The sequence below is a fragment of the Pochonia chlamydosporia genome, chromosome 4 (assembly GCF_001653235.2).
Source record: "Pochonia chlamydosporia 170 chromosome 4, whole genome shotgun sequence".
In the NCBI taxonomy this organism is placed as follows: Eukaryota; Fungi; Ascomycota; class Sordariomycetes; order Hypocreales; family Clavicipitaceae; genus Pochonia; species Pochonia chlamydosporia.
Genome location: NC_035793.1, coordinates 209,589 through 311,124, shown reverse-complemented (window position 1 = coordinate 311,124; position 101,536 = coordinate 209,589). Strand labels below are relative to the sequence as shown.

The window sequence follows — 101,536 nt, the reverse complement described above, 5'->3', positions numbered from 1 at the left end:
CAGAGTTTGGGATCAATACGAATCATCATTCTCGGCGGTTAGAGTTTGCGTCATCTTCCCGCGTATTCCAAGCGATTGGACTTGGCACGTAATGGGGCTTTCGCAGGACTTGTCATTCGGTAATAGGTGTTTCGAAACGTTCAAATCTCGGCAAACATCTGATTACCCGTAAATTAGCTCCTAAGCATGGTGACCAAAAGCAAAAGCCGCAAAGCTCTTGCGTCACCACTCTTTTGTTTGACCTCTCCACACGTCGACCCTTCACCTCTAACTCCATATAGGTTTGGGCCTTCGTCTGAACCTGGGTGGAGAACGAGCTGAAATGTATGACCATAGCCCACACAAGCGCGTCATCCGTATGCAGAGTGGCCCTTGATTAGGGTTCCCCAGCATTTCATGTCGACCATGCAACTCCAAGGGTTGCTCAGCCCGCTACGTGAGACTGGCCCTGATTTATTCCGACGGGCCGGTTTCCCCGTCACCCCAACAGGGTCTTTGGCAATTATCATACCCCAAGCGGTAGGTGTCACAGGATGGACAGAGGACAGGGTGCACGATGCGTCAACTCACCACCAATGTTGCCGCCCAGCTACGGTGAGACGGTTAAGCAGACTTCTTCAAAAGCAGATGGTCGGTACCGCGTTCAAGGTTCATGGTCCGACAGTCCGCAGTCAAACCACTCATTCCCCACGAGAACCCATCAGTCGGGTGTCTAGTCATGGTATGGGGTAGCGGTTACGGCAGATGCATCCGAACCGAAGACCGCGAGCCGTGGTACACAGCCGAACCAATGATGGGGAGGATAGACCAATAGGTTGGATGAAAGACGAACTCAACCGGGGATATGAATGGACAGCTCTGTTGACAGCTACGCCGTACAACGTGAGGCTGAAACTCCATGCGGTGCATAGTGTTGATGACACTACTATCTCATGTTACCGTGTGCAACAAGAACCCGTCAAAAGTCGTGAACAACCGGTGTTCCCAACCTTCAACAACTGCATTGGCGACATCAAGTTGCCCAGTCTTAAAGCCCCTGCAATAAATCCATCTTGGTAAGGCGGAGTGTCGAGCGGACGTTGAGGGGTTCATGTTCTAGGCCTTCTTGGTACCACTTACATCCTGGGAGGTTTCACTGCTTCTCCAGCCCTCGCGTTGCACAAACGTATACCAGGGTCGAGACTGAGGCGCGGGTTTGCCCAAGCATGGTTGTTTAGAGGTAAGAAGAGCCTCACAGATACAAAGATAGCCACGAATCATATGATGTTATAGTTTTGGGCAGGTAGTTTTGGACATTTCAGAAATGATAGAAGTCTATACTTGATGTCAATCCTCACCCTGTAAGGTGTAACTTTCGGCACCTCTAGCTACAAAGCACCGCTGGTGTTGCAAACGACAAGAAGATAGATTTGTCGTACAGTATGTCCTTACATTGACCAACCGAACTTATTCGGATGGTAAGAAAATAGCCCGCGTGAACCTTGTGCCAAACTACCACCAGTCCTCTGACAGCATACCCCGAAGAAAGGATCTTGGCCGATCAGTACGTTTTCCCCTTTGGGCTGTGTAGGATGTGATAGTCCGTCTGATTGCATGCCGGGCGAACTATCCCTGTGCTTACTTACATACCGTTGCATCGTTCAGATGTAGCGAGGTACCAATTGTTGAGGATGTTCAGAGGACGTGACCCGCAATACTGTGCGCATGTCAATATATTGGTCCTGTCTACATGGACTACACCCAGACTGCATTTCGCATACACGACCATACCGAAGAGAATGTTGTCGGTAACACAAAATATGCTTGGAGATACTAATCTGTAGAACCTATGAAACTATTGAACATGCGGTCAGTATGAGAAATCTTCCCTCACCGGGGAGCTGGCCACAGAGAGAAGAGGCTTATAAATACCTGGCATTCCTCCCCTTCCAAAAGAGTTTTACCAGCATCAACAGCAACAGCTTTCCAACTCTGATCAAACAAGCAATTCAAGAAAACTCTCATCAAATCATTCTCAAAATGAAGCCCACTCTTGTTCTCGCTCTCTTCACCAACGGCATCTTCGCCGCCACGACTGGTGACGCACCAAAGGCTGCCTCCGAGGATAAAAGTGGTGTCTCTGCCTTTAACAAGGATGTTTTCAGCTTTTCCTCTAGTAAGTTGAAGTTGATGATATTATAGATCCGTGGCCTGAACTAAGGCTGACTGAACATAGAAGATGTTGGCGCCAAAGCTTGGTGCGGAGGGTACACGCCTCCTCAGTGCTCAGACATTTGCTGGCGTCTGAGATACCGATGCTACTACTGCAGTGCTGACTACTGCAACTGCACCAACTATGGATGCTAAATTGCAGCATTATAGGTCTGAGATACTGATGCTTTTCAGCTTTGCCATCTGGTTCCGACTTGGCAACAATGGGGAGAAGAGTCTGTATCTCTCACGGGCCGGATTTGCTGTGATGGATGGCCAATCCAGCGAGGAGCCTTTGAGAAATTGGTAGCAGATTGGATTTGAGAATGACAGAAACACTCTTTTAGTCGGTTTATGTTCTTAGTTGATATTTACTCCTCGGATAAATACTATATTGGCTTTCCAAATTGCTGCTGCTATCGTGAAAACTACTTTGTGATACGAGTCCTATCTGGTAAATGAATAAACAGATCAATATGGCTGGAGGAGGAAGAATGCGAGTTGCAGTGAAACGGGCTTGTAGTGTAAAAACAAAGCAAATATCGATACTACCCGTCACTTAGTTGCAATTTGTGTCAGCGTGACCTCATGACGTGGGAGGTTCTGATTCTAGCTTTTGAAAGTAAACCTACGCTGATGGAATTACTGCTATGACGAGCAACCAAACGCTGAATTACATCTATGTTCACGTAGAGGTCGTCGGCATTTTGGGCCATCTAAATTTAAGAGCGGTTTGAGTTTAGTACGTAAACCAAAATAGTTGTGTTGACAAAGATCTACCATTGCTACTGAAGCCTTGGACAAGTGTGAGGATTGCTATTTCGGTTCCTCGCTCTAAGATTTGCTTGGTGGAATTTGGTAATTATACGTAAAGTTGATTTCTACCCCTGCTTGAGATCATATATCCTTGTCCACGGGAATAATGTTCCGGATTCAACCGTCTGTCTACCTACATGGGTATGCGTATTTTTGGGGGTACCAGGCTCACCCAGTCCAATTTAAGCTTTTCCTGTAAATGTTCTCTCACCAGGACGATTATGTTGATTCTCCCCTATTTCTTGATACAGGCCAATCAAATATCGCTGGCAAAAAAAAGGTTCCCTCACCTTTTGGCTGACAGCCGGATATTGCCCAACCCGTCATCTCTTGTCAGCACTAGACGGCTACGGAAATTGTCAGCTTGTCTCGGTGAGGCGTTTGCCACGATTTGAACAAATTACTTAAAGACCAAAACCTTAAACATAAAATGTTTCAACTAACCTCTCCCGATCTACCGGTATCCTGCAAGCCTGGACAAAACAGCCACCACGATGAACCGCTTGTTTCTCTATATCGGACTTGGTGCGGTGATGATGGATTCCATCATCGAGCTAGCCTTTGTTACAAGCATGGTCAGCTGGCTACATAGGACGGCAAGCGGCACATTTTCCGTCAGATTCAACGGTTCTACGTTTGATTTAATCGGCGAGCCCAGATATCTCTCGGTGGATCAGGGGCATTCGAGCAACGGCTCCGCGGGAACGGCTTTTGTCATTGTTGGACTCGGTGGCATTTTGGCCCTCTGGCTCCGAAGCAGATCGAACTTCCGTAACAGTAGACTGAGCGTTCTGTTTTACCGCACCTGGCTCGTTTTTACCGTTTTAGGCACGATATTTACCTTGGCCACGCTGGCTTACGTCTTTGTTGTGACAAACGGTCACAAGGGGCAAACTATCGACGTTGCCTTTGCCTCGACACTAGTCGATACCAGATACACTAAGGAAACTTGGACACCGCAGGGCTGGTTTACAGCTGTTCTACAGCTAGATCTCGCCAGTGCTAGCCAAAGGAATGACATTGCGCAGCATCTACGGATAATGCGAGGCTGGCAATACAACTTGATACCCATGTTCCTTCTTCAGCTTACTCTTACGTGTCTCGCTCTCTTTGATGCAATGAGTTCAAGACAAAGGGGCGAATCCGACTCGATCGAAGAGACGAACAAGCGTTTCATAGCCGATAATCGCTCATAATGGATGGTACGGGTTGGACAGCAAGCTGACCGTTGCTGAACGATGGTGAAAGAAAGAGTGTTCGACCCGGGATTGGCACAAGATAATTCGAATAAGAGTAACGGACGGGCATTTGGGACAAGGCTGCGATATTTGATTGCGGAGTTACTGAGTTGCATCATACAACGGATTGGGAACATTATACAAGGGAACTACTAGCATTAACTATAGATTGGACACGGCAATAAGAATGAAATTTTGCAAACGATCAAATAAATGGCCCACTCCGATATCACACGAAGCGCATAAATGCCGCCTGGTCTGGGGATGGGTAGACATGACTCGTTTGTTTCCATCCAGGGGCATTGCCATAGACTTGTTCAGAGCCACGTAGAGTAGAAAGACTGAAGGAGCACACCGAAGGGTCTCTGGCAGAACACCCTGGCCATTAGTCCTGTCAGCCATGCAAATTATCCCTGTTCATAGGAGTAGGGCTGATGTTTTGGCGGTGGCACTATCCTTTTGTCAGCCACGATATCAGCACTAGCACGCGGGAAGCGCTAAGACAGGACAGCATTTCCAACAATCACAGATTGCCAATCACAATGGGTGCTATTTCAGGGTCCTTGAATCTGTGCATTTATTGTGATTGCGCCTCGCGGGGTCTTATAATACGCGGTCACCCGCGCAGCAGTTTTCGAATCCCCCACCGTCAGATTTCGTCCGGCTATTCAGCTCGTCCAGTTGCGTAGAAGACCCGGCTCCAAACCTTGGATATTCTTCCAATCACCCGGAATACCCGGCTACTAAGGCTTACAGTCGTCATTTCTGGCGGGCTGGCTGATCACCGGCTGGTGTTGGAAGCTACCATGGTTTCTCAGCTGCTACCAGAGGATAAGTCGTTGTCGGACATCAAGTTTCGACGCCGGAGTAAGAGCCAAGTAGGGGCTGCTCTGGATTTCAACGACATTCTCTTCCCCAAGGTGTATGATCAGGCCTGGGGTACCGTTGAGAATGGCAGCGAAAAGGCTGGTGAGATTGAAAGGGCGAGGGTCTTTCTGCTTCGAATAGGGAGAATGGACCCCAACCCAGCAGTTTTCGAAAAGTTGCGAGGCATCGTGTCGAATACTTCAACAAATCGCACCATTCCAGCGATAGCTGCGGCTGTCAAATCCATGATATTTGGTGACCGGCATCAGTCATTCAGTACTACCCCGATGATGCAATGCATTCGGTTCATGCTGATTAAGACCGGAGTACCGGATTTAATGCTCTCTGATCGCTCGCGTGCGGTGGTAGACTTCTTCTTCGACCCTACTCTGGAGCGAAATCTCAACCCATTGCCCCCGGGAGAGGTGGTTGTCTACAAGTATCCCGCTGGGCGACTGAAAGTAGTCATTATCGGTGGTGGTCCTACAGCTCTCGCATCAGCAATATCTCTTGCGGAGAAGGGACAAGGTAGTATACAGGTTCACATGTACGAGAAGCGATGGGTTCAGAAGCAAGCAGCCAATGGAACTAGCTACGTTGACTATCCGCCGACGGCAAAGCGGCGAGATCAAGTTGTCACACTGCAAGACTCTGTAACCACACTGTTAAGTAAACCGTCATATGAGGCTTTATTCGCTGGTCGACCAGAAAGAGTGTGGCCGGCTTCCGCTAACATCCAAATCCGAAAAGTGGAAGATCGCTTCCTTCGACGGGCGCAGGACCCCGAGTTCAAAAATCTTATTCATTTGCACTGTGAGGAAATGACACGGGAACGTTTACACACAGTGGGCGATTTCCACGTACTCCTCGGAGCAGACGGTGCTGCGTCATGGGTTCGTGGGTCATATTTCAACGGATTCGAGAACGAGCGAGGGAGAAGTTATGCGCTTGGTCTGGCTTTTGATAGACCAGCTGGTTTGCCATGGTCACAGCCACTCAATGTATTCCTTACGTTAGGACAGACCCGATATCTCCTAAATGCGAGCGACCACGACGGCCGAGGATACCTGAACATGCAGCTTACGGAGGAGGAATGGCACAAAATGGTAGCAGTCAATGGACAACCGGTACATTTTGGTCGTCCTGGCTGTCTAAGGAAATTGGATGGAACTATACCTGACGGCTTCGAGGAGGACCAAGTGTTTGCGCCGTCAGAGGATAGAGACAGCCCCTTGTGGAAGTCCATCTCAGACGGACTAAAGCTCTTTGGATTCAAAGAATCTGAAGTCATCAACGTGGTGCGAATCCCCATTGTTGTCCAAGCCGTGACACAAGGCACCCAAATATTACCCACGTCGGATTCTCAATCCGTGAACCGTCCCCACGCCCTCGTTGCCGTGGCAGGTGACGCAGCCATGACTGTTCACTTTTGGCCAGGACGAGGCCTCAATAGTGGAATCAAGGCCGGTCTCGCGTTAGGTGACGAACTTGTTCACGCCTTGAATAACGGCAAGTTTGTGGGCATGCCGCTGGATGCCATGAAAGAGTACAACGATTTCATCTTGAAGCTCCAGGGCCGTGAGCATGACAAGCGCAGTATTCCCATCCTCAACCAGTCTGGAACACCAGAAATGCTGGGCTGGCTCTTACAAAGAGCTAACACTGTGCCGGATAATGTTGCTGTTGAGTGGTTGGTGGGTGCCATGACACAGATTGCAGAGAGGCTGCAGAGGCGCAGTGACTGGGCTTATGGTGTCGTTGAAAACGTCGAACCGCAGCTACGCATTGTGCTGCGTCAGCTTGATTCAGTTACATTGAGAGAAATGGCTGTCAGCTTTCCCTGGCCGACGAGGGAGATGGGTGGCGCTGAAGTCCTCCCCATTCGCTCGATGAAGGCGGAAGAGAAGCAGAGATGGCTTCAAAACCTATGGGGTCTACTCAAAGACGAGAAGAGTAAAGAGAGTCGAAAGGAAAATAAAAGTCCTTCGAGGTTTGATGAAGCTACTCGCGAGCGATCGCCGTCAGCTTCTCGATTCGAAGCTCCGCCAGTCAGCCAAGTTACTGCAGGCTTACGCAGAAGCAACGCCACACAATCAGTCCGACAGAGCAGGAATTTGTCTGTCCCTGGACAGCCGGCTGCGAGGGCTAGGTCTCCTAGCCCTGGGGGTGAAGTGACGCTGGGTCGCATGCTTACAGTTCACAAGAAGCCGGCTGGTAATATGTTGGCTGACGCATTATCACTGGCGTTATTCAGAGTAGATGATACCTCCTGAACGAATCATGGAGATCAGTGTTGTGGAATCTATGAATTATGTAGCTGTTGGAGTTTCTAAATGTAGACATAGATAGATTGAAATACAACAGCGAATCTTGACAAATACTTTTTGCCTACTGCTTTCGTACGATATTACTCGTGAGATGTCTACACAGGTTTTAATGATGGTGTATTGAATCAGTCAGTCGGAATATTTCATGACACCCACGTCCGCAATGACCAAAAGAGCACTCCTTGTGACTAAAATCTCTGAATCTGGCTACTAAAATAACACTGAATAAGCGTCCCTCATCCTATGGCCTAGGGTCGTCTGCCTGCGTTCCGTAGTCCACAACAACTCTAAACCTATACTTCCGTAACACAAGGTTCCTCTGTAACTCACAGAGCCAAAGCCACCAGCCGGTTTACCCTGTAAGTCTTGCACCGCCCGGTTAAAGACTCCTGAAGTGCTCTGTCCTCACGATTGATTCCTCCGGTATCTGATGCAAGAAGAGGCACTCATGGTCAAGCAGAGCCTGGGCGCCGTAGTTGAGCTCGTCCTCCTCAATTCCCAGTCGCTCGAGAAGACTTAAAATAGGTCGGAACTGTACATTTCCACTTGAAATTTTTGTTTCGATGTGGTAGATGACAACATCTTGGTTTCCCTGTTCCACTCGCCGGCGGGCTTCGCCTCTCGCCCAGTTGTAGTCCCTCGTGGCTGAGATGAATGGAGACATGGCGTCGGATTGCCAGTCCATGTGTTCGTACAGCAATTCCGCGTATTTCCGGTACTCCCGTGGGGTGCATTTTCGCCAGTCCAAAAACGGTCTTACTTCGACCTGCATGTCCTCTATAGTGACGATACCCTGACCCGGGTGACGCTTTGCTTGGGCGTCGGCGTCACTGACACGATAGAGTAGGACCATGACTAGAACTGAGTGTTGCAGAAGGAAGGGGGTCACTGTAGTAAATGAAGGGAGATTGTTCAACTCTTTCAGTTGGAAGGGACTGCTCAGTTGTGAATTTTGATGACCTTGGAGAGAGACAGAAAGCACAGATGAGGGGGAAACGATACAAATATTCGTCAAATTAAAGAGAGTAGTAAAGTATCTGCATGGGCGCCTAATACGTCCTGGGCCTCGAGTTCGGGTAGCACAAGCAGCCTCACTTTCAGCGTTTTGATGTTGATCGATGTGTTCACGTTGGCACATACCTGCAATGTCAGAAACAAAAGGTCCCTCGGTAACAACCATATGACGAGTCAAATCAGGAATGAAAGATGGAGTCTATTTTGAAGTGTATATGAATGCATGTTCAAGACTAAAGATTGGCTGTAGGAGTCGCAGCCTTTCTCAAAGCCTCGACAACTTCAGTGGCACCACGCTCGCCGCTTCTCACAGCCCCTTCCATGTACCCTTTCCAAACCACACTGGTTTCGGTACCAACAAAGTGTACATTGCCAAAGGGTTCCCGAATGGCGTGACCAACTGTACTCAATACTCCTGGCCCGGCTACGGGACACGGGCAGCCTTTGCTCCACTCCTCCTTGCTCCATTCCTGCTGCTCAAAAATCTCCACAGGTGAGTAAACAACGTCTCTATCTATATCTTTGTAGATTGAAGCAACTTGTGAAAGAATTTCGGAACGGCGTTGCGCGGCTGGGAGCTGAGACCAAGCCCGACCTGTGTTCGCGACAACGAAGCATGTTAAAGCGTAAACACCATCTTCTGGGTGCGAGGTATCCCTAATCAGAGTAATTGGTCCGGCTCCGTTGCTGGCAGCTGCGGTGTCTGGCTCGCTTCCCCCTAGATTCACGGTCGTATTAAGTGAGTGAGCCAAGCCAGCAAGTCCTGCTTCCTTCCACCAGGGCTTCGCATAGACAAGAATAACTTTGCTGAAGTAGCCTAGTCGTGTGTTGTTGGAGAGCTCTAATTTCGCTCCTGACAAGGGCGGGTTGAAAGTAATGTCTCGATAGAGTGGCGTAGGAACAGAAATAATTGTCTTCTTAGCCCGGAATGTCAAGTTGTTTCTGGTTGTTACGACAACCTCACCGCGAGTTCCGCCGATTTGACGAACGGATGCGACGGGGCTGGACAAAAGGATGGACCCCGGAGTCATCATGGCTGCGATTCCACTCGCATACTCTTGGGCTCCTTTGGCATTCGTTAGTTTGCATCAGTTTGAGTCGTGGATGGGCGTCAACATTGTACTCACCTGTCTTACACCGGAGATATTGACCGCCATCTTTCCCATCTGAGCGCATCTGCTTGAACCCTCCGCCACTCTTACAGTAATGCAGGAAGTACAAAGCGCTGATTTCAGAGCCGTCAACGCCTACCATGGCGCGAACCCAGAGATTGGCGTATTCCAACGTCTTGGGCAGACAGCCTGACTGTCTCGCGAACTGCTCAAAGGTGATGGAATCAAGAGCTTTCCCCGCTACCCAGGGACGTTCAATGTCGATAAGTTGACACGAATCCTCAACCAAATCTCGGAACATTACGAAATTCTCCTGTTCTTCTCTGGTACTGAGCTATACGACTGTTAGCAACGGATCTGGCAAACCAATATTCGGCGATCTTACAGGTGGCACCTCGCCGAATGGGAATCTCCCATAATCTTGGAGCACGGTATCACCCTTGGTTGTCTGAGTAGTATATTCCAATCCCAGTTTCTGGCCCAAAGCCCACATCTTGGACTGGTTTGTGTCGTTGATCCAAGTTGCTCCCAGATCCATGACCCCCTGACCATTTGCAGTGGGAACCGTCCAAGTCTTGCCACCAACTCGATCCCGAGCTTCAAGAACAACAGCTCTTATGCCCGCCCGTTGAAGATCATATGCTGCTTGAAGACCGCTGAGGCCAGCTCCCACAACAACAACATCAACGTTGGTCACTGTTCCGCTCATGGGTGCTGGTATTGGTGCAGCTAATGATGGATCTCTGACAGCCGCCACTGCTTCAATCTCAAACAGAAACTTGGGGTTGGCTAGACGAGGCACAGGTACAAGCGCCGTTGCCGGTCGATGCCCTTCGAGCCACTCAAATATTAGTGCAGCATGCGGCCTATTATTAGGGTCGTAGTTGACGATGTAGTAGGTCAATTTGAGCACGTCCTTGGGCGTTGCACCAGCAGCTTCAAGACAATGAGAAATATTGACGAGACTCTGCTTAATTTGCTCGGGGTATGAATCCGAGATACTTCCGTCTTGGTATTGGCCAACCATGCCAGAAGTGAAGATCACTTTGGAAGGTCCATTGGTGTGGCCAACGTGAGCAAAGGGCCCTGTGCTGGGTACTGCCGTTGGCTTCAGAGTCTTGGCGGCCGGTTTTGGTAGGGTCATGATGGCGTGGAGAGAGAATATGGGATAAGAAGGCGATATGATGACTGTAGCTATGGGAATAGTAGGGAACTGTAAACTTGTACTTATATGAATGGCATACTTGGGAATTTCATGAGCGCCAGGCTGGTACAGGACCGATCTGACACTTTTGCTACTCGTCCCACCTCCAGACTCGGTCAGTGGTCTCGAGAACTAAACTATGTGGACTAAGTCATGCTAGTCGCTTTGGAGGTTGTCAATCCCGCCAGTTGTTCTGATGGTTGCGGTGTTTCGGAGTTTCGGCGACTTCAGACACAAGGTGGCACCAAACTGGGCGACCAGTCTTTTGCACCCTTGCTGCTCCGAGTCCCGGGAATTTGCATTGGTACTGATAATCACAGTTCATTGTACCCGGTCATTTGCAACCGCATGAGTGGCAAGGTAAGAGTACAAAGGAATTCAGCGTCATTAGGACAAGCTAGTATCGACACCATGGGAACTTTAGAGAAGTGGTATGCTTCAATTTTTTTTTTTCTGTTGTAGTATAATTACTTCTGAGTCGCGCAAATGAACACGTGAGCAGCAAATAATGTAATTACGTAGAAAACTATTTCTCCTTCTCCTGAATGAACTAAACTATGGACTGGGTTAAACCGCCTCCTTGAACAAAAGTCATGCCGACGTAAACACCAAACACACTGCTTCTTCATATTGTTATATAATACCAGTAATCTAGTAGATGTATCTAAAAGTGCTACCTGCGGTTGGGTCAACGCCCTCTCTACGATCTTTCTCATCCAGCTTCTTGTTCTCTCTCTTCAGAATTTCCCTAAACGTCAAGGTCAAACATATGGCGAGAAGCACAGCAACACCTTCTACAACACTCGCCAGCCAGAAACGTGGGCTTTGGTTACTTGGGTAGCAATAGCTCACGATGATATTTCTAGAGCATGCGATTAGCCTCAACTCAGTTTAGATAATACATATATGAGTCTCACCCAAGCTGTGAAAGCATATTGACGAGTGCGATCGCTGCGGCGCGCTTTGGAGCTGGACGAGGAATGCAATTCTGGATCCTAAAGTTCAAGGGTTAGTCCGGATACCTAAAACATATCTCAAACGACTGTTGGGGGACACTTGGGAGAAGGATGGACTTACCACGCGAGATTGCAATCAAACGCAATGTAAACGAAGCAAGTGACAAGAAAGAGTGAAAAGTATCTCGCACCCGTATTCAGGGTACTAGCTAGAATAATGAGGCCAATCAATGTCACAATCAGAGGTCCAACCATGTGCCACGTCCTCTCCTTTTTCATATCGGCATGGTGGCAGCCATATACGCTTGTAGCAAAGCCAACTAAGTATGGAGGGGCGATGAGGGCGTATGTGATTTCTATTCCCATGTTAGCGGGCATACTGGCAGACTCGTATGTTCTTCAATCTTACCTCTCGAAAATTTCAATGTGCCTACTACCGTTGGATAGAAGACAACAATGCCCGCACCAGTCGTTAGCAAAAGATGGTTTGCCACCAGGACCCAAGTCTTATAATCCTTCACGGCCATTACAAAACCATCCCACATGGAGTATTTCGAAGACTCTGAATCATCAGCTGTACCGACATCCTCAATCAGACGCCATATTGCAATCGTTCGCTCTTCGCCTTTTAACCAACGCGTATTGTGTGGATAGTTTGGCAACAAGAAGACGCTGATCAAGGCAAAGCCAACCGTCATGCATGCCTCGATCAGGAACAACCACCGCCACGACTCGAGCCCGTGTACACCATCCAAGTCCTGGGTAACACCGAGGGCAATTAGGCTTCCAAAAGCTGCAGATGATTAGCACCTGATGGCAGCGATGTGATATGTGGCACACTTACCGTTGCTTAACATGTTACCACCAAAGAGGATGGCGCATCGCATTGCCATCTCCTTCCTCGTATACCAAGATGACAACAGGAACACGGCGCCGGGAAAGAATGGAGCTTCTACAATACCAAGGACGAAGCGGACAGTCACAAGGCCGTGGTAGTTGTGCACTGCTGCTGCACAGCCCGAAACAACGCCCCAGATGCCCATCCAGAAGGGCTGGTGATATTAGTTTAGGGATTGTTTGGCCTAGGAGACGGACCTACTCACAAGATACAATGCAGGCTTTGACTTGGAAAGCATCAAGTTGGACGGTACTTGAAACTGGAAACTTGTTAGACGCGTAACTTTGCCAAGTGGTTTCGCCAACATAACATACCAAGCAGTAGCCCACATATAAGATGGATAGACATGTTGCACTATTTAGACAGACATTAGCCACAGTAAATGGGGTTAGAGTTGGGGCTTGACGTACAATTCAGTGTCTGTGAGGCCAAGGTCCTTTTCGATACCAACAAGTTTGGCAAAACCCAGGGCATTTCGATCCTGCAAGCCATGTTAGCGAGACCCCTGCCGAATGAATGATATCAAAGAAGGGCTAACTATGTAGTTAAGAATGTAGAATATCAGGAGAAGCGGAAACAGAAAGCAGTCAATTTTCCGCTTCAGTCGTTTCTCAATCTCGACTCGCCTCTCAGGGGAAATCCGCTCGACAGCAGCAATCAACTCGGGATCAATACCACGAGTTAGCGAGGCCTGTATAGTAGTGGATTGCCCCTTGGTCGTATGCTCTGTTGTCGATTCCGTCTCGACTGAGGGCTCAAGTGCGGTGTCTGTCTTGGATAAAGACGTCATAATGAAATAGGCTAACAAAATATCTTTACTTGCAAAATTTCGAATATCACCTTCAACTGCGTCTCTCCATGCATGATGCAAGTGGGGATCTTCTTATACATAGGGAAATGTAATGTATTATCATGGTCAAGGGGTTGTCGTTCATGGTACACTTGCGGCCAAGAGGTGTGAGACATCCAAGTCTGCTGGAAATACCAACTCCCCAGCTGTTCCCGTGGCTTGCAACGCGGGGAAGTGGGCTTATCACGCTGGGGAAGATAACTATCGACTACCCCAGGTTGGTGAAATGCTCCATGCAATATCAGCCTATTGCTGTTGTGGCTTGCTTATGTCGCCGCTAACCGAACTGGAGTTCCGGCGATTCGGTCTTTGGGCAAGTTGGTGTTGTTCAGCCTACGGTGTGTTATCTTGGCGACTAAGTTTTAACGTAGAGATACTATTTGCAGTTTGAAAGATTTCTGAGTGGATGCTCTTGATTGTTTTCATAGTGTAGAATATACATGGGTATCTAATATAATGCCTACATCGCGTCAATAGTCTACCGAGCCTGTGACAGCCACCTGATAAAAATCTCCGTGTTGAATTCCATCCAGACGAATCGGTCTTACGGAGGCGCCTGAAACTGCATGTATGCAAAATGGTCTCCAAGTTGAATATTCGCAAGGGGGTCGCTGAAGTACAATGAGTTCCACTGGTCCGGATTGTTCTGCCACCGATTGCTCTCAACATTCATCAGAGTCAGATTCGGATCGTTGAAGGAGAGCATCTGGACCCAATCCATTTCCGTGGAGTGTTGCGTATGTGTTGGATAAGAGCTTCCTCCTGTAATTATTTGCTCAGAGTTGGACCCTGGTCCGGCTATTGATGAAACTGAAAGGTCGGCTGGAGAGAACTGCGGTGGTGAGACTTCGTCCGTGGCAGCCGGTACGGTAGATTCCCCATTTTTGCGTAACTTTTCCTTCTCTGCTCTAATAGAGTTGGACTGAAAGAGTCTCCATACAGACGTGGCAAAGAGCCAATATCGGCTTAACTTGCGTAGTGTTACCAAACTTGACTCGTATTTCGTACGTGCTCGAAGAGCTAGAATTGGATTTGCACTCTGTAGTTGTCCACTAATCTGAAGCATGGCTGCAAACAAGCTACTGGGGCCTGAGAACCAACAGGATCTTAGAAAAGAGTTTTGGTGCAGCGTTTCAAATATCTGTATGATGTTGGTGGAGGCATCAGAGCAGATTTCTTCATCACCAGTTCTTTCCGAATCATGCGAATTCCCTGTGAGATGGGATGCGGACCGGTGGAATTGCAAAAGCACCGTGTTATATGTTAAGTGAAGCAGCGATGACCAAGGTCCAGGAGCCGAACTGCTTGCCATTAACGGTGGTAAACTCATCAACCACTCTGCCAAAGCTGCATCTATGGCGTCAAGTGCCATTCTTTTCTCAATACCTTGTTTTGCAGCTCTTACCGAGAAGTGCGACCTTACTAAGCCAGATATCAGAGCACACAACTTGGAGTGATGCACAACAAAGTCGACTTCAACAGAGTCCTCTTCTCCTTCAAAGTCTTGCGGCTCCAGATCTGGGACATCGCAATCATCCAAGTTTCTGCGCGGCAAACGGGGCAGTTAGTTTAGGATCCAGGGGATGGAAAGGGGTTCAAACTCACACTTGTTGGGGTCGTCCGTAGACCAACGTTACCAAGCAATCAAATTGGACCACACACCACCATATCTTCCTCCAGATGATCTTATCCTGCTGGGGCATTTTGCTTGGTCCGACTTCCCGATGCATACCAAGACCTATGGCTGTCCGGGCAGCGATGCCGATCCACCACCACGAATTAGCGCAGATATCATCGCCACCATCAGAAAACCACGTCAGCAATAAAGCTGTTTGTACTACATGCATTCGGTCCTCTTCGTACCGACCTTCCAACAAAACTTTTGCGCGCCTAAAAAAAGCCGCCTTCATCTCTTGGTTATTCTTGAACTTCCTTGTTACATGGCTACCAACAAGGCACACGGCCTGGAACAACAATGTTGAAGGTGCTGAATCTGGATCATGATAGTTTCTGAGAAACCTGTCCTTATCAATGATCGGTAGGCCGGGGTGAACAAGTTCAAAGTATTCTGCGATGAGAACATCGGATATATGCTTTGGGGGAATGACAAATGCATCTTTGGGTATCAGATTCGGGGTGACGGAGATTTGAGAGTTGCGAAACACCCGCGGAACATATACATTAGAGCAGGGATAGTGATAGACCCGCTGATTCACTGAACGTTGGCGCACCAAGTAGTTTAGGTTCGAAAGCTCATTGCCCACATATGTCGAACGTGCCTGTATGGGGTTATCCTGCAGATCTTGGCTGAAGAATTCGACAAGGTGCTCTTTCGCGAGTTCATCTTCTGCTGCATGGCCAGCATTGGCAATATCATCCGTCTCCTCCGTTGCTTGCGCCTGGGCGTTTCCTTTGTCGTCTTTTGTTGATGGGAAGAGGTGTTTGCCCGAAGTTGCCGAGTCACCGGGGCACTCAGAGCTGGATCTGCTGTTAAGCTCTCTTGATGTCGGATGTTGGGAACTTGCAGGTCGCTTGCGCTTTCGTTTCTCTGCTATGGCACAGTGTACTTGGCTAGCTTTACAATTACTGCAAGGAAAGCCATTTGTGGCACCATCGCACTTGACTTTCCTTGCATGGCAATCAATACATGCTCGTTCTTGTTTATGGACTCTATCAGCATTGTTTGGACTTTACTGGTCATGGAGTGACTTACTAGTCGGACGGCGGTGAGCAACTACCCCCGAACTGGCTGACGGCAACGGCTTAGGATTTTCGGAAGACATGGCATGTATGTCGAAGACTATGACACGGCATTTCGGTCTTGAAAGAGAATAAGTGAATATATCATGACTGTTGAAGTTGGGAAGACGACCGAGTACAGAGTCAGACGAGGAGGACTGGCCGAAATGCCGAAGGGCCGAGTGGCTTTCAATGCCCCTCGCACTAAAGGTCAACATGTCTTGTCGGAGTGTGCCACAGCTTCCAAGCCATTGAACAAGATGAATATCGCTAGTGGAACATGTGGAGAAATGGTTTTGGTGTTTAAACCCACTCTGGGTGACAGTTATCCGTTTCCCCAACATCAGGTTTGGGGTAATTGCTCTCCTTTACCTCTTTCAGGCAACTGGGGCACCATAGGCCATCATTGTAAAGTCTGGGCATTGGCTATGTAATTAAATTCTCCGACCTCGCCGTAAGGGCCTGTATTTTTGACGACCGATTCCCACATCTAGCCCAACTAATTTGACCACCATTGTCGTTGTACTGAATAGTCTCCAGCACTTTGAGGAATGATGAGCGCTTCTTGGGAAGCCATTGCGCTTGTAAGTTCAACGGCGGTGTCAAGTAGTGAGCAAGCGAACTAATGGAGCTGCAAAGCATGTTCAAGGCGAACGCGCAAGAAAGATACCCCCTGCTTGGCAACTACCCCCGCAACTACTAGACAGCAAGCAGCAGGACGTTTCAAAAATTCCGGCATCGTGTGGAATTCTTTCCCGGGTAGAAATAGATATTACATCAAATGATGCAACTGCGATTCTAGAGAATATTCATTCTGGGAAATGGACCGCGGAGCAAGTATGCCTGGCGTTTTGCAAACGAGCAGCAATTGCACAACAGCTGGTACGATTGGAACCTCTAGTTGAGAAACAGGCGGATCTGACATCTATTCTTAGGTGAATTGCCTCACGGATATTTGCTTTGAAGAGGCACTTGAAACGGCCCGGTCTCTAGATAAGAAGTTTCGGTCATCTGGCAAACCCGTCGGAACTCTACATGGTTTACCTATTAGCATCAAGGACCATGTTAATGTCGCTGGATTACGTTCCACCTTGGGCTACTGCGCATGGGCAGACAATATTCCCACCGAAGATGCCGTTTTAGTCGACGCCCTAAAACAGGCTGGTGCGATAGTGTTTACGAAAACAACAATGCCTGTCACCGGCATGGCCATCGAGACCGTGAGCAAGCTATGGGGCAGAACGACATGCGGATTCAACCGCTCTTTGGTGTCAGGGGGAAGTTCTGGAGGTGATGGTGCTCTTGTAGGAATGTATGGTGCACCTGTTGGAATTGGTACCGATATTGCGGGCTCGATTAGAGTTCCCTGTGCCTTCAATGGACTCTACGGCATTAGACCTTCCATGAAGAGGTTATCGTACCAAGGTCTCACGTCGAATGTCCGTGGTGCAAGAGGAATCACCGGTACCATTGGACCAATGTGCCACTCTGTCAGGGATATCGAACTAATATGCAAGGTTGTAACGGACGCAGAACCCTGGCATGTAGATGCCAATGTGATTCGAAAGGCATGGATTAGCAGGCCACTCGTGCCGTCCAGACTAACCATTGGAGTTATGAAATTCGACGGCGTTGTCATGCCACACCCTCCAATTCTGCGAGGCTTGGATGAGGCGGCCCGAAAGCTAAAAGAGGCTGGCCATGAAGTCATTGAGTTTGAACCACACGACCATATGAGAGCATGGAACATTGCTGTAAGTTATTCGCATCATAACAACTCTGAGTCATCTATTCATAGTGAAACTGATGTATTGTTACACAGTATCCATTATACTACGCTACGGGTTGTAACGAGATGCAAGTGCTATTAGACCGGACAGGAGAGCCTTGGCCACCGGCGGCTAAGAGACTGAGTGCTAATCCGGCCCTACGGGAGTTATCCGCATCCGAGTTGTACAAGCTGCATGCTGCACAAGACGACTACAAGGCAGAATATCTTCGACATTGGAATAAGACGGTGCAGAGCTCAATCTCAGGCAGACCAATCGATGCTCTCCTTTGTCCGATTAATCCGTGTGCAAGTTACCCGCATGACCACCTCACGTACGTATATAGTACTACCAATAACTGCTCTTTCAGTCTCCTATGCTAACCTTTGGTCGTAGGTGGTGGGGATATGCTGCTCAATGGAGTCTTCTTGACTACCCAGGCGTTGTGCTGCCCGTCGGCTTTGTGGACAAGACGAGAGATGTTCGTGATTCAGGGTATCGTCCCATCAGTGACTTGGACAGAGAGAATTATGAGCTATGTAAGTGCTAGATACCGATGTGGGCTACGAGAAGTGTCACATGGGACCGTCCATACTGCCGTTGTTACAAGAAGAGAAAACTAACGTGTGTGCAGATGACCCTGAGCTATGGCATGGTGCTCCTATCGGCTTGCAATTGGTGGGTAGAAATCTTGACGAGGAGCGTCTGCTCGCTGTGAGCGCTGTTGTAGATGATGTGGTGAACAGGGATTCTGGTCAGCGGCAAACAAGGCCAAATGGTAACCCGAAGTTATGATTTACATAAAACTAGATATGTCATCGACTTATAGCCCAAGTTGAGCTGTTAGGTTTTCATAGTTGTCAACTCCGAATACACAACTGAGCAACTACATCCAGCAATTATATAAAACTTGTTGTATTCTGTGACAACCTGCATACCATAGTCATTCCCAATACAACACCATTTTGTAAATGCAAGACCTAATTTCTACTCCATGGATTCGAGAAATAATCTCGTCGAAAAGCTATTGACCAGTCAGACCAAACTCCCAGTCAGAAGAGATATGAACTTACCACCAGGAATCACAGCACTCGCATACATGACATGCGATATAGGTTTCAGATCCCGATCAACATGCGGCGTATCCTTTTCCCGAGCCTTAATCAGCGCCGCTATTTTTGCATCAAGCTCGTCATCCGTCCCGACACATCGCGCCCCGAGATATGCGCCAAACTCCCTAAACGCCAGGCCCTTGTATCGTCGCAGTGGTGCTCCCTCCGCCGATCCAAGGTGACTTCGCAGCATCTGAAGCGATTGGTTGGACAGCTTATCCGCCCAAGGCTCTTCATGACACAGATGACACATCCACAGACCCATGCCCAAGTCTAAGAAATCGGTCGTCGGCGCCAGCTTGCCGGGACGTAGCATCAGAGCTGCGTAATCTTCTATCTCTTTACTCAAGATTGTATCGTCGTCTGCGCCATACAGCGCTGCGGTGTTTTGCAAAAGCCTGTAGATGGCGAAGCCGGTAGCAGCGTCTAGATGGCCCTCTGAAGGAACCAGCACGTCCTTCATGTCGGTTGAGATCTTCCACACCATTCGCATGTTCCCGACGTCATCCGATATAACGAAGTGGTCGTGAATCGCCTTGGCCAATTCGATCGCCAAGTTATTGAACGTTAAGTCACCCGTTGCAACTGACACGCGATTCAGAGCAAACATCCATATAGTCAGGTAGTGATGATATTGGCCGTCGCAGTCAGCCCCTGCCTCGGTCAATTTGCCAATTCTCAAACCTCCCTTCAAAGGAGCGTCGTCTGTAGCCCCCGGCAGCCGTTGGCTTCCTTCTCTCGTGCGTCCTAGAACATTGTGCACGGTGTAGACCAAGCGTTTCGCAAGGTGAAGATAGTGTTCCATTGATGTCTCTTTGTATAGAGTTAAGAAATTAATGACCCCAAATGCGTCGGTCCACAAGTATCGGCCGTGATGTCCGCCCGCGCCGGGGGAACTGGGAGGAATCCAATTCCTCACCTTGTCTCCTGTCAACTCATCGAATGGGCCGTACACGGCCGTCATGGCCACCTTGAAGCTTTCGATGTCCTGTACGGCCATGGTTGTCGTCCTAGTTGAGATTCACGATGTTACATTCTTTCCGTTGTGACGAGGTGTCTAGGATGAGGAACCGTGACACTGAAATAGCTCTCAATTGTGGCGTTTGGAAAACAGGGTCGAATTGGTCAATTGGTCGTGTGCTGTGACTCTAGGGCGTCATATTTACGTTTACATTTCTGGGCTGGGTTCCGGTAAAAGTGAAGAATTGCTAGCTTAGTTCATTTCATTGGATGCCGGTGACAGGAATTTGCCACCCGCATAGGTTATCCGATCTGATCTTGAATAGTCTGTGAGTTTACAATGATCTCCTCTACCCATTGCTAACCCTTTGCCAGGCAAACTGACTTAGTGGAGATGTTTTGACAGTGGGGTTTCTAGTAAATCAACGGCTTGGTGGCATTAGCCTCCTCCAAGTTTTTGTTACATGTTCGTCATTCCTCACACAGTTCGATGTATTCCTTCAGTACATGACTCGACGATGCCAAACGTTAATACGGAGATTATTTATAATTTAATTAGTTAGTTTTGAATAGAACTGTTTCAATATGCTCATCATGTGTCACCTTATCACGTGTTGGGAGCAAATATTGTCTTACCTCAGGTGGCGCACGGAAATGCACACAAACCATTCTTATCCGTTTCTTCAGCGTTTTACGGTATCGCGATAGCGCTGACGATTCCATGTCTCGTGTCAGCTGGCTCTGCGGCCATAAATTTGCGCCTTCTAGTTGACCGAGTAGATGACCGACAACCTTAGTCGAAGCCAAACCAGTTTCTTTGCGGCGTCGAGAATTGCATTGGACTCAGCCCTGAGCAAGGCTGACAACCAGTGAAGAATGCGGGCTCCAATCAGTTTGCCAACGGAGCAAAATCCCGCGAGAACAACCAAATACGACCTAATTGTATCTGAGATAGTATCAACAGAGCGCGGATATGTTCAAGCGTTGGAGCGCCTCGTAGACTTGAGACGCCTGGTTCAAGATCAGGGAGTCCTAGCAGCGGATGTTGTCGACGAGGTATTTGGAAAGGTGAATGCTCTTATCGACTTCCAAAGACGATTTCTTGATCGTTTAGAATCTGTTTCATTGCTTCCCACAGAAGCGCAAGATTTGAGCGTCGTCTTTTCCATGTTGGACGACGCAGCGGACGTGTATATTACGTACATCGCAAATCACAAGCGCCATCTCAAAGCAGCGATTCGAGAACAGCAGAAAATGTTGATGGCTACGGGATCTGCTGATGTTCTGGAGCAAGTTACGGACCATGCCATGATTCATCTCACCTTTCAGCGGCCATATTCTCGCTTTGCTAAATACTCATGCTTTCTGAAGGTGCGAAAGACTAAACACGCCATCTAACTTAACCTGACAAGGTGTAGGAGCTGCTGCATGAAATACAAGCCGACGAGACAAAGTTTGCTGCACTACAGGCGACCAGTGCCTCATATCACCGGACGTTGCATAAGGCTGGAATGGCTCTCATGGAAATGTCGTTGAATGACGAGCTGACGAAGCTTTGGAATCGTGTAGAGGACTGGAAGGGTCTTCAGCCAAACACATTTGGAAGATTAGTAGCGTTTGACACGATGCGATGCCAAACTGGACACCACGGAAGATCGGAAAGAAGTGTAGGCGCTCTCAGGCTCCCATGTGCATATCTGCAATAATTTGTGCTGACAAGACTATAGTTCCAAGTCTATCTCTTCGAAAAGGTCCTCATCTGCTGCAAAAAGAAATTCTACGGCGATGGAAGCCCCGTCAGTTTAACTCTTCGTTTAAAAGGGCGGATTTTCCTTAAGAATGTTCTAGACTTTGATACATCGTCTGGTACTTGCTTCACTTAAGAGCCTACTAGTATTGTTGTCTGACTTGCTAACAGTATTGCAGAGCCTCCGTACCGGTTGAATGTTCATTGGAAGTCGGCGGATGGGGTTGAGAAAACAACTATTTTGTTCGCATCTGCCGGCATGATGGAGTCGTGGAGTACCAAGATGCGGCAGCTATGGGATCGGATTCCAGGGTCTTCGAGCTAGGCCGGTTGTTGCACCACACTTTTCGTTGTCCGTGGTTCAAATTTGAAGATGGACTGAATCATCATGTCCTTCTCTTTTTAAGCTCAGACGCGTTTTCATCCCTGTACAACTGTTCAATGTCATCACACGCTCCCAAAGGTGTCACCGCCTAGGAATAAGGGATCGCCGGGTAGGTGTCGTGCGCATGGTTTACTGTTTCGCGGTCGTGTGTGATGAAGATTTGGCGAAGGAACTGGCCATCGTGGGTTGTATTCGAGATTACTTGTCTTTTGTGGCAAATCGCCATCCCGGGCTCTAAATGCAATGCATGGTCGGGCATGCTTTAGAATGAAAACTGTTACACCGTTCATAGCCTGAGAGTTGCTCGAAATGTAAATTTCATAATAGCGCCAGTGAGAGTAGAGATATTCCATGTCGTGTCAGCATGTCTTGAGTTGAGGCAGGTATTGTAGCCATGTTATCAGCCATGACTTCTGGGACGTGTATTTTGGTACATATGTAGTTTTAACTTCCTCAGAGAGTCAAGAGCCAATCATTCATTTCAATCTCATGTTCACATTTGAGATCCCTTTGCTCAACTAATTCATGCTACATCCGCTGTGGATCATTCACTAAGTGAGTTTCGGGCCATTCTTCAACGTCGGTGCATTTAGCAAGTGGAGATTTAGAAGCTTTTCGTTAGCTTGGAATTTAGTCAAAATGATTCATACTTGCTCACCCGCCATCACACCATGTCGTGGGCAAACAGAGCCAATGGAGATGATCTTGGGCCAACATTTTAGTGAGTCACATCCCCCCACAACTGACTTGACAAGTTGACTGTGCCACACACCAAGCCAAGCCTTTTGCTCAGATTCAGCCCGAATGGATTGATCGTTGACACTAAAATGTTCAATCAGTTGACCAATAGCAGGGGCCAATTAGTGAGCTTGTCAGCTAGAATGTGGCAAGAGCAATCCAAGCTCTTGGTGTTGCGCATGTAATTGAGTTTGATAAATACCAGACCCCTCACGATCATCTTTCCGAATCAACTTACTTAACTCATCTGTCAACAGTAACGTACAGACAAGCCACATCTCGGCGTTCAATCGTTTTATCAACAGTAGAAGAGCTTCCAAAACAAACATGGACGGAATAGACGCTACGACGAGCACCACTACCAGCGCCCCATTCAGCGAGCACAAACCTCAGACTCCCACCTTTTGCAGGATATGTGATCGGGCATTATCAGAAAACGAATCATGGCGGCAACATTTAAAGGACGAATGGCAGTGAGTCGATCCCTGACAGAATAGTTATCTAGTTCCAGGTCAAATTGACTAACCTAACTGCACCAGCGTCTATAATCTTCGCCTCTCAGTAGCAGAGCCTGGCACGATTGTCTTGCCGCCATCAACAAAGCGCAATCCGGTCACCGATACTACCCAAAAGGCAAAGGCCACAAGACGCGATGTCGCAGAGAGTAAATCCCCAAGTTCAAGCGAAGACACCGCGGAAAGCGACTCGGAAGATCCCGAGGCGGTAGAGTTTGTGCCAAGTCGCTGTTTATTCTGTGGTTTCACCAGCCATACATTCGACGACAATATGGCACACATGTCGACGGCTCACACTTTTTTCATCCCATCTCAAAAGTTTCTGGCAGTCGACCTCGAGACTCTTATTTGGTATCTTAATTTAGTCATTTACGGCTATAAAGAGTGTATATCATGCGGTTCCCGGAGCAATACGGTTGAAGGCATTCAGCAACACATGGTGGCAAAGGGACATTGTCGCTTTGACATTTCCCCAGACACCGAAGACTTTTACGACATCCCTGCCCGCGACCGCCAAGAACTGAATAAACGACTGCATCCTGACGACGACTCACTGCGACTACCTTCAGGTAAACTCTTAAGTCATCGAGATCAACAAAGTGTGCCTGCAGAGCGACGAAATCGTCCGGCGAGACCGCAAGCTCTTACTCCTCCTACATCGAGTCTAACGAAAGCCGGTTCCAGCTCCGAAGTTGCGACTCAAGAAAAGACTGATGATTCTATTATCATCGCTGCTCAGCTTTCTCGGCTTAGTGCGGGTGACCGTACCAGCTTACAGCACCTGCCTAGCCATGAGATTCGGTCAATGTTGGCGCTCAGGATGAAGCAAATAGACAGGTCACGGCGACAGGAGCTCAAGTCTAAGCTCAAACATGGAAAGATGGAGAATGTACTTCTGAAGAAGTTTTCCAGGTCTGATGTACCCACCAGACAAAGCATCTGGGGTTAATTCAGTGTGGGAAACGGCTTCAGTGAATTCTTGTACAATTTGTTCATGGGGAGTGACAAGACTTAACGTAGCGACGACGTATCATTTCTGTAATACAGTTACATGAAGCACCGACGTGGTATTTTACTGCACAGCAATTACCGGAATCTATATGAAAGTATTGACTGATATCCAGTGATCCGTACAATCTTACATGTAAAGTATTTGCTAATAAACTACTCATACAGCCATAACTTCATAACTAATGCTTAGACCGCCCATTCGCAAGCCTATCAATCAAAAGTCCGCTAACAGCACTCTCCGCAATATGTCGTCCCTTCTTCCTATCCTCCCCATTACTCACAAACGCATCCACAGCTGCGGCACCGACCGCCGCCGTAATCGCACGTCTCGACTGATCACGACTGTGTCGCGACCTCACAGCCTCAGTGAGACCAGCTGCAATTGCCGCCGTTGCAGCCTCCTTGATGCGATTTTCGCTGTGAGATCGAGCGCGGACCTGTCGATGGTGGCGCGTGTCGTCTGCTCTCCTGCTGTAGTGTCTGTCGTCACTGTGTAGCGATCGACCTCTGCGGCTGGGGTACTCTCGATCATAGTAGTCTGAGTGTCTATGACCCGAGCCGTAGGTATAGTCGTCATGATGGCGTCGGGTCGGTCGTTCATGGTAGTCGTAGTAGTCATAGGCGTAAGGCTCTACTTCTCGACCGGTTCCGTGACGCGTCACTGCGGATTTGGCAATGTCTTTAGCTTCATGGAACTGGCTGTTGTTTACGGCGTGGACAAATTGATCAAACCTACTCGGTGACCGAGATGGTCTGTAGTCTGTGTTGTCGTGATATTCTGCGTACGTTTCCCTGTGACGACCCGGCATGATGGTTGTGGTTGAAACAGATGGTCTACTTTTGATGGCTGACACTGAGATTTCAAGAGGAAATTGAAAGGGTGCCGTTTCTACATTTGAAAGCGTATGACTTATATTACAAAACTGTGGTGTATTAATACCACTTAGAGCAATCCGGCGCCTATCCCGACACTCTTAAATTCGGTTCGGAAACCTGATTTACAACCAAGCCAGCATATGACACACAATTAATGGACCTAAATCTATTTTAGCGTCCAAAACTGTTAGTACAAGGCAGGCGGACCGTTGCGCGTGACGGATATGATCCCATCTCACCAACCAAGTCATTGTAAGATGGGCATGACGTGCATGTTACCTAAGACCGACATCATCATCCTTGCCACGCAATGTGTGCGGTAGCACAATAAATTCGCCACATTCTCCATTGTCATTGACACAAGTCAAAATTGAGCCAGTAAACTGATTGGCCTTATTGTTTTAGTTCGACATGTTGTCTCTTTAAGCACTGGGATGTTATGCCAAGGCTACCACAGACAATGCATTGTCCCAGCAAGTGTAGACGATTTGACTGTTTGACATTAGATGACGCTAGTGATAAATGGAACTACACCACGTTGGCATGCTATTGGCGATAGCACTGTGATTTACAACCGTCGCGGTGTGCTATTCTGGATCCGCGCCGGACCTACTAATCAATTTACTGTTGATACCTTTTTGAGTCTGATGACTAAAATGGTTCGACTATGAATATTTCCTGCGGATAAAGCAGCTTTCATGTAAATACAGATAATAGTCGCTTCCTGCTGCTGCCAGACTAACCTCTTATGGCAACATTTAACCGCGATGGCACGCAGCTTCTATCCCTCACGACCGTGACAAATAACTCATCAAGACGCAGCAAATCCTCTTGAAAAGTGGTATAAAGTCGTTCAGAGATGCAAGAACATCTCGAAGTTCTGTTAGTATTCACACCCACACAGACAAAATCTCACAGCAGAGCACCACAACAATGGACAACATACCAGAGATACAAATCCTCGACAAGGAGCGTTACTTTACACAACATATTGTCTCTTTACCCGATTCTTTACCCTACCCTGGTTTGACACCAGGATATATTCGCTTAAGAACCAAAGTCCTAGGTTTAAGTGCCAGCAACCTCAATGTCGCCAAGGTAGCATTCCTCTTCAACTGGTGGCAAGCATACCCCCTACCAGACTCACTACCCGAGCCGCTTTCCGAGCCAAAGACGTATGGCCGAACAGCTACATGGGGCTATGCCGAGGTTTTGGACTCAACTGTCTCATTTGTATCCAAGGGGAGCTACCTCTACGGATACGTGCCTATTGGGACGCTAGCATTCGACGTGCGAGTCCAGCAGGGCGAAATACCAAGTCATGTCATCGTTACGAGTGATAATAGGCAGCACATGCCGTTCTACAACCGATATATTGCTTACCCTGCGTCTCTGAAACACGATAAAGTCGCTCAGAACAAGAGTGTTGCGTACGCCGTACTCATCAGGATCATGTTCGAAACCGCACACCTACTAGGACACTTTGTCTTTGCACAAAACCCGGAGGATACATTAGCACCTGGGTTAGATGCGCTCCAATGGTCTGCCGAAAAAGCGAACCTGGACGACGCAGTAGTGATTCATCTTGCTCCAGGGTCGAAGGCAGCCCTGTGTTTAGCACATATACTCCAGGAGAAGACACTTGGAGGAAAGCCAAAGAGCATTATTGGAGCATCGAGCGAGTTCTCAAAACAGTTTGTGTTATCAACAGGCTTATATGACAGAGTTGTGTCAACAGATGATGACATCTTGGAAGTTTTGTCACACGGCGATGAACTTCACAAACTTGTGCTTATTGACTTTGGAGGTCGCGAGGGCATCGCTCACAAGTGGGCAGCTAAACTTGAGCCCAGTTGTCGGAACTTGGTGCTCCTTTCTGTGGGGGGTGAAATATCTCAAGTACAGTCGAGCGCGGTACTCGCATCGGTGCAGGACACTCCAAAGGACTACCATGTCCGAGCAAGTCTAAGTCACATGAGAGACCGAGCTGTTGCAATGATCGGTGAAGAGAAGTACTTCACTGATCTGGAGACCAAATGGAAAGCGTTCAGAGAGATAGGTATACAAGGCTTGCGTATAAACTGGGGCACAGGCATGACAGATGTCAAAGACAAATGGGAGAGGTTGGCAAGCGGTCAAGTCAAGCCCAGCGAGGGTTTGGTGGTTTCATTATAATCTCTAATCAGATCTAGATGCATTCGGAAAATCATGCTCATGTGTACCCGCCACATGAACCTCGGGCAGCTTTTGTGCTAAAATCCTTGCTGCATAGGTACCCGGCAGCACCTCATCCACAAGACGACGAATAGCCTCGCGTGCTCCTTGTTCTTCCGGCACTGGTTTCACACGGCGATACAACTGAGAGGCCATGATGAGCGGATACAGGCCTGTGCTTTTCTCAAACTCACTAGATGACTCTTCGAAGAACAGGTGCACGGAGTAGGCCATCCTCTTGGCGTACGCTCTGGTTGCCCGTTCGTATACCTTGGACTTTTGATTTACTTCATCACGCTGGACGCCATTTACAACATCGGAGACAGTCCAAAGCGTAGAGTACAATAACAAACCAGCAATCCAATACAAACCAGTCAAGTGTAGACCAGCAAGTTCCACCTCGTCCTTGGGGGAAGGCAGCGGCTCGTCCTCGTCCTGAAGGTCAAACATAGATAACACAGCGTCAGTCTCGTCATGTCTTCTCCATTTCTCAAGAGCCATGGCCTGGCGCTTGCATTGGTGCAGAATACCGGGTACTTTATCTTTCTGGTGGCTGGGCGGCAGGTTTTGGAGGTTGTCCTGTTGTTCTAGGATCCAAGGTATTTCGTTCATAATATCAAGAAGTCTGTCTTTGACGCATTTCTCGTGTATCTCCCAGGGCACCGTCTGCCACTCCTTTGCCGAGAGGGGAGACTTTGTTCTCCGAGTGATGGCTGCGATGATCTGCAGTGCTCAAAGTTAGGCAGGAGGATCAGAACGGTCTGTTTACACTACTACAACGTACAATGTTGAGCCGGCCATCTACAAATAGTTGGTGTGACGGCTGTGAGATAAAGGCGGATGGACCTCTGAGGAGGAAAAGTGCCAGTTGGCCGTCATTGTGTCGACGCCAACCCTTCACCTGTCTATTTTCCAGGGGGCTGAACATGGCCTATATGAAAGTTTCTTAGCAGTAGATTCTTGTAGGGGTTTCGAAGTTGTCGTACTTCATGCAGTGCCATTAGACGAACGGCGGCAAGCACGCCATCGGTCTTGGCCCTCTTTGCTGACTGCAGAGCATTCGAAGTCTCTCTCACGGCTTGATCATATAACAAGAGACCACTAACTCGAGTAGCCGTGTCCTTCGTCCTCTCACCTAAAAGCGAGACGCTCAAGGCTAGCGATGCCTTTCTCAGTGCTGCCTCCGCATCATACAGCTTATCCAAGGCTCTCGTCCATCCGCCAGTGGAGACTTTGGAGGCTTTGAGGGAGAACTCCCTGCCCCGAGGAAGAAACGACGTCCAGAACATGCCAAGGTGCTGCTGCTCCCGTGCAGTTCGAATCAGCATCTTGGTATATTCCGGTCGCATATATCTCACCGCCCATGGCTGTGACTGAGATGACGACTCTCCATTGCTGTTGCCTTTGTTCGTATTGGCCGTGGCACTCAGCCAGATTAAACCTGGTTTACCATATCCTCCACACGTGAGGCCGGCTTTTATACACCGGCTGCATTCAGGTTGCTGGCGGTCACACTACTAAACGTTTAGTAAGACTGAGTATCTCCCAGCGCAGGAATACCAACGCCGGACATATAGCTTGAACAATGATCTTGGAGTGCATACCTTCTTCTTGCGTTGTCTACACGTACTGCATGCAGTAGTACGACCGGGGACACCAACCATGACCGAGTTGATGAGTCGTGAATTCACAATTTGAGCCGGTGAGAGGAACTTCCGAACATAAGCATAAGTGAGGGGGCTTATCCCGACAGTGAGGTTGCGAAACGAAATACGATCCACGTGACTGTTTAATGTAAATCAGCAGAGGGCGCTCGGGAGCTGATGCGGAATTAAAAATAATTGTATTCGCCGACATTCCTTAATCACTGGAAGAATGCTGCCAGACTGGGCTGATTGTGGGTATTGAGCACGACCAGGGAGTCATTCAATGTTTGTCCTCCATTTCGCATCAAAGTTAAGACGTATAGTGGAAGGTCAAAAGTGTTTAAACAACATTTAAATTAAAGAGTAGCGCACGTCGCATTGTCTGCCATGCGGCCCAAGATAAATCGAGAAGCCTAGCTAATGCACCGTGAATCTAATATGGTCAAGTTCTCTATAATCCCACTACGTTATTCATCTCAATCCAAGCTGATCTCCTGGTTTTGCACCCTCAATCATAGATGTTGTTGGTTTAACCAGTCGTACCATGAAGTCGCCTAAATACCGTAACCAAACCCAGCATTTCCATCCGAGTGAATAGGACGGGGAGACCCTCCATCTCAAAACAAGCCTACCGCCGACGGGTTAAGCTAGATGTGTCGTTGAGATACTAACGTTTGCGTATCTTTGTCTACTTGCTATCCCCGTCCAGTCTGTATGATGTGCTGTTACTCGCCGCCAGTGAGCTCCATCCCTTCAAATAAGTCCAGCCAATCCTCCAGCCTTTCGTCAATGAAGTACTGCAAGTCCCACGGTTCTCCCGTTAGACTCTCATCGGCACCATTCCAAATATAAATATCAGCATCTACTTCTTCCCCACAAGGCTGGTCATTGTTATCCAGAATGTGCGCCTTGGTAGCAACGGCTTTATATGCTTCGCCTTCAAAATCGTCCAATTTTCTTCTTTGCGAGTTGTTTTGGAACGTAATAAGATAGCCGTTGACGTCAGAACTGTTGTGAGGAACCACAGCTGGATAGTCGCAGCCATATACTCCATATCTTGCGGATCCAAAGACTCTCGCCGGACGGATCATGAATTCGATATCGGCAGCATTGGATTGCTCGCCTGTTAAAGCCCAAGCCAGGAGCTGTTTGGCGCAGAGAGTTCCATAGACAAATAGCGGCTTTGGTTCAGTTGACATTTCAAAGACTCCACTTGTCTAATAAATCGAACCTGGAAAGAAAATTGTTACGTTTGCAACGTGGCGGAAAAGAAATCTGGTTCGTTGTTGCTCACCAGCGCTGTCTGGAGGGAATTTGACAAAGTGAGTGGTGAATGTAGCAAGAAGCTAAATTGGTGTACGCTAGATGCCAGTGCTATGATTTTATACCAGATCACGTTTACACTAAGAGAGATTATGTGGAATAAGCAGCACTTTGGAAAGCGAAAATCACCTGTCGAACACTAAGTTTGGCCGTTCCTAGATCGGAAACCTTATACAACCTGAACGGCTTGCCATTGGTTTTTTAACAAAGTCTCTTCAACAAGCACATCCACTGTTAAATTTGGATTAGTTCAAATGTCAACTTTAAAACGTTAGTTCCTGGGCACGACAGCCGGGATTATACCATGATAGTGATAAGTTTTATTGGGTGCAGATACCATTGATGTCATATGAGTTACGCACGCTAACATCATCTGCAGTCTTAAGCTTTTTACTTCGCTTCCACTATTCTTACTATCGAGAGCTAGTCTACTTCCACAGCGAGAGTAACATCCCACAACTACCACCCTTGAGGAAAGACAGATACTATACCTGGACTCAAGTTCCAGATGGTGACAGCAATCACGAAGACTTTGGGTTTCCAAAACAATGAGGACTGATCCATTGAGAGGCTGGCGGCGGCGTCTACCTTGAAAAATACTGATGACGCTGTCTGCGGCTGCCCGAGTACAATTCACCGACAGGGCAAGAAAAATCGTCCGACGTACCATATCAGTGAGACATGAACTGGAACTCCGCAGCAACTGTACGACTCTCTGACAGTACTTGTCTCTTTCATAAGGGTACATGCATTTTCCAGGAAACTTGTCCATATTCTATACCTGTTTCTTCACCGACCTCCACTTGGCTTCAGTAAGCGTCGACGGCGCCGTGGATTCGCAGTGTATGTCGATAAGCACTTTCTGCGTCTCGTTACCAATATTCTCCCCGTGCCGGTTGTTGAAATACCAGTCTGTCTCTAGTTCGTCCTCTGCTTGCCCTGAGACACACCAAGTCACACGAAGGCCCCGAAACCGGCTGTATCTCGACAACGGTGGCGTTGAAACAGCGTTTGCTACCCTTTGCCATAGACCCCATTTACACGGCATCCGTTCGCTTAGACTGAACGAATGACGGAATTTGTTTCCCATCCAGCTAAGCAATCAGCGCAATGTCTTGGAGCTGACTGCATGCGACGACGAAAATGGATACGAGTGAACGAAACTGGCCGATGGGTCTTCTCTGCCACTGTGTCTCGACATGATACTGGTGATATATAAACCTGAGAACGCCCCTCAATTTCCGATTATCTTACCACCCTTTGATCTCAGCAATATCACAACCATGCGCTTTTCTGTCCTGACACCAGCCGTTCTTGCCTTGAGCTTCGCTCAAACAAGTTTCGCTCAAAAGGCTGTGAGGCTGTCGCACTGTCTATTATCACCTTGGTGACATGAATTAATTATTGGTTTGGTAAACAGGCCACTTTTGTGTCTACCACGAGCATTTTCCCCGTCAACAGCGGTCTTTGTACCAACTTTAGTCCAGCCCAGTAAGCTTTTCCGGTCCCGGCCATAGGATCCGGACAATGTGCTCGCAACGAGGAGGTTCAGTGTATTGTTAACAACGTGAAGGCCCATATACTTTCTCATGTCTGTTCAAGAGTCATACAACTGCGCGCTGTTTGAGTGAGTCAATCTATTCCCTGTCAAAACAATGAGCCGTTCTAATGATAACTACAGACAGCGCAAGTGCGTAGGTAAGGGCACTGGTTTCGCATCTGGAAATGCGGATGTGAAGGATCTAAAGTTTAAATCCGTTGCCTGCTTTCGCGCCTCTGCGTGAATGGAAAATCGCAAAGTGTGTGTAAAGTCGTGATATTTCAATACAAGGGAGCTTTGATTGCTCCAACTATGGTGGGAATACGGCAGAACTCGTTCTAAGAGTTGTCGTCCTAAGGACTATGCCAGGGTGAATGACGATACGGGCTCGTAGTCTCTCAAATTACCTAGAAGAATAGCTGCCTGTGTGTCTATACCATCAAAGCAGGAATGTCGACAGCACAGCAAGCTCAAGAGCCTGTTCAATTTGCCAGCGAATCCATCTTCTACAGCCTCCTCCGCTATTAGCTTAATCCAACCTCCCTACACACTTCCAACACCTCTCCAACGCAGGGTCCCGACACGCACTAAGTCGCGCTGTCTGCGGATAAGGGCATATGATACGATCGTGAACATGTCCACCGGTGACATTCAACTTCACCGGCGACCAGGCTGGTGCGGTTCCTTTCTCAACCCATTCGCGCAGTTGGGCAAACAGTCGCACGGGCTGCTGGCTCTGACCGCCGACGCAGTGGCTCAAACCGGGGACCTCGAAGAGGCGATAGAAATCGTGGGTATGAGGAACAACCTTGGAGACGGAGTTGTAGTAGTGTTCGGTGCTACGAAAGGGTACTAGTTCATCGTCCTATGGTTGGGTACGGTGTCAGCTGCGATATTAAGACTCATCCTTACCATGGGGCAAAAAATACTTACAAGACCTTGCATAACAATCATCTTGCCGCCAGCGGCCCGGAACGCTGAGAGATCGGCGTAGGACGCATCAATAAAAGAACCGTATTCTTGCTCGCCCAGGTTCACCAGGGCATCAAACTCAGTTTGGCTAAGATGACTTATATCCTTGTTGGGATCCTTGGCCACAAAGTACTGAAGCCAGTCACCGCCTAGGCCATACGGAGCCCCCGAGCATTTCCCGTCCTTGCATTGAGTAAGGAGTACGCCAGGCAGACCCAATGATGAAGGCTTGTTCCCGGTCAAATCCGCCGCCGGGCTCACACCTGGCCAGAGTACCTCCCCGTCCTTCCTAGCCAAACCTCTCCATGTTGCCTTTACAACTTGGGCTGCCTCACGGGAGACTTTGATACCACTGCCGTCCTTTGAGTTGGAGCAATTGAGTGTCTGGCCGACAACCTTGAACGGATCAAACGTGTCTAGACACTTCATCGGGTTGGACACAACGCCGTCCTTTACACCGTCAAGCTCATCGCAGGCTGCAATGGCCGCAGCAGTGATGGAGTCGAACTCGCACATGTGCGGGAACGAGCCGGCATTGACCATTGCTTGATACGGCCAGAATATATTAGGCAAGATGTTAGTCAAGTACATGGCCGGGTCACAGGCGGCAATGCCATCGTATGCGTCTGGGTATCGCTGAGCCAGCATGATGCCCTGTCGACCGCCTTGCGAGCAGCCCATCCAGTAGGAATATTTAGGATTTTTGCCGTAGAAGCTTTTGATGAGAGACTTGCTGATAGTGGCCTGATACACCCCGCGTGAGATGAGTCGCTCATCTAGAAGGAAGGCAGACATACCTGTTCACCCAGTGACACCGCGCTCCAATCTTGCAAGGCTACCAAGTCGACATTTCCGGGACTTTTGAGAACCCACGCCGCGGCATCTAATCCCTTGGTTCCTCCATCTGTCGAACTTGTTGCAAAGCCATCGCCGACAGCACCGGCCATCCCTCCCGAACTCACATCAACACGACCTGCCGCCCAACCGCTGCCACCAATACCCTGGAACATGCCATTCCAGTTCCCAATTGGGAGCCATGTCTCGAGAAATACTTCGTCATGCTGCCCTGTGTGGGTGTATGACAGAGTTACATTGCAGAAGCTGACGTTTTGGACTTCAACGGACGGGTGGACCGGGCGGTAGAGATTGGGGACCGACCGAGAGTAGTTTGTGATGAGATGTGCCTCGATGTTCAGGAGTTGAGTGCCAAATACATTGATGCCGGAGGTGAAGGTGGAAGGGGTACAAGCAGCTGCAAGATTCGACATGTTGAATAGTTACCTTTTAGGTTTTGGTGTGATTTCAGAGCCATGTGGCAGAGCCTACATTGGCAATTGCTTGGTATATGTGGCTTTCGTTCATTGATACATCATCCTGTAGCCGGGTTGAACCAATTAGAATATGGCCGGTGAAAGACCTTTAGCGTCAGCAATAAGTCGAGGCAACCCTGCAAGAACAGGAACACGTAGCCGATGTTGAAATAAAATATTAAGCTGCAAAAACAAGTTCTACTATAGAAAAGACAAGCTAGTTCCATACAGAATTCGAAGCCCTAACCCGTCGCTGGTAAGTTGCGTTCTAGCTGGGTTCATGTTTCCCACGAGAATACCACGCTGACAGAGAGAGCTGTTCCCTGTCAAGTTGACTTGGGTGGAAAGCCGCAGGGCTTTACAGGCAATTGGTGACATCCATGTAGACCTGTAGAGGCTAGCAGGGACATAGGATGCCAGCCATGAGCCTAACACGTTTATCAGACATCTTGATACGGCGAGACAGCACTTATGGGCGGGCATAGATTCCGAGCGCGGGGAACTAATGGCTATCTTACATCTTCAGTCCAAATCAATCATCGTCATCGGCGGGCCGGAGGTGTTCGTTGCTCAATTACCCAGGAAGTTGGGTAGGAAAATCGGCAAACGGCAACACTAAGACGGAAAACTCGGGAGACACATTTCTACTGGTGACACCGCTTCCATTGCGAGTGAATTTACCCGTCAACGCCCGTTATGCATGTCAATCGTGTTTGAAGGTGATCCCAACGACGGAATGGCATTACACCGCTCGATGCTATCTGAATCACATTTTAATTTTACCGTGAAGATAGACAGGGTCGATTCCAACGATACATTCCTATTCTAAGTGTAACCAGACAGTTCAATTCTTCATCATTTCCAACACCGACATTATCTCCGAAAGCACCACGTCCTTTTCCGCACCAGAATCAACAGGGAGAACATCTATCTCACTCTCCCCAGCTTTTTCGTACAACTCGACCTGTCCGTCGACCATTTTATCACCCATATAGTGACCAGTACGAGCTTGGACTCGTTGCAAGAGAACATCCCGGTCTGCCTGTAAATCTATAAACACGACACCGACGGACGCCTTTGCCAGCCCATCGCGAATGATTCGGCGCAACTCAACAGTCAAGGCAGAACAGCTGACCACCGTTTGGCTGTATCCAAGCTCCATGACAGCTTCTACAGAGTGTCGTATAATACGATCAAGCCACGACATGCGATATTGCTCTGTCAATGCAATACCAGATCTCATCTTAGCTACTGCGCTCTCCGTGTGTAATGAGTCACCTTCAATAAAGGGTACTCTAGCTTGTTGAGCTAGACTTGTGCCAATTGTCGTTTTCCCTGTGCCACATGGGCCTGCAACTATAATGACCGTCTTCGAAGTTGCTGTTCTGACCTGTGATGCCCATGCCGTATTCAGAAAGTATTTCACGAACTTATCCACCAGGTCTTGATTCAGGACAGGCGCCGCAGCAAGACTTGGTGATAACGAACAGGCAATCTCTGTCGCAAAGGACTTCGAGGGCTTGAATTCGGACAACTCCTTGTCATACTTGGAAGCAAAAAAGTCCACCAACTTGATCGGCGGGTTCACGGTCGGATCAGGATTCGACTCGCGTAACCGTCGAACCCATTCCTTCGGCTCGACTTCTTCAAAGGAAAGGCCAGACTCGCGTAAAGCAGGTAGCAGATCGTCCATCCAACTGAACATGTGAGGGTTCGTTACGTTTGCAAAGACGCTCCCAGCATCCGAGAGCGCAATCTCGACAACAGCCTTCCCAACAACGTCCACAAACAGCCAGGACGGCGTCTCCCTGAGTTGCGGCAATGCCCCAACCGTAAGGGCCGTCTGCATCATCATAGGCAGTGCTTCTTGAGCATTCCATACACCGTGTTTGGAATCACCCACAATTTGGCCAACCCGGAGCACTCTTGTGGTGATGCCTTGGTCGGCAGCTTTCGCACATAAGTGTTCAGCAACGGACTTTGACTGTGCGTATCCCATTTCCTGTGCCCACTCTAGATCCGGACATCGTTCTGGCACTGGCGTTTCTGTCGCCCGTGAGCATGTGCTCACTGATGAACAAAAGTTCATCGACGCAGGAGGCTGTGCAGAGCGACAAAGTGATAGGAGGTGAGAGACACCGGCTACATTGCCTTTCTCGAAACTGGACAGGTGCATGTTGAAGTTGACCGACCAAGCGCAGTGAATCACAGCAAGGAGTCTACTGGTAATCTCTGCATAGCTTGTTTCGTTGAGACCCAATTCCGGCTTGGCAAAGTCGGAGGGCAGGGCAACGATCTTTCTCCTGGCAGTGAGAGTGAGGCGATGGTAGACTTTTCTCCGTATGAGGGAAGACCTTACTCTTCGCATAGCTTGGGAGATATCATCCGCGCGAACGAGACAGTAGATTTGGTGAATACTGCTCATCTGCGCGAGCTCAGATACAACGTGTGCTCCAAGTGAGCCTGTTGCTCCCGTCACCACCTATGCCGATTTGTCAGTTTCCTTCATAACAAGCCTCGACGACCAAATAACTCACCACAGCAGACGCTTTGTCTCCAATATTAACACCAACGTTCGTATACTTCTCAATGAGTGATTCCATCTCTTTCTCCACAGAAATGCTCGTATCTGGGTAATCTCCAAGACGGAGACTATGGAGGAATCTGCTTAGCTTTTCGACAGAGGGATTCTCAAAAACAATATTTTGCCCTAGTCGCTTTCCTCCAATATCGATAGTTTTAAGAATCTCGCTCCTCATTTGTATCGCTTGTAGAGAGTCCAGACCTAGAGTGAAGAAGTCCTCATCATCCGCCAAGCTTGGCACACTCTGCAGAGCATCCTTTGCCAGTTGACGAATAAAATTCCGAAGCTCTGGAAGGTCCATCTGTCGCAAATCATCGCCGGATGCGCTAATGTCAGCAGTATCATACATTTCCTGAATTTCTGCTTCGTATGTCCTGTAGAAAGCCTGCCGGATGATGCTGCCCTTGTCGGTTCGTGGATACTCGCAATCATGTGGCAGCAACTTGATCATAGCTCTGGAAATTTGGGCAAACCCGTCGGCCGCTTCATTTGCAGACTCAACAACTGGCCAGATGATGTCCAGAATTTCCGAGTCCGTCTTTCCGGCCATGTTCTTTGCAGGTACAATTAGCATTCCCAGATACGGCCGACCGGCGCCAAACACAACGGCTTCTGCAACGTTCTTATTTGACCTTATTGTGCCTTCCATGGCGACAGGGTTGAACTTTTCGCCATTAACTAATACGATGGTATCGTCCAAACGAGCAATGTACTTCCAGGCCCTGGGAATGCTAGCATGCGCCTCGAACAAGTCTTTGGTTGCATAAGATCCATCAGGCTGGTTGGATTGAACCTTGGATGGCCAGCCATCAGTAACGACACACTCGTACAGATGTGAGCCGTGAGGTTTCCAGTAAAGGTAGGGTGACAACTTGTCCGTTTCGCGAACATAGTTCCATGCCTTGTCCCCTTCTGGCCGGAAGGAGGTCATGAGTTGTCCGATTTCGGTGCTTCAAGAGGGTCAGAACTACATAAAATGCACCGAATATAGGAGTATGTACTTACGCGCCGTAGTGACTAACTAGGTTGACTCCATTCTCAACTAGTAGATCACCCAAGTCATCCGGACAAGCAGACCCGCCATACATGACGATTTTCAGTTCTCGAAGTACGTCAATGCCATTTTGTGTCTCGGAAAGAAGTTTGAGAGCATATGGCACACCGTAAAATATTTCAAATTGGTGCTGTGAAAGAATGTCGATCAGATATTCTTGAGTCAGGGGCAGCTCAGCGTTGTAGAGGTGAATTGACTTCAGGCTGTAGATTGCTCTAAATAAATTGCAGATGCCGTGGTTATGAAACAGTGGCAATGTTATGAAGGCTTTCATGTTCATACTGAAGGAGTAGTTGGCCAGACAGGACTTTTGAGTTTGGTAAATTGGTTTTGGCAAGCCGGTAGACCCTATAAATTGTCAGCATTTTCATACCTCTTCAATTATGTCTGGTTTTCACATACCGCTGGAGTGAATAATGAACGCTATGTTGTTTTGCTCAACTTCTGGGTCAAGATGGGCGTCCAATTGCGTATTCCCATGGGCTTCGATCGGATACTCAAAATCGCTTCGATCAGACATCTCCAGGACCTCAACGCCAGGAAGAATCTTCTGCGCCTCTGTCGCAGTACTCAAGTGGCGACCATGACCGATGATAGTGTTGGCAGAAGTGGTCTTCATCAACGACTCAACTGCCGGAATACTAAGGCGAGTCGATAAGAAAAGCACCGAATGGCCCAGTTTGGTCAGTGCCAGGAGGGTTATAAGATACTCCAAGTTGGATGGCCCAAGAACAGCTATGACACTTGGCTTCCCTGATGAGCTCTTCCTACTGGGCAGGCTTTTGGAATACCAATTGGCTGCCCTCCATGCGAACACGTCTAGCTGTCTCAGGGTGTAGTTGACATATTGCACACCAGATCGTGGATACGAAACGATGTGCTTGTCAGGATATCTTGCCGCACGTTGCCGGATAAGACTATCTACAGTCTTGAGAGTCGCATCCTCAGCCTTCGAGATTGTAGATTTATCGGCTGCTGCTCTATTGGCATTTTGGTCCGGGATTTGAACAGGGAGAGTCTCCCGTGGAGGCTCGGGAACATAAACAGTAGCAGGCATGATGGTTGTGACTCTGTGAGGAGGTATACTGTCCCTCAACATTCATGCCGTCGAGACTGCGCCAAGTGCATGTGCCGATGGCAGAGCTTATATCTCTCAGTGGTTTACAATTTATGGCCGGTATCGCAAACCCCAGATCTCTGGAATACACCACCTAACCCTTGTGAATCGCATTCAGCGATATCCGGAGCGGTGATGTCCCCTAACCTTGGCTTGCGGATATTTTTCCGATGCGGAGATGCGCCGTCCGGATTTCATGTCGATGAATCGGATTCCACCATCGGCAGACACAACGCAACTTAGCCGGGACAAAACGCAAAAAATGAGGTAAAAACATACTTTCCGTGATCAAAGCCATGCGGGTAGCTGGGCAATGCGGGCGTTTCATCCAACAGGGTGATGAAAATCCGGGGTAAACTCTTGTTATCCCCTGTGCATCCCATGAACGTGGCGCCAATCTACAAATTGCATAAATGACAGCTATTTCCCGCGTACAAACAATCAAGACTGGCATCTAGTACATTGGCAAAAATTCGCTCCATTTTTCTCCCCCACGTATCTTGAATAGTTGAACATGGCGTTGCAAAATCCAGGCTCTGACAAGCCCGATGTCATCATGGTGGATGAATTGGACAGAGCACAAACAGTAGACGATGATGAGAAAGCGAGACAGATCCACTTGATTGATGAGATTAGGGTTCTGGGTTTGAGTGCGGAAGACGCATCGTTTTACAACAGCGTAACTCCCGAACAGCGAAAGCGCATCACTCGAAAGGTACGTCGCTCTGAGCTCTCAAGCCGTATTAGACTGACCATCCTTCACAGGTTGATGTTCGGCTCGTGCCTATGCTGGCGGTTTTGTACCTTATTTCGCAATTGGATCGTGCCAATATCGGTAAGTTACAGCAGGTTCAGAAACACGGAAAATTGCTAACCTTTGCCAAGGAAATGCGAAAATTGAAGGACTTGCCGAAGACTTAAAACTCAAAGACAACGAATGGAACATTGTTCTGAGTCTCTTCTTCGTGCCTTACATCCTGCTAGAAATTCCCAGCAACGTCCTTCTCAAAAAGTTTGACCGACCCTCCGTGTACATCGGCATTCTCGTCACTATATGGGGCATCATCATGACTCTCCACGGTGTAGTTAACAACTTTGCTGGACTGCTCACCGTGCGACTCCTGCTGGGTGTTTTCGAAGCCGGCTTCTATCCTGGAGCGGTGTACCTTTGCACCTTTTGGTACATGCCAAGGGACCTTGCAACCAGAATTGCCTACTTTTACTGCACGAGCGCACTATCCGGTGCGTTTTCCGGATTACTTGCCGCTGCTATCGCTCAGATGGATGGCGTTGGCGGCTACGAAGGTTGGAGATGGATCTTCATTCTCGAGGGTATTGTGACAGTCATTTTAGGTGTCGCATGCTTCTTCCTACTTATTGACTCTCCTCGATTCTCCACCAGATGGTTGACGACGGAAGAAATCCGTTTCCTTGAACTGCAAACATTCATCAAACAAGGTGGACGATTCGCTGAGGAGACTAATGACAAGAAATTCAACTGGCACGACATGAAGATGGTGGTTACCAACTGGAGATTATACGGCCAGGCGTACATCCTTCTCTGCATTTCCGCTTGCTCCTACGGCACAAAGTTTACGCTGCCCTCCATCGTCAAGGGCATGGGCTTCACCAACACCAACGCGCAATTGATGACGGTACCCGCATACGTTGCCGGAGGTTTATCTTCCATCTTCTTCGCCCGGTTATCCGACCGTTTCCATTGGCGAATGCCGTTTGTGGCAGTTCCTCTGTCCCTGATTGCCATTGGATATTCCATCGTAATGGGGTTCAAAGGCAACTTGAAGGGCAGCCATACCGGTCCTGGGTACTTTGCCCTCGTTTTGACCTGTATGGGCATCTATCCGGTGCAACCAGCTGGTAGTAGTTGGGCTGCGAATAACCTGGCTCCTGCGAGTCGTCGAGCAATTGGCGTGGCCTTTAACATTTGCATCGGCAATATTGGCGGCATCATTGGGTCGTACATGTACCTGGATAGAGAGGCACCCCAGTACTGGACTGGGTTTTCTCTGTCTCTGGCGTTTGGTGCAACTGGTGTGATTGTGGCATTGTTGTTGGAACTTAGCTACAAATGGGGGAATGTTAGGAAAGCCAAGACTCCAGAGGATGAGATTCGGGCTAGGTATAGTGAGGATGAGTTGCTGCGTATGGGTGACAAGAGTCCTTTATTTAAGTATACGCTATAAGTTATGTAAGACACGAGGAATTTTCTTCGGTGCTGTCATAGCAACCCATCTTCCTTATTAATTTGATAATATGCCCAATTCCATACAACGTTAGGACCTGTGGAATTACAACTGCTTTAATCCGGTTTCTTACTGCCCAATAACAGTAACGTTAAACCACTTCCGTCTTGCGTATTAAGCATCTCACAAACTCCGAGATGCTAACTACCTATCCTATGGCGTTTTAGAATGGTTATGGAATTCAATGATGCCCAGCAAAAAGTGTAAAGGACAGCTACCCTATTCTCAGACCCTAACCCTGAAACAGTCTAGTCTGATGCAAATGAGTTGCACATGCAGGGATTCCCCACAACCCCGCAAATTGGAATTACCCAAATGGTCAATCAATCGTCTTTTTCCGGCTTGAAATGCTTTTCCGCCTTCCAACCTCAACCACCCGGATTTCAGACTTACAATATTCCATCAAGCTTCGCCAAATTCAGCTGTTCAACAAAGAAAAGCGACCTATTGTTTTCAACGACATACTTGAAAGATCCTGAGAGACAATGACTCACGGTCGCTCGTCTTCGAGACCGGTGTAAAATAAAATGGTTGGCTTTCCGGACTGATCCACCGCATCGCCAAGCTCGGAATAAAATCCGAATACTGGAGCCAAAGTCCCCAGAGTTGATGGGCGGATTCGCAATGCAAGGCCAAAAGCGTGTGGCCGAGTATGCCTCCGGAAACGACCCGTCGACCCCAAAGATCCGGAAAGTAACACGAGCCTGCGACTCGTGTAAGCTGAAGAAAGCCAAGTGTACGGGAGACCAGCCCTGCGAAAAGTGCATTGCCCGAGACATCGAGTGTCTATACAATGCTAGCTACACAAGAGGGACCAAGACAACTCCACCGCCGTCAAATGCTGCCAGACGAGTGACGATAAGCATTGAGAATGACGACAGCTTGGAATATGATCAAGACCAAAGACAAGCTTCCATGGGTCGAAATGGTACTGATCTGGATGCCCATAATAGCGCGATGCAGGTGACAAGCAGCCATGGCCCTAACGGTGATAGCACCGGACCGTCAAGGGCATCGCCAGAGCTGGGTATGGCAGAAATACAGGGACAAGTGTTTGATCCAACATCAAGTCTCGCTTTTCTGCACCGAGCTTGGAAGCGCCTCTCTGTAAAGAAGGACAAGAATGAAGCCACTGAATATCGACCATCCTCAGAGTCTCATCTTATTACCATGTCCGGCGATAAGAGTTTGTCCGTAAGCAGAGACATCACCCAAGATATCCTTCCCAACATAGAAGATGCAAAGGTATTAATGACTCTGTATTTCGATGTTTGCATTGCCACATACCGATGCCTACACCGACCTTCAGTAGATACATGGTTATCAACAATGCAAAACAACGTCAAAGAGGGCATCCCAGTCTGGACAAGCATTGGGCGGGCCAAGGCAGCAGTGGTGTATGTTGCGCTCGCCATGGCTAAACGACACCAAGAAAAATCCAAATTCACCGTCGCCCAGGAAGAAGATGCACAAGCACTTCGAGGAACCGATGAACTGTTTGCCTTCTCTACGCGGCTGACAGACCAGGAGACTGGAGTTCCCGTTGTGGAATCTGCGCAAGCGCATATGGTACAGACATTGTACCTGCTCACTACTTCCCGATTCAATCAGGCATGGTATACATTTGGACATGCTCTTCGCATTATTGCAGCTCTGGGATGGCAGAGGCGAGCTAATATCGCGAGAAGGAGGGCCGCCAAACCAGATTACATACATGAACAATGTTGTCTGAGGACGTTCTGGTCAGCATACATCATCGACAACTATTTGGGCGTTGTATTTGGACGGCCACGAGTATTTCACGACGATGACATTGACCAGGATTGGCCTGACAGAGTCAATGATGAAGAGATGACTCCATCAGGTCCAATATGTGAGCTAACTGAGAATCGATCCGGTTGCCACACCGACGCATTAATATTTCACGCAAAGTATGGATTCAGAAGTTGTACTGTGATGAGGGCGTACTAATTCATATTCGTAGAATCGCAAGAATCATTGGACGGATATCGCGAGAGGTCTACTCATACAAGCACAGTACCGAACATGACAGAATTATCGCCGCCGGTGAAATGACCAAGCATGTCGAAGAATGGCACCGTAGCTTACCCATTCACCTGGGCAGCATCGACCCGGCTATTCTAATCCCAAGCTATCGCCGTCAAGCCATCGTCCTGAAGTTAGCACATGCCCATGCCATCATGCATGCAAACCGGCTGTTCCTCCTCCGAAATCCGGTATCCAAGTACAGCCTTCAAATACAAGACTGCATCAAAGCCGCGAAAAGTGTCCTCGAAACAGTTGATTACATGGCGAAGGATGGGCCAATCTTTCATGCGTTTTGGTGGACGCATTATGTCACGTTTTGCGCACTAGTCGTCACCTATGTCTGGGTAATTAAGCATCACCGAATGAGTCAAGACGGTGGGCAGAGTGCCAGATCTTCTCTTGTGCGTCTGGCGGAACGATGTCATACACACCTTGCTCAGGCTACAGCATCTAATTCGCCGAGTCGACGGTATGCTGTCATCCTAGAGGAGTTTCGGTCGCTGGCTGTCAATCAAGCTAGGGGACAGAAACCAGGAGATAGAAACAGACATCCTGCACGGCATATTACGCCCGAGACCCCTTCGTATGGTGGAGGCGAGAATTGCAGCAGTTTGCCGATCACGATTATAGAACGAACCGTGCCGGGATCAAACGACCAACTCGGCCCAGATCCTGCGCTTGCAATGGAAGTGCCGCTTATATTGGATGACTGGCAGTTAACGGATTGGTTGGACCTTGACTCTTCGGTAAGTTGCTCGTTGGGTTATTTGGTAGTGAATGAGTCTCTAATATGTTTGCAGGCGTTCTGGCCGAGCTTTACAGTCGAAGATTCAACGCTGTCCCCACCAACAAGCCTTTAAGGCACAAACCTCCCTCGTTGGAAGGTAGACTGTGTCCAATTTCTAAGGAACCTAAGAGGATATATGTCACGGCTTATTTAGGAATAGGCTTGATTGGAAGGGAAATCGGCATAGCTCACGGATTGGTCACTTTTGGAATATACGTCTTGGCTGATGTCAGTCATCTTGGTATTTTTGTTATCTATGTAGTGTATTTGGGATAGTCTTTGGAAATTATCTTGGCTACATGAGTTCAGTTGGGAGGGTGAACAGACATTTTTGCACTTAGATCAATACACGCAATTGGTGAAGAGTTGTTGATGTTCGACTTTGGGCGTGACGTGAAGCCTTTGACATGCCGAGACAAAGTTTGTATTGGTTCGATGTGTTAGAATTGTACATTTAGTCCACGGTATAGCTTTTAGGCTCGGCAACTGGCTTGCGTCGTGTCATACTCCTTTAGGCTCGTGCCCGTCTGGTCACGGATTTTGCTGGGACTGACATCTTCCAAACGAATCTCAAATGCAAATACAATCACTCTGAAGATGATATTGGACTTAAACTTCTACATAATTCATTCCGACATTTACATCCTGAGTCTACCACATCCAAACTGACCAAGTGCGTATTATCGAACACTACTTCCCCGTCTCATCGTCTCTGTTGAAGCGGGAGCCCGCAAGGCTTATGAAAGCTTCAGACTCGCAATTTTCGAGTTCCGCCGCAGATGCATATGTATTAGTGAGTGTGGGCACACTGCTCCCACCCGTGAGTTTGTTCCAGTGCTGTGGCTCATACTCAGACTGGATGTTGTAAGCGTCGTTTGGTCCCTGGCCATGACTGGTGCCGGGACACGAGGGAACAAATGGGTCATCTGGTAATTTATCTTCAGGGAAAAGTATGTGAAATAGCTTGGTCCAACTCTGTATGTCATTAGCCGGCATACGGCGTCGCATTTTCTCAAATTGCTCAGCTGTCAGATGTTCTGAACTGATACCATTTCCATCGATGTGGTAATGTTCTCTCTGCAAATGTTGCTTGACTCTTGAGATATCATTGAATGCCCTTTTGTAGCACGGGTGAGAAGATAGCCCGGATTTCTTGGCAAAGGGGCAAGCCCATCTCCCCCGGTATTTACTTGCAGCAAGAGGTTTGCCGCTGCTGCTACTCCAATTCGTCACGTCTGTAGAGAGTACGTGTTGGTCGGCGATACTGTAATCAGAAACGCTTTCCGGTCTGCCAGCCGCGTCTTCTGATGACATACAAACTTCACTATCGCAATTTGATGAGCTAGAGTTGGTTAGGCGGGTGTACTGTGAGTGAGATACTATGGCCGGAAACCTGTGCCACATGGTGTCACTCTGCAATCCTAGAGTGTCGCCATTATCCCGCCATGGTCGTATAAAGCCAAGATCAGAGGGGCGCATCCAGAAACGAGAGTCGTAAGTAGAATGCTCGGGTTGGGACATGGGATATTGACTCAGCCATTGGGTCTCACATGGGTGAGTTGTGTATTCGTATTGCGCGGTAGTTGGCAGCTGAATACTCCTTGCGTTGAATTCAGCTTTTATCTGATCGATAACGCTTGACAACGGGACAACACGAGCATGCCCTAACAAGTCAGAGCCGACGACGTGGCCGTAGACACCAAATGTTTCTTGATCCACAACGACTGAACCGCACTCGCCTGGTACAATTCCTAGAATAGCTCGAGGTCAGAATACTGGTGGCAAAGAGGGATTTACTTGATCTTGTTGCTTACCAATGCCTCCATCCATGACGACGGTCCATACTTGGCAAAGGGCTTGTCCAGGAAACGATCCAAGGTAGCCCCGTGCCGCGATTAACGTACCGCATCTCACACCTCTGATTGCAGATATCAAGTAGACTGGCGTTGCGTAAACGCGAGGGGAGCGCGAGACTGTTTGAAGAAGTGTGCGTGAATTTTTGTCTAGGATGAGGTAGTTGCACCTCATTGAGCCGATCGAGTCCTCATCCTTGGTTCTTAAGCATGCCCAATCTAAGTATGGGCTCGAATAATCCGTTGTGGCAGACTTTGCGGCTTGCTCATTGGGTTCTGAGGAAGAGAACTGCTGTCCCCAGATAGCATCCTCCCACACTGCATTGGCAATAGCCTGCTGGATAGCCTGCTGGAACTTGAGCTCCACACGGTCCTCGCCTGTTTGTTTTTCATCGTCATCATCACTGTCGTTGAACCATGGGTTAGCCTCATCTTGATCGCTTAAGGTACTGTCTTCGTCCCCGCCCAGTGACGGGAACGGCAGTGGTAAATCATCTATCTTCGATTTGGCCTGCTCCTCGAGTATATCATGTCGGAAAAGATGATTGACAGTGAGAAGCCGGTCCATCCCATCAATGTCAAGAGTCAATCCAATTGTTGCAAAGAGACTTTGATGCTGAACCAAAGCACCACACATGGTTGAAGTCGAAGGAACTTTTATAATATTGGCTTCTTCTCCAGCCATGTACACGGTTGGATTCGAATCAGAGGGGAAATAATAGAGCTTGAACATGGGCTTTGAGGATCGCGCAGGGTCATGAAACAGCCTAGACCGTATCGATGGCTCTGCGGGATAGCACAGTCGGAGGCACGCGGTGTGTTTGAATAGAGATCGGAGAGAAGTTACATCTTTCGTATTGCATTTGACGAGAATGGAGGGTGTCGCTGACTGTGGTGAATCTCCTACCATTCTAAGGTCATAGTCGATGAACCTTGTACGATCCCTTAGAATACTGTGTGCATCAACAGCTCTCTTTAACTCGTGGACGACATATGTGAATCTTGAGTTGTAGTCTTCCAGTGGTACGTGTGGAGAGCATACAGGCAAAAAGTACCATATTTTCTTGTCCCGGCTGCCAGGAAGCGGAATGCTGTTATTCACGAGATTTTTGTCTGTTTCCGGGCTTCCAAGTATAGTCGAAGTGGGATCGGAACAGGACTGCGATGTCGTGGTGGCGGTTGACTTCTCCTTTTGTGAGTCGGCAACGTCTGAAACAGTCAATGGTGTGCTTGGCGTTGTTACAGACCCGGTGAAAGTCGTATCGATACTCGGATTGGTGCTGGTACTCGTCTCTCCCTGTGTTGACACCGGTGCTCTGCAACTTGTCTCGGGACTGTTGGATGAGCTCGCAAAGTTGCTGGTGTCATTTCCAGAAGTGGGATACTTTACAGTAGGTACCACTTTGCGCCACGGAGGTTGTTTTACGCCTTCATTTAAGCATTTAATAGGTTTGCTCTCTGCCCAGGGTGTCAGAAGTCCGAGAGATTCGCCACAATAGTTCGTCTTCGCTCCATGGAAGTCACTACAAGTCCTGTATGAGCGCAGAGTACGGTAATATGCTACAAGAATATATGTAAGCGCATAGGAACTTACAGCTCAGCGGATTGTGGATTATCAACATGCATTTGGGTTGAGTTTCCACTGCTTCTAGACATCTTGTCGTTGTGACGCGTTGGAGAAAGTCGACAACAAGCAGCACGTAGGGTTGTAGAAGTAGAAGCGGCTTCATTCAAATATGCACAGCCCCGCTGTTTAAAGCCTAAGGCACAATTGCAGTATGTAGATTTGCTGTCACTCCAGATATAACGAACATGCGAAGTGACCTCTGTTTCCGCCCTGTTTTGTGTGGCAGCTGCAGTGCGTCTCAGCTGAGGCAGCCAAGCACACCGCCGGGTCAATCAGATTCGATGGCCAGGGATGCACCCAACTAGGGATATGTAGATCAACTTCCAAAATCTTTCTTACTACATACCGTCCTGAGCCGTAGAGGTTTGCGGAGGGGATCATGAAGTCCAAACCAGAAGAGAGAGATGACGCAGCCCGTCGACTCTTCGGTCGGGTGGGTGATCTGCCAGTTTTCTTCGCTTTCTGTGATGACCTTCTCTGCCAAGAAAACGACTTCCTTTTACGCCTGAACAACCAAAATGCTGGAGACCAACTCACATACAAGAACATTCTCCACGTTGTGGATATTCTGAAGCACAACCCTCAGATGACCAAGAATGAGACCTTTCAAAGCCTTTGCGAAGGAGCTTCTTTCTCTTCTAGAATTGAGAAGATCATTAACTTGGCTGTTCAGGCCATGGTTATGATTGACTGTGCTGCTAACCGCCACCACGCGACTGATTTCAACCTTGGCGGCCATCGACCAATATCCTGGCTCTCACAAGAGAAATACGTCGACTTTGTTGAGCGTTCTTTCCCCGTCGGCTGCGAGTTGTCGATGAAAAGGGCCGACGAGACAGTTGAAGATAAAGCGTCAATGAAGGCATGGAAATTACAAAAGCGTCTTGGGATTAGCTTTCGAGGCACAGATAACCTGGCCGAACACTTGCTGTTTGATCCGAAAAGCAATTGCCTATACCTATTTCACCATGCCAAGTTTTTGAAGGCACACCTTGAAAATTGCCGCAGCCACAACCGACCACTCGGAATGAGTCTCCTAGAAAGTCTAAAAGTGTGAGAAACTAGAAAGTTGCACAAATCAGAGACTAAAAAGCCTGTTACACTAACCTACATTCTCCAGTGGCACAGTGCCACCGCAGTTGCTTGTTGAAACACTCCACTCGATCCAATCTATACTCTTCCCACCCATCGACCCGAAGTCTGCCTCAATCTTAGACAAGTTGATTTCCAAACGCGGCGGGTATTTCGATCGCGAGTGTGCCGAGTACGAGGGGTACCAAATTTTCCAAGAGCCCCCAGAAGACTTTAAATACATTTACTGGGGAGAGCGCTTGGCAATTCTCCGAGAGCTTCTTAAGAACCGGCCACCTCGGAATAAGCTAGAACGATGGCTGCGCTGGCAAACTAGTGAGAGCAATGCGCTTTTCGTTGCTCTATTGGCGCTGCTTATCTCCATCTGTGTTGGGATCATTTCCATCGTACTTGCTTGTGTCCAAATATGGATCGGTTGGATGGCGTGGAAGCATCCAGTCGGTCAAGGATAGATGCAGCAGACGGTCTAGTACGGTGTACGTTGAGTTAGAAACAGGAACAACCAAGCAGATTTGACAAGTTACATTCGTTTCTCAAACAGTTCAAGTAAGCTACAATGATGGCCAATCGCGAACACTTTGTGGACGGGAGCAGAAAGGCAGAGCTGGATGTCATAAAAACGATTCTAAATGATGCATCTCAGCTTGTAACGAGTGTGGTATTATATTAAAGACAAGGACCTCGGAGGATCCGCCCGCTTTCGTCTGACACGCGCTGTAGTTGAACATACTCGTAAATCACGTCCGCGTCCATCGTTTCTTCCATGTATGTCACGAGTATAAACATCCAGTATACTTCCAAATCCGCTGGGATCTCCAGCAGCAATTGACACCCACCCTTGTCTTGACGATATGCGATCGATACCACTCCTCTACAAGGTCCTTGCCAACTTTTAATTCCCAGTTGTCAAAGCCTACCAACACGAGAATGACCATCCACTAACGGGGCGCCAGGCCTTGTCGTGGCCTGTGTAAAGGGCTGCTGTAGACTAGCTAGCGAGACTTTTCCTCCTTTGCCTTGCGTTTCCAGTCGAAATTGCAGAACACCTGAAACACCGTTGTTTTCGAAGCAAAGACCTGGAGTAAAAGAGGAAAAGAATGACGATTTTGCGGTGATGCCAACATTATTACTATTCTCTGAACCGCTAGTCCTTTCCAGAATCCAGAGGGTTCGCAAACGATGTGTGAGTGAGCGTGTGAGGTTCAGGGGTGAGAACGCAAATGGGAAGGATCATTGATCTTTCTGGAACGGTAGCACTTTCAAGTTTAGAATCAGCTAGCGTAACCAGAAGCACCAAGTCACACGATGAATGTCGTGTGTCTAGTACGTTCAACGGCCATGGAGTGTCGACCTCTGATGACCCCAATGTAGAGAGGTTGTGATGTTGCTCTTCAATTCTCGGCGAATCCAACTGTCCCCCGAGCTATCGACACAATCCCGCAGCAATACATTGTCAAACCGCGAATTATCCTGCGTCAAAGTCCAAGGATGCGAGAATGAGTGATCCCATGGCTTGGGCTAGTAAAACACAACATCAAACCATGTCATGATCAAGTCGATCCACAAGATGTGACCCAACATTATTTAGTACCAGATTTTTTCATCCAACATCCAGAGGTCAGAATTAAATATAGACAAGCAATAGCCTGTCATGGTGTACTTGAGTAGATGATAAGCATGCATATATCATACATATATGGTTCACGAATGGATGCCATCGCAACCGAGCACTTTTGACGACATTGGAGTCAGTACCGTCCTTTGTGGGGAGCAAAGCTGCACTGAGAAGACAAGAAAACTTGCAGGTATCTGCTTCGGCAGTGGTTCCATGCGTAAACTTCAAAAGAACCTGTTGGTTGCTGGAATCATCAACGTAACTCTCGAATTCCATATTGAAACGAGTCGATCACATACGTACATCCAACCCAATTATCAAGTATGACTCGGTACTACATTACTCCTAACACGCCATACTCAATATTGCAGGGATCTATGTAGCGTTTGGATTTACACGTCATATTGTTTCATAGTGTAGACTTTATTTCCCCAGTCCCTTGTCCGCGCCAGCGCCACACCACGTTCTTTGTGCGGGAGAGGCGCACACTACGCCCAGATCGATAGATTGATGGGAAGTCCCGAATCTAGCTCTTACACCATTTCATGTCGTGGTTCAGATTGTTGGGCCGATTTAGCTCTCCCGAGAACGTGTGTAAGTCACAACAACGGTATCTTACATTTCGCAGTGCCATGGACTAAAGGACAATGATCCTTCCCAGAGAAAGAAAATGAAATAGAGACTTCTTTTGGGGAAGTTAAAGACATAATGATCAATGGCAATGGCGACCTTCAACCAGATCCTTTGCAGCAACCTTTCTGCATTCCTCCCACAACTTCACTTGATCGGCGACCTCGCCAAGTCTGCTAATGACTTCCTTGTTGCCATGTGTAAATGTGAATATCACGTATGGAATTCCAACATCGTCGCAGAACTCTTTCACGTGCTTCTGCGCCCGACGCAAGTTGTGCCTCGGGAGGCGAGGGAACAAATGATGCACAACTTGGAAATTGAGACCGCCATGCACGAAGTCCAACCAAGGCGGGCAATCAACATCCATAGTCGTCCGTATCATCTTCTGGGCAAATGACTCGTGAACGCCCAGATGGGCGCTAGACATGGCGAAGTGGCTGAGCGTGAGTTGCACATGCAACCCCCCAGTGACCATGTGCGAAACGAACAGAAATGCGACACGGGATGACCACGTCGGGATCGAGAGGTATAGCGTTCGGTAACCGAACCAGTACCAGAAAACCACCTGGCCAGCCATTTCAACGTAGCGATGCCACCACGCTGGACCTTTACGTGGTGCTTGCGCCGGATCTAAGAGGTATGACCATGCTAGGCGGTACAGGTTGAAACGACCCATCATGAGCAGGGGGTAGTAGAGGTAATGCTGGTATTTGATAAGGACCCGTGATACGATGTCAAATTTCATGACGCGATCATAGTAGGTCGAGCGCAAGGAATCAAAGAAGCGGGAAGAGATGGCGAAAAAGGGCATATGCTGGATGTCTGGATCGTGCTCAGGAGAGTTTGTCACTATGTGATGCACATTGTGGTTCCGCTTCCACCAACCAACCGAAAGCCCACCAAGGAAAGCCGCAACAAACATTCCAATACAGCTGTCTGTGTGAAATCCATGTGTTATGCTTAAATGGCCAGCGTCGTGAACGGTAAAGGCAAGCAGATGCCAGAGTAGCCCGAGACATAGGCTCGAGAGAATGTAGTACTCATAATGGAGAAACGTCCTGAAAAGGGCAAAAAGAACCAAGTATCGGCCGAACTCGACGGCGTAACAGCTATATGGGCAGTCGAAGAGTCCTTCGGTGTGCAGTCTTTCATCGAGCTGGCGGTACTTTGAGACAACATCAGCTTGCGACTTTTTATCGAGCCGAGGGTAATTTGAGATGTCTGATGATATCGCGTGGGCTACTGAAGCTTCAGTAAATTTGGAATGCTCTTGCTCATGTTCTGATGAGAATAATGACGAAGCTCGCGAAACTGGTGTGTCCGTGCCCGTGCCCGTGCGCCTCTGACGAGCCGAGCCTGCCTTCTCTTCGGCTTCGAACACTGGAGATGGTGGCGTCGATTTTCCAGATGAGTTGACATCTTCGTCAGAAGATAGCGTTTCGTCGTCGTCGTCTTTTGATGCCAGCGTTCTGAATGTTCCTCCCTGTATCGGAGGCAAGAAATTTTCCCATGGTTCGTCTACTACTCCTATCACATACTTCTGCATATAGTCCTGTGCTTCCTTGGAGTGAAATGCCGAGACTTCATCCGTGGCATCCCGACCAATCATGTGCAATATTGATTTATCTCCGCCTGGGTGATATGGTAGCCATGTGTCGACTTTCAGTACCTGGCCACCCAATATGATGATCTTTCGCCCATCTGCTATCAATCCTTCGATTTCGCGTCGAGACCACCATCGATTTTTGTGTGACATAGTTGACGCCACTGGCTGATGGGTACTGCGGTAAGCAGCTAAAGATTGACTTCAAATCAGGGGCAGGCGATGATGTTGGGTGGATGGCCGGATGGCCGGATGGCCGGATGTGTATGTTGGGGATCGAACGACCTGAATGAGCGCCGGCAATAACGGAACAATTGCCGGGCCGCAGGATCCAGCTGTTGCCGAAGGGAACCAAAAATCACACTGGGTGGTGCTCCCTGCCTGTGCATGTGAGAAATTATTAATCCATTGAGCCTTAAGCTGGCAGGTCTACCCTGTTTCTGTGGGTTATTGTGAAATTGGCGAGTTGTGTGCCCATCGCTGGCCATAAAAGTGACATAATGCATCGCAAACAACTCTAGGAGCTGACTCGCAGGTACTGATTCCTATACGGAGTATAGATCTATATTTGTTAGAAAGCAGCAACCAGTAGTAAACGCAAGTCAATTGTTTTGCAATATGTTTGGAGAATATCGAGTTCGTTGAGTGATGTTACTGTTCATGAGAGACAACGATGACAGTCGGCTGAAGGCCACCATGACGACCATTGGCGGCACCCCAACCCTCGCTGACCTTTCTTATAAATTGCATTCAAATTTAGAGCCAAGCTACCTTGTATCGCTAATTCTCCGATTGCCATATGTATGTGCACTTAGCCTTTTAATCCTCGACTGGCCCATCACACCCCATCCTGCACACCATAGCGTAGTTAAATCCTCTCAGCAGTCACAGCCCATCATAGACCGAAACTTGTCCTTGTCCAGATCCCCGAACTGCCTCAATGCCATCATTGCAACATCCACTTTTGCATACTTTCCACTCGCTCGTACGCTATGTACTGCTTTTCGTTTATGTATCATCAGCGCGCAAACCACATTGTCGTTTGTGACAGCAGCAGCCCCTTCCTCAACACCACAAGGCACAGCCGACACACATAATCGCCAAGATCGACAGCAAAATGTGTCTTGCATAAGTTTGGTGAGCTTAGAAACGGGGTGGTCCGCAGTATACGTGTCGTATAGCGACATGTCCTGGAAGTATGGAGAGATGAACGTGCTGAAAAATCGGCGGACAGTGTCATAGTCGTACTTTGAATCTTCGAACATGGCTCCCACAACCGCTTCCAATATGTCCGAGAGTGCCTTCGGAGGGTGCTCTACATCGAGCCAGAAGTTGGATCGCGGCACCTTGTCCCCTGGTTCTGTGGCCCTGGTCTTGGCCTTGTCAACGCTCTCGACAAAAGCGGCCATATGCCCCATCATAGAAGAGTTTGTTGTTAGTAAGTGTCTGTGCAGTCCTAACTCTACGCAGAGACAAGAGTAAAAATGATTTGAAGCCATCGCCATCTTGTGTTCTGTGAGCCACTGCGGATCAGCCTGTGGGTAGCGCCGAAATAAGAAGTCCACAATGGCGACGTCGAGAAGAGCATCACCCAGAAATTCAAGCCTTTGATAGTTTGGAATGTCTGGGTGAAAGGGGTATGACGGATGCTTAAATGCGCTTCGAAGTAAACCGGGAGAGTTGAATCTGTAGCCAATGCGTTTCTCAATCATATCGGCTGCAAACCGTTCACTCGCGGTTGGAGTTGCTCTTTGCCAGTCCGGGGTGACATGTATGCCGTAATAGTCACTGAACCTTTCCATTTTATGATATTTACTTCTTACCATTTTGGTAACGGCCTTCACCGCTAAGTCCATTACCCCCTCCGGTTGTGACATATATGCAGCACCAATGAGTGCCTCACAAACATCTGCAACGGCTTTGTCCGACAAACTGTGCGTATTGACTGGTTTAGCAGCTTTTCCTTTGAGCAGCTTGAGGTCTGGGTACCAAGTACGCCGATCGAAAGTCTTGGATCGTACATATTCCTGCATTCCCCTGTGCAGTGCGTGGTTAAAAAGGTTTTGGTTGCATACCATAAGCATACGTTGAACGTGATATCCAGCCTCATTCTCATCTGGAAGGAGTGTAAATAACGATATTGTTGTGGCCATTTTCAAAAAGGAATCTCCTAGAAATTCCAGTCGCTCATAGTTTTGGTTGTCTTCCGTGTCGGCGCCTTCATCGGTCTGTGTGAGTGCCTCGAGGGCCAACGGAGGCTCAACCGACAAGTCAACAAGCTGACAAGCATCCATCGCAATGGCTGTTGACTCAATACGGTGCATGATGACTGGCAAAGTCAGAGCCGTGACGACAATGTCGATAGGTATCTAGAAACTGTGAGTGCAAGAACTGAATCAGTTACAGGGAAGCAACTTCTCCTACCGTGGATATGGTCAACGGCTCTAAAATAATGCAGCAGCTCCTAGAAGAAGCGACATCCCCGTGCTGCGGCTCGCGGAACAAGTCTCTCCGCAGGGGGAGTAGCTCAGCATCAAAAACTGGCTGCTCTGAGTTCCAAGTCACCCTTTGTCGAGATGGTAATGTCAAACTGTTGCTGTATTCCGCAATGTTTTGCTCTACTCGTTGATAACTACGGCTCTTTGGCACCGGTGCATCTGATGGAACTGGATCAAAAGGGCGGTACTCCTTGTTCACTATACTGGTGAAAAACTTTCGGGACCCATCCCAGGGGTCAAAAACAAATCTTTTTTCGAAATTATGCGGTGAAGTGCAAATAGTGCTAACTGGTATCTCATCGATACCCACGGTTTCCATGAGGTTCCAATCAATCATCGCCGGCTGGGCACAGGCATTCTCACTGAACTGAAATTCCACTTCGTTCGTACAACTGTTGTCTCGCTGTGTTGTAGATGGTGCTAGAAAGTAAGGAATGTTTCCTTGGTCGTTTTCATAAGCCTTGCTGAACACGTCACTAAATAACGTGAGTGTAAAGTTGGTTAGGGATCTAATCTGATTCTCAGTCACAGCCAGCGGCTCTCTGTGTTGTATCTGCCTGGCTACTGAGCGAATACTTCCGTCTATGTAGAGATGTACCGGTGCAATTGCTGGCAAAGCCGAACGTGTTAGAATGTAAAGCGGCCGTCCTCTTCTTCCTGTAGGACACAGCCCTTCAATGGCCAAGGTGGCCATAAACATTCCTGTGGTTGTGCCAAATGGTCCTGAAAATATGCTAGGTTTGTCCCTCATACCATACTCCGACCTCTTTTTGTCACTGATAGCCAGCCTCGCGTTCCGCATCTTGTGTACGACTTTCTGATATATGGGCTGGAGGTGCCCATTAACATATTTGCGGTTGAGTAGCTCAATGCATGCTTTGAATGCGGCTGAACCACGTGCAAGAGTTTTATTTCGCTGAGGAGTACCGATGAAGGTCTTCACAGGACATGCGTCGGGTAGGAGAATTGTGGTGATAAACTTATTCCCACTGGGTATAGTAACGTATTCTGGATGAGCATCTGCGCTGTTGCAAACAGCAGAAACAAACTTGGCCAGAACTTGTCGACTGGAAGTGAATGTCAGCCGAGCTCCTGTTTCGGGAACTTCAAAGATAATATGCTTCTTGGCCTCTTGCTCGGTCAGATTTTCAGCCTCGTCTGCGTCTTCCACTTTCCTATCAGAAGGTAGAGAAGAGCAGAATACACGCAACGCGTTCATATCTCTCTTTGTTTGCATGATTCTGCGGTGATCCTGTACATTTCCCTCTTCGACCATGCTTATATAAGTTGACTTCTCATGCCTTGCCCTTCCTTTGGATTGAATGTATTGAATTGCCGAATCATACATATCAAATCGAATTATGAGGTCGCAGTCTTTGACGTCGATCCCCTCTTCTGCAACTTGTGTGGCAAAAATGCACTTCGTCTGCCCGTGACTAAATCGATTCAAGGCTATGGTTTGGGCGCTTATGGACATCGCCACAATGGAAGAGGAGGGACACTGTGACCCAACCTGCGAGAATGTTAGAAAAGGCCAAATCACTCTATAATAACCTAGGTGCTGCGGATTATAGGACATACCAAAAAGTCCGTTTCCACTTTGGGGATGCGCAAAGCAGAGTGTCGAAACGTTTCAGATAAGAGATACGCGATGTATCTCTTTTGCACAAACACGATACACCGTGTTGATTGATTGGCTGCAAATTCATTACACAGAATTCCGTGAAGAGTCTGGACTTTGGTGGAGAAGTCGTTGTCGCGTCTTCCAATATTGCTGGCCTGCTCCCTCTGAAAGTGAGCATTGACGATCTTTCGAATCTTGAGAAGCGTCATATCGTCCAGCTGAGATCCCAGTTCATGATACGCCTCTTCTTCTCCAGAAATATGCACGTCAGCCGCATCAAGTTCGTGCATTACCAGTGATGCTCTTTGACTCTTCAAAAATAATTTCCAGTATTGATCTGCTGCCCACGGCCCGATGATGGATGCTACATCCTTGGCTATATCTATATGCTTCTGGAGGCTTGGACTTGTGAGCTGCAAGTTTGACAGTTCGCGACAGAGGACAGTTTCCGCATCCTCCAGGCTCGCCAGAGGGGCAAAATGTTCAACACGCTCGATTTGTTGCTTTTTCTGCAAGCATTGACTCAATGCTTCGTTAGATATAGTAGCAATTCTGCTACAGAGTGCTGCTTCCAGCTCAAATGCCGCCGCTTGGAAGTCCTTCGTCTTCGCATCGACAGGAGAAGCAGTCATGCCCAGAATGCGAGGGCGGTCTATTTTCATTTGCATATAGTGCTCCCGCATTATGGTAGCATAGGGATGGTTCTTCTTGGTATGATGAGCTTCGTCAAAAATAAGCAAATTGATCTGATTCATTCGAATAATACCACTTCCCAGGAGATCCAAGAGGATCTGCGCCGTACAAACAATAGCCATATTCTGGTCAACTTGGTTTTCCCATGTTTGCTGCTTCTTAATACCAGGGCTGTCTCCAAATATTTGGCCCATAGGATATTCGAGATTACGCTCCAGAAATCGATGTTGCTGTATACATAGGGCAACTTTGTCAACTAGAAAGAAGGCAAATTTCTTTGCCTGACCTCGACTTCTTCTTTCCAGCTCAAGATTTATAGTATGCTGAAGCAACAGGGCAGCAATGAGTGTCTTCCCTAGCCCTGTGTCAAGAACAACTATGGTATTTTGCTGCTTCGCACGCTCAAAGAGGTCGAGTTGATATTGTCGCGGGGAGTGTATAATTTTTGGGGGTGTTGCTGCAGATGTTTGATCTTCCGAGAGAGCTTCAATGTCAGATTTGTATGAGTGTGTCGACGGCAGAGGCTCGCGATTCGTATCCGCGACCCAAGACATGAAGGCAGAATGTTGGGAGTTTTGGCAGGCTGCCTGCTTTGGAGGCTTATCAGGTTTGCTTTCCAGTCGATACCACTCCATGTCATCACTAGTATCGCTTTGGTAACTTTCCTCTTCTTTTGAATTTGTTGCGTGCCGATCTCTATCCTCGGTCGATTTTGAGGAATGGACTAGGAGGGACGAAATTTCAACTGGGTTCTGGGCCTCAGGGGCCACCATGGACTCCAGTTCCTGGGTCATGTTCGAAATCGCGGAAGGTCAAGGCGCTGGGATAGAGAGATTTGAGGAGGGCGGGTGGTCGTTAGGCGCGAAAGAAAGTTTGATGATTTGCTCCAGGGTTGGGAGGGGGCACGGGGGGAAAGAAACTTGAAAGAGATGGCGATGTGCAAACAAGGAAGGAGGTGCTCAACAGCTGCCAGCAAGACCAGGCATTACCTTGCCGCCTAATGGTGACTACCAGACAATGACAATTCACCAGACATTCACTGCTTGATACAGACGAGCAAATGCTGACACCGTCATGTCATCCTACTTAACATTGAACTCCAGCCTGACTCCTGAGGCAGCGACCAGAGTCACCAGCCTAGGATTCGTTTCTTCTCCTTCAATGTTCACTTCTATTGTCCGGTCTAGTTTGCAGTGAATGGCCATAATTCATATTTAACTGCCTAGATATATGGCCTTAATCATGCACTAAACTTCGACAATATTGGCCATGACGAAAATAGATTCATAATCGTTTTTACTCGCGGCGGTAGATCTACTCTTACTTTTGTTGCTGCTTGACAAACGAACGGCGGCTCCGATCTCGTTGACACCATGTCCAGACTCCAAACCGATTTGTGTGACTCAACAGCAAACGATCGACTCAGCTAGCAACCGCGGACACGGTTCAAAATCCGGTCGTCTTTGCAATTCACTACGTGTCGATGATGCTTTCTGCAGAGTGTTTGGAGCTATCAGCCGTCAATTAGGTCAACGGTACGATCTGGGTTTGAAGTCAGTACCATCCACACTTCCATTTCTGAGCCTCGTGCTGGCTCATTTCTCTTCTCATGGCTGACCAGAGGCGAGAAGTCTAGTACGACCCCTACGCAAATAATTATCCATGTATCTGACTTGCCCCCTGTGTTCAGGGTCGATGCCGCTATGGCTTTGATTCCGTATATCGTTGCATCAACCAGTCATCAAATGCCAGTTCCTCAGCTATTGGCCGTTCGTCTGGAAGCCAGCGCAAGATTCGGCGGGCAAAACCAAGCATCAGCTGTTTGTCATCACCTTCCAAATGTGTTACACGTTCTTCAAGAGACGAATTTGGGATTGGAATAGATCCCAGCCTGTTGCCTGCTAAGCCTTTAGTCACGGACCGATAGCAAGATCCTACGCAGTCACGAGGCATTCTTACCAGAGTCGTCGAAGTAGGTAGCACACTTTTCGCTTTGTTGCAAGAACTCGCGGGGAGGGGGGCCGATCAGTGACACAATCTCGGCAAGATGCTGTTCATCGTTCAGAGCACCGCCCTTTTTGCTCATGAATAGCCGTTGTCCTTCAAACAAATCCCACACCTAATCATCAAAGTAAGCAAATATCCACGACTTATGAGCCATAGAGCTCACCATGACACCTATTGACCATATATCCACCTTGGATGACCACTTCATGCCCAGAATTACTTCCGGAGCGCGGTACACTAGTGGCATGATACCTCCTTGGTACTGATCTTGCCCGAACCTCGCAGATCCGAGATCCGAGATGACAGGCTCGCCTTCTGTCATGGGTGTTTGCCGTGAGAGGTAAATCGTTCTATCGCTGAGTACTTTGCGGGCAAACTGGGTGCAATCGCTCCGCTTTTTCAAGCTCTGCAAAGGGCGACAGATTCTTAACACCACAAAGAATATTGTTTGGGGAAATGTCTACATAATGTTCGATATCAGTGGGCTCTGTCTCTAACCTTCTTCGTGGAAAAAGTCTTTCTTACCGGTATGAACCACGTTATTCTTGTGTAGGTAATCCAAGGCCACAAGGAGTATCTGTAAGGCACTCTGTAGCATGCGATTAGCGATTCTTCCTTCAGGTAGGAGATTTCGCAGCTCCGTGAATGTCATCCCTAGTGGTTCATATACCAGACAGGTATGTAGACCCGTGGATCCAGAAGCTTCAAATGAGTCCAAGACTATTCGAACAAAGCGTTTGCCTGGATGTTGCTGAACCGGGGCTGACTTGAGATACTTCAGAACTGCGATTTCATTCTTGGCCTGCTGTAAGAGACGGCCATTCTTGGAAGTTGTGCAAATTTTCAGTCCGCGATATTGATCATGGCTATGTCTAATTAGTACCAGCATTGCTCATTCCAGGTCTCTGGCGCAACATACCAAAGATCTTTCGACACACACAGTCGACCCAGTACCCTGACCCAGTTTACAGAGTACGCGATATCGAGATTGGAATACTTGTCCTATTCACGTCGGATAGTAATCTTCGGCGACATAGCCGGGCAATTCCTCCTCCTCAATCGGCGTTAACGTGGGCAGCAGGACTGGGGCATCAGGTACCACGCCTCTCGACATTGTACGGCACTTGGACTCAGGACGAAGTGTCTCTGTTATCCTAAAAGGTCTGACAACGGGCTGCAATGCTGATCCGCGGAAAATTCTCAGCCTTGTTGAGGCCATGGTAGAATGGGAGAAGACTGAGGCTGCAACAAAGTAGCAAAGGTCGGGTACAGGACAACATCCCAAGTTGAGGTGTCGTCGCCCAACAAACCCGACAAGGTACGAGTAGAGCCACGAGCCGTCGGCCTTATATTCCAGGTTTTATCAAATGGACCACCAGAAAATAGTACACATCTGATGTTCAATGATGTCCCCTTCATATACGTCTAATTTTGAGCGTAATATTTCTTACGAGACGGTCCAACAACACCACACAAACCGTTAAGAAAACACCTTGAGGCATAAAACACAATGACTATTAGCCACTCTGAACATACAAACGAAGGCACCTGGCTTGTGTCTGCTCTTACATGAAAGCGTAGAACGGTGAGTAATTCCCTTCCCGATCTGGGAAAGAGTTGCCACTATCGTCTGGTAGGATCTTCACCTAGTTTCGAGTGGCATCAGGGCTATACTGGAAGCACAACGCTTCACAGTGCATTAATTTTCTTCTCCCTCAATTCGTCCGTGGAATCTGACATCCGCTTGATGCTACACATGAGCGCTGTCATTATCTTTACACATTAGCAAGCAGTCATAAACTGATCAAGTTGCGCTGATTAGTATTAACTGTCTAACAAAGACTACGCACGCCATTACTTCGTACCAAAACAAACCAAACCGACCAAACATACTTGCTCATCACAAACATCCATGTATCTCCTGACAATGAGAATACTCCTCGTCCCAATTCTTCATTACCCATTTGCCGTTTCCTCGCTTTCCAGCCTATCATACGCCTGCAACTCATTGGCGATAATATCCAACTTGCACTGAAGACGATGAGAAAACGTAGGATCATACAAGTTCAACAACTCAAAGTCCGTTCCCACTTTCGCTCTTATCATCCACCAGTGATCCATCTCCCGCCAAATATAGCGAAAGTAGACCTTTTCATTATCGCTAAGGAGTTTCGCCTCGTCCCTAAGCGTCGTCATGATCAAGTCGATCTCTCTGTTAAAGTGCCAGAGATACATACCCAGTCGGTACTGCAAAGGATCAACCGCGCTTTCCCACTCCTCGTGGAGAAGCCTAACTAGTAACTTGCGCAGCTTGGCCCATTCCACGAGAGCTGCCAGGCGAAGCTCGATGCCCCATCTTATGGCGTACCTTCCGAGCTCGTTGAACTGAATAAAGATGGGCTCCTTGTCGATGAGCTCGCGAATAGCCCGCTGAGTGATGGTGTATGTGAAGAAATCCGTGTAGTCCATCTGAGGAACATAGAGAAGGTTGCTCAATATGATTCCATCTTCCACGTCGAGGTGATTGCTGTTTTGGACACGTAGTCTTTCGTCAAGTCCGGGTGGAAGAAGTCCCGGCGGCGGAAGCTGGGGAGCGATAAGACCGGCAGGGAGGACGAAGTCGGACTGGTGAGTGGGAGGAGGTCGAGTGGTGAGCGGTTGAGGAGATGGATTTCCTGTTTGAGGCTTGCTAGGGAAGCAGATCGACTCCGGAGGGTGGCTATCTGATGAAAGACACGTGTTGGGCGTCATGCTGATACGCAAGCTTTTCTTGGTAGTCATAAAGAATCTTGACTAGGATAAAGACTGTTGCAAAAAACCGCCCAAACTGCTTGTGTTGACAGAACGTCGACTAACAGCATTATGTATGTGTCTCGTCCAAAGTCTAGACCGTTACCTGAGCGCTGTGAAAACTAAGTTGAACAATAGTCCTGAAGGTGTTCGCCCCGGCCAGCAATATTTGAGTGATTTGTCTGTGTTCTGCAGTGTTAAGCACAGAGGAGGACATGGCGAATCAATTCACAGCTAGGAATAGTCGATCCTGTTGCGCTCACTCATGAAGACATTATTTGTAGTGAACTTGTCATAATGGATCTTAGCAATGAACCGTATCGTCATTATCGTTTGAACCAAACCCCAAGGAATTTTGGCACTATCAGATCAATTAACATCCCGTTAATGTAATTGATAGCTGCACTTCTCAATTTCTTTTTGATAGATAAACTGTGACGGTGATTGATGTATTTACGCAATATCAGAATTCACCGTCGTGGACCCTTTGCTTCATGATACCACATAACCGACCCTGCAAATATATACGTGCCTGTGAAGACTAAGGCGTTTTGTATCCATGTCTATTCCGAAAGTCTGACAACCACTCCCCATTATCAGCAGCAGTTTGGTCCCATGCGTCTTCCGTCCCATATAGCAACCGCCTCGCCTCATCTTGAAACATCCTATCAGTAGGCATCACTCCCATTCCCATCTGTTGCTGAGCATACCGCGCAAGCCCCGACGTAAGTACCTCCACGTATGACGCAAAACTCGCAACCGGGCCATCCCTCCTCACCATCTTCGAATCACTATTCGTCGATACCTCTGTGGAGGATTCAACATTTGGTGGAGTTGCAGCCCATGGCCCATGCCCAACTTGCATTTGAGACAAATGATCTTTGGTTCCTGAACCGGTCGCAGAAAACGGCACAATGCTCCTGGCTTCTGTGCCAATGAGGTACGGAGGAAGTGAATTTCTCACTTGGGACGCAATGGAGGGCTCGAAGCAGTGATCGCCTCGCCAGTCAAACATTGTTTTCCCTTCACGGTAATGCTGTGCAAGATGATCAGCACGATCTCCCCAGGTTTCAAATCTGGCGTTGCAAAAGCCACAGCGGGATACAATCGGCGGAGGGTCAATCTTCCATTCATCAACGACAGGCATCACATCCAAGTCGTGAACGTGCCTAAGATGCTGGAAAAGGTGGTCTTTCCGAGAAAAGACGTGAGGCTCCAGCGTGTCTTGACAGACACCATGATTATGAGTTTTCAGATGTGCAGGCGTTGGATCTAGCATATTGCAGTATGCACAATGACTTCGACCGGTTGCATTGGAAATCACGGCACCTCCATGGGGAGTGCAAATCCACTTCTCGAGGTTAAGGTGAAGAGACTTTTCGTGTCGTGACCAGTCATACTTTGTCCGAAAGGTATCACAGCAAAACGTGCATTGAAAGGCTCGTCGTTCCTTTGTCGAGCCAGTGCCACGTCCAAGCGCTTTGGTTGGGTTGCGGTATCGCCGTCGCGATGTCTTTGACGAGCTGGATTGTGCTGAAGCGAGGGACGAATTGCTCGATTGAGCACTTGTGAAACTGGTAGTAGAGGCAGCTCGACTTGCAGTTCGGCGTGATCTAAAATCTCCTCGTGAACCAGAACGACGATTCATTTCCTTCAACGCACCGGCGATGGCACTCCATGAAGCGGCTTCTGACTCCGGCGGTGAACCTCTCCATCTCTCCATGGGATCCAGGGCAGCCTCTCCAGTTGAGCTGGACCGAGAAGACGTTGCATATGGTAGGGGCTGATGATTTATCTGCCGGGGAGCCGTGGAAGTCTCGCTGTTCATGAATAGTTCCAGCGAGCCCGGCTTCATCAGGGCTTCGGTTTCCATTCCAAGATACGACTCGCCTATTAAAGTATCGGGGTACCTTTCGTGGCTTCTACTCGAATTTGCTGTCAACGGCGTCCTCAAATACCCCCTAGTGCTGTGCCTATTGTTTAGGAGAGGCGTGCTTGGTCGTTTGGAACTCCTTATAGGCGATGGTGCCGTCAGTGCCAGCGGTTGGATTTGGTTCTCCCTGCCGTTATTTGCTCCATTACCTGTTGGTACGAGTCTAGGTTCCAAAGTTATATCCTCGGCCATCGGAGGGAGTCCATCGAAATAGTTGCCCGACTGGCGGTATGAGTTCAAGTTGTCGATAACAGGCTCACCCAAAACGAGGTGATCGTCGACATTTCCATCAACCTCCCCCGACAGGTCGTTGGGCAGTGACCATGGCAAATCAGTGTCATCCCATGGAAACATTTTGGGATATGTCTTCTGAGGAGAGGCTACTACGTGGTATAAAGACGCGTGCGCCTCACCTCTCGAGGGTAGCACAGAAACGATATTCGTCACCACGAGTTTCAAGCGATGTCGGAATAGTTGATGGCGTCGAATGTGGAGCTAACGTCTTGGATGCTCCATTTCGAGCTACAACTTTCTGCGCCTTACGCCTTACGCCTTTGCTGGCGCTAGTTCCATCTGGCTGGAGCTAGTGATGCTAATGAGTTATCTCCGGGACTATCTTGGATGTTCCGCGTAAACTGACAAGACGGTCTTCAACGTCTTGACTATATGAGTGTAATACCACCATTCAGTGGATAGGAGGACCTGTATCGAAACGAAGATTGTATGCAATGCCGTCAGTGTTGATCTATGGTGGTGGTTGCATAGGCGCCGTTGCAACCTTCTTAACTTCATCAGCCATACCGCCACAAGATATAGTCCTCGTCTGTCGTTCCAACTTTGATGTGGTTAGCAAAGATGGTATCACTATCAACTCAACCCTCTGGGGTTCTGGCCTTGTTGTAAAGCCAACGGTTGTGCGATCAATTCACGACGCCAGCAAACTAGGAAAACAATTCGACTACGTGTTCATCACTACGAAAGCAACAACCAAAAAAGAGGATATTCAAGCCATGGTCTCTATAATAGCGCCTCATACCTCCCTCGTTCTTATGCAAAATGGAATTGCCATCGAGCAACCCTTCCATGAGATGTTTCCGACGAATCCAATACTCAGCGTGGTTCTATACACACCAGTTGCTCAAACATCTCCCGGGGTCTTCTCTCACGCTCTTTCCGCCCGATTGCTACTCGGAACATATCCAGCTAGTGCCCCAGAAGGCCACAAGACGTCTGCGGAGAAGCTGAAAGACTTGTTGCAGACAGGTGGCGCTTCTGTTACCCACGAGGCAGATATCCAAGTCAGCCGGTGGAAGAAGATTCTCATAAACGCGTCAGAGAATCCAATATGCGCTCTTTGCCGTTTGCCAGACGCCACATTCTTTCAGAGCGCCCCAGGGGCGATTCAATTTATGCGAGACGTCATGGAGGAGATTGCAAGGACAGCTCGTGCATCTGGCTGTACTGAGATTGACGACGATGTGATTCAACAGCAACTTGACTTTTTGACGATAAGAGAGCTTCCGGGCGTTGTGCCAAGTATGATGGCAGATGCTCTTTCTGGGCGAGAAATGGAAGTGGATGCTTTGATTGGGAATGTCGTAGATATAGCAGCGGAAAATGGGGTGGAAACACCTCGGTTGAGCACTCTATATTATCTCATCCGAGGTCTCAATTGCAGTTTTAGAACTTAGAGAGTATACCGAATATGTTTTCGTACCATATGCATACACTTTATGACAGATTCTGCAGTAGTAAATTAGATTTCAGGTTCATTTTGCCTTCAATGACTTCGTTCATGAGGGGACAGAAAGCCTATCCGCACTCTGAAGGGTTACTCACGTCTTACACGGACCCAAGGTTTTTCTGTCTGTCTTGATTAGTCTACTTAATATGACCATATCCACTAGTTCTCTTCCACAATATCAACCCAACTACTTTCCTCCCTACCATACACAATGTCCTCCAACCTGCTTCTCAGCATCGCCACATGCGGCACCCTCCCAACATCAACCATTATATCCCGCCCATTGAAGCATATCTCTGCGACAGGATACACCCAAAAGGCAGTTCCCGCCACAAACACAGCAGCAAGTCGCCCTTCATCAGCCGCCTGCTGCACCTCAAACATGGTTATCTTCCTTTCCAGTACTTCACATCTCGCAGCGCCATTTTCTTCGTCCACAGCAAACATGTCTCGAGACAGCTCCAGCAGATTTCTTCTTGTTCCTCCAGCCAATATCAGCTTATCCTCGTCTAAAGGTGGCGTAATGAGCTGAAGTACGCCTTCGGAAGTCCACCACATTACGAAAATATTACTGCCGCCAGCCTCAGTGATGTGCCTATCAGGTCCAAAGAGCCACAGGATTTGATCATAGCCGCGCCTACGAGCTTCAGCATGTTCAACCAGCGCAGGGCCATAGTTCGCCCCGATCTTTGCTTCTCCTGTGCCCTTGGGCCATGCTCGGACTGAATGGCCGCTGCTTGCCAGCAACCTTGAGCCCAATTTCGGTGTGACTCCCGATACTTGCTGATAGGGATTGGGCCAATATGTAAGGAAAATGCAAAGCAGAGCCTGCTCAGGAACTTTAACTCCCAGACTGGTATCGGTGCCGATCATGGTTGGGCGGATATACAAAGCAGAACCAGCTTGATCCTTTGAAAGCCACTTTGGGGCTTCGACAGAGCATATCTTCTTTATAAGCTTGAGCAACTCCTCAGGCTCAAAAATTGGAAGAGAAATTCGGGTTGCGGATGCAAGCATCCTCTCGCAGTTGTACATTGGCCGTAGGAGACGAAGTCGACCATCAAATCCGCGAAACGCCTTCATGCCTTCATAGCAATTGGTAGCGTATTGGAAAATACTCGCCCCTGGTTCCAGTGAAATAGGCCCGTATGGCACTATTCTCGGGGTATCCCAACCGTGCTTCGCATTCCATGATACCAGAAGCATGTGATCGGTGTAAGCCGTAATGGAGGCGACCTCTGGTGAATTAGGTGCAGGCACCGGCTTCGGTTTCGTTGTCAGTTCGAGGACAGTCTTGGAAGCGTCCAAGGGGGCAATTGAAGGTGTGAATGTCATTGTGGTTTGTCGTCATATGTTAGTAGGGGCTGGTCTCTGGAAAACAATTGTTTGTTCGTAAGCTGCCTCACGGGCGGAATAATTGTCCAGAGAAGCACGGCTTCAATAAACTCGCATCACTTGCTTTCTTCTCAAGCCCTGGCTAAATAATAACAAGACAATCACCTCAACAGTCCAGCCTGGTATGGCCTGTAGGGCGTAGCGCCTAAGGCGTAAGGTGTAAGGCGCAAGGCGCGAGGCTTGCATGCGCGCCCGAGACCGCAGGAGTACCTTCCACAGTTCTAAATAGCTACTTCAATCTCACAGTCAAGAAACCTAACGGAAAAGAAAAAGAGAATACTAACCCGTGAAAGCCCCACCATGATCGCATGTCGTGGCCGTTTTCAGTTGGTAGGTAGCAATGCTTGTGGTGAGCAGCACAGAAACGTACATATGCACTCGGCATCAGCAAGAGCCTTCTTCTTTGGCAGTGAGCCTGCTTCGTCCCCCGGTTTCTTAAAAGGGCATTCCAAAGAGATAACACAAACTCAGCTCGTATTTTACATAACAATGTTCACAGCATCTGACCTGGCAAGCTCTATGTTCACATCTGCGGAACAAGCCGGCTTGATAAGCGAGCTATGACACCAGCAGGACACGAACAGGACGATTTTGGAGACATCTTCATTCAAATACGCTTATTACCTATCCCGTGGCTTCTCAAAGCAGAAATAAACCCCCACACAGACTCCCTCGGTCCAATTATCAACCGTACCATATTTCCAACTTTTGTTCATGATGCTTCACAGCCCTCTAAGTCGCCAGTGTCAAGATCCAAGTCCAACAGGCTTCCCTCAGGTGCAATGTCTGCATTACCTTTAACCAAAGTGTGGTACATTGGCCCACCAAACTGTACTTGCAAATGCTTCTGGGGGTTGAGTCCCCAAAGTTCGCAGAACCTCGAAAATCACGTACAGCCGCACAATGACAAAGTAAGACCCTAGCAAAAGCATGCTCGATCCAAGATTACGCATGGTGAGAATACGTATGTAGCCGTAAATCCTGGGTTTGGCTTTCACATGCCGTACCCAATCAACCACCACTTGCGGTGAATATGTGTTCATGAAGGTTTTGTCTTGTGCTATAGCTGACCCCAGCCAGCTCACCAGAAATATAATTGGGAAAACCGCCCCTGTCAGAACTGAAGCAACATTCCAATAAATCCACTCGGTTTTAGTTGGGAATTCATTCTTCCATGCGAGACAATGCAATCCTCCCAGGACGACGAGCGAAACACTCGACACCCCGGCTAGGTCTCTAACCGTGCTAAACGGCTTCCTGTCAGGTGCAGCATGAATTGCAGTGTTTGGTATCCAAACGAACTTTCGGGTCGGGCCAAAGTCGGTAGGTCCCATAACCGCCAGTCGCAAGAGCTCATGTGGCATAGCATATCTTGCTGCGTACAAAGTGACGGAATACTGCGTATCTTTCGTTTGTCCCATGAGGAGGAAGTAGGCAGCTACTGTACAAACGGCGTATGAGAAGGTAAGAATCTCCAACTGGGTTGTAGGAAGCTTGTCAGCAAGCCTAAAGATAACCTGAACCACAAACCACAAGATTTGCACGATAGCGAGAACTTTTACAACCACATCCCCCTTGTTCCGATCATCCAAATCGTCGTCGTCGTAGTCCGGCAGCTCACTGATGATACCAGCCTCCCACGCGTACAGGAGCTGGTTGGCGTCCAACACCCAGAGATCCCCAGCCAGAGGCGCCAAGTTTCGAGCCAATTGTCTTGGAAAGGTTCTGTACCGTTCTTTCTCCCACTCGTTCGGGAAACTCTTCTTTGAAACAGTTAGGCGAGCTGTTTCCACGTTGGGCTCGTTCACAGGACTCAATTTCCAGTTGATAGGTCCGATTACGTGTGATTTCTGCTGTGCTCTTTCTGCAAGCTCTTGCGGTGATATGGTTGGGAACAAGTGCTTTGAAAACCAATTGCGACGTTCTGTATCCCAGCTCAAGCTCTTTGTAGCTGATCCAGAATTACCATGGCCCTCTTCAGCATTCTTCAAGTCGGTATCATCTGGTGTGGTGTGAGATGCATCCCGGCTTCCCAACTCAATATCGCACGAAGAGCCGCTCACAAGAGTCTCTGCAGTGGCTTGCGATGTCTCAACATGTTTCGAGGGTAGCCCGACGCTGTTCAGAGACTGTTGTGACTTTTCTGCAACAATACATTTGTCCGGGCTCTCAGAGGTGCCAAGTTTTGACTCGCAAAACTTGATGGCATATCCACCCTTGTTTGCAAAATGCATGCTTTTGGGTGTCCATGAGCGGGAGTAATTCTTCTCCGTCTTCAGCGCATCGAACCTTCGCTTGGTGGCTTTGACAGACATTTTATCGCTGTAAGCTTTCCCCAGTGGCCACTCCGGAGCTAAGATGTTGAACAACATCCAAGCGAACTTCCACGACCACCTTATCAATTTCCTTGTCCATTCTTGTTTCCTGTCCACGGGTTTGGACTGCGTAGGGACGTTGGGGTGTAAAACGGACCACGTGCAAATGACGAGGGTGGTTAGACAACTCCATAGAATGTTCAGAGTGCCTCTGACCGACGGGCTGTACATATATCCTACCCTCTCTTGAGGTAGGGTACAATTTGCAGCAAAGGTCATCATTGTTGCAATGGAGTGGAGTATCAGACAACAGATCGGGACAAGAACACAGGATATGAAGCCTCCCGCATTGGAGTCTCAATAATGGAAACCCCTGTTTTGTATTATAGTGACAAACTTACAGACTGCAATGTCTGCAGGCGAAATAAGCACAACTGTCTCTTGAACAAGAAAAGAAGCGTGATATGACCAGTGCTCAGATGCCCTCATTTTCAGAGTGTCTACCTTGACAAATATAACTGGTAATAGTTGCTCTGCAAAGAGGCTCTGCCACTTTGTTTACGCTCTCTCATTATTTCGCTCACAGTATCACAGTCTTCGGCTGTGCTTACGTGCTCACTTGGCAGCAGCCTCGACTTCGACCCCGTCCAGTAACATTGCCAGTGTAGTCTTACAACACTTCGGTGAGGCAGAGTGCAGCTGTCCATGACTGTGTGCCTTCTCTCGCAATGTGAGTATTTAAAGGATCGGGGCACGTTTCTGCATTTACGCCGTAGGTGTCATTGGCTCAAAGGAACAAGGCTGAGCAAATATCCGTTGTCGTAGAACATGTGGCGTTCGGGACGTTTTGGTAAGACACCATGTTGGACGCAGTGCTCGCTGAAATGAGACTGTGACCTGTCTCATACTTTCAGTATGCCCAGAAACAGTTGTGCAACTACAGTTTGGCAGATGACCACAGTCCACAGAAAGCAATGGCAACATAGAGTTGCCGAAGTCACACAGGTTGGGGGAGAATTCAGCCGGGCATATGTAGTGCTATGTGATATCCCACTCAAAAGTTCCGAAGACGTTCCACCTTGCAGAGGAGCTTGATCGAGGCTGGGCGCTGGAGATGACCTGGCGAATTGGAGTTACAGCTTACAAAATTGTGTAAGCAACAGCAACCCATCTTCACGTCTATCCTTCCTTAACCGGTCATCAATCATACCCAACGTGTTTAAAACCAATTTCAGCACTAATTCTAGACTGGTCGTCACGTCCTGTTGTGCACGGGAAACCATGAACACTGAAAGCTATACCCAATGGTATCCAACTCGAAGCTGGGATGGAATTCAGTCTCATCCGCCGTAAACTGGTTAATTGGGTGCCAACGCCGTAGCCTAATCCAGATCAGCCAGAGGTTACTTCATAACAAGTGACAGCTGTAGTGCAATGGGCGACAACTCAGGCGACACTAGGCCATATATGAGAATTGAAACTTTACATTAAATGCTATGTACGAAAGAAAGACAAATAATGTATACACCAAAATGTGACATATATACAAGATCAGTTGACAAACCCCTTTCAACCGCAATTCCTCGGACCTCGGATCAGTCTAGTTATTCGGCCCGTGCAAAATCCAGCTCAAGTTGAACTTCCTCCACACAATAGCACGATAATCATTCTTAGAGCCACCAGTCTGATAAAAGTCCGTCTCAACAAGCGCCCCAACATTAAAGTCAGCCGTCTTTGTCAAGCTAGAATACCCACCCTCGTGTCCAGCTCCAGAAACCGGAGCATCACTAAGCTTGCGGCCGTAGTTATACTTGTTGGCATTGCTGTCGTAGCTGATTCTAACACGCATCGCTCGTCGAGAGTTCTTATCGGCCGAGTTGAGGAACACAACGCGTGCAGGACCCTTGGCGTCAGCACGGTTGTACAGAAGAGTTGCAGCTTCACAAGCAGGGTCAGGGAGACCCTTGTCAAGAGCAAAGGAGCCGAAGGAGGTGAGTGTTCCTCGAGCAACCTTTCGGTAATCGTCGTCTTTGCCGGCACGGTCGTTGCGATAGAGCTTGCCGTCGGGGGTTTGGGCCACGGTTCCTTCGGCACCAGCTCCCTTGAGGCTCTGGTAAGTCCATGTTCGCTTACCAGGCTCACCTCGTCCAATAATGTTTCTTCCCATAGCGGGAATAACGACTTCACCAGAGGCCATGACAATACCGTTGCCTGGGCCAACGGCGTCCCAAGCCCAGTTTTCAGGCGTAAGTTGTTTGGTCATGTCCTTAGGTTCGGACCAGGTTTTGCCGTCGTCGGTGCTCTGTGTAAGATAGAGGTGGCGTCTTCCCTCCCAAGTCTTGTCAATCTTCTTGGTGACTTTTCCATTGGGGAGCTTGTCATTGCCGTTCTGGCTGTAAGCGCCGCCGTTCCAGCTCAGGAAGAGGTAGATGGTCTTGCCGTCAACGACTGGTGTCGGATTACCCCAGGTACCGTCACCTTTGCCGACAACTTCTTGCAGACCCTCCCAGTCACTTGGGCTGGAACCGTGGTTGTTGGCCGCCTTGGTGCGTTTGAAGACGAGATTAATGTCACCAAAGTCTCGGTTGTCGTGACGTCGACCTTCGGCAAAGGCAAGGATACGGCCCGTAGTGGTTGTCACAACTGCGGGAATCCGGAAAGAATGGAACCCGATGCCAGTGGAAAGCTTGTCCGCACCAGCCATGTTCGCGCTCTTAAATAGAGCAAACTCCTTATGAGAAGGAGTGGCGTCTTTGGCAGGGTCCTTGACGGCAGCCGAAGCCAGGCCAGCGCCTAGCATGGCGGTAAGCCAACCATTCAGAAGGGTAGTTCCTCGCATGATCACTTAAAAGAAAAAGGAAAAATGAAGGTAAATTGACGTGGATACCGGTTCATCCAAATGTACAGTTCACAACGTTGCCTGTCTTTATACCCTTAGAGCACACTCGGCGTCGGTGTTGAACAGCCCGTGCTTATTCCCAGGAAATAAAATAAACACGGCCGGAATCCATTACGGACCCGAAAAAGGCTCCTCAGGGGTATTTTCTTCTCAACAATGCCACATCCTGCGCAATGATTTGTCTTTCCACCGTTATGCTTCCCGTTAAGCTATGGCGCAGGATATAAGCATATGCCAAACTGGGCTAATGAAACTGTGTATTTGGTCTTCTAATTGGTTCTGCAAGAGATGGGGCTTGACATGAAGGGATCTGCAGATAAAATTAGAAAAAGGCTTGCAACCGTCGGGGCTGTCGGGTGTCATGGAAAGAGTTGCTCCTTGACTAGCGTGTTCCCTTGACAGTGGCAAAGGCAGGATCGATAACTCGCAATACAACATTTAAGTCCCAACAATTTACCTTTTTCAATATACAAATCCCATTTTATCAGGAAATGCTTTTGGGGGATCAAGAAGACCAGACTTGACAAAGTCAAGCACACGACATCCCTCGGCGTGACGCCTGGCCAGAGCTAGAAGCCAGCGTCCATGCGCGACTCTTCTTTGAAAGTCGGGCAGCATACTATTTCAGGTTTAATCTTCCGTCATGATCTAACCAGTGAGAGCTTCAAGTTAACCCACGTGGCTGCTGAAAATGGAAATAACCCTTGCTGGCCGGGGTGTAGTTCAGCTGTCAGCCCTACGTTACCAGGTGAATGAATCCACTGAATGCTGAAGAGAGACGTGACGCTGTTCTTGCTGAATAATGCTTTAATTGCCGGGAGAATATCGATGTTCTTACTTCCGGGCAAGTGCAGTTTCCAATGAGTCAACAATTTGTTTTTTGACAACTCGAGCCCGTTCTTCCGACCCATGGACTCATAACGTTACGACACTGCGTCTAGTTGGTTGATACAGAGAGTGGTCTTAGTTGAATCTGTGGACAATATCCCTTCATTCATTGCCTTTTCATCAATCCCTTCAAAGAGATCCTCTCAACTACTCAACCCAACCACCTCTCACCGACCTCCCAAAGCTTGTCTTCTTTCTTCCTAGCAACCGCCCAACTCGCAAACCCATACTCAACCACATCATCACCCTCAGCAGCCTCCAAAATCGTAGTAGACGTCCCTTTTAGATACAACCCATTCTAACACATTGCAGCATGTCGTCTGTCGTAAAAATGTGGAGGTAAAGTCAATCGTTGCATGTGGCACAAGAGCTTTCATGGGTAGCTCACTGTGAACGACGTTGTTGTCCTGTCCTGGATAACGCTTCAATAGCACAAGAAGAGCTTCATGCTGCCAATAAATTAAACAATCGCTTGTTTCCAGCTATTTTTGTGTATCAAAGACCACCAGACGGCGCAGTTTGAAGTTTGCATCATGTCTTTGCCGCGGCCAGCCGTGGCCATTGAAGTCAGAGCGTTCAGAGCCGGGCGCAGTACAGTTTCAGTTTCTTTCTTTCTCTTACAGAGATCTGACCAACTATTTTTGGCCACTTTAATGCCCTTTGTCTTTTTTTGTTGTTATCCAGGATTTTATGTCGTTGGTAAGACAGAAATGATGCCCTTGAAGACAAGGTCGTGCCTAATCCCCTGCCTCCTGGGGAGCCCTATTCTTCAGAAATTTCTGTTAATTGAATCATCCTTTCCTGGTTTTTCTGCAGCAATTTAACTTATAGTCTGTGAATTTTGCACACTCTCGACCACTTCTCTCCAAGAGCATTTATCGCCAACATGGAGGGAAAACGGCATGCCAGTGAAATATATACTGCTAAGGGCAGTCTTTCCCGAATGCAGCAAGATCTTCTCCTCTTTTCCAAGGACTTTTTATGTTCCTACGTACCAAGAAAAGCAATAAGACTCAGGGCTAAGCACTCACCTGAAGAGATTGTAGAACCTCCTAAGGTGGGAATTATCGGGGCCGGTCTAGCTGGATTAAGATGTGCAGAAGTCTTAACATCTAAGGGTGTTCAAGTTACAATTCTTGAAGCTCGGTCTAGGGTCGGAGGGCGCGTGAGTTCACAGTAACTTGCAACAGACGGGGTGTATTACTAAAGCATAGATCGCAGACACACCAAGAAAGCCTCCTCGATCGTGCTGTTGATATGTAAGATCAAGTTGAAATGCTACGTGAGGTCTGCTAACGACGCATATAGGGGCCCAAACTGGATCCACGGAACGGAAAACAATCCACTAGTCAAACTAGCAAAAAGACACGGGCACAGCACTTTCTTTAATCGATGACTCGGCCTGCGTCTATAATTCTCAAGGGTCACTACTAGATAGTGAAGTGACTGCTACCGGGTTTGAAAAGGTCTGGGATCTTCTCAATATGGCGTTCAAGTATAGCAACGAAAACTGTTCTACTATACACCCTAATAAAAGTTTGAAGGATTTCTTCCTTACTCAGCTTAAAGAACAGTCTTTCGACCCAGAAGAACATAATTTCATCTTAATGTTAGCAGAGATGTGGGGATGATTAATTGGTGACTCTTGGGAAAGGCAGAGCCTCAAATGGTTCTGGCTTGAGGAGTGTCTTGATGGAGGTATGAACAAGACCACATAGACCGCATTAAACTCTACAGCATGCTAACATAGGCGCTCTTTAAAAGATAATCTTTACGTTACCGGAAGTCATGAGGCTATTTTGCAGCGAATTACAGAGAACGTACAACTCGGGGCTAAAATCCATTTATCTACAAAGGTAAAGAGCATCCAGAATATGCTTATCGAGAGTCAAGGCCCAAAAATTGTGGTCAGCACAGAGAATGGCGACTTCAAATTTGATGAGGTTGTGGTGACCATTCCGCTGGGCTGTCTAAAGCGTGGGACACTCAACATTGATCCCCAAATACCATTACCACTCTACCGCGCGATCCAGAACGCCTCTTACAGCAGCCTGGAAAAAGTTTATATCTCATTCCCTCTCGACTTTTGGGGTTACGTCCCTACACCTGCAGCCACGACTCGAGAAGGCGGCAACTCGCCCACGAGCAGCATAGCAACACCAAGTTTCACGCACTTTCTCAATCCCCAATACGTACCTGACGAGCAGAAATCTTGGGCAATCGAGCTAGTTCCTTTGTCCTCCAAAGATCATTTTGGAAGTCTAGCTCAGCCTACACTCTTATTCTCTCTCTACGGACCATGCGCAGCTTATGTGACATCTCTCATCCAAAATCTCTCACCAAATAGTGCAGAATATTTCGATACACTGGTTGGATTCTTTCGCCCGTATTATAGTCTGCTACCCAACTACAAAGCTGGCTGTCCTGAATGCATGCCAAATGCTATCCTTGCTACAAACTGGCAGAATGACGAGTTGGCAGGAAATGGGTCATATACAAATTTTCAGATTAGCGATTACTCTCAGGTTGAAGGGGAAGAAGTACACTTGGATGAAGACATTCGGACAACGAGAGCTGGCTTGCCAGACCGAGGGATATGGTTTGCAGGAGAACATACTGCGCCATTCATCGCGATAGGTACTACAACAGGTGCGTATTGGAGTGGAGAATCAGCTGCCGTGAAGATTCTTGCTGCAAATGGGCTCTTGTCAGGACAAGCTCAGAGCCCAGATCTGGCGCGCAATACCGAAGCAAGCAGAGACGATGTGCAAGGAGTACATGTACTCCAGGACGCGATTTCTCCCGCAGGAACCGATACTAGTCCGCAAGAAGCGTTTCCAACCCATGGTTAAAAGAATTGTTCGGTTAGTACCAGGATGTAAGTACGGGTGATGGAGAAAACGGTCGAAGTTATCAAGCGCTCATGCCTTCGTCAGTCTAGAAATGTGAACTATACTACGCTACTTTTTGCTTTTACCACTCTTCGGTTTCTTCTCTTGCTGCTGTTGCTTTTGCTTGCCCCTCCGAATTGTATCCACTAGTCCTTCGATTTCTTCCACCCTTTCCTGCTCTTTCTTCTTCTCATCTTCCTTGTCCTTGGTTGCCTTTTCCGCAGCCCTCCTTTTTGCAGCTTCCTTTTCCGTTCGCTCGATCAATGCATCGCTCTCCTCCCATAGTTTCTTAGCCACGTCGTCGTCTTTTACGTCGATTCGAGCAAAGTCCACTTCCATACACTCCTTGATCAACCTCCCTCCATGGCCCACAGCCAGACCGGACTCCATTGCAGCGTAAAGAATAGATTGCGCGCCTCTAAATGGCGATTTAAGCAAAAGCCATGGGAAGAAATATCCCAAAACGTAGATGGCGAGACCAAGGAGAGATCCTCGTGTTAGCCAGCGTCGTGTTCCAGGAGTGCGGCTTAGTCCTGGGTCGACAAAAATGACTTTGGCGTTCATCGGAAGTTGGTCAGGGCGCTTGTAGGTGTCGAGATGTTTCTGCAATGCTTGCCCAAACACTGTCAGGGCAAGCTTACTCCGAGCGTATGCAATCGATGGGGACCAGCTCTTATCGACAATGACCTCCTTCAAAGAAGGCGACCCAATGTAGGAGGAGCATGTTGCGACAATGATTCTCACGTCTCGGTCAAACGGCTGTGCCTTGATTGCAGGACTCAGTATTCCCAGCAGGTGGAAATTGGCCAAATAATTAACCATCCACGTCTCCTCTATACCCTCTTTCGTTTCCCGCCTCTTTCCGCCAGGTGGTGTCATTGTCGCAGCACAGAGCACAATCATGTCCAATCTTCGAGGAGGCGCATTATCAATCCATTTTGTAGCAAACTTTCGGATGCTGTGGAGGCTGGAAAGATCGACCTGTTCGGCGTAAATGAGTTGGTTGTTCGTTCGATCGCGCATATCTTGGATATATTCCACGAGAAAGGGGTCCGAAGGCGGCGTATGCGTGAGGAGAATTATTTGAGCGCCACGGCTTGCCATCTCTTGTGCTGCTAAAGCACCTATTCCGGATGTTCCGCCTGTGAACATTACCACTCTGCCATGGAGGTTCTTCTCCGCTGGATTTAATTGCCCCGATGTCCATCTCTTCAGAAAGTAAAGTAGTGTGACCGTTGTCGTGACTGTTAAAATCGTGTACGCATTATCGCGAAGCCAGTCGGGAGGGCCATGGCCGATGACGTACATGAGGAAAGGGATAGGCATTGTAGCGGAGGAGACTCGAGCCGGCGAGTCGAAAAATATTATAACAGTCTATAAGAATTGCGATTCCATTGATCAAGTTGAGAATGTGTAACGTGGCAAGGGAGCAGGCAAAGGTGGCAGTTGGAAAAACCAAAGTTGGAGCTTGGAGTGCAGCTCTGTTCTTCAAGCTCCACCACGTGACAGCACATCTAATGTCTTCCATCAACGACTTGACAGATCTCCAACCTCGACAAAAATTACAGAGTCGTGAGAAAATGTAATGAATATTAGTTGCATACACATTCTACATCAGACTTGATGTCTGATATCCCTATTTTCAGCATCTTACACACTTACTGCCCTACTCCGTTCGTTCCATTTGCTCCAGTCATTCCATTCTCATTCTCCTCCTTTGGCTTCTTCTCCCAAATCTCACCAATTGGATCACCATGCTCAGCAACGCAAACCCAGTCTCCAATGCCGTATTCCGCTGGTGCCTGTCTCACACCCCTTCCGCCGCCTCCAATAATCAAGTTGCCCGGCCTGTACGTCTCATCCTCCTTCAATCTGCGGATAACACTACCGTGAACCCTCACATTAGTCGGCACATCTCGCACCTCACCACATGGTAAGGGCCAACGAATAGGTTTCCAAGATCCGTTGGGCTGCAAGTCCATGCGACGGAACGGCAAGTATTCCATAAACTTCCACGCTGAGACGGCCATCATACCAAGTCCACCGCCATACTCGAGCGAGTCGTGAATACGGGATGTGTGCGCCTTGTGCATGAGTTCATGGAATGGCGAGATGTGGTTCGAATCAGCAGCGAATCCTGTGGCAAACTCCTTTCCTTCGATTTCGGGGCTCGAGTTGCCATTCTGTTGGCCTTCCTGTACATGGCCTGCTTCGTCCTGCACTTGGATAGCTGGCTTGGATGCTCGACTTGGCCGATTTTCTCGAGTTGAGGGGCGAACGCTGTTGAATACATCGTGGCAGCCCATATCGGTCACATTATCCATGTCGAATTGTAGACCTGCCCTCATGGCTTCCCGAATCATCCATGCTAGGGGTACATGACTGGCGCTCTTACGATCATCGAGTGCTTCCCAACCTCCGCCAATGTCTCCGTGGCCACCTGCGAACCAAATCTCGTCAATGTCCTGATCCTCGTTCTTCCAGTCGTCCATTTCCGTCTCCCATTGCGAGGCATCAGAACACGATATGTTGTCTTGATCGTCCTGGATAGCACGTTGTGCCATTTTCTGTCTTGATCTGGACCGAGCCCGGTACGGAGCATAATCATGCTTGTGAGAAACCGCACCACGGCGTCCTCTTGCCGTATCACCCGGGGCGAGGAACTGGCTAGGATGCCTTTCCTTCTCCATGGGAACAGCGGGAAGCTCAGGCTTGTCACCAGAGTGTGGGCGTGGCACGTCCATACTGTGCCGCAGTCGGTCAATCACGTCACCCACATGATGGTGATGGACATGAACGCGGTGCTCATGTTTCGGCGGCTTTTGGTATATAAGATCCTGGCGAAACTTGGCGCGCCGCTCATCAATACTAACAGCATGCCGAATAACCTTGGCACTAGTACGTGCCGTGTAAGGAAACTTGCTGCGTTGCATCCAAGCGGCCTCGAATCGCGGCACCGAGTTGACAGTATCGAATAAACCCAGAAATCGAATTCTGCCCACAGGCCTGGAGAATGTCTCACGAAAGCCTTTCATATAGTTGTACATTCTGCGTGTTTCCTTGTCCTCTTCAGACTCGGACTCGTCGTCATCGTCATCCTTCGAAGGGGGCTTCCTGGCCTGCCATTGTGCAAAAGCTTTCCAAGCAAACTTGACCATTTCTTCGTTTCCGTGACACAAGAGACCTATGTAGTCGAGCATTTCTGCCAAGAATCGCGCAATATATGCACCGCGACTGAAGCCAAACATGTAGATCTCATCGCCCGTCTGGTAGAACCGCATGAGGAAACGGTAGCCACCGACCACATGCTGATCGAACGAGGAGCCGATGGCCGAGTCCTTTGCCTTTTGATACCATGATTTAAGTCGAGCTCGGAGACCGCTATGAGAAAGGGAGTCTGAAATAACATAGGTACCAATACCGGCTAGGGAACCAATCATCCGTTAGAAGCAATTCCATCGCCAGATACCGCTCTGAATGCAAGGAAACTCACGTTGATAGTAGTGATACTGGTCTCCGGCAGACCGATCCAGCATGCGAAAGATTTTGAGAATATTGCTATCACTCTCATCGCCATGAAACTTGTTCCCCGTTCCATCAAAGCACAAGATCAGCTTCTTGGGGGGTCTCCCCGTATCCTTCGGCACACCCATTGCGTATGAGACTGGGCTCGTTGCTCTTGGACTTCTCGCGCTGGGACTTCTGCCCCTCGGGCTGGTGCCTCTGGGGCTTCTCCCGCTTGGGCTCATGGCCCTAGGTGAATAGTCTCCGGACAAGTCCTCGCGCTGCTTGTGCTTGGCACCTCCATTTGCAGGGTGCGGATCAAGCAGCCTTTCCGCCATGGTTGTCTGCGTGGCCTCGATTCCCGATGTAAGCCGTCTGCGTCTTGCTTTATAAGGCAGATGGTAACACAACGTCTTCTCGTCAACTCATAAGCGAGGAATGCTCCATACGATGAAGATAAATTCTGATTGATCAATTGTGAAAATTGACGTAGCCCCAGATGTAACCAGCTCTTCGGTGTCTCGGAGAAGGGGCTTTTGAATTGCCAAGGTTCCAAGGTAACCAAACTTCCATCACCCTCAGCCGCAACAGCAACGGGGTATGCAAGCCATCAGCATTTTAAACAAACCCGTGGCGTCAAGCTGGTCTCGGAGTACTTTGCGCGGTCTCATCACAGCGCCGGGAGTATAATTTTTACATGGCGTCTTGCTGCCAGTAGAGTATCATCGATGGTGAAAGAGGCTTGCATGTCTCGGGCTGACCCTCGAAGATCATTGCCGCCTTGTTGTTTTGAACCAGACACCTTGCCGGGGTGGTGCTCCCAATTACAGCAAAGCTAGACACGGTACCGGGACCTGCAAATACTATCGAAATGGGGAGCGGCCCGCAGGCGTGGGTTGTCCAGGGTTTGTCCTTTTTTTTTCACAGCTTGAGCTCCAAGTGCGGTGAGGTGCTGCCATTCGTCCAGATTAGGATGTGTGATGCATGTCTCAGGAAGGGAGGGGGAAAGGCTGGGAATACTCCGCAGTGAGAGGGCAGTTACGGAGTATGTATTAGTAAAAAGGGCAAGTGATGGACGAGGTGGTTGTAACGTGATGTCGTGGACCGGAGAGCTGGATTGGGGATCCTGGTTCAGACGATTTCGTTTTGGGTGTATCAAGAAGATGATGTACTGTATTGCTTTTTGACTTCCTCACACTAATAGTCTACTATCTACTCGTACTGTTACTACACTTACCATTACAAAACCGATGTTGGAAACGCCAACTAGTGTTGTATTTCATAACCCATCACCAGCAAGCAGGCCAACTCTCCAACAACAGCGCCTCCACAACGAACAAAATAACGACAGAGAACCATGATCTCTTTTGGATCCAGAAACCAGATGAATGTGGAGACGGACGGCATAATAATCCCCGCCATCACATCTCCCACCCATGCATCCACTTCCATTTCCAGCAACGCCACTTCTCTCGTCTGCCGCTGAGCCAGAGCCCCCAACTCGATAGTTTTCTCAGCGATGGTGGCGACACAGACATAAGATTGGCTACATGTTTTTTACTTTTTTTCCTTCGTATTTTTCTGGCGAGTATTGCATGTGGCTTGCTAATCTGGATGTCCTCATTGCATGATCACCATTGGTCTCAGATGATCAGTGGGTGTGCTTCATTTTTGGACGAGTATAGGAGTCGTTGACGCAAGCATGCAGTGGGTTAAAACTGGCCGGTTGAGAGGAATGGCCTACCTGTCTAGGCATGTGAAGATGTATTCTGACTTGCTGATATTGGTGAAGAGGTGAAGGGTGTGAAGTTGAAATATTGTCTGGTCAGATTTCGGCCCGTCCCGCCCAAACCGCCACCAACGCCGTCATAATTAGTCTGGTCAAGTCACTTGCCAAGTCGCAACCAGCGCTGGGTTGTCTGAGTTTGGGACTGCAGAGTCATTATGGAGTAATCACGCGCATAATGAAACGGTGGCAATTGACTCGACTGAGTGGTACGTAGGGTTCCATTGAAACAGCACACTGTCACCAGTATGAACCCTCCGACAAATGAGCGGCGTCGTAACCTCGAAACAGGTCTTGAGCCATGTCTTCACCTAGAGATAACGGGGAGCTTGAGAGTAAGCCCAGCAATCTGTTCAGTTCATCTGTCTCTGACTGCAGGCCACCTGAATTCCTCGTGTTGGACGTTTTGACGAGTGAACACCATCGGAAAAATCCTTTACCCTAAGCAAACCGACATTTCAGGAAGCGAGACTCACCAACACCATCATCAGTTATCACCACCTTCTCACTCTGCAGAGTCCACACAAAGCGATTGACATGGTACACCAGCTACCTATTTTCCAAAATGTGCTAACAGCTCCCTTTCCCTTGAGTTTCATGCAGTTCACGTTCACTCGCTCAACACCACGTTTGCCGTCACGTCAACCACAATCTCGAACCAATATCGTAATAACATCTTATTCTGCCCGACTACCAAGCATCGCAAGCCATAGCATCAACGCAACCATCGACATACCACTCCCTCACAGCTTACTATCCTTCCACTCCGCCTTCCTCCTCTCCACAAAGCTCAACACCCCCTCCTTCATATTCTCCCCCCCATCCATCCTTTTATAAATCCCCCCATCAATCCTCTTCGTACTCGCCCTCGGATCCTCCGCCTCCCACCCGCCCAACAAACCCTCCCTACTCACAATCACAGAATCCGGAGAATTGCACGCCACGTCCGTAGCCCACCGCAGCGCCTCCTCCACAACCGCATGCTCCCCCTTCGCCCTCACAATCTTATTCACGATCCCCCACTCCAGCAGCTGCTGCGCAGAATGCATCCTCCCCAGCAGCGCCATCTCCGACGCCCTCTGCCTCCCAACAATCCTCATCAGCCTCGGTAGTGCACCCGCGACCGCGATAACCCCCCTCGTCACCTCGGGAAGACCGTACTTGGCGTCCGGGGCAGAGATGACCATGTCCACGTTGAGAATCATCTCCATTGCGCCGCCGAGACAGAGGCCGTTGATGGCAGCGATGATGGGCTTCTTCCCGTGACGGTTGCTCAGGCCGCCGAAGCCGCTGTCCGCCCAGCTTGCGTTGCGGTCGTTGCCGCTGGCAATGTTTTGCTCGTTCTTCTCGTTCCATTCTTTGAGGTCGGCGCCTGCGGAGAATGCTCGTCCGCGGCCGGTGATTACGGCGCAGCGGAGGGTTGGCTCGGCGTCGTACCAGTTCCAGAGGGCGTCGAGTTGGCCGTGCATGTCTCGCGGGATGGCGTTGAGTTGTTTGGGCCGGTTGAGCGTCACGAGGAGGACGTGGAAGCGGGGAAAGGAGAGGATGACATTGGGGATAGAGGGGGGTGGGTTGGTGAAGTTGTTAAGAGTCATGGTGAGAGTTTGATGAGTAGGTCCTCATGTGTATGTGAAGTTGTGAATTCGGTAGGTAAGTATGTGATGAGATGTTGATGCTGGTTGTCGTGCGAGTCCAATAAGTGGCGATGGACAGCTCCTCCAGATGTCGTCTCGATGACGGCGCACGATTCCAATTGCGTACAACTCAACCAAGCCAGACACTCCTAGAGCTAGATCCTCTAACTATCGATGAAACCAATTCGAGAAATCGTTCATGGTACCAAGTAAACACAGAACATGCTATTATATGTCAGCTTCATGGACGTCAAATCCGGGGGTGGAGACGCACTTTGCTGTCGTCGAAGAGGGGAACGGAACCAATGGCTGCTCAGAATTGAGTGGCCCTTGCCTCGGCACGGCACTTAGACTGCCAACGTCGGCCCGGCTCCGTCAAGTTATAACTGCATTCACGCCAATACACGACTACAAAGATTGGATGGGCGCATATTAAGCTATGGATAACCGTTCCTTACAAAATAGTAGCCCTATGCCGTGTGGCACATTTGCACGGCTCTCACGAAGCTGCTCAGCAAATCGTCCCAAATCCCACTTCAAACTACTGCCGAGTATAAGCATAAACTCCTTGCCTACTCTACGTCTACTACGTATATTACAATAATGGTATATGCATAACCATGTCCAGCCGTTGCAATGTTCGAAATCTGATAATACACCACCACGTGCGCCGTACATTCCACAAAATTCTCGTCCTCGACGGCCCTCCCACCCTTTTATACGTCGTCCCTTTGACCAGCTCATGCTGGCAGTCCACGCTTCTCACTCTCCGTAAAGAAAATCACCATCCGCCACAACTTTTTGACCAGATCCTCTGCATCCTCATCCAGCGCCTGTAAAGTAGTCAGCAAAATAGCACAATCAACATACCAGATGGGTGAAATGACTTACCCCTTCAAGCTCTTCCACCAACGCAGGCGCAGTACCATGCTTTCGCAGATGCTCCTCCACTGCCTCCACCAACATCTCCTCCTGGACACCCAAATAATCCACAACCTTCTTCTCAACAAACGGCCGCAACTTGTCCCGTATGACGGCGTCGTCCATGTAATCCCACTTGACGTCCCAGTTCCATAGACCTTCTTTCTCCGACGGAATCTCTTGGGCCAATGCTCTGACAGCCTGTGATATCTCTTCCTCTGTCATGGCAGCAGCGCCAGATATAGGCTCCATTTGAATAGGAATGAGTTGGCGTTTCGTAGACTGTTCTGTATCCTCGTCGTCCAGCAGACCCTCCACTTCGGCAATTGTGCGGCGCTGCGGTACCCTGGATGCCTGCGCCTTTTGTGCAGCTGCCCCGAGAGACAGCTTGAAAGGCTGAGGAGCAACAGCGGCAGCCGCTTCGCGACGGTCCATCTCTTCGGCTTGCTGATCCAAGAACGAGTCGGCCATGCCCCTAGCCTTCTCAAGCTGCGCTTGTTCTCTACGGCGCTCGTCATTCTCAGCTCGTCGATCGGCATCGTCTTTTGCCTCTTCATCTCCCCGGTCTACACCTCGTTTTCTGGCCCAGTTGCCGTGGTCGCGGTAATACGGATGTGACTTGCGGCTAGCCTCTCGTTCATCGTCCCATGATTTGTCCATGTCCAGATGCTCATCCTTTTTGCGCTGCTCAGATTCGGCTTCTTGTTTCTCGCGGTCTTGTTCTCGGTCCAGCGCTGACTGTCTCGACCTTTCTCTGTTCGCCCATTTCCGTTCGGCATCAATGTATGCCTTCTCATCATCCGTTTGTTGCGCCTTCAGGTGTCTCTGGTTCAATTCCTCATCACTAGCGTCTGAATCTTCCTCGGCGCGGTTGATGCCAAATTCGCCGTTAACAAATGACACGCGATTGTGTCCGTTCTGGCCCCTGGGTCCGGAAGGAGCGTTTGGTACCGCTCCTCTTGGCCCCAGGGGAATGGTGTTAGCTCCTAGCGACGGGCGTGATACTCCGTTCCTCTGCCTCTCCATCTCCTCCATCTCCTCCTCCTTTCTTAGCCGCTCCAAATCTCTCTGGTTACTCCTTTCACGGAACGCAGCAATTTCTCCAGCGACGACCTCTCGCATCTCGGCGGGGATGTCAGCCAGCTCATCTTCTTGTGCTATAGAGATATTGACAACTTCCACATTCTCGTCCGCATCATTCTTCATGGCAGTGTCACCCTCAGCATCCATGCCATTGCTGATTGGGGGATAAAATAATTCACGTAAAACCTGTTTGAGAGCTGTTTGAGCAGCCTCCAGTTTCCTCAGAGCAGCCGGGTTCTCCGCTCTGCTCTCCTCAAAAGACTCGGCATACTTGAGCGTGGTAGGATCAACTGCAACCTGGAGCGTCGTCTTTTTAATGCCCTCGAAAGTATCGTCTTCGGGAGGCGCGTCACTCGACCCAGTTTGTCGCTCAACAGGGACTTCTACATCCTGCTCATGAAGTAGCTTGACAGCGTTGGACAGCGACTCGGCGTCATCAAACAGGGCGAAACCAAACCTTGTGCCTTTGTGGTCATCCATCACGCTGGCAGCAGATTCCCATTTGCGCAAGACTCCAACAGCACCTAGAAGCTTCTGGACGCCCTCATCGCCGCGAACGCCGTCCGGAACCTGATGAAGCATAATCGTCCGAAGCTTCTCGTCGCTAGTTGGCGGAATTAATATTTGGGGAGCTTCTCTCGCAGCGCCTCGCCCTTGGTCGGACCCTCGTTCCATACCAAGGCCAGGTCTACCACCGGAGGCTTGTGATCGGTCACCTCTTCCACCCTCTGTCGTCGGCGTACTCGTTCCAAGTCGGATGACGGGCGCGTTGAAGTTGATATTCGGCATATTGGCGGGAGCCTGAAAGCTGGCGGGTAAGCCGCCAGGACGCCCAGATTGGGGAGCGTTGGCTTGCTGCATACCTGGAGGGGCGCCCATGCCGGGAGGAGCAGCCATGCCAGGAGGGCCGCCTAAATCGAAATGAGTCAGTATTTGCACCATGTTCTACGTCGAGTATCGTAGCCATACCTAAACCTGGAGGCGCATTCATGCCCGGTGGTGGTGCGCCGTAACCACCATAGCCTGGGGGCATACCGTAAGGGTTTCCTGTATGAAAGTGTTAGCAAGCGATGTCATTAAACTCCGTATCTCGACTATTCATTCCACATACCCCCATACTGGTTGTAGGACATGCTGTTCGTCTTGTAACAACCGTCGCAGAGCCCCGAAACTCTCTGATTCCCGGGTCAATAATCGATCGTATATGCCAACAACACTGGACACACCCTAGCGGCCGGCTGTGGAAGCACCAATCTGAGATGCCGAAGCGTTGGTACCGATGGCAATCGCAACTTGATAATTCGCGTGCCGAACGGAAATTGTCGTCGTTCAAAGACCCAAGGCCTCGTCTGTCAAAAAAGAGCTCCAGCCTTGTTCGCCCACACGAATGCATGGCTTTAGTGGAGCAGCCTGCCAACGGCGCACGACCACCACAATTGAGCCTCTGCTGGCTGGTTCGCATCAACTTTGCTCCGTTCCGGACAGTCTTCCAACCTTGAACTTTTGGCTGGGCCTTAGATTTACGGAGCTCCTTGCCCTGCAATATCCAATTGATCGTGATATACGGCCGGTGCGGCGCCAAATACCTTCAAAATGTGAGGGAAATTGCTACTAATTCTCAGAAATATTAATCATGTACTAACTTCAGCAGGGCCGCATCCAGATATTCCAGCGCCATGCTGACCCGACTGGTGATGGCCTCACCATCACAAGTCATGAGCACACGAGCCTTTTCCACAGCTCTTCCCTTACGAATTGCGTCCGCCAAACCAACCTACAACTCGTCTTCCAAACCACAAGGACCGGCCCGATCAAACCCTCTCGTGGGAAACTACGTTCCTCCCGAACCAACTCAAACCTCCAAAGATCAACCCCCCGTCAAACCCGAGCAAATCTCAAGCAAAGAATCAAAAGCCAGCATCGACATCCCCCCTCCTCCTCCGCCACAAGCATCAGCACCCGAAACTATCACGTCTGCACCCCAAGAAAAACAACACGCCTACGACGCCCTCGACTCCAAACCCATCACCATCGACATCGCCAACATCCTCTCCCAAAAGTCCGCCGAGTACGCTCGCCAACACTCCGTCACCAACCCCATGGACAAACCGAAAGTGCGCACCAAGGCCGTCACCGGCCGCACCGTCTTCATCAGCGACCGCCTGACGCCCTCGTCTGCTCCTACGCCCATGGTCGCCCTGCGGGTCCTGGAGAAGATGTGCCGCGACCAAAAGGTCAAGAATAAGTTTCACTCACAAAAGTTCCATGAGAGGAAGGGCCTGAAGAAGAAGAGGTTGCGGAGTCAGCGGTGGAGATCGCGCTTCAAGGCGGGCTTCAAGGCGGCTGTTAGTAGGGTCATGGAGTTGAAGAAGCAGGGGTGGTGAGGTTGGTGGGTGTGTAATATAGATTTCGCATGGCGTGTACAATAAATAAGAGTTGAAGGCATTGCTGTTGAAAGTATATCATTCCGTCGTTGGTTCTGCGCTTACATAAAAATGTTCTTGTTTAGAGGGTAACCGGAATCAGAAGACAGCGTAGCCAAAACGGCCTGTCCACGTGTTCCTTGCCGATTGAAGCTTCGATATGCACGCTAGCACGCTTGATAGTCCTCGCAAAAGGTAGACATAGAAATTGTTACAACCTCTCTCATGATTCGAAGATACCAAACGCTATTCCAGAGTAGTAATTGACACCTCGCCATCCCCAATTCACACGCCGCAATACAAATCGCAATGCAAACACTCTAAGAAATCATATCCATCAATTATCATAATTCATTCATCCCATTCCCGGGTGGGACTTCCCACAGGACTAGCCTTAACCTTCGGCCTCGACTTAAACACCGCCTCCATATCCTCCTCCATAATCAACTCCTCGGTCAATTCCGCATGTCCCTTCTCCTCCTCCTCTTGCACCTTTGGAAAATAACTCCCCTCCTTTCTTGGCAATACCTTTGACTTGCGTAAGCTCTTCCTCCGCTCGACTTGAGCCTTCTTCTGAGCCTTTTCAAAGCCGGCCATGCTTAGACGTGTCCGACTGACCAGATCCATTGCCTCATTGTCTGCCGGTTTGGAAGACTCAGATTCAGACGGCGGCGTGGGACCATGCTTGTTAGTGGTGGCCGGTCTAAGCGGCAGTTCGGGCTCTTCATCCAGAAAAGGAGAGTGATTGCCTGCCATGGAGAGACGCGTACGCTGGGCGAGGGAGAGAGTCGGTCGTTGCTTGTGTTTGCTGGGCGACGGTGATGCGTGCTCCATGGACTCGAGGATTTCATCTGCCATGTTTTGTGTAGGTGAGGGTGGGGGTTCGATGTCTTCAAAATCTTCGACAGGGGGACGGTAAATTTCTTGTTGGCGGATGGGAGCTTGAGGCGGTGGGGAGAGGGATCCTGTTGTTGAGGTGGACTGGTTGAAGACTTCGGAGTGCCTCATTTGTGGCTTGACCGGGTGCCGTCGTAGGCTTTGCAGCTTTGTGCGGTTTGTTCGGATGGGAATAGTCGCTGGGATGGGCTCATAAGGTTCGTCTTCGAGTTCGCTAATCTCAGAAATTGTCTCAGCACCATCCGTAGACTGTCCAAACGAACCGCCATATCGTCGCCTGAAATTTCCTTTCTGTATATTGCCCAGCACCAACGAGTCTGTGCTTCTTATACGAGATAGATCTTCCCTCAGCCCCTCGAGCAAATCTTCATGTTCTTTGTTGAGTTTTGATGTCTTGCCAATACCCATACCCAGGCTGATACTCTTTCCAACTTGCAGGTCGACGTGAGCGGCAAAGTTAAAGTCAATCCCTCTGCTTGGTTTCTTCTCAAGAGCCCTCTGTTTCGACGGTGACAACGGTGCTTGGGTCAGCTGGCCAAATGTCCTTTTTCGAAATACATCCCATCTCGCCAGCCTTTCCTTTTGTACCCGCACTCTGCTATCCAGCTGTTCCAACAACCCACCAGAGTTTTCCTCAACCTCAGCCAAGCGGCCCTGCTGAACGCGTCGCCACACTCTGTCAAATGGCATGGCCAGCAACCCCGTTCTCTTATCAGCAAAATCCCCCTGTACGAGAACCTGCATCCAGTTCTCATTTCCGGACCAGTTATTGCGAACTAGGCGCCTCATCTCCTCCCTTGCATTATTGGACAATGTATCCCGATTGCAGTCAGCTTCTTTTGCCCGAATGGCTTCCAACCTTCGCGCCACACCTCTTTCCTTGACGCTCAGCAAGTCTCCAAAGTCACGATACGTGGCTCTGATATTCTCTTTGTGCTCCAAGAACCGACACAACGACGATTTGTATGCTAACACCAGGGCATTTAGTTCGGTATTGTCGCCTGTGTATCCTTTATTTTCAAAAGCTAGACCCATTGCAACAGGTGGATAGTCGCCAGACGCCCGTATATCTTCTTCGAGGACCTTCTTTAGTACAGCTGTGGAAAAGTAGGCTAGAACCTCTTCGAGGCGTTCGCCCTTACAGTCGTCGAGCATAGTTTTTCGAATGACCGAGTCTCGACCGAGGATGCCATTCTTTTTGGCGGTTTCTAGAAGACGAAGAAGTGCTGAGCGGAGGTTGACAGATTGTATTTGGTCAGCCGCGGGGAAGAAGGGTTTGAGTTTCTGGCAAATGTTAGTACTGAGTCTTTGCAGCAGTTCTTTGCCAGGGCATTGATGCAGGTCAAGCAATCGCCCAACGTGAATGACATCGTCCATGCTTTTTCTTACTACAGCAGCCTCTTCCTCATTCCAAAGCTCAAATAGCTTGACCAAAATCCACTCAACGCAGCGTACCCTCCTCTTTTGCCCCTGCACCCCCGTTGCAGCAAATGTGTCGACTGTTACATCAGGCCAGCCTGGTGAGGTGTCCAGGTCCAACAGTCTCAAATTGGTGAACAGTGAGGACAGAGCCGGAGAGATCGTAGCGCTCCCATGTGTAGAGTTTGTAGCACTCGTGGGAGGGCGTGGTTTGGTGGTTGTCGGTCTCGTGCTGTTTACGCGGGACCGCGTTCGGGGTTGGATAGTCGCCATGGTAGCATCGTTGGAAGTATCATTCGCACGCGGCCGACCGAACGAAGCTTGGGGTCATTATGTGAAAACCTCGTGGCTTTGGGGAAGTTCGACCGGGGGGAAGGGGGAGGGAGGACCAGACCACGTACGTCACATGTGAGGGAGGCAGTATAGAACACCAGGCGATATTAGCACCAGACAGTTCACACCAGTTGACAATGTAAGACCCACCTGTACCCATCAACTGGTAGGACAGGAGCACTCACAATCCTCCGAATACTTTACCAATATATTATTAGCTATCCTAGTTATTATTATGAAGTGTTCATTAACTTAATATTATATGTATTCATATACTCATCACTAATTGTCAATTTCTCGAGTTATGCTCCTTTAAATAAGCTATCGAGGCCCGTTCCCCCGGCCGTGCCAAATCTAACCCAGCGCATGGACAAGACCACACAAGCCAACATTGAAGACAATAACCCCTTCAGCTCTTCGCAAACCATATTACCTCACGTAACTAGCAGTTGCTACGCTACTGTAGAACCGTGTGATGTCTGGAACTGCGATTGTATTGTCTTCTGTGCTGTCTGCCTCTCAGCCCCTTGAATTTTGATTGGGTCTAGGTTGATCACCTAACCCCAAGCTCCTAACTGAGCTTACGAGCCGCACTACGCTGTTCTGAGCCTCGGCAGTAGCGATTACAGTACATGTATTTACATTTTCCTTCAGCTTAGCACGTTCTATGCCTGTGCCGTGTTCTCCGCAGCAATGCAATCCCGACTTGGCGCCTGCAGATTGTGAGACCAAAACCACGAATTGATATTGGGCCAAGATACTGCTCAATCACCATAGATTTGAAAGAATAACACGTTATCCAGGATAATTTCTTATTGTTTGCCTTATGCGTAGAGCTCGAATACAGCATGAGGGGCTTCAGCCTCGTCAATTTTTCGCCGTGTATCCAAAGCTTCTGCAGCCCTGAAAGGCCGACATCGCAAGTGTGCACCTAGACACGGGTGAGAGGCTCGCCATCCTTGATCTTACGCTCGCCGTATTTCTGGATCCTAATGCCCTGGATGGCGATAAAGCCGGTCGTGTCCTGCGGCGTCCAGTCCATATCCAGCGTATCCATGCTACTCTCGTCCTCGGAGTAGAGATTAGAAGTCTCGCTGGAGCGGCCGACGACATAAGCGCAGCCCTTATAAGCGACGAGGTCGACCTTACCATCGACCTGGCGCTGCGAGAACTTTATAGCGTGCTCAACGAACTCACGCTCGGGCGTGAAGTACATACCTAATTTACAGGTCAGGGTGTTCAGATTTGGCAGATTGCGCGGATAGACAACTCACCGTTGTAGATAGCGGTGGACCAGTCGTGCGAGAGACGGTCACGAATGGCGCGGACCTTAGAATCCATGACAAGGCCTTCTAGGTCCAGGTGAGCCTGGCGGAGAATGGTGAGGCCTGGGGTATCTGTAGATGCGGGTTAGAAAATATGCAGTCAATTGTTCATATAATATCTGCTGGCAGACCGTAGCAGCCCCTGCTCTTCAGGCCTGCAGGTTGTTAGCAAATGACATAGCTGACAGCAGTAGATGCCCTAGGCGCAAACTCACCGATAAACCTCGACTCGACGATGTCGACACGTCCGATGCCTAGTAACATGTCAGTATGAACCCAGTCCAGAGCCATTCGGATTGCAGTCTCACCATTGGCCCGGCCGATCTCGTTTGCCTCCTTAAAGATCTCCAGGGACCCGGTGATGACCTTGCCCTCAACCTCAAGCTTTACAGGAACGCCCTTGGCAAAGTGGACAGTAAAGGGTGTGGGTTTATCGGGAGCTGTCATCGGATCTTTAGAGAGACGTCAGCATATGGTCTACCCGAATTACATGGACCGAGGCGTCTTACCAACTGTGCGCTTCCACATGTCCTTCGGGGGCTCTTTCTCCGTTTGCTCGAGAATCTAACACTTTTAGCATTAATTTAAGATAAAGAGCAATAGGGTGCCCTACACCAGCCTCGTAGCTGCAGTGGATGATGTTGTCATCCATGGACCAGGGCGCCTTGGGAGTCGAGCTAACGGGGATGTTCTGCTCCTCGGCGAATTTAAGGAGATCCGCACGCCCTCTGTGAGATTATCAACTCAAGTGTGCAATAGCATAAGTGGAGGAATAACTTACGCGAATCGGTTATAGAACTCAGGCATGCGCCAGGGGGCCAGAACCTTTAGGATCGGGTCGCAGGCCTTCCATGCCAGCTCGAAGCGGACTTGACTGGGAGAGGAAGTAAGTTCGGAGTCAGGAACCTATAAATATGTCCAGACTTACTCATTCTATATTGATTAGCATGCAGAACATCAAAACATGGGATTCAACAACTTACACCCTTGCCAGTACCTTGACCAGAGGCACCAGTGTTAGCGGCTTAACGACACGGGAACTAGACCAGAACTCGGCCAAGAGGCCACCTACATCCGTGGCTTAGGATCGTGCAATTATTCTCCTTAGCAACCTTGACCATCGCCCTGGCGATGACCGGGCGGGCGAGACTTGTTCCGAGCAGGTCTTCAGGGCGTCAGCGGTTTCGTCAAGAGCGTCCAGGGTGCCCATCTTACATCGGTCCTCATAGATGGCGTTACCTATAGGTTCGGTGTCAGTAGTCTCGCAGTACTCATTCTAGGGGCAAATCGGGGGAGACGCACATTGAATCGCGGGCCACACCAACTCATCGATCAGCTCTTGTTGGATCTTGGATTATCATCCGCTCCGCCCCAAGCTTCAGCGCTTTAGACTTAACAGCCTCGAAGTCTTCTTCCTGACCGCAGTCTGCTAAAAAACAAACGATCTCGTAGCCTTGAAGAACGAGATAACGAAGTATAGTACTTGTGTCAAGTCCTGTGATGTCTATGAGCATGCCGATGGCGTTGTCTCTCGAGTTCTCAACTCACCACCTGAGTAGGCGCTGCATGATGTCAATTATCAGGGCTAAGATCACAAGTGGTGAATTGACTTACAGGCAAACACGTTCTGGCGCCATGATAGAATTCGTCGAGGTCCTGAATTAAAACAAATGCAAGATGTAAAAGGTGGTGGAGTGATGAAGAGGTCTTCAGGATTTCCAGCTCCGACGACGGCCACCCAAAGTCTCAAGCCACGCAAACTTTTGGTGGGGCTCCACCTTCTGATAAGGTTTGCGCCTCATCTTGACACAGTGAATTGTTGAGTGATGCAGCCGGATGTTGTATAATAGCATCGACCACCTTCAATGTTCTCAAAACTTGCATCAACCAAAGCGCAGCACGCATTGGCTAACGATGTCTGCGTCATCTCCCCGCAAGCGAAAGAGACCCGGCGACAAGATGTCGGATGTCAACTGGGGCTCAAACTTCAGGGACGGCCGTTAAGCTAGGGTTGCTGGGTCAAAGGCAAGGAAGATCATCTATAGTATGGAATACCGAGGAGATTCAGTTTCTACAAGGCTTACAAGGTCAATACCTGACTGCCGATCAGGTCTGCGAGCGATTTTGGGACCATTTTGGTAAACAGCGATCGTCGAAAGTAATCGGCGCAAAATGGTTTGAGTTGCTCCGGAACAGCAGAACCGTGTTAACATTATCTGGCGACGGAGCTGTTCCACCCCCCTTCTCTTGGACGCCTGAGGAGGACCAGTTCATCTTGGAATGGGAAGGCAATGATCTGGGCTGGCTTAAGATACTAGACAACAGCATGAATCATTTGCTAAAGCCCGAGCCGGTATTAAGGGACTAGTAAAGTCCCATGGATTGTGTCAGGGCGATTTCGTAGGTGCCTAGGTAGGTAAGTAACTAATAATGGGGAACGGAAAGGCAACACTCAAACGAATTCCCAGAGTAATAAGAAGAGATAGCGACTACTGTCGGTCACATTGGTTCATTTGTCCGTTCATTTTAAATTTTGTCCATGGAGACATGTGATTTTACCCACTTGCATTTGCAATTTTCTTTTTGCCTGCGTTGCTACGCCTTCACTAGACTGCTTTCCATTCATCACCAATACAATGCATAACCGGAATAATCGACCAGACAAAACTGTATCTGTGCTTAGCTTCGCCGCCCATGTCATGGCCACTCTGTTGTCATCGTCTCCCTTACTCATCCTTATCAAATGCAGCTGGGCACCAATTCCTTAAACTTTCTGCAATACCCTCAACATCCGAAAAGTTTCCATATTCTGGCCCCGTAGTGAAATTCGTATTCACTGGCCCATACAAGAACCACGAATTCATAGGCTCTGCCAACACTTCGTGCGCCCCGTTCTTCACCATGGTCTTTGATACAGTCCTGTTGATGCCAATGTTTCCCGCCAACACATAAGCCTGGGTGTTGACGCCAGGGCGAGGGTAGTCCAGCATTTTGAGCGGCGCCTTGGCATATCCAACAGGGATGTGGTCAACATCCACACTAGTATACGCAACACCGTCGAGCCGCACATCGTCTGGACGTGGGATTGTTCCGTTCGGGGCAACAAGTGTGCCATCTTCTCGCCAGTGCAAGAAACCCGTGATCCAGCCTGAGATATCGAATTCCATAGGCCCGGCACCGCAAGTAAAGATCTTGTTGGCACGTACAATCTGGCTCCAGAACGAGTTGACTGCTCGACTTTGTGGCTCATCCCATGTCTGGACGAACTTATTGAGTACGGGCCTCAAGTTGTGAGCAAACTGGGCTGGCTCAGTACCGAAATCCGCCAAATGATCCAACTTTTTGTACAGCTTGACCCAGTCGTTCTTCGTTCCCAGCAATGTGACTGAGGGGATTCCGCATATGATTCCCCCGGTAAACTCAAAGTAGTGCTGCACGAGTCCCATCATTAGCACTGTGGCTGTCATGTTATCATTCTTGGTGCTGGTACTGAATCCAGGCGCAACCCATCCTAGCAGCCAGCTTGTTTTGACACGCTTTTGTATCTCGGCCGCAAATGCAGCAATAACATTGCTCCAGGTCGTCTCTTTGACAACAATCTCTTTCTTCCCTTGAAAGTCTACAAACAAGTGTCGAATCTTCTCTGCATTCTTCGTCATGTAGAAATTGAGCTGGGCCAGGATTTCGAACCAGACGGCATCAGGACGGAGCACTAAGCTTTGATGATTTGCCCAAGCCACGATAGCACCACGAACAAAACTGCCTGATGATGGGTATACATTTCCGTTGAAAGACTGCCTGCCAGGCTCCTCAAACTCCGAGTATGACGACAGGAGCAACTTGGGTGTGTACAGGTTTTTGCTCGCCACTTCTTCAGGGCAGCTCTGTCGAAAAAGCTCATCTGCTGATGACACTGTCCCGGCAGACTTCAAAGGTAGTGGCTTAACCTGGCTCACCGAAATTGTGATGCTGCCAAAGGCGGCTGGTGTCAGCATCAAAAGGTTGATTAGGAGGGCCTTCATTGTGAACTTCTCGTAGTGGATGAGTGTTGCAATGTCAGTACTGGCGGCCGTTTCTCGGTAGCTTAAGTGCTGGATTTTATCAAGGAGATCCGGCTTTGGTCTTATCTTGCACGAGGGTGAACGTGAGACAGCTCGTTCTGTAGCGTAGCTGGTAGTCAAGACATTGCAAGTTTACAGCATTCCTAAGCCAGGACCATTTCAGCTGCTTGCCACGTCTAAATAGCTTGAAAAGGGTACTAACAGGAAAGAAAGACTGACGACGTGATCTCCCTTGAGAAGTTCCGCTTTGCGACTGCCGTTTGTGGACGTATTTGCATATAATATTGAACGTTAATGGGTTGTCGTGGGGTTGAAGTGGCGAGATTCGTCGGTCTGGTTCCCAGAAAGGCCACTTACATCAGAGGCACCACAAAGGACCGATATGATCACCTGCAAGCACGCCATGAATCACAATGCCGGGAAAGCAGATATCAGCGAAGTAAATTCGTGTTATTTTGTCAAAATCAACCTATATATATATATGAGCGAGCCAAATCTGGCGCCGCTTTACAATCCCAATCATGACTCTTGGGTCAAAGCCAAGGTCAGCTCGTAAACTCCTATTTCCGTCCCAGGCGCCATGCTTATTGGCGGTAGATAACACACAAAATAATAACAATCAGTAATACAGCAGAGGCAATAGCAAAGGAGCTAGGTATCATTTGAAATCGTGTCTCGTCATCTGCGCCGTTCGATTACATCTTTGGGCCCAGGCGCCGTCTTTCACTTGAGACGGGAATGTCGTCTCGACCATCCAGTCAATCCTCACGGCTGTCTTCCTGGACACGCTTGACGATTGAAACCAGGGCAGGGTGGATCTTCTCGCTTGTTTGGATGCCGCACACCTTGCTGACAACTTCTTCTGCGCTATTGTCAGACATGATCTTGGCAAGTTCCTTGGATTCTTCGTCCTCTTCGACGTCTTGGAAACGGAAGCACATCTCGATGGCATCCAGCAGGAACTTGATGGGTTGGTCGTTCTCAGCAAGCTCGGCAGCGGGACCAATAAAACGTTCCTTTCGGGAGAGTTTTCGGAGAGGCGCACGGCCCACGCGCTCGACAGCGTCTTCCAGGTGAGGGTTACCAATACGCTTGATAATCTTTTCGACATAAGCAGCCTGATCATCCTCCTCGAATTCGTGCTTGGAGACGATGAGGTTTTTGGTCTCCATCAGCGCGCCACGAACTTCGCTCATGATATCTTTATCTTGCAGAGCATCGTAAACGGTGCGCTTCCTTCGATTGTAGCCGTGATAGGCCGCAGTAGCATGTCCAGTGTTGACAGTGTACAGCTTGCGCTCAATAAACGGGGCGAGGTTGTCCACCCAATTGATACCCTCAATAGAGGGAATGCCAATATCTTCAAATGGGGTCTTGTCGACTACCCATTCGAAGAATTTCTCCAGAGTGACATCAAGGCCCGCGTTGGGGTCTTGCGCAGGTACAATTCTGTCAATAGCAGAGTTGGCGTAGCGAGCTCGGAGGTGGTGGTCCTCAAGACGAGGGGGTGTTGCGAGGATCCTTGATGTGCTGAGCCAGTGTGTCGGTTGCACCAATGGCGTTCTCACAAGCGATGACGTGCAGCGGCGAGTCATCGTTGCTGCGACGGTCAATGCCCTTGGCGATGACAGGAGCAATGAACTTGAGAATGTTGGGACCAACAGAGCAGGTAACGACATCGGCAGTGACAATCTCGTTGATGAGGTCCTCCTCATGGGTCTTTGAGTTAATGGCGCGGTAGTTTGTAATCGTGTTTTCAGTGGTGCCTTCAGAGCCCACTTCAATGACCTTATAAGATGGTGCCGAGTTGATCTTCTCAATAAGAGGATCAACGACGTCAGCGAAGACAACTTCGTAGCCAGAGTTGTGAAGGAAGCAGGCAACAAATCCGCGGCCTTGTGGGATGTTAGCAATTCGGTCCAACCATTGGAATACTTGAAACGTCAGATGGCAGCTGTTTCAACAATACCATCAAAGTGCTGAACGGGCAAAGCCGGGCACGAAGACAATCTGTTGCGCAACGAGCCAGGGGGGAGCACCAGAGCGGGGAAGTGGTTCTGCATGAGCGGGAGCTACTTACCAATATTGCCGGCGCCGAAATGGACAGCCTTCTTAGCACCTTTGACAGCCATTGTGAGAAATGGCGAAAAGTTGCGGTATTCCGGGTGAAAACAGTAATGTGCAGAAGTAGAAGGTGTCTTCAGATGAAAATATTCTGTCGGGGAGAAATAGCTCAAAGTGTTTGCTTGAGAAACGACAAGTCGTACGATCAAGGCAAGAGCAGCTCAACAATTCAAGTGGGCTTGTGGCTGAGAGTAGTGAGAGTATAAAATGGCCGGATATGGGATTGAGAGTAAAGTCAAAACGGTGGCCGTATTTGTTGAAAGTGAATTAGCTGGAAATGGAGGGGGGACGAACAGAAGGGGAGGGGCTTGCCAGAGTTTATATAAACTGAGGAATTTGTCCAGACGAGGCGAATTGACGGGGAAAGGGTGATGACGGAACCTGTTGATACAGCCAGATATGGAGGCGTGAAAGGCGACATTGGGATGCGGACCCAGTCACTTTGGTGGGGCATTTGACTGTCGACGAGATGGGGCGTGTGTCGTCAACGACCAGGGCAGGAACGAGGGGCAGAGTGGACAATGACGATGCTGCAGAAAGCAGGCGCAGTCCGGTGAGTGAGGTGGTTGCTCTTGCCCCGCCGGACCAACCATCAGTCAGTGCAATGCTACAGGTGGTTGTGCCTGTAGATGTTGTGCTTGCACATGCTGGTGCAGGCCCTCAGCACACCAGTTGACCTGCAGGCCGCTGGACTCGGTGGATCAACATTGGAAGTTTGGGAAAGGGCCATGGGGGCGTCGTCAGAACGGGGCAGGTGGGGCTGGCGGGGTGCATGCAGCCAGAGAGAGTGAGTCGTCAAATGCTGGGCCATGAGTGGTGGTGCGAGGGCGGAAAGGGAGGGAAGGACAATGGACAACGCAGAAACGGCAGGAACGGGCAACCACAACCCGCCTCCCATTTTCTTTGGCCAGAACGCATCGTGACATTCTTTCTGGCCCAGCTGACGGCTGTTGTCTCTAGACTAGATGCATCTCGACTTTTCATGGCTTGAAATCTGGCCATGTACAGGTTATGCAAAGGGTGCTTGCAGGGCAAACCATGACCAATTTGTGATCAGGCGAAGAAAGCGAGGGAACGTACGGCCACGAGTTGTCATGCTTACCCAGGCGACGAGGTATGTTGTGACTGACGAGAGGCTTCCTGCCCGGGTTCCGGCGCTGATACCATGGTGGACTCCGCCGCCATCGTCAGAAACCACTTTGGTATCCCCTGAGCGGCCAGGCTAGCGTGTTACAGGCACAATCTTGAACACAGTTCAACATACGGAGTATCTTCGACCACACAGGCTTCAGATTTCAGTTGGCAAACGGAGGCTTGGGTAGCCCATCCATGTACTCAGTCCCACTGCAAAGGGCCGAGTAACGAAGAAAAGGCAGGGAAGTGACTGGACAAACAGCGAGTTCAGCCCGAAGCCCAGGCGAATTTGAGGCTTTTACAGGGATCGCCGTTCTATTTCACAGCACTTCTGGCCACCCTTGACCGGTTTGCCTATCGCAAGCGTATCAGCGACCATGAGGCCTATCACGACCTATCAAAACAGGCGATGCAGCAAATTTTGCCCCAAAACCTGCCGCATGTTTAGTTGGTGCAAAACGATGGCTGGGTGGGCTGCAAGACGGATCCTCAGGCACGATGAACCGCCTCCTTTGGCTCCGTTTTGGCGCATCACGAAATGGACGATAATGACGAGGATTGGGCTCCGTTAGTGGCCGAGTCAACGCCGCCAAGCTAAGATGAGGAACATGAGCCACCCCAACAAGCCCAGCCAGCCAGTGGCATGCAAGCACCAGACAAAACATTGAAATGGTCCAGGATCAGACGGTCCAAAAGGGCATTCAGTTGTTCAGGCAAGTCCCACCGTTACGACAACCAACTTCCACCATTTTCCCACCGTTGCAGCCTCACAATCAAGACGGTGTTGTCCTGCCAAGAATCTGGACGCAATTTGGAGCAGGTGCCTTTGGCCAGCCACTGACAGCATCGCAGGTGCGTAGCGCCGTTTCTTGAGACAAGTTCCTGAAGGAGGCAAGCATCGTTGAACAAGGCAGCTGAAGGGCTTCCCGCTGTTTGCGCTGTCTGTTGCAAGATAGCTCTACGCCACGAGACAACGATTGGATCAAGACTCAGAGCACGCGGCGTTGTATTCAACCACGGGCGAGCACATTGCAGACAACTCGTCATTTCTGCTTGTTTCATCGCATTTCGTATGCTAGCAGCAATGGACGATATACGGACTACGCTGTCTTCCATTTGCTTGCTACTGGGGTGTGGTGTAACATCAAGAGAGATTGTGCAACGGTTTTACCCTTGCTTATTCGCGATGCCACCTTCAAGGTTGATGAAAATTACCTCGCTCCGGTTAGCAGGGTGATGGAGTAGTAGTCCGCCATCGGTTTTTGCGGAAGTATCAACAAAGATTCTTGCATGCCCTTTGCAAACGGGACAAAAGTTCCCGATCCAGACAGTCTCTATACCTAGCCCACGAACAGAACAACCCAGGACAAACTTCTGGAACGCTACATCATCAACATTATCCGCAAGCATGCAACCCTCATTTTCGTGGACAAAACGCAGAAATGTACAGCTCGACCACCGAAATAGCATCGTGGGTGTCTCCAACAGGGGCAACCCGTTGCAGAATCATGGTGGGGGAGGGGAACCACGAAGACAAACCAGGGTCGAAATCGTTCTGACAGTGGCTCCTCAATGAACACCACCAGTGGACCCTCCTTGTACGAGGTTAACAGGGGCCAGAACAAGGGATGAGCGGATAATGACGTCGACTCATGGCCTACTGTGCCATGCAAAGTCCAAATGGCGCATCCGTTGATGAACTCAACGGCATTTGTGGGCTCAGAATCGTCGAGTGTGAGATATGCCGTGATATGACGGTCGCAAATGATGAAACGACGACGACGATGTTGCGGTGTAGCCACCTTTTTTTTGGTTTTGTTTTTTCTTGCCTGTTTTGCTTTTGATGCCCTCTACTCGGTCAAGAAAATATGAAACCGGTTGGGAGACTACTGCATCGTGACATATCTGGCTTTTGCGTCACTCAACATCACCTCTCGACATTTTTTGCCAACAGAAGGGGAGCAAGTTGCTCCGTGTTCGATCACTTTGTACATACAATGGGCCATGGTCGGAATCATCGCCGTTAGGTGAACTCCAGAGTACACATAGACGGGCGTCAAAATAGTAACCCCAGGTTATCCATGTGTCGTTCTCCAGAAAAGACCCAGTGTTCTGAGTAGGCGATGGGGAACGGATCGATGTTGCAACAAGACAAGCTTTTATAGAAGCACAGCCAAAACAATTCAGACATGGTTCAGATTGTGTTGAAATAGATTGATAGACAGGGCGAATCGATAACGGAAACCTATTGGATACAATGTTCTCCCTGGTGGCCGTCTATGCAGATCCTTGGACAGGTTGAGGCTCGACAGATGGTCCGGCATGGCATGACGTAGGGCTTTCATCCAAGTTCCAAACCCAAATGGGCAATTTCACCTTTTCACGATATCATCAAGTGCTCCATAGAATGGATTACACCATATTTCCATTCTTTCTGCGAGTGTACAGGCAGGTGTTGACTGAAACCAGTGTCAGCGGGCCCAATCTGGGACGAAAAAATTGGACCGCCAAATCGATGACGTTATTGCCTCGGATCGATCGAGAGATTTGTCGATGAAAAGACTCTTCGTCACGATTCGCTCGAATTAAGCGTTATGATGTTTTTGTT

The 101,536-nt window shown here is 49.0% G+C and overlaps 40 protein-coding genes across 40 annotated transcripts; 13 read left to right on the top strand and 27 right to left on the bottom strand.

Annotated features, from left to right (window-relative positions):
- Positions 1 to 1,854: 1,854 nt before the first annotated feature.
- On the top strand, positions 1,855 to 2,500 carry VFPPC_07515 (hypothetical protein; the record flags this gene model as incomplete). Its single annotated transcript, XM_018286359.1, has 3 exons — positions 1,855 to 2,155; positions 2,216 to 2,246; positions 2,386 to 2,500. 3 exons carry the CDS (start codon positions 1,855 to 1,857, stop codon positions 2,498 to 2,500), a joined length of 447 nt encoding a protein of 148 aa, XP_018142969.1.
- A 1,000-nt stretch (positions 2,501 to 3,500) lies between these two features.
- Positions 3,501 to 4,202, top strand: VFPPC_14254 (40S ribosomal protein s10-like protein; the record flags this gene model as incomplete). The annotated part of the gene is made up of 1 exon (XM_018292023.1): positions 3,501 to 4,202. One exon carries the CDS (start codon positions 3,501 to 3,503, stop codon positions 4,200 to 4,202), a length of 702 nt encoding a protein of 233 aa, XP_018142968.1.
- An 848-nt stretch (positions 4,203 to 5,050) lies between these two features.
- On the top strand, positions 5,051 to 7,384 carry VFPPC_14253 (hypothetical protein; the record flags this gene model as incomplete). Its single annotated transcript, XM_018292022.1, has 1 exon — positions 5,051 to 7,384. One exon carries the CDS (start codon positions 5,051 to 5,053, stop codon positions 7,382 to 7,384), a length of 2,334 nt encoding a protein of 777 aa, XP_018142967.1.
- A 433-nt stretch (positions 7,385 to 7,817) lies between these two features.
- Positions 7,818 to 8,291, bottom strand: VFPPC_17892 (hypothetical protein; the record flags this gene model as incomplete). The annotated part of the gene is made up of 1 exon (XM_022429566.1): positions 7,818 to 8,291. The coding sequence occupies one exon, from the start codon at positions 8,289 to 8,291 to the stop codon at positions 7,818 to 7,820; it is 474 nt and encodes a 157-aa protein (XP_022285380.1).
- Positions 8,292 to 8,685: 394 nt separating this feature from the next.
- On the bottom strand, positions 8,686 to 9,483 carry VFPPC_17893 (flavin-containing amine protein; the record flags this gene model as incomplete). Its single annotated transcript, XM_018286358.2, has 1 exon — positions 8,686 to 9,483. One exon carries the CDS (start codon positions 9,481 to 9,483, stop codon positions 8,686 to 8,688), a length of 798 nt encoding a protein of 265 aa, XP_018142966.2.
- Positions 9,484 to 11,419: 1,936 nt separating this feature from the next.
- On the bottom strand, positions 11,420 to 13,412 carry VFPPC_15960 (MFS transporter; the record flags this gene model as incomplete). The annotated part of the gene is made up of 9 exons (XM_018293713.1): positions 11,420 to 11,630; positions 11,686 to 11,763; positions 11,846 to 12,080; positions 12,134 to 12,517; positions 12,569 to 12,776; positions 12,828 to 12,881; positions 12,937 to 12,976; positions 13,033 to 13,103; positions 13,161 to 13,412. The coding sequence occupies 9 exons, from the start codon at positions 13,410 to 13,412 to the stop codon at positions 11,420 to 11,422; spliced, it is 1,533 nt and encodes a 510-aa protein (XP_018142965.1).
- A 604-nt stretch (positions 13,413 to 14,016) lies between these two features.
- Positions 14,017 to 16,255, bottom strand: VFPPC_15959 (fungal specific transcription factor; the record flags this gene model as incomplete). The annotated part of the gene is made up of 3 exons (XM_022428989.1): positions 14,017 to 15,016; positions 15,078 to 16,023; positions 16,186 to 16,255. 3 exons carry the CDS (start codon positions 16,253 to 16,255, stop codon positions 14,017 to 14,019), a joined length of 2,016 nt encoding a protein of 671 aa, XP_022284353.1.
- Positions 16,256 to 16,765: 510 nt separating this feature from the next.
- VFPPC_07510 (amidase) lies at positions 16,766 to 18,775 on the top strand (the record flags this gene model as incomplete). Its single annotated transcript, XM_022428565.1, has 6 exons — positions 16,766 to 16,795; positions 16,851 to 17,093; positions 17,147 to 17,965; positions 18,034 to 18,314; positions 18,377 to 18,519; positions 18,615 to 18,775. 6 exons carry the CDS (start codon positions 16,766 to 16,768, stop codon positions 18,773 to 18,775), a joined length of 1,677 nt encoding a protein of 558 aa, XP_022284352.1.
- A 185-nt stretch (positions 18,776 to 18,960) lies between these two features.
- VFPPC_07509 (l-ascorbic acid binding protein) lies at positions 18,961 to 20,092 on the bottom strand (the record flags this gene model as incomplete). Its single annotated transcript, XM_018286356.1, has 2 exons — positions 18,961 to 19,004; positions 19,054 to 20,092. The coding sequence occupies 2 exons, from the start codon at positions 20,090 to 20,092 to the stop codon at positions 18,961 to 18,963; spliced, it is 1,083 nt and encodes a 360-aa protein (XP_018142962.1).
- Positions 20,093 to 20,928: 836 nt separating this feature from the next.
- On the top strand, positions 20,929 to 22,124 carry VFPPC_07508 (rhoGEF domain-containing protein; the record flags this gene model as incomplete). Its single annotated transcript, XM_018286355.1, has 4 exons — positions 20,929 to 21,423; positions 21,471 to 21,719; positions 21,780 to 21,918; positions 21,979 to 22,124. The coding sequence occupies 4 exons, from the start codon at positions 20,929 to 20,931 to the stop codon at positions 22,122 to 22,124; spliced, it is 1,029 nt and encodes a 342-aa protein (XP_018142961.1).
- A 1,125-nt stretch (positions 22,125 to 23,249) lies between these two features.
- VFPPC_07507 (prohibitin) lies at positions 23,250 to 24,386 on the top strand (the record flags this gene model as incomplete). The annotated part of the gene is made up of 2 exons (XM_018286354.1): positions 23,250 to 23,395; positions 23,462 to 24,386. 2 exons carry the CDS (start codon positions 23,250 to 23,252, stop codon positions 24,384 to 24,386), a joined length of 1,071 nt encoding a protein of 356 aa, XP_018142960.1.
- A 235-nt stretch (positions 24,387 to 24,621) lies between these two features.
- VFPPC_14252 (hypothetical protein) lies at positions 24,622 to 25,257 on the bottom strand (the record flags this gene model as incomplete). Its single annotated transcript, XM_022428908.1, has 2 exons — positions 24,622 to 24,627; positions 24,679 to 25,257. The coding sequence occupies 2 exons, from the start codon at positions 25,255 to 25,257 to the stop codon at positions 24,622 to 24,624; spliced, it is 585 nt and encodes a 194-aa protein (XP_022284351.1).
- Positions 25,258 to 26,257: 1,000 nt separating this feature from the next.
- On the top strand, positions 26,258 to 27,499 carry VFPPC_14251 (hypothetical protein; the record flags this gene model as incomplete). The annotated part of the gene is made up of 1 exon (XM_022428907.1): positions 26,258 to 27,499. One exon carries the CDS (start codon positions 26,258 to 26,260, stop codon positions 27,497 to 27,499), a length of 1,242 nt encoding a protein of 413 aa, XP_022284350.1.
- Positions 27,500 to 27,530: 31 nt separating this feature from the next.
- On the bottom strand, positions 27,531 to 30,383 carry VFPPC_07506 (AIG2-like protein; the record flags this gene model as incomplete). Its single annotated transcript, XM_022428564.1, has 6 exons — positions 27,531 to 27,535; positions 27,601 to 28,261; positions 28,323 to 28,469; positions 28,525 to 29,052; positions 29,143 to 29,323; positions 29,914 to 30,383. The coding sequence occupies 6 exons, from the start codon at positions 30,381 to 30,383 to the stop codon at positions 27,531 to 27,533; spliced, it is 1,992 nt and encodes a 663-aa protein (XP_022284349.1).
- Positions 30,384 to 32,553: 2,170 nt separating this feature from the next.
- VFPPC_07505 (tannase and feruloyl esterase) lies at positions 32,554 to 34,287 on the bottom strand (the record flags this gene model as incomplete). Its single annotated transcript, XM_022428563.1, has 4 exons — positions 32,554 to 32,560; positions 32,617 to 32,912; positions 32,981 to 33,763; positions 33,817 to 34,287. The coding sequence occupies 4 exons, from the start codon at positions 34,285 to 34,287 to the stop codon at positions 32,554 to 32,556; spliced, it is 1,557 nt and encodes a 518-aa protein (XP_022284348.1).
- Positions 34,288 to 35,173: 886 nt separating this feature from the next.
- VFPPC_07504 (NRPS-like enzyme) lies at positions 35,174 to 39,024 on the bottom strand (the record flags this gene model as incomplete). The annotated part of the gene is made up of 4 exons (XM_018286351.1): positions 35,174 to 36,811; positions 36,867 to 37,863; positions 37,919 to 38,315; positions 38,370 to 39,024. 4 exons carry the CDS (start codon positions 39,022 to 39,024, stop codon positions 35,174 to 35,176), a joined length of 3,687 nt encoding a protein of 1,228 aa, XP_018142955.1.
- A 574-nt stretch (positions 39,025 to 39,598) lies between these two features.
- Positions 39,599 to 41,288, top strand: VFPPC_07503 (MFS transporter; the record flags this gene model as incomplete). The annotated part of the gene is made up of 3 exons (XM_018286350.1): positions 39,599 to 39,799; positions 39,850 to 39,919; positions 39,970 to 41,288. The coding sequence occupies 3 exons, from the start codon at positions 39,599 to 39,601 to the stop codon at positions 41,286 to 41,288; spliced, it is 1,590 nt and encodes a 529-aa protein (XP_018142954.1).
- A 684-nt stretch (positions 41,289 to 41,972) lies between these two features.
- Positions 41,973 to 44,257, top strand: VFPPC_15958 (C6 transcription factor; the record flags this gene model as incomplete). Its single annotated transcript, XM_018293711.1, has 3 exons — positions 41,973 to 43,279; positions 43,333 to 44,143; positions 44,198 to 44,257. 3 exons carry the CDS (start codon positions 41,973 to 41,975, stop codon positions 44,255 to 44,257), a joined length of 2,178 nt encoding a protein of 725 aa, XP_018142953.1.
- A 617-nt stretch (positions 44,258 to 44,874) lies between these two features.
- VFPPC_07502 (hypothetical protein) lies at positions 44,875 to 47,693 on the bottom strand (the record flags this gene model as incomplete). The annotated part of the gene is made up of 3 exons (XM_018286349.1): positions 44,875 to 45,935; positions 45,999 to 47,560; positions 47,632 to 47,693. The coding sequence occupies 3 exons, from the start codon at positions 47,691 to 47,693 to the stop codon at positions 44,875 to 44,877; spliced, it is 2,685 nt and encodes an 894-aa protein (XP_018142952.1).
- Positions 47,694 to 48,043: 350 nt separating this feature from the next.
- Positions 48,044 to 49,208, top strand: VFPPC_07501 (hypothetical protein; the record flags this gene model as incomplete). Its single annotated transcript, XM_018286348.1, has 2 exons — positions 48,044 to 48,717; positions 48,785 to 49,208. 2 exons carry the CDS (start codon positions 48,044 to 48,046, stop codon positions 49,206 to 49,208), a joined length of 1,098 nt encoding a protein of 365 aa, XP_018142951.1.
- A 1,875-nt stretch (positions 49,209 to 51,083) lies between these two features.
- VFPPC_07500 (fatty acid desaturase) lies at positions 51,084 to 52,760 on the bottom strand (the record flags this gene model as incomplete). The annotated part of the gene is made up of 1 exon (XM_018286347.1): positions 51,084 to 52,760. One exon carries the CDS (start codon positions 52,758 to 52,760, stop codon positions 51,084 to 51,086), a length of 1,677 nt encoding a protein of 558 aa, XP_018142950.1.
- A 725-nt stretch (positions 52,761 to 53,485) lies between these two features.
- On the bottom strand, positions 53,486 to 58,216 carry VFPPC_07499 (RNase3 domain-containing protein; the record flags this gene model as incomplete). The annotated part of the gene is made up of 3 exons (XM_018286346.1): positions 53,486 to 54,976; positions 55,032 to 56,618; positions 56,687 to 58,216. 3 exons carry the CDS (start codon positions 58,214 to 58,216, stop codon positions 53,486 to 53,488), a joined length of 4,608 nt encoding a protein of 1,535 aa, XP_018142949.1.
- Positions 58,217 to 61,385: 3,169 nt separating this feature from the next.
- VFPPC_07497 (hypothetical protein) lies at positions 61,386 to 62,180 on the bottom strand (the record flags this gene model as incomplete). The annotated part of the gene is made up of 1 exon (XM_018286345.1): positions 61,386 to 62,180. One exon carries the CDS (start codon positions 62,178 to 62,180, stop codon positions 61,386 to 61,388), a length of 795 nt encoding a protein of 264 aa, XP_018142948.1.
- A 580-nt stretch (positions 62,181 to 62,760) lies between these two features.
- VFPPC_14250 (homeobox and c2h2 transcription factor protein) lies at positions 62,761 to 64,506 on the bottom strand (the record flags this gene model as incomplete). Its single annotated transcript, XM_018292019.1, has 1 exon — positions 62,761 to 64,506. The coding sequence occupies one exon, from the start codon at positions 64,504 to 64,506 to the stop codon at positions 62,761 to 62,763; it is 1,746 nt and encodes a 581-aa protein (XP_018142947.1).
- A 374-nt stretch (positions 64,507 to 64,880) lies between these two features.
- Positions 64,881 to 65,843, top strand: VFPPC_07496 (2-dehydropantoate 2-reductase; the record flags this gene model as incomplete). Its single annotated transcript, XM_018286344.1, has 1 exon — positions 64,881 to 65,843. One exon carries the CDS (start codon positions 64,881 to 64,883, stop codon positions 65,841 to 65,843), a length of 963 nt encoding a protein of 320 aa, XP_018142946.1.
- A 212-nt stretch (positions 65,844 to 66,055) lies between these two features.
- Positions 66,056 to 67,231, bottom strand: VFPPC_07495 (branched-chain amino acid cytosolic; the record flags this gene model as incomplete). Its single annotated transcript, XM_018286343.1, has 1 exon — positions 66,056 to 67,231. One exon carries the CDS (start codon positions 67,229 to 67,231, stop codon positions 66,056 to 66,058), a length of 1,176 nt encoding a protein of 391 aa, XP_018142945.1.
- Positions 67,232 to 68,088: 857 nt separating this feature from the next.
- On the bottom strand, positions 68,089 to 69,606 carry VFPPC_07494 (hypothetical protein; the record flags this gene model as incomplete). Its single annotated transcript, XM_018286342.1, has 1 exon — positions 68,089 to 69,606. One exon carries the CDS (start codon positions 69,604 to 69,606, stop codon positions 68,089 to 68,091), a length of 1,518 nt encoding a protein of 505 aa, XP_018142944.1.
- Positions 69,607 to 71,206: 1,600 nt separating this feature from the next.
- On the bottom strand, positions 71,207 to 72,445 carry VFPPC_14249 (extracellular sialidase/neuraminidase; the record flags this gene model as incomplete). Its single annotated transcript, XM_018292018.1, has 1 exon — positions 71,207 to 72,445. One exon carries the CDS (start codon positions 72,443 to 72,445, stop codon positions 71,207 to 71,209), a length of 1,239 nt encoding a protein of 412 aa, XP_018142943.1.
- A 1,099-nt stretch (positions 72,446 to 73,544) lies between these two features.
- On the bottom strand, positions 73,545 to 73,955 carry VFPPC_15957 (hypothetical protein; the record flags this gene model as incomplete). The annotated part of the gene is made up of 3 exons (XM_018293710.1): positions 73,545 to 73,691; positions 73,750 to 73,842; positions 73,908 to 73,955. 3 exons carry the CDS (start codon positions 73,953 to 73,955, stop codon positions 73,545 to 73,547), a joined length of 288 nt encoding a protein of 95 aa, XP_018142942.1.
- Positions 73,956 to 75,267: 1,312 nt separating this feature from the next.
- Positions 75,268 to 76,245, top strand: VFPPC_14248 (flavin containing amine oxidase; the record flags this gene model as incomplete). Its single annotated transcript, XM_018292017.1, has 1 exon — positions 75,268 to 76,245. The coding sequence occupies one exon, from the start codon at positions 75,268 to 75,270 to the stop codon at positions 76,243 to 76,245; it is 978 nt and encodes a 325-aa protein (XP_018142941.1).
- A 108-nt stretch (positions 76,246 to 76,353) lies between these two features.
- Positions 76,354 to 77,610, bottom strand: VFPPC_07493 (retinol dehydrogenase 13; the record flags this gene model as incomplete). Its single annotated transcript, XM_018286341.1, has 1 exon — positions 76,354 to 77,610. One exon carries the CDS (start codon positions 77,608 to 77,610, stop codon positions 76,354 to 76,356), a length of 1,257 nt encoding a protein of 418 aa, XP_018142940.1.
- Positions 77,611 to 77,942: 332 nt separating this feature from the next.
- On the bottom strand, positions 77,943 to 80,126 carry VFPPC_07492 (short chain dehydrogenase reductase family; the record flags this gene model as incomplete). Its single annotated transcript, XM_018286340.1, has 2 exons — positions 77,943 to 79,708; positions 79,778 to 80,126. The coding sequence occupies 2 exons, from the start codon at positions 80,124 to 80,126 to the stop codon at positions 77,943 to 77,945; spliced, it is 2,115 nt and encodes a 704-aa protein (XP_018142939.1).
- A 2,191-nt stretch (positions 80,127 to 82,317) lies between these two features.
- Positions 82,318 to 83,169, bottom strand: VFPPC_07491 (carnitinyl- dehydratase protein; the record flags this gene model as incomplete). The annotated part of the gene is made up of 1 exon (XM_018286339.1): positions 82,318 to 83,169. The coding sequence occupies one exon, from the start codon at positions 83,167 to 83,169 to the stop codon at positions 82,318 to 82,320; it is 852 nt and encodes a 283-aa protein (XP_018142938.1).
- Positions 83,170 to 83,640: 471 nt separating this feature from the next.
- On the bottom strand, positions 83,641 to 83,886 carry VFPPC_15956 (hypothetical protein; the record flags this gene model as incomplete). Its single annotated transcript, XM_018293709.1, has 1 exon — positions 83,641 to 83,886. One exon carries the CDS (start codon positions 83,884 to 83,886, stop codon positions 83,641 to 83,643), a length of 246 nt encoding a protein of 81 aa, XP_018142937.1.
- A 62-nt stretch (positions 83,887 to 83,948) lies between these two features.
- VFPPC_07490 (RNA-binding protein RBM25) lies at positions 83,949 to 86,345 on the bottom strand (the record flags this gene model as incomplete). Its single annotated transcript, XM_018286338.1, has 4 exons — positions 83,949 to 84,041; positions 84,100 to 86,123; positions 86,182 to 86,259; positions 86,324 to 86,345. 4 exons carry the CDS (start codon positions 86,343 to 86,345, stop codon positions 83,949 to 83,951), a joined length of 2,217 nt encoding a protein of 738 aa, XP_018142936.1.
- Positions 86,346 to 86,888: 543 nt separating this feature from the next.
- Positions 86,889 to 87,596, top strand: VFPPC_07489 (ribosomal protein S21; the record flags this gene model as incomplete). Its single annotated transcript, XM_018286337.1, has 1 exon — positions 86,889 to 87,596. One exon carries the CDS (start codon positions 86,889 to 86,891, stop codon positions 87,594 to 87,596), a length of 708 nt encoding a protein of 235 aa, XP_018142935.1.
- A 390-nt stretch (positions 87,597 to 87,986) lies between these two features.
- On the bottom strand, positions 87,987 to 90,224 carry VFPPC_07488 (hypothetical protein; the record flags this gene model as incomplete). Its single annotated transcript, XM_018286336.1, has 2 exons — positions 87,987 to 89,816; positions 89,922 to 90,224. The coding sequence occupies 2 exons, from the start codon at positions 90,222 to 90,224 to the stop codon at positions 87,987 to 87,989; spliced, it is 2,133 nt and encodes a 710-aa protein (XP_018142934.1).
- A 991-nt stretch (positions 90,225 to 91,215) lies between these two features.
- VFPPC_14247 (arginosuccinate synthetase) lies at positions 91,216 to 93,246 on the bottom strand (the record flags this gene model as incomplete). The annotated part of the gene is made up of 13 exons (XM_018292016.1): positions 91,216 to 91,502; positions 91,559 to 91,681; positions 91,741 to 91,764; positions 91,825 to 91,863; positions 91,918 to 92,061; positions 92,119 to 92,173; positions 92,223 to 92,337; positions 92,391 to 92,515; positions 92,593 to 92,606; positions 92,682 to 92,774; positions 92,825 to 92,848; positions 93,158 to 93,171; positions 93,224 to 93,246. The coding sequence occupies 13 exons, from the start codon at positions 93,244 to 93,246 to the stop codon at positions 91,216 to 91,218; spliced, it is 1,080 nt and encodes a 359-aa protein (XP_018142933.1).
- Positions 93,247 to 94,335: 1,089 nt separating this feature from the next.
- On the bottom strand, positions 94,336 to 95,631 carry VFPPC_07487 (hypothetical protein; the record flags this gene model as incomplete). Its single annotated transcript, XM_018286335.1, has 1 exon — positions 94,336 to 95,631. One exon carries the CDS (start codon positions 95,629 to 95,631, stop codon positions 94,336 to 94,338), a length of 1,296 nt encoding a protein of 431 aa, XP_018142932.1.
- Positions 95,632 to 96,428: 797 nt separating this feature from the next.
- VFPPC_07486 (mannitol-1-phosphate 5-dehydrogenase) lies at positions 96,429 to 97,802 on the bottom strand (the record flags this gene model as incomplete). The annotated part of the gene is made up of 3 exons (XM_022428562.1): positions 96,429 to 97,119; positions 97,172 to 97,565; positions 97,751 to 97,802. The coding sequence occupies 3 exons, from the start codon at positions 97,800 to 97,802 to the stop codon at positions 96,429 to 96,431; spliced, it is 1,137 nt and encodes a 378-aa protein (XP_022284347.1).
- Between the last annotated feature and the right edge of the window lie 3,734 nt (positions 97,803 to 101,536).